At 37.3% G+C, this 144,179-nt stretch overlaps 3 protein-coding genes across 4 annotated transcripts in view; all 3 read right to left on the reverse strand.

Moving 5' to 3' along the window:
- Window positions 1–7,913: 7,913 nt before the first annotated feature.
- On the reverse strand, window positions 7,914–11,554 carry LOC110168454 (PAK4-inhibitor inka1-like). The gene is made up of 3 exons (XM_020933897.2): window positions 11,440–11,554; window positions 11,230–11,277; window positions 7,914–9,013 (listed from the first exon to the last, which is right to left on the reverse strand). The coding sequence occupies exons 2-3, from the start codon at window positions 11,254–11,256 to the stop codon at window positions 8,039–8,041; spliced, it is 1,002 nt and encodes a 333-aa protein (XP_020789556.1). The 5' UTR covers window positions 11,257–11,277; window positions 11,440–11,554; the 3' UTR covers window positions 7,914–8,038.
- Window positions 11,555–15,392: 3,838 nt separating this feature from the next.
- On the reverse strand, window positions 15,393–102,537 carry LOC110168443 (guanine nucleotide-binding protein G(i) subunit alpha-2-like). Of its 2 annotated transcripts, XM_020933885.2 has the most exons (10): window positions 102,380–102,537; window positions 101,795–101,935; window positions 38,206–38,248; window positions 32,146–32,287; window positions 27,007–27,167; window positions 22,548–22,676; window positions 19,311–19,440; window positions 17,797–17,950; window positions 17,102–17,310; window positions 15,393–16,636 (listed from the first exon to the last, which is right to left on the reverse strand). In XM_020933885.2, exons 2-9 carry the CDS (start codon window positions 101,910–101,912, stop codon window positions 17,120–17,122), a joined length of 1,068 nt encoding a protein of 355 aa, XP_020789544.1. In that variant the 5' UTR covers window positions 101,913–101,935; window positions 102,380–102,537; the 3' UTR covers window positions 15,393–16,636; window positions 17,102–17,119. The 2 variants fall into 2 exon arrangements, with proteins under 2 accessions (XP_020789544.1, XP_055016048.1); XM_055160073.1 differs by lacking the exon at window positions 101,795–101,935 and having other exon boundaries at window positions 102,380–102,523.
- An 8,541-nt stretch (window positions 102,538–111,078) lies between these two features.
- Window positions 111,079–144,179, reverse strand: part of slc38a3b (solute carrier family 38 member 3b) — a 59,603-nt gene continuing 26,502 nt past the window's right edge. The window contains exons 4-17 of the mRNA XM_055160332.1: window positions 143,077–143,167; window positions 142,879–142,994; window positions 134,979–135,052; window positions 133,049–133,141; window positions 132,352–132,433; window positions 122,007–122,089; window positions 120,413–120,471; window positions 119,787–119,933; window positions 115,852–115,931; window positions 115,347–115,447; window positions 113,921–114,045; window positions 113,318–113,462; window positions 112,551–112,654; window positions 111,079–111,183 (exon numbers count right to left, since the gene is read on the reverse strand). Coding sequence (XP_055016307.1) covers window positions 111,079–111,183; window positions 112,551–112,654; window positions 113,318–113,462; window positions 113,921–114,045; window positions 115,347–115,447; window positions 115,852–115,931; window positions 119,787–119,933; window positions 120,413–120,471; window positions 122,007–122,089; window positions 132,352–132,433; window positions 133,049–133,141; window positions 134,979–135,052; window positions 142,879–142,994; window positions 143,077–143,167 — 1,405 coding nt within the window. The remainder of the gene's footprint in view (window positions 111,184–112,550; window positions 112,655–113,317; window positions 113,463–113,920; window positions 114,046–115,346; window positions 115,448–115,851; window positions 115,932–119,786; window positions 119,934–120,412; window positions 120,472–122,006; window positions 122,090–132,351; window positions 132,434–133,048; window positions 133,142–134,978; window positions 135,053–142,878; window positions 142,995–143,076; window positions 143,168–144,179) is intronic.

The following is a 144,179-nucleotide window of genomic DNA, read 5'->3' on the forward strand; positions in this document are numbered from 1 at the left end:
GTACCACACAACACATGCAAATACAGAAGGCACAAGCAGTAAAACAAATGGGGAGCCAGACCGCGAGCTGTAACACTAATGAGTCTAGTGAAGGTGTATGGAGTTTAAAAACACAATGGTGCACTTCCTGTATTTCCACATGACATCAGAAGGTGTTTGAAAGAAGAACTCAGCTTAAATATGCCAGGTTTGTGTGTTAAACATGTATGAATGAAAACTAAACACAACTTCAAGTAGGTTATGTTTGTGATGAGGAAACATTATAACATAGATGAGAAAATAGTGTAATATGGGCCCTTTAATGACCCAGTAATAAGCACTGCAGCTGGTCACTCCCCACCCTCTTGTCTGGTTCTGCTTTAAATGAATCTAACTATCTGCTGTAGGCATTAAATTAGCTCCAGAAATATCCAATAAAGCCAAAAAGACTCCCTTCTAATTCACTTGAATCATTAATTTGATCTTAACTCCAGCCAAGGTCTCTTCTTTCCTAAACTGGTCACATGATCCCCCTCACATGAACAGATCAGTATCAGATCTTTGTTCTAGTGAATGTGGAGAATCAATTGTGGATCTGATAAAAGGGCAGTCAGACGCCTCTTGGACAAAACACATGGGAGCTTTGTCTAAACAGAGGAAATAAAGATCACAAGATTTCAGCTGAATTTGGATGTTGGGAAATTAAAGAGACAGTTCCAAATTTTGGACACAGGGCCTCATTTCCTAGTTAGCCAGAGTGTTGGAGACAAGGTTAGTTTTATTTCAAACATTATTCTATCAACACAGACATTCACATGGGCAGTCTGGTGTAATAATAGATTTGCTTCGGGTGCTTTGTGGAGTGGGTAAGACTAGTGTGACCATATTTGCGTTTGTCAAAACCAGGACACCGTACGGGGGGTGGGAGGTTGGGCCTCGTCATCAATATTGAGCTACTCTCACCTGGCAAAGCTTTTTAATGTTTTTCAGTGTCCTGGTGAGCTTTGAGGTCACTGGCACCGCCACTGGACACCAAAACATATGTGCCTGCTTTCAACACTGTGCACATGGCCTCCCACTTGTCCCAACCAAGATGGAAAGTGGGGAATTTCTTGTACAAGTCATTGTTAAATGTGCATTTGTGCTTCAGCATGTTGCAGGCTGACCGACTGTTTGTGTCTGCTCGCTCCTTCTAAGTGCACAGAGAGCTATGAGGGACACTCAGTTTAATGGCCCAATGAACAGTAATGAAAACCTGTACATTTGCATCACTTTATTAAAAAAAAACCCGGACAGCCAGGACAAGACGTGAAAAACGGACATGTCCGGGGAACCCTAGGTAAGACTGTTTTTAGTGGCAGGCTAACTATGGCCATTGACATGCACTAGCCTAGCACCAGTGAACTCTGCAAATACAAGGACTGGATGGAATATTTAAAAAGTGTCTCCACACGTCTCCAGAACTCTGGCTCACTAGGAAATGAGGTCCTATGTCCAAAATTCCAAACTGTCCTTTTAAATATAGCCCATTTCTTTTTCTTTTCAACATTCAATTGACCTACATGCAGATCGTGACAAGGCAACCCCAAAAAAATCTTTTGCGGCCCACCAGAGGGTCTCGACCCAGTCTTTGGGAAACAATGCTGTAGACTGTTTGACATCCATCTGTCGGGGAATTGAAGATGAAAATTAGCCACGTTGGCTACATGTTATGTTTTTTATTTGTATTGTAGAACTAAATTAAATAAAGTGAAATATTTTTTGTAAACTGATTTTTTTTTTCCATTCATAGTTTTGATGTTAAACTATAAAAAAAAATAAAACAATGATGTTTTTGTTATGATAAACAAAACATCAGAAAACCTTAAAAATGCACCAAATTGTAAAACGACTTTGAGCGTTTGGAAAAGCCCCATGTAAGACTAATGCATTATTATTATTATTATTATTATTATTATTATTATTATTATTAGTAGTAGTAGTAGTAGTAGTAGTAGTAGTAGTATTAAAAGGACAAAGTCAAATAGCTAAATAATAATCTTTACACTTCCTCTACTCTTTAAAGTTTTCATATTTTTGTATAGACCTCTAAAATCTGTGTATCTGGGGCTTTCTATTACAAACTCATCTTCACTAATTGTGCTTTGTTTCTATTGTAAATAATAACACCAAAGGCTTGCCAAAAGTACGCACACGCTCACTCTCTCTTTGCTGACATAAAAACCTTTCCAACATGGCTGACCGCTGACGAGTTGTGCTTAAGTGAATGTTTTAATGAAGACCTGGACCACCACACGAGTTTACCCCAGCTAATCTGCTCTTCATCACCACATGTACCAGTATACTTACACTGTTTACCATAACTACGACTTAATGTCAAATAGAATGGCCGAGCAGACCTTGGGTGGTAGTAGCATTTGTTCTGCGGAGTTTGAAAAGTGGAGACATTTAAAAGTAGCTGGTGCTCGTCCGTCTAAAGCCCAGTCTGGGATGTTTGACTTTCATTACCATAACAACAGAGTTAGGCTGTTTAAGCTATAGTCCTGTGATTGACTGGTGACGGGTGCATTAGCAATGGAGATGTTTTTGTATGGGGCTTAGGTGTGTCATCACAAGAGTTAGGACAATAGAATTAATGTACAGTCATAATGTCATCAGCAATGCAAGTGTTAAATTTGAGAGAATGATCTAGTTTATAATCTAATGATCTATTCATTTAGTCTTAGTACAGGCCCCCCTTAGAAGCTCTGTAGGGGGGGCTCCACACTAAAAGCATAAACATTATTCTAAAATCAACTTTACTGAAAGGGACAATCCAGAATTTTGGACATCATTTTGGACCTCATTTCTTAGTGAGCAAGAGTGTTGGAGATGTGTGGAGACACTTTTTGAAATATTCCATCCAGTCCTTGTATTTGCAGAGGTCACTGGTGCTAGGATAGTGCATGTCAATGGCCATAGTTATCCTGCCACTAAAAACAGTCTTACCCACTCCACAAAACCGAAGCAAATCTATTATTACGTCAGACTGTCGATGTGAATGTCTGTGTTGATAGAATAAGTTTAAAAGTAAAACCAACCTTGTATTTGAAGGATTTATGTCTGAGCAGCAGCAGTGAGTTGTACTTCCTGATAGAAAGCTTGGCAGCAGCGGGCTGATATATGAGAAAATAGTTCCTCAACATGTGACGATTCATGCGATACAAGGTTAGTTTTATTCCAAACATTATTCAATCAACACAGACATTTACACTGACAGTCTGACGTAATAACAGATTTGCTTCAGGTGTTTTGAGGAGTGGGTAAGACAGTTTTTAGTGGCAGGCTAAGTATGGCCATTGACACGCACTAGCCTAACACCAGCGACCTCTGCAAATACAAGGACTGGATGGAATATATAAAAAAGTGTCTCCACATGTCTCCAACACTCTGGCTCACTAGGAAATGAGGCCCTATGTCCAAAATTCCAGACTCTCCCTTTAAAGATTCTTAGTCCTATATTACACAAAACTATGTTATAATGTTACTTCATCAAAAACAGACCTGGAGTTGTGTTTTGTTTCATTCACACATGTCTGAGCAATTCTTTATTATTAATGTGTCTACATTTCCAAAGCTCAAAATGCTCTGTTCCTCCTCGTGATGTCATGAAGCTGTAGTTTTCAAGTTAACAGTGACTTTAATTCAGTAGAGTTTCGGGTGAAATCATCCAAATGTTTCAAATGAAAGTGTATGGAGTATGAAAACACAGTGGAGCATTTCCTTTATTTCTACATGACATCACAAGATGGAAAAGAGTGTTTTCAGTTTGAGTTTGAGAAGAACTTATCCTAAATATGCAGGATTTGTGTGTTAAACACGTGTGAATGAAACAAAACATAACTCCAGATATATTTGTGATGAGGAAACTATTATAACATAGATCAGAAAATAGCGTAATATTGGTTGATGGAAATGTTGTTAGGGAATGGAAGCAAATTTGGAATGAAAATCTACTTTTTTTGTTTTCCTTTCAGATTTTTGCCTGATGACCACAGTGGTGTTGGGTAAACGTTTGGATGGACTCTTGCAGTGTGATAGTGACTTTAGCAGCTGAAGTGAGCTCAGCAGTGACATTCCTCTCACAGCAGATAAACAGTAAAGACAAACAGAGTCTCGTAACCCTTTGCAGTCTATAAAACACAGTCTCTCTCCTTGATATGGGACATGATTGGTGAGGCAGGAGCATGGGAATGGCCTATGGAAAACACATGAATCTCCATAACGTCAGATTATCAGAATGGAAGGGAGGTGATGATTAGTCTGGAGCATCTTGTGAGTTTTACTAATGATCCCAAAATATTAGGTTTCAAATACCATCTCATAGACATAAGGTTGAAAACAGACTGAGGTCTATTACTGAGGCCAGGACTAAACCATGATAAATCTATAAAATGATGGATTATGGAATTACAATCAGTGAACACCACAACTGGTGATAGGTCTTCCAACCAAAACATTGACTTTTCCTGAGCAGTTTTACAATGGTTTGGAGCTTTATCAGAACTAGTATTAGACCACATGACGTTAAGTATTCTGTGTTGAAAATGTCCAAAAAAAAAAACCAAAACAAAAACAGCATTTTTATTGTTATTGTGGTTTCAAAATCAATACTGAGTTGAGTAATAGCCTTCTGGACATGGCACATCACCTGATTGATCCCATGGGAAGTTAAAACCACACCTCAGAACATTCTCCATGGATATAGATGCCAAAGTAACAACATTTCCATGGAAACAAGAAGAAGGAGGCCATCCTCTAGGCGAAATAAGAGTCAGGTTTGTGGAGAAGCAAGCCTGCTCACAGTAAGAGCACATGTTTTTCAGTACAATAAACACAACCAAAATGAAAAAAAGCTTTTATTTTTGTCTATTTTTTGGCTTTAATATAATTAAGATGGAATTGTTTGTACTGTTTTTAAATTGTTCCACTGCAGTGATCTAAAGTCTCCACGTGTCCAGTGTGTTAAGACCAGTCCAGTCCAGAGCAGAGAGAGTCAAATGAAATGAGGCTCATTACAGAGACAACTCCACACTCCATAAACCAAAGTCAGAGTAAAGTCAAACTAAAGTCAAAGTGAAGTGAGTCTGCAGCAGCTGCTTCACCTTCTGTTACCTCCACCATGAGCTCATCAGGGCGAGCCCCGGGGTACGCATCATTCTTCACCACAAACAGGGACTTTTCTCATATATCACAACATCCTCGTCAGTGGTGTTTAACTGAGAGGGGCAGGGATAGGGACAGTGACTGAAGGATGAAATGCAGACTTTGTGACTTTGGTGGACATGTTTACAATAATCAACCATTGCTGTGTAAAGATCACGAGGAATAGTGTGGATTAACATTAGATACATTTTTATTACAACATTAAGTTCATGGAAAGCAACTGATATTTGGGAGTAAACTGGACTTAACCCTGCAGCACTAAATGGTGAATGGTCATATTTTTAGATAGCGCTTTCCCACTTTGAAGGCACTCAAAGCACTTTACATCAAGGAACTACTCACCCATCCACACACATTCATACACCAGTGTACACAAACACTTGGGTTAACTGTCTTGCTCAAGGATATTTAACGGTTTTCATATGTGGAATCTGGAAGTGCACAGTCCACCTGCAGTGGCCAACGATCTGACCAAAGCTCTTTTTTTTTAAAACATATTTTAGTTTTCAGCATTTTAACACAACACACAAAACAAAGAGCAGTCTGAGCACATGTTTGAGTTTTCCTCATTACATAAATATTACCCCTTTAAGCAAGACACACTGACCTAGTCAAACAGGCAAACCAACAGCGCGCCACGAAATTGAGCCTGAACCTCTCTGTATAGTGACACTAAGATCACCGGGCAAGTCGTCAAGCAGAGGCTGTCACAACTTCATAAAGAAATCATCATTGCCTTTCAATTTTGCATTGACTCTTTCCATGTGGCTTCTCGTGTATCCAGTTTAAAAGCATACTTCAGTTCCAGAAACAGTAATTTAGCCACCAGTTTTAATTTACCTTTGTCTGGCACTTTGTTTAAAGGTGGCAGCCCCAACAGAAACCAACCTGGATCCTTCACTAGTTTAAATTTCACTATGCTGCTTATTTCTTTAGTTATACATAACCAGAATTTGGAGATTTTTGTGCAAGTCCACAGACACTGTAAATAAGTCCCATTTGTTGCCTTACATTTAAGACACAAGGGTGATCCAGTAGGGTCTATCTGCTCAGCAAAAATGGTGTTCTGACCAACGATCTTTATTTCGAGAGTCGGATTCGGATCAGTGAACTAAACTAGCACTAGAATAGGACCAAACTAAGTCCCTACTGAGAGACAAAACCAGGATCAAACTGATGTGAAATGTTGCTTTTTTTTAACATACCTGAATTGAATCTTGATGTAGTGGTTGGATGATAAAACTATCAATTAAACAGTAATTACATCTGCACATTCCATCATGTCTGCAGAGTGTGAGCCTCCAAATGAAAACAAATGGAGCCACATTCATTTCCTTAAGTGCAGAAGCAGTGAGGGCCCCTTTTCACAAATCACACACTTCTCTTAAACTCTGCAACCCCAGGAACATATTGTACTGACAATTGAGCCCATTTTAATGTGTTTACAATATGAGAGACCAAGAAAAGGAAAGAATGCAGTCTGTAATATAAGTAATGTGATCAAATAAATGTGCATGTGTTTTATTATTATTCCATTATCTCCTTTATCTATTTTAAACCAATTAATGCAGTGTCTGGCTGGTTAATATTGTCAGCTTATATAAAGAAGTTCCCAGGTTCAATATCTGTTCTATTCTTAACCCCCATGTAGGACAGACCATGCTATTCCTTTAATTTTTATCTAATAGGCTATGTATAATAGGCTAAGATTTTACATAAGTCACTTAAGTGATTTGTAAATATTGCAACTATTTAAAGGCCCAATTAAACAAAACTGACTGTTGTAAGCTTTAAGTTATGTTATAAGGTTGTTAATCCGTGTATAATTTGTTCATTTGTTTTTCAATTAAAACCAAAAATAAAAAAATGAAAAAGCAATTATTTGTCTCCAAAACCAAAATGAAAAAATGGGTAACAATTTGTTTTAAAATTTTTCGATTTTGTATTTAAATCAATAATGGAAAAAATGGATAACGGTCGTTTCCTGTTTTCGTGACTTAAACTGCGAAGCCGGACTTTTGCGCTGCATACGGACTGAACCAGGACTAAACCAGGACTGAACCAGGACTGAACAGCTCTAAACCAGCTCTAAACCAGAATTGAACCAGGACTAAACCAGGTCTCAGTCCCGGTCTTAGTCCCGGTCTGGTCCTGGTCTGAGTCCCGGTCTCAGTCCTGGTCTGGTCCCAGCCTGGTCCTGGTTTCCTGATCACCTGACAGTCTACGCAGGTGCACGTCCGGGCCAGTCCCGACACTCCTGGTTCAGTCCTGGTTCAGTCCTGGTTTAGTCCTGGTTTATTCCTGGTTTAGGACTGAGACCGGGACCGGACCAGGACTGAACTAGGACTGAGGAGTGAAACCGGTTTAGACCTGGTTTAGTCCTGGTTCAGTCCAGCAGCATAGTTTAAGTCACGGAAACGGGAAACGACCGTTATCCATTTTTTCTATTATTCATTTAAATACAAAATCGAAAAATGAAAAAACTAATCCTCCAAATGATTCTAGTGAAGGTGTATTGAGTTTAAAAACATTACAACGTGGAACAGAATGTTTTCCGTTTGAGAATATGCAGGGTTTGTGTCTTAAACATGTGTGAATGAAACAAAATGACTCCCGGTATGTTTTTGATCAGGGAACAATATAGATGGAACAAATGGTATAGTATGGACCCGTTAAAACATGTATTGATTGTTGGAAAAAGTAGATGAAACACACAGAAAGTACAGGTTTAAATAGTGTTTATTGACAATAACTGCATAACTGCATAATAGTAATAAAATATGATGTGTGAGGAACATGGTATAAAAAATAAAGTGACTCTATGCATTGTCCAGTATATTTGAGTGAGATTCAGTCAAACGTAGCCAATAATGTCCTTGCATACGATGGGCTGCCGATTCCCAGACTTCATCAAACCAGCAAAGTGGTAGAAACCAGTGTCCAGTTCATTAATGCCTGACAGAGACTGATGGAAAAAAGGTGTTTTACTTTGGATCGGCACAACTGGACACGACATGCGTTTGTTGGCATTGGCCGCTCTGTTGGCTTTTGCTCCTTCATCATGTGGCCTTATTTTCACCCTATCCTCCACGCTTTTTGAAAACCCCGCCAACTTCCTCTTCATGTTGACGAAAAACCCTTTGCCAGTCCTTCTCGGAGCCTGCTTGGCCTCTGCAGATTCTGGGCACTCCGGCAATTCCATCCAGTTTTCAATCAAGTCCGCGAAACTGTTATCCCCCAAGACTAGCGGCTGCCTGTTGCGCCCCCGCGTGAGTAAAGAGTTCGTCCAGTCTTCGGTGAGACCAAACCAACTTTCCAAGCAATCGGAAGCTGATTTTGGCCTTATCCGACCACTAGGTGCTCTGTTGGTGCGCAGGCAAGCGGAAGAAGACACACGTACGTTTCTGGTTCGTCTAAGCACGACGGTGTCCTCTTGCCAAGACGATTCCGAATAACCGGAATCCAAGTCCAAACTGCGATCGCTACTGGGCGTGCTCAGATCCAAGCTTAACCTGAGCCTGCTTGCGTCTTCAACCTCGTCTTCTTCTTCCAGCGCACTAGCCAAGCAGCACGCGGAGTCGTACGTGCTGGAGCTGGCGTCGGACATACGGAACTGGGCGCGCTGTTCTCGCTGTATGGCTCTTTGTTGACACGCTCGGGCCAGTGCGGAGTGGCGAGCCAGAGCTGGTAACTGGAGGTTGGTGATTTGGGAGAGAGGGCGCCGCGGGGTGTCAATGCAGGTTCTCCGCAGGTTTTTGAGGTCCTGGAGGGAGCGCATCATGTACTGCATCTGCTCTCTCAGGCACTCGCTGGAGTCGCGGAGGCAATGCTGAGGAGAAAAGAGAGAAAAGATGGGTCAGTATAAAGGATCAATATTAACCACATGATAGACAAACATGGATAACAGATGGTAACACAAAATAGGTTGTGAATAGCTTATGCCAAAATCCTGTCTCCTGCCACCTACACTAACTGACTCTGGATCTTCCTGCCTAAACATACTAGTATTAGGAACCATGTTTTAAAAAGCCCTGACTCATCTCATCAAAACCAGCTTTCATTTTGTTTTTTCTGTTTGTCATGTAAAGACGTGTTACATAAAAGTATTATGTAATACTATTATTATTACTCCTTAAAAGATAATAATATATGAATAAATGTATTAAAAATCTATGTAAAATGTCCAATAAGCAATTAAATGAATAAAAAAACAAATAAAAATCAATGTTCTATTTGTAACCGTAACTGTAAAAATACTATCCAGCACTTTGTAATTTCTGATCATTAACTCTGACTACAGCCTTGAGTGTACTTTGTCATAGTCGTTATTATTTATTTATATTGTTGTAAGCAATAACAATAATAAATGGATTAACTTATTATTATAAGATTATGTGTATTGTACTGGCCAAGCTGCTTTCCATTACCACTGTACTTTCTATCAAAACAATCATCATCATTAATCAAGTAATTTAGAGAGTAATATATTTTAGTTGCAATGACTTTATTTGTGAATTCTGTACTTTTTCAAGACTCTAAATGACGTCCAGGTGATTTTATCTTATTTTGTTTTGATTGTGGATACCAGGATATTTGATATTCTTAACAGATAATTATTTTGGACTAATTTGGGCAAGCTACTTTGAGATTATAAAGCAAAGTGGTCAAAATGTTATACGTAAACACATCAAGACACTATGTAGTAAAGTGGAAAGTACCAAATATTGCAAAACAAGCCAACTAATTACTACAAACATGAATGAGTACATGAGTGAATAAGTATCACAAGTTTTTTGGCGGGCAGGTCGGGGCTTGCAGTATCGTGACCCAATCAAAACTCTGCGGCTACCAGATGATTTTACAATAGAAACAAAACAAACTGTACGTGAACGCCCTGTATTTAGAACAACAGTGTGGATCAACTACGGACATTACCGCCTAAAATTCTAACGGTGTTCAAAAGAATAGGTACACAAGTGGCTTAAATGGTACACTGGCCCTTTAACAAGAAGTATGAAATTCAGCAGTGACAGAGTAAAGGGCTGTAATACTTCTGTTTCCTTTCAAAACGTGCGGCACTGATTGGCTGGGATTAACCGGTGAGCTTTTGGTTCAAACATACACAAGACCACAGAGAGATCATGTGACTGTCTGAGCGAGAGGGGAGCTGTCATGGGGGAAGAAAAACGCCTTTACTACTACTAAAATTATGAGTTAAAACAGAATATCTTGCTTTTTACATATTTGCTGGACATAAAGTCATAATCAGTGGGTGGAAGAAGTACTAAATTTTGTTAAATAAAAGTACACATAACAAAGCCATAAAGTATTTTTCACTAAATTGTTTAAGTATCACATGAAAAAATCGACTACAATCGGTACAGATACCTGCTCTCAAATGTAATGAAGTAAAGTAAAAAGTAGCCCACAGATACCTATAATGTATACTTAAGTACAGTACTTGAATACTTCTAGTCTGTTAATCTATTCCATCACTGGCCATAATCAAAACAAACAGCCATATATCTTTTTATGTCAATATACTGCCAATAAATGCTATAAAAATGCTTAAGAAGTCAGTGAAAAACATTGTAACAGAGGCTGGTACAGTAACAATTTCTTCTACTTTACTGGGTGGGTTTATTTTACACTGAGAACGATGCTGGATCCAGATTTAACCTAGCCACTTACATTATAGTTAGCCTATGTAAAGCCAGTAATTTAAATTCTCCAAAATTTGCCACTAATACCAGGTTGGTGCACAATTTCCACTAAAGCACTTCATAGAGCTGCAATTTCTCACAGTAACATGTGAGCCAAGTGAAGCTACGAAGCAATAAAGTGCAAAACCGCTAGCACAAAAAGGTTACGCAGTGTTTCTTTATTGTACGCTACTCATGCATTGCCATTGCTTCCTATTGTTTTCCCATTTTTTTCCAGCTGTCACTCAAACGACCAGATACTATGCGTTTTCTCCATAAAGGTGTGTGTAATTTAATGCAACTATTTAGGGCTACATAGTGAATAAAGCTGTTGTGCACTTACCATATTGTCAAAATCTTTCCCCTTCATTTGTGCAGCAAGGTTCCAACCCTGTAATACAAAAATACGGGATTTTAGTTTTACTGTAAGCAAGAATTTCCAACAACACATTTTTAAAACATTTCAGTAGAAGTTCAATAATGCCTACGCTGTTAAAAAGAAAGTCTACCTGTTAGAAATAATCTCATAGCAAAGAAAATGCAAGATACTCACGTGTTACTTCACTGCTTTGGAAGAGAAATTTCGCTTTTTCCCATGAACGTTTAGCGCTCCGGAGAGACGTCAGTGCGCACGTTAGTCCTGACTGTCGTGTACGATGCAGATGTGGTGAATGCTCTGCGCTCTGCTCCCTCTCGCCTCCTTTTACACCTCCGCGCTTGTTGCGACATGTGGCGACAGCAGCCAATCAGAGCGCACGGACTACAGGCCCGTGCGTAAAAGCTCCCCAAGGATTTTATGACAAAACAGCAAAACAAAAAAGACAAGACAAGAAAAGAAAAGTGTGTGAGCCGGAAAGGAGGGTAAGTGATTAGTTAAATGAAGATGAATGCACCGGGAGATTAGATAGACCAAGATGAAGACACTTTCTACTTGATAACCCACAATGATTAAAGGTGATCCCAGACTTGATAAATGAGGCTGCTCTTTGAGGTCACTGCACTCGTTCATTAATTTAAGATCAGTAATACTATCGTGGTCAAGTTACCTGCTGTCTGGACTATTTGTTTGCAGTGATGTTTCTCAGAGTTATTACGTTTTATGACACTTTTCGTGATACCTAACAATAGTTGAAAATAAAGGTAGTCAAAACTTATAGCCTTCAAACGCAAAACTGTGTCCAGATGAACAGATGTGGGATATTTTGAGTTGTTATTAAACAACGTGTTTGGTATACACCAGACATGTCAAACTCAGGCCCGGGGGCTAAATTTGGCCCGCAATATAATTATAATTGGCCCGTGAGATCATATCAGATATGTATTAGAGCTGCCTGTCGCCTTCAGATGGACCATAGAGACATTATTTATTTAAAATGTTGTTATTATTTTATATTATGCTTGTTCTGGATTCATTGTTTAAGCAAAACTATTATTAAAGATTTATTTTAATAAGAAAAGGTTTAACATTACATATCTCAAAAGAAGAGAAAACATGCAGATGTTGTCGACATTTTTCAATAAATATGTAGTTTGGCCCACAACTTAGTCCCATTTTTTTTTTTTTTTTTTTTTTTTTTTTTTGGCCCTATGTGAATTTGAGTTTGACATCCCTTGTATACACCCTAACAGTTATCCAAGTGCATTACTGTAGCAATAACATTGTTCTGATATGCTAAAAACACTTAACAGTCAAAGTCAAATAGCAAAAGAAAAATTCAGTTCTGTGACATGGTCAAAAGTTTCATTTGATAGAATAGATTTTTTCTCTTCCTGTGGATGATATCTGGACCACTGAGCAATTACACAGGCCACCAAAGTTCATATGTCTTATGAACATATCACAACCTGCTGTCCAGTTACCATTAATCCCATGTCAAATGCAAAAAAAGTCACTAAAATTGCATATGCTATAGACAAATGACATGCTGCCTGGGTACATATTTGTTTAAGTGTGCACTGTGTCCTACTGCACAGATTTCAAGCAGTAATGATAATATACTTTTTGAGATAGTCTACAATGGAATAGATCAGAACCAAAACACAAACTCATCACAACCTATTACATAGGCAGCACGGTGGCTGAGTGGCTAACACCAGCCAGAAGGTTCTGGCTTCAATCCGGATGGGTCTCTTCTGGGCAGTCTAGTTTCCCTCATCAACCCAAAACATGCTGCTTAGGTCTCCAGGAAAAAGAGCTGATTGCTAAAGTCAGTTAAAAATACAATCAGTCAGCCTGCCCAGGGACTACAGGTGGAAATAAATAAAATAAAATAAACTAACTAACAAAGAATGCCCAGCCCGATCTGAGCAGTTACAGTGCAACATTTTGAATTGTTATTAAGAGTCCAGTTGACAGATGCTGAGATTGAAATCTGTTCCAAGTATAGCCTACATCACAGAAAAAAACAAGCAGAAAGAAAAGAAAAAAGAAATGATTGCTATAATGCCAAACAGTTACCCATCAATTCTTATGTAACTGTCCTAACATGTCAGAAGTTCCAATTACTCCACAGTTCAAATCATATACAAAAAGGCCATGTGTTATTGGGAAAAAGGCGAGTGTGTGGTCCCTAAACAATACAATATTCTTGTCTTAATCTATACAAGGAGTTTTATACAATTATCAATCACCTATATGAAGCTGTGTTTATCTAAATTTTTCTTTTCCGTCTGTCCAGCAGTTGAAACTATTTAGTTAAAATAAATATAATTGTGACCTATAGTGTGCTGGGGTGACTTTTCATTAGAATACAAGTACATTTGAGCATGATATAGCATCAATCATTAAATAAATCAATGAATTCCCATTAAATGTAATTTGATCTTTTATAATATATATTTCACTAAAAACTGAAGAAAGAAGTATAAAACAAAATCCACAGAATATTCAGCAGCGCCAGGCCTGCCCTAACCTCGCATCACTTAGTTTAGCTCTTATAAATGTAAATGACCAAACCATCACGTTAATCCTATCAGTCGTTTGCAGGTGATTTGATCCGGGCTCATACTCCTGGTGCCGCCGTCGGAGCCTGAACGTTAGTGTAAACAAACAGTGTCAGAGCGGTGTGGTGCAGGTTAATGGGTGTCGTTACTGTATTCAGCCCTGTATTCAGGCCTGTAAGAGTGACTGAATGAGGAGTATGTAAATGCATGAGCTGTTAGTGGCTCTATACCTGATGGTCAGTGGTTCATGTGCAGAGTGCTACATTAACATAGAGAAGTGGTTGTCAACATGTTTAAACCTGTAACAAGACTAAAATAATCTATTAGCTATCCTTTTTATACTTGGTGCTCCATGGAACTTATCTGGTAGTTGGTTTGGTACCTACTTGTCTCCATACAGATGTTCTTGCTTTACTTGGAATGTTCCACAATATGGCATTTAAACACATCCAAAGGTGGTTTTATCCCTCTAAAATCTAATCTGTAACCTCAGAAATGTTAGTGTCATTCTTCACTTGATATTGCCCATTGTACATATCTTTTTTTTTCAATCACAGATAGAAAATACTCCAAATGTAAAATGATCAAAATAGTAGCTAGACCTATATGTTAGTATATAGTGCTTTGGGGGAAAACACTTTACATTGCTTTGCTCATTCACTCTTTATACATGATGGTATGAGGTACTCAGCTGCCCTGGGACTGACGGTTGCTGAAAACTGGCTGCCAGTCTGCACCACTGGCCCATCCAGCCACCAGGGTTACTCATTTACCACATTCAAGACAAACAAGTGTCTAGTTAGTTTTCTACGGAAGGATTTTACTGTATATATCATATGGGTGTATATTGTTTATTGTTTAGTTGTAAAAGAGTTACATGCTGAAAATACTGTGATCAAATGCTTTTTAAATATAGCCCACTTATTTTGCCCAGTAGGTTATTAAATATCATACTAGTATTTAATTTAACTATTCTATTCTCAAGCAGTTGGAGAACTACCATTACTTGTTATCATTATAACTTTGTTTATGGAGACTATGTTTGAAGAAAAAGAAAAGAAAGTTATACACCAGGGTGACCTATTAGGATTTTGTGAGTTTGGGGCGCCACCTGGTGGTTCTTTTACCTGAAAGCAAAAGAAAAGAGTTCTGTTCACCTAAAAGTATGTGGGCATTTTTAGAACATAATGTGTTACTCCACTAGAGCTATAAAAGTTGTTTCTTAAAATCAATAAACCGCACAATCCACGATTAGCCCATTGTCATCCATACAAAGCGCGGAGGTTGAAGTAGAAGAACAATAGTCCTAACAGCCACTAGAGGGCGCCAAAGACTCGTGGAAAAAAGTTTTTCCAAGCCTACGGAAAGGGCATGTTCAACCTCTGGTAACAATTTATTACTACGGTTTTTTAATAGTAATGTAATACTAGAAGTATAAAAAGGTGTAATATTTTCATAAGCAATACTGCTGTCTGCTTTATGATTATTATGCAAAGTTTGTTATTTTTAACACAATCAGAAATTAAATGCAAAACATATGTAAATTAAGAAAACAACAACAGGCAAAGTTGAGCATTTTAATACATGATCAGAATTCAATGTACAAAGTATGTATGCAACACAATGAGAGTAAAGTCATACAACTGCAGGTGATCTCTAGTTTTATTTAAATTAAACCATAAATGGACTTTAAGCATTTAATATTTACCAAAAACACTAACCTTTTTTTCTGAATTAGATATCGTCTCATTAATAATCACTATACTGAATTGACAGGTGCTAAGCAGAAAAATGGAGGAATAAAATGTGTAGAGGAGAACAGTAGGTCAGACAGTACTACAGGGAATATAAGCCTACATTAGGAGTCATTGTAAACTGAAGTCAAGGCACAACATACTGCAACAGAAATGAAAAAATTATGAACTAAATTATACACACTTGAAATAGAATTGATAATTTGCAGTGACATCACGCTGGGGATGCACTGCATCTATGTTTATGGCTGAATGTTCTGCAGTTACAAATGCAATGCACACATTAGCAAACACTGCCAAATACTTTTTAGATTGTCTGAGAACAAGAAACACTACAAAACTGATTTAGACAAACATTTGTGTGAGCCTGTGGTCAATACAAGCATTCATGGTCCATTTACAAGTGTGAGTGACTAACTGAAAAACTGTTGGCTAATGTTAGCTAACTGGTGACTAATGTCATTTGAGAAAGACTTAACAGCACAAATCAGCTCTCCTGTTCTATTTTCAGATAAGTCAATTCAGTCAATCAGTTAACTTGCTTAAGACAGAGCAGTGCCTCTAGTTAGCTTCAAACCCCCAGGGAATGTTGATGACATCAGCTGCAAAATATCAATTGACATTTTTCATCAATTCTGACAGGTTTTCTGAAATATTTTATTGGAATGTTGGATAATTTTGTGCAGAAAATGGCTGTTCCAATTTCCATTATGCACAATACAATATGGTCAACTATGATTTTTTGTAAACATTATATAAAAACACATGAATATTTCATTGAAATGTTACAATGTCCCATATCTGCACATCGTCGTTCTCTTTTTAAAAATAACATGATTAAAAGTAGAATAATTTGCACATCAAGGTAAAGGTAAAATGAATGTACGGTATATATAAAATCCTTCCTCTCACTCAAGAAATAAAGAATAAAATAATAAAATATGGTCTTAAATGTGTGTGGTGCAGGATTGGTCTCAGTCTGTTTAGAAAAAGTGGAGATCGGAGCTGGAGCCAGTGCACGGTTTCCCCATCAATATCAACTGTTCAAGTAATCTGAAAACAACAGGGAGAAATGCAAATTAACATTTTGAAGAGTTATTAAACTAATATTTATAGAGTTACATTTGGTTTGATAACAATAATAATAACTATACTTCTGCATAAAACCTAGATCAACCAAAAATAAGTATATATGTATATTTTTTTCTTTGATGAAAATAAAAAGTAGAACAAAGAGTTTTATTGTGTACTAAAATAGATTGTAAGTTAAGAGTAAATAGTTTATTTAGGCCAGTTAATGATGTGGCACATTCATACAAAAAAAACTAAACAACTCCAGGTATGTTTATGATGAGGTAACAACATTATAACATAGCTTAAAGCTCACAAGAGTCATTTTGTGTAATATAGGACCTTTAAAAAGTATGAGGCCAGGCAAACATGTCTAGTTGAGAAATGGATTTGATGAAAACACTTTATGACTGCAGTAGCATCTACATGTGCCACCCTCCCCCTCACCTGTGCTTGTGTGGAGCGTTAGAAGAGTCCGCAGTCCTTCAGGTTGTTCTTGATGATGACGTCGGTGACAGCGTCGAACACAAACTGCACGTTCTTGGTGTCTGTGGCGCAGGTGAAGTGAGGGTAGATCTCCTTTGTGTCCTTCCTCCGGTTCAGATCCATGAACTTGGCCTGGATGTAGGCCTGGGCATCCTCATAGGTGTTGGGGCCTGGGCAGGAGGGCACAGAGGGATAGGGTTAAAGCCACAACGTGTAACCTTTGAGCCAGAAAATAACCTCAAATAAAAACATGTTGTATTTATTTAGGATGTTTTTATAGCACAAAAAAACAAAACAAAACTGAAAACCGTATCTTACATCTCCACAAACCTTACTCTATCTCGACTGAACCCAGTTACAGGTCAGATCCGAGCAGAGGTGACCCTTCTCTCAGTAACAGAGCGTATCTTTCAAGGTTTTTGAGCAATAAACATCCATATTTCAGCATTAAACTATTACAAATTACTTTAATGTCATACCGTGGAACATTACTGGAAAAGCTATAACGTCTCCAAGGCACACCCTCCACCAGAAATGTTACAGTGCACCTTAACATAGAATTAACTTTACGTTTTATCTTCATTACTCACTTAAGACCCTGTATATGATTTCCCATTAAGAGTTTATTCATCTTAAAAACACATTAGACACATTACCAGTGTACTCAGGGAAGCAGATGGTCAGAGGGCTGTGCTGGATTTTCTTCTCAAACAGGTCCTTCTTGTTGAGGAACAGGATGATGGACGTCTCGGTGAACCACTTGTTGTTACAGATGGAGTCAAACAGCTTCATGCTCTCGTGCATACGGTTCTGAAGGAAACACAACAAATCAGTATCATAAGTACCGTATTTTCCGCACTATAGGGTTATTTGGAATGGTCTATTTTCGAACTTTTTTCACGAATAAATCGCACTGGACTTTATATGAAACGCAACAGTTTGGTCAGATTGGTCAGTCGGATTTTGTTTGGCGGTGACTCTGGGCTTTGTTCAGTTGTGGCGTGTAGAAAGGGAGCTGTCTGGGACCGCTGGATTGTCGGCGTACTCGCAGTGACTCAGTTTTCAGTTGTGGCTAGAAGTGGCACATTGCAGTCGCTTTTTCAGTTCGTTCCTCCGTTCCATTCCTCGTCGGCGTGGAGTGATGACTGTGGCTGCTGGTGCGGTCACTGTCTGCTCCGGTCGCTCTGGATTGTGGGGCGTGCAGTCGTTTTTTTATGGGGTTATGAGTGCGCCCTATAGTGTGGAAAATACGGTACGCAAAAACATAATGTATTCACGTGAAGGCAGACCAGTGATGTGCAGTTTAGATACAGTGGCACAAATGATAAGGGTTATAGCTTTGGGTTATGCACATAAATGAACAACTCATGTTTTTACAGAGAAAGTCATGTGTCTCTTAAGATGGTTTGGACAGATACGGAGGAGAGTGAATAATAGTGTGGAAAAGATTTTAGATGCAACAAAGACAGACATGAAATCGGAATTCATTTACTTGATGGGAGATATAGCTGCTGTTCAGTTCTATATCTGAACAGAAGACAATGGTATCCTTTATTCGTATAGTAACACCAAATGGATTTTCTGTGTGTATTTCCTATATTTTCCGGTTATAGGTTTGATAAAACTTGATAAATCTAAATTTTTGTTGCACCAAAAGAATATAAAACATCATTATTATTTAGTGTGAATCACCAGACAGGCTTTGAAATTTGGGGACAAAGCAATGTTTTGATATTGGGTTTATAAAAAGGTAGATTTTATAAACTTACAGTAAAAAAAAACATTTGGGACTACTCAATAGGAAGCCTGATAGTTAAATGAAGTTTATGTCTTATTTGACACCAGTTTCTTGCCAGTTTTGCTACTGATTTTGAATTTATTCTTACAATGTATATTTTTGCTCTTTGTTATTATATTATATTGTGATGTGAGGACTACAGTGTCCATATAATGCCCCTTGTGGATCAATAAAGTTTGTGTAACTCTAAGCCTAAGTAAGTCTAAAGTGAAGTTGGTTTGATGGCCAGTTTGGACATCCTGTATAAGCCACTAATTCGTGGTACATATTAAAAGTAGCCAAATGGCGCATGACACAATGTACTACGTAACTGCAGAACTCTCTACAAGTGAAAAAGCATTGATGAGGCACATGTAGCCCATAGATCCTCACCATCTCCTCATCCTCTGCCAGCACCAGGTCATACGCGCTCATGGCCACACAGAATATTATGGCGGTGACTCCTTCAAAACAGTGGATCCACTTCTTCCTCTCTGAACGCTGACCGCCAACATCAAACATCCTGAAAAACAGGTCATAAGAAGTCTCAGAAATTCATACAAATGTCAGCAATAAGAGTGGAACACATCTCAGAGAAGAAAATCTATATACGGGTTTATAGTAAATAGATGTATTATTATTCATACTTCACTTAGAGAACACTTAAAACATATAATAATATAAACATACTTTTCACGTTACAGTTAAATGAAAGTGATAACAAAAACGTAGCATAATAAAAAAGGAAGTGTTTTAAAAAGCAGAAGTTAGCCAATAAATTTTACTCAATGTCGAAATCAACCATCATTTTCAACTTGTTTATTTTCTGGCATCTGGTTGTTTCCATGGAAATGTTATTGCTGTGCCAGAAATGTCCCACAGTAATTAAACGGATATATCTCCACGGAGACAAGCAGGTGATGCCATCAGGCTAGTTTACAGGTCAGATGTGCGGTGAGGTGACTTCACTCACAGTCAGAATGCATGTCAAAATCACATGTATTTAACATTGGGATAAGCAGAGGACAGTCTAGACTAGAAAGGTTCCACAGTGCACTTTTAATCGTTAATAAATTATATATATAAAAAAAACATTTTCTTTTCTTAAAAGGCTCTATATTTCACACAATTTACTGTGAGGTTTAAGCCATGTAATAATGTTGTTACCTCATCAAAAATAGACCAAATATTCAAATGTATTTGAATAATTGATATCAATTTGTCTACATTTTTAATGCTCCAAATGCTCTGTTCCACCTTGTGATTTCATGAAGCAGTAGCTTTCAATTAACCTTTTACCTTTAGTTCAGTAGAGTATTAAAATTCCAGGGTTGAAACTATCAAAATGATTCTAGTGAAGGTGTATGGAGTTTAAAAACACTGGAGCACTTCCTGTATTACTACATGACATCACAAAGAGGAACAGAATGTCTTTTGTTTGAGAAAAGAACTCAGCCTAAATATGCAGGGTTTGTGTGTTAAACATGTGTGAATGAAACAAAACACAACTCTATGGAATGTTTGTGATGAAGAAAAAACATTATACATAGATGAGAAAATAACATAACGTAATATTGGTCCTTTAAGCTCCAGTTCAAAAAGAAATTGCAAACTTTCTCCTATGACGTGGTTGGCCTTTTCAGATGGAGAAGGCTGAGTAAGCAGAAGTTATTACAACAGTGCCATACTTGTGTTTAGCCGTCCCCTTGGTGCTGCGCTCACAAGATAAAATATATTTGAATGTTCAAGAGGCCGCTACAGCCAAATGTAAGCTCAGGGATTTCAATGATATCCGGTAGAAGTACTGAAGACGTGACTATTACACGCAAGACAAACTGCAGACGCATAGTTTTAATTCTTATGTCCAAATAAAAAGACGTGAGGGAGGGTTAAGGCTTTGAAAATGTGTAAATATTTTGAAGTCCTAGTCAGATTAAATACCTCTGTGTAATGTAGTGTAGATAAGGATTGACCACAGATATGAATCCTTTATAAATCAAACGTTGTGAGACCAAATATTTGTAATGCCGCAAAACCCCCTAATTAAGCAGATCGTCATGGTTACTCAAGCTTAAAATTACAGAGAAGGGCTGTCCAAGCAGTCACGTCATGCCACAGTTTATATGAAATCAGCTTATCTTGATGTACAGTTACCCATCATTAAAGATTTAAAACCTGCATAGAAAAGCCCACAAATTGTCATTAGGTTCACAGATTAAAGTGATAGTATATAATTTTGTGGAAATAGAAAGTTAAACCCATACTTCGAAACATTGTCCATGGAGATAGATCGGTTTCAAGCCATACTATGGAATATTATATTAAGGACACATGTTTTATGTTTTTCATTGCAATAAACGTGAACAAAAATGAAAAATTTGTATTAATTTTGGTCTATTTTTCGCAAAAAAGTTACATACTGATACATGATATAATGAGTTGTATTTTATGATGATTGTGTAAACATACTGAAACCTCATGCAGACAGGCAGCTGATTCTACAACTAAATATTGGTGCAAAGTATTAAAAAGAATGTCTCAAAGAGTGTTTTAGAGTGATATACTATCCATCCCTAATCATACACTGACTTCATTACATACTGCTGTGCCACATTTACAGACAAAGACTACACTTAACCCACTTTACCTCCAATCACAACAAATGAGGCTGACATACGCAAGGTAATTTCATAACGGTTACCTAGTAACCATAATGTCCTCAAGGGTCAAAACTTGTATAAACTGACAGTACTGCTGAGTAGCCTAATGAAAATAAATTACAGCACTTACACTACTTTACTACATCAATGTTTAGACTGTCAGAAAAATATGTTCCTTGCACGTAAATGGAACATGCACAAATTTAATTGTCACTTTACTGATAACAACTATAATGCTGATTTAGTTGTAATTACAGAAACATTGGATATGTTAGCTAATGATGTTTGTGTTATAATTTAGTGTTTTGGTTTCAAGATGATTATCCAATCAGAATGAGTCTCATTTGGGTTTCCAGTTTCAATGCTGAAAGCCAGTTGGTTTAAACCTAAAACGCCTCTCTGATCTGAATGGCCACTACTTAAACCCCAGCATCTGTAGACAATCATGACTCAGTGCTAGTGCAGCCTCTGCAGCTCAGTGAGGGAATTCTGGAGGTTCTGAGCTTTCACATGAGGCCTGGTCTGTCAATATACTAAATGAAATTATATGTGACTTCTATATACAGATTAAGGAACTGGAATCCTGAGTTTAGTTGTGATTTTAGAACTTTAGAACTTAGTAAAAACTGTACTGTTCGTTCAGACAGCGATGCCAGGGGTGTCAGGCTTACATGCAAAGTCTATAGGGACGTGTGTCTAGGTTAAACTTTTTGGCTGTGCGTTTCGAGCTCTTGAGCATCAAAGTAAAGGCAGAGTTTAAAAATGTGAAGTTCTGGCAAAAATCGCTGCGCGTCGGGTTTCAAGCGTCTGCCTGAAATGCAAATGAGTCCAACTAGAGGCATTTGGTGCAATTTTGACACTGCAGGTCTAAACTCAGTGTTAAAATTGTGCTTGAAGTGCAGGCTGCATACAGTCCCTAAAGTAAAGTAAAGTACACTGCAGTAAAGCAGCAGTAGCAGTAGAGTCTTACTTGAAGTGCAGGTCTTTGAAGGTGAAGTGAGTCTCTACGATGCCTGTGGTCTTCACTCTGGTCCTGAGCACGTCCTGCTGTGTGGGGATGTAGTCCGGTCTGGATATCCTCTCCAGGTCATTCAGGTAACTGCACAACACAAACCGAAAATTAGGAAATATTCATCACATCATAACTGTTTTTATTTGTGCTTTTTTATTTATTCATTACATTTTAGCTTCTGGCTTTAGTTAGTTTAGTTATTATTTTTATTTAGTTATTGTAACACATTAAACCAAAAAATCTCTGAAGAAAGATCTAACATCTCATTTATTGATACAGAGCAATCGATCTGGAACGGTAAGCAAAGTTTATCAAAGTTTATCACGGCAACCAATTAGACCAATAAGCAGGAGCCTTACACCATAGATTATGTGGTGATTATAATTTACAATCCAGGTAGGTAAAACACCACCATCCTGCAACATTCAATCTGCCATATGTTTGTGTATTGCTGTAGGATGTGGCCATTTGTTATGGAGAACAAAGAATAATCCAATAACATTAGATTATAGTAATAAAGACCGCACGCCGGTAATGGGTAATTGTTTGGTTATCAGTTAATCAAATATCTGTAAGTGAAAACAGCAGACACACTCTTCCTGAAAGCTTTGTTATAAAAGACACACAGGTTTTAGTTTGGGTTATTTTTACACCGCACATTAACCTGAACTGTTAAATATTTCACCATTTGGAAAGAAGTTACAAGTCGCATCTTGAAGAAAAAAAATAATTCCAAGATTGATTTTCTCAGTTACTCAATCTTTTTATTTTGGTAAATTAGCCAAGTATTGCAAGTAAACGTGCACTACATAACTTTTTGGAGGGGGTCACCTAGCCTGATTCATCAGACAGTTTCACTTCGTAGAAACCGTCTGACCTCGCAGCGTTAGGATTCGTTCGCTTGACGGTAGGCAGGTTTTTTTTTTTTTTCATTTAACCAACCGCTGCTATTTGGTCATGACGTATGTAATGCACTGCTAACAGGGCTGGTATATTAAGCTTTTCCCAGATCCCATAGGAAGAAGGACAATAACGTCTTTCCCCTTGACAAAATTCACCAAACATTCTCTATGTTACAGCTGTAAATCCTCGATCTCGGGAATCATTGCCAACACAGAATATATGGTTCTTCGATTGGCTGGTGCCCAGACTCGCGCTTCTGTGTTTTTTGCGAACCTTCTAGTATATTCCCATTCCTGACCTAGTTACTGGAGAGAAATTAAACTGAGCGGAGGCACTAAGTGGCCCCAGCCTGGCAATCTGTCACCTCTTGGATCTATGACTGTCATTGCTCTGCCTGCAATGTTCCCCAGTATGACTTTAAACAGCTCTACCCAACATTTATTCCATTACAGGTGCTTTTATAGCTCTAAAATACCTAGAAAAAAAGGGTGGAGTTGCTGCTCCACAGATGTGACCTGTAACTTGGTCTTTTTTGGTCTCCATGAAGATAGAAAGGTTTAATGCCATACTATAAAACATTCCAGACAAAGAAATAACATCTCCATGGAGAAAAGCAACTGATGGACCCTCCACCAGAGAAATTACACAATGCACCTTTAAAGATACTTTACGGTCTGCTACCTGCATATATTGTTTGCCTGGGAAGTTTCAGAGTACGGCATTAAACTTATTTATCTCCTTGGAGACGAGCAGCTGATGCCACCAGGACACTTGAGGCAATATAAGCAGTGAGTAATTGTAAGATAGATCACTTTAATAACATGCAGTGGAACATCCATGGAGACAAGTGGGAACGGTTGCCAGATTTCCACAGAGCAACAAGCAACCAAGCCTTAGAGTCTATGATCGGGAAAAGAAACATAAAAAAAGGCCTAAAATCACCTCTTTTATGATGTGAACCTGCCACTGAGGAGCAAGTACAGTCATTTGCAAAAAAAAAAGAAGTCACTATAAAGTAGCAGACTTGGCAACTCTGCAATTCGGGTAGCTGCACTTCCACTAGAAAAAAAACGTAGTGGTGCAGGAAGCTATGATTGAACACACATAAGCATTCTCAGAAATCCAACCAAAATGTTAAGAGAGCACTTTCCTGAGAAGAAAGTGTTGTTCTAAAAGCTTGTGGTAGACAGGATATCCTCCATGTTCCTCCGCACAGGTCGGTGTCAGGTTAAAGTCTTGTATTAAACAAAAATGACTGCAGCACTTTCACAATGAGGGCTGTTTTTCTCTGGGTCCTGTTACACTTTATCCCTCTGGCTCTCAACACACAAGCTCACCCACACAGATTTTAACACCAGGTTAGACAGGTGAACAATTATGGAGATAATCTTTGCTTTCTTTGCGATTAACTTGTGATTTATGTTTAAAAAAAAATAAAAATCAAGATACAGGTCAAAGTGCACTTTTTAAACAAGTGTGGGAGCATCATTTCAGAGAAAAGACTGAAATGTGAACTAACTAAACAAAAGTAATACAGGAGGTGCAAAGTACAGGATTAGAATTTAAGACATTGGAAAATATATTTCTTTTAAACCTCTCTTCAAATTTCAGCTTGACTTGACATGACTTCAACAAAATGATAGCCAGAAAGTGTGTGTTACATATTGAGATGAGCTATGTAACTGTATATTCTCATAAACGTCACTCTCTGATCGTGTTAAAATACATAGGCCTGTAAAATAAATATTAAGCGAACGTCAGTTGGACACAGTGTCTAAAAGCTTTGGGGTATTTAGCCAATGTTCAGAATGACAGTTGGAACATACACAGGTTTGGCTGGGGCTGGAACCAAAAACTGGTAATGATTTTTTTTCTTTTGATAACAAGTTTTGATGCCTGATGAGTGTTCGGAGAGAAAAGTTACTAGGAGGCAGCGGCACCACAAATGAATAAACAGTATTCAGTATAATTTGTGCACATTTATTTGTTAGTCCAGATCAGGGGTGTCAAACATACGGCCCGGGGGCCGGATCTGGCCCTCCAAGACCTTTAATCTGGCCCTCGGTTGATTTTCTGCTAAAATATTTTAATTATATTTTCTATTAAAATATTGGTAATTTTCTGCGGTGCTTAGCATAGCAGCGTCTCCAGTGCCTCTGTGCGTGGCCCCTCCCACCAGAGCAGCACAAATGAAGACTTGCCTCTTTCCAAATGCTCTTAAAGGACGATTGTTTTGACTGTTGACCGTGACACCCTCATCAGCAAAATGTCAAACATGAGAAAAGTGGTCGCCGAGTGCAGGATTTTCCAAGAAAAAGTGACTTATTCCTGTTTGCATACAAGTTAATGTTAAAACATTGTGTTGAAATTGCATTTTTCATACTATGGGTTGTTCCATAATATTATAATATTTTGTAAAAGAAAGAGTTCATCAATTAAAAAAGATTTGTAGATCTGTAATAGATTTGCATTTCTCTGCACAAATATTTGAACTTATTGCTATTTTTGGGCTTTATATGCCATGAGTTTTCTGATCTGGCCCCTTTGGGATCAAAGTAGGTTGGATACGGCCCCCGGACCAAAATGAGTTTGACACCCCTGGTCTAGATAATCATTAAAAAGGTTATCGATTACACAAAATTGACTCTTGTGAGCTTTAAGTCATGTTAGAATGTTGTTACCTCCTCAAACATATACCTGGTGGTGTGTTTTGTTTCATTCACATGTTTGTCCTTTAATATCAGTCTGTGTACATCTCCAAAGCTCAAAATGTTCTGTTCCACCTTGTGACACCATGTAGATGATAGTTTTCAAGTTAACAGTTACCTTTTACCTTGAGTTCAGTTGAGGTTTAAAATTAACCAAACAATTCTAGTGAAGGTGTATGGAGTTTAAAAACATCACAAGGTGGAAATTTTTTTCTGTTTGAGAGAAGAACTTAGAGTTTGTGTAATAAATATGTGTGAATGTAACTAAACAAATCTCCAGGTATGTTTGTGATGAGGAAACATTACAACACAGATCAGAAAATAGTGTATTATGACCCCTTAAATGCAAAATGGGGTATAGAAAAAAGCATTGTTCAGGAAGTAAATGGTCACATTTTTCTATAGCGCTTTTCTACCTTCAAGGCACTCAAAGCGCTTTACAACAAGGAACCACTCACCCATTCACACGCACATTCACACACCAGTGTACGCAGACACTGTGGGCAAGGTGGGTTAAGTGTCTTGCCCAAGGACACAACGACAGCATTCATCTGTGGGAGCTGGAATCACAGCAGACAACCTGTGGGTCAATGGATCTGACTGCTCAACCTGTGATGTTTATGTTGAGAGCTGGATTCGAACCGCAAATGCAAATGCTCTACCAACTGAGCTACTGCCGCCCAAGTGCTACCAAAAAACAGGTATTGGTCAAGAACTGGTACCAGGAAAAAAGTAAAAAGAAGTAAAGTTAAACTGCCCTATCTATGGCATGACTGAGCAGAATACCAGACTGAACCATGACTCACTATGGAGCGGAGTCGTTGACCTGGTACTCTCTGGCCCGTGTGAAGCAGCTCTGCACGCCACCATCAGCCCAAAGACGCTTGATGACGTTGGCCAGTTCCTCAGGCATGGACCCCTGCTCCTCTGCTGTGGAGGAGAGAGCAAACAACTGCCGCGCATCGTCCTGGAAACACACAATATACACAGAACATTAGAGACAAAAGGTACAGTGCTATAATCATGACACTTTAAAAAGGCAGTATTACACTGGTATGGGGTATTAACTGCTAACATATTATTTAAATCTACATGTTACTTTTAACTGTTTTCAAAATGCTACATTGGCAGAAAACTCTGTATTACAATGATGTAATAATGTTTCACAATTTTTGTTTTTGATGATCAAGTCTCCACCACCTTCGCTCTCTCTCAAAATCGTTGCACTTTTCACTAATAAAATTACTGCACATCACAGCAGGTTTATGAACTGGTAGTGTATTGTTTTGTATCATCTTCTTGTGTATTTATAGAGAACTGTGGTGTGGGAGCAGAGATGGAAAAGGCTTGTGGGTGGAGCATTGGACAGAGCTGTTCTGCTAACCATAAGGTTTGAATAGGGCCCAGGAGAGATAGTAAAATTACTCAAGCATGTACGGATGACATGCATGTCATCTTTCATTTTTCATAATATCCCCTTAATAAAGCATGAACAAAGACTTAGACTTAATGCATTGCAATTTAGCCTTCTGAAAATACTTTTTACCACTTTATTGTGTTAAGCACGTTAAGTTCTTGGACAGGCAAATTTCTTTTAATTGTTTAATAGAAATAAAATTGACACCAACATATTTGTAGATAATATTATGGTGAGGTTAATATTGTGACTGAAATAGTTTTGATCTGTTACTGCCCTGCCTTGTCTCCTTTTAAGTTGTTTATGAGTAATGTTTCCACTTCCTGTGTGCATTTGACTGTACTTTAACATTCACAAGGACACAGCGGTTTGATGTTAGCGCTCTTCTCAGTATTAGTTAATCATTGTGTGCTCTTCCACTTGAGTGCACCACAGGTCACAACTCCAGCGCATGCATAGGGGCCATTAAACCTGCACTAAGAATGCTCATGTCCACATTCAAAACAATGCTCTACATTTGCATCACTTATGAGTGGCGTTACATTCTTATATTGGTCTGAAAACTTAACTGCAAATAAAATTACAAAGAAAGCAATTTAAACAATGTAATGTCCTCTGCTGAAAACTATATGGCCATAAGGCCTTAAGAGTTTTGGGTCTTTCCCTGTACCTTTGCTGGATTAGAAAATGTACTTTAAATGTCTGTAGTCATGTACAAAACATTACAAAATAAAATGAATTTCTCTTATGAATGAATGAATATCTAATTTCAATATAATTTCATGGTACTATACTGATGCCAATATTGAGAAAATACGGTAATAAAACAACTTTGTTTTATTCGTACTTTTTTAATCATCTCTTTTTACTGCCTTTTTTATAGGTTATATTTCAATATATCTCCCAATTCCAATCTCTCCATCGGGGTTAATGTGCTTGTCTGATGTTCTGAAGTCTGATTCTTGTATTGGTTTAGCATTTCATATTCAGTCTTCTCTCAAATGTTAATGCTACACTTGTCACAATAACTAATGTGTAAATGTGATATATTGTTGAACTAAACGATAATATTGCAACTCATTTGTCAATGATACAGTAACCAAAGAGCAGATTTACACCACAAAAAAATTCTAAATCTACAATATCTACAAATTTACATAAAAAACAAACAAACTAAACAGCAAAAAGAAACACTTTAGAACTCAGTTTGCATCTGTAATGAGTCACAGAAATCAGAAAATAAAATAATTATTGTACTGTATAGAAAAAAAATATACAAAAATTTTCCCATTAGTGCAAAGAAATTGTACACACGATAAATATTGATCAACCAGAAATACTTCTCTAGCTTTTATATTGAACTGTAAGTCGAGTGATTATCGTGACAGGCCTAGGTAGGAATGATCATATTTTTTGTTTTCAATGTTAAAGCCATAGTATGTAACATTTTTGCCACTAACATAAAAGCATATGATTTTTCATTAAGGATGTTTTTATTGCACTGAAAAACTTACAAAAAACCATGTCCTTACTTTTCACGGGCTTGCATCATATAATCTTCCACAGTATGGCATAAAACATATCTCTCTGTGGAGAATGTTCCCAAGTACAGCTTTAATTATTATTTATTTTAACTTTATTTCCATGGAATTGCACTGTTGAATTTCTACTTCTAGAAAGTTACACGATAGCTTTAAATAAATGAATCCCTCTCTTAACTGTGGGAATATACTGTTTTGTTTATGCAATAGTAGTACTTTATTTGCATAGAATTCACTTAGTTGATGCAAATGTCAAAAGTCATGCAACCATCTTGTGACTCAACATCCTCTTTTCTTTAAATCTATTACAGTGTTGTTTTTTCTATGCAGTCTGTGTTTTAGTACATGCTATATTTATTCTATGCCTTGTTGGAGCTACACAAATGGCAGCAGCAGTAGCAGTATAAAATGATTTAAAGTGACAGCGCACTGCATAACATTTGTACTCTGCATAATTTCTCTGGCTCACATGCTCAAGGCGAGATACACTGCTGAGCTGAGAGGAGAGGAACAAGAGGCTTCTGTATTTATTTATGTTACACCATATTTTTATGTATTCTGCTTCACATTTGTGTCCAATACTAGCACTAAACTTCAGATGACAGACTTATTCGCTGGAAGTTGCTTTGGGCACCGCCATTATCATTTGGGTTGTATTATTTTGCATGGAGCTGCGGATCAACAAATAAGTTTTATATGGACTCCAAAGCCGTTTTAAATCCTCCAAAAGAATTGGTGCAGTGTTGACTTGTTGGTGTACATGAATATTTTACACAAATCAACCTAATTTATTTCATATTTTAGCGGCGAAACTTTTCCCAAATTCTCCATTGAAATGAAGTAGCACCACATAGAAAGTGCAGTGTAGTGGCATTTGCATCAAAAGTGGGCTCAAGTCTTATGATGAATATAAATATGATAAGAACCACGCACTTAAAATTGCATTAGACTTCTTCCTGTGACGCAATAATTTGTGGAAAATTGACACAAACACAAATACACTGGATTACACAAACAAGTGAAAATGAAGCTAAATAGAATCCCAGGTATATTCTTTGTTATAATATTCTCATTCTTTAGACCAGGCATGTCCAATCTACGGTAAGTGGACAAATTTTTCTTGGCCCTCAGGCTTCCAGGTGACTTGGCCCAAATTACCTTACAACAATTAAAAACTAACTTTTTACTGTAAGTTTTTTGAAAATCTACTTTGATAAAGTTAATATTGAATATGTAGTGTGTGGTTTTGATGATCTTAGCATGAATAAAGACTGATGGCTCATTCTAATGTGTTAAACATGCATATTTCAATTATTCACTGTACTGAGCACCAGTCTACGGCCCTCAATCAGCCCTCTGCTTGGTTTGTGTTTAGATATGTGGCCCCTGATGAAAAAAGTTTGGACATCCCTGCTTTAGACAATAGAATGAGATTTTCCAGGTAGGTTCCATAGTGTAAACTAGTCTATATGCTCTTATACTTGTTCTGATACAGTTCAAGATCATTCTAAAGCTATTCAGGAAAGGTTCAATTCTGTCCCATGAATGTGACTTTCCCCTGCTCAAATGAGTATCTAGTATCGATTAGTATCTGATAGGGGTGTAACGATATCTAAGTCTCACAATAAGATATCGTCACGGTATGAACCTCAAGTTACTAACCCATGTAGTTTAGAAAATAAAAAATAAAAATCACTTTTCTATCAAATCTAATGTCTAATGCTAATGCCTCAGGCCAGTATATGTTTAAAATGTGTACTACGGAATCTTGATTTTAAAATATTAAGTGTAATACTAATCAAAACTGCAAGACGTGAAGAAAAAAAAACAATCTGTAGTTTTTGGTTCAGCCATAATTTTAATGTGTAAAGCTTTTTTGGACCTGCCTTTTCTGACTTGGTTGGAAGCCATTATAATTAGTAAGAAGACAAGATTTGTTTCTGACTATGATCTTGTGATGGTAAATACAAGTTTGCGGGGAATAGTCATGCATATTCTGTATAAAATAAAATGGCTATATAGCTCTAAACTGTACCAAAAATATAAAAACAGCCTTTTTCCTGGTTTCCGATCATGCTTAAATTCAAAACATAATAAAATATTGTACACACATTTCTAGTACACTGTTATATAATGTTTGTTTTCAGTGTCTTATCTCTGTGAGGAAACCTGTAGATGGAGATGCTCAAATGAGTATCTAGTTTCAATATTAGTGTTAGTATCGATTAGTATCTGATAGAGGTGTAACGATATCCAAGTCTCAAGATACGATATCGTCACGGTATGAACCTCACAGTACGATATTTACTGCGATATCATGTGGAGGCTCACGATTAGGGATGTAACAATATCCAAATCTCTTACGATATTTACGCAATATTTTCAAGATATACATCTCACAGTACGATATTTATTTCGATATTTTGTGGAGGCTAACAAAACTATCAATATGCTACTTTTTCCTCTTAAAATGCCTTGACAAGACTTAATCCAAAGAACGAAGATTTAAAAGTGCTTAGAACTTATTTCTTCATGTAGTCTACACTGAAATGGAGCAAAGGATCATGGTCTATGTAGTTCTGTCTTTTTTTTTAGCTGTTGCTGTACCATACCTCTTAATTTAAGCAAAGAGACTTGCAATTTGATATATTGTGAAGGTCCACGATATTATTGTGAGAACTCTGACGATACTATATCACGATATTTCGATTATTGTTACATCCCTAGTATATGATTTTACTTCTGACAACCTGATAACATTGTCAAAACTTATAAATTTGTCCTTTAAATCTTCTGTCTCTTACATGACGACAGTGGTATTGATACTTTGCAACTGATGCCATCAACAATCATCATTTAGACTTGAATCTGTGCTTTATTTATCAGCAACAATCTGACTATAAAGAACTGACTCAGCTGAAACTGCAACAACAGGTGAGATACCCCCAGCACAATGTCACCGCAAGAATGAATTACAGGAGACGTACCGCTCTGGCCGGATCCTCGTAGCTGATCTTGAGGTGGTCCATGGCTTTGAGGATGGTGACGATGGACTGGATGGTGTTACTGTAGACCACAGCTTTGTACTGTTTGCACTCCTCCTCTGAGTAGCCATCCTCGTGGATAATCCTGCACACAACCACACACACAGAAGACTAATTAGTGCATTTCTTCTAAATATTTCCAAAATTAAAAGGTCCAAAATGTATTCTTGTGAGCTTTAAACCATGTTAGAATGTTGGGTAACACTTTATTTTAGGGTACACTTATTAACATCCAACTACCTGCTAATTAGCATAGTTGTAGATTGTTAATTTGTCTTTAAATTGTATTTATTCAGCCCTTATTAATGTCTACTTCCACATAAGCTTATTCTGCTATTAGTTAGACATTGACAAACACTTTCCTATTAATACACTCCTTATTACTGCTTATTACCATGATACTAGGCCATTTTTGTCCATGAATTATGCTTCTAATAAACTTTTGGTAATAAGTTAATGTTGTTAAGAACTAGTAGCACTAGAAATGCAATTTTGACTTATTTGCACATAAATATAGCTTACTCTTATGTAATAAACCCTCTCTATTGGGTGTTAATAGAGTCTAACTAGCCACGAATTAAGTCATTAAGATCTGAATATGTTCCCCATTCTAAAAGAGATGTTTTGATCGTAGCTAAGAAATGACACACTTAATCCATGTATTATGCTTTTAGGGTTAGTATAATTTATTTCAGTTAAAGCGTTTATATTATACAGCAAATAAATATATTCAAATAAGCATATTCTAATACATTTGACAGAGATAAAGGTGACCTAGACTAGAATATACTTGAAAACTACGTAATTGTTCATATTTTATTTACAACTACCTATTCATATATGAACTATTCATATGCATGTCACGATACATGAATTAAGTGTGAAGAAGAGACCACTTTAGAATAAGGACCAAATTCATTTTAATTTGTGTTAAACTCGTCATTTCTTAGCTATGATCAAATCATCACTTTAGAATGGGGAACACATAAAGAGCTTAAGGGCTTAATTTATGGCTACTTAGACTCTATTAACACCTAATAGAGAGTGGTTTATTACACAAGAGTAAGCGAAATTTATTAAGTGCAAATAAGTCAAAACTACATTTCTTGTGCTACTAGTCCTTAACAACACACTTATTACCAAAAGCTTATTAGAGTCATAATTCATGGACAAAAATTGCCTAGTATCATAGTAATAAGCAGTAATAAGTAGGGTATTAACAGAAAAGTGTTTGTAAATGTCTAACTAATAGCAGAATAAACTTATGGGGAATTAAACATTAATAAGGGCTGAATAAATACTAATTAATGACAAAATAGCCTTCTACAACTATGCTAATTAGCAGGTAGTTAGATGTTAATAAGTGTACCCTAAAATAAAGTGTTACCAAATGTTGTTACCGAACCAAAACATACCTGGAGCTGAGTTTTGTTTCGTACACACATTTTTGGAGTAATCTTTTATTTTAAGTCTGTCTATATCTCCAAAGCTCAAATTTTCTGTTCAACCATGTGATGTCAAGCAGAAGTTTCAATTTAACAGCTCCCTTTACCTTTAGTGGAGTAAAGTTTGGCAATTCCAGCTGAAATCATCCAAATGATTCTAATGAAGGTGTACCACATGACATCACAAGGTGGAACAGAGTGTTTTCTGTTCTCAGTCTAAACAAGCAGGATTTTTGTGTTAAAGATTTGTGATGGAAACAAAACAACTCCTGGTATGTTTGTGATGAGGAAACATTAGAACATAGATTATAAAATGGTGTAATATGGGACCTTTAATGTTAAAATTTATCAAGTCCCTGCTACAAATTCAGATATATCACTGTCACAAACTTCTCATTCTCTCCTCACAACAAAAACGGCAACAACAAGTTTCAGAGAGATGAAAACTGAATACTGCAGCAATTAAGAACTGAGAAGAAAATGTCTTTTGAAAGGGCAAAAACAACAAAATATAATGACTAAGAGATTGATTGTTTAATTTTTTGGGGTGATTTATTTATCTGATGATTGCTTGTCGTGTGTATGAAAGCAGCTGGCCGCCATCACATTTCCTCTGGGATTAATACAGTATATATACACCTTTATCTAAGTCTATATCTGGGTGGGTTTTCTCTGTACATCACAGTATTCCAGTGATATTTAGATATTATAGAAAATCAATCAGAAATGTGCAGCGTGCCTGTAAATGGTGTGGCTTAGGTTTAAAACTGAAAAATACATCAACTGTAAAGTAAACTACAAAAATGAAGAAATATCACTTTATGCAATATCTAAAAAAAACAAAACAAAAAACAGGAATTTTTTTAGTGTTGTCAAAATGTGAAAAACAGAAGCAATCATTTTTAACTGTTCAGTCGTCAAAATGTTTCCTCACCTTCCTAGCTCATTCCGAGCACTTGGGCGTAACAACACAACTAAAAACAACTACCTTGGTAACTGTAAAATAGTTACTTCCTCGTTTGCAGCTGATAAGTTGTTTTGGGTTTTTTTTTAGGTGCAAACAGAGAGCACATTTGAATTCACGATGGGAACTGCTTTTACATTATTTCTGTAATGGGGATTTTTCTTTTTCTAAACTGCATGGACAAAAATCTGTTGCAGACACTTGAAATATCTGTCCGTCTCTGACATGTAAAAATCAAATAACTACAATAATCAGATAACTCACCAAGATGTGATTTTGGTGGGTGTTTACATGCACAAAGAAAATCTAATTAGAAAAAATACCTGGTGATTAACTTTCATTCTTGCTTTTAATTGCTTTGCTCTTTTTTTGCACAATTTTCCCACATAGGCATTAACAGTCACAAAGAAATGAGATTACCCACATCAGATGTAAGTGACAATGTTTACATGCATAGCAAAATCTGATTATTATTTGATTTCTAGAGCTTAAAAGATTGCTTAAAAGATACCAAAAAAGCAAAATGAAATATGATGATTTTGCAGTTTACAGTCTTATGACAAAAAAAAAAAAAAAAAAAAAAAAGAAAATCAGATAATAAATTGATTTGGAGTGTGCATATAACCGCAGCCACAGTTTAAAGCATATTTTAATAATCTGATAACTTCAGAAATCAGATGATAAAAAATTTGGTGTGAATATCAGTATGGCCCTTTTAACTTTTAAAGGTCTTACATTACACAAAATTGATTATTATGAACTTCACATATCTTTGAGTAATCCTGTTTTATTGATCTGTCTACATTTCCAAAGCTCAAAATGCTCTGTTCCACTTTGTGATGTCATGAAGCTGTGGTTTTCAAGTTAACAGCTCTTTTTACCTTTTGTTCAGCAAAGATTGGCAGTGCCAGGGATGAAATTATCTAAATGATTCTAGTGAGTGTGAATGGAATTTAAAAACACAGTGAAGTACCTCCTGTATCAGCACATGACATCTCAAGGTGAAAGAGAGAGTTGTCAGTGTGAGAGAAGAACTCAGCCTAAATATGCAGGATTTGTGTGTTACAAATGTGTGAATGAAACAAAACACAACTCTAGGTATTAGAGATGTAACGATATCCAAATTACGATATTATTACGACATGCATTTCACGGTACGATATTTACTGCGATATTTTGGAGTGGCAAATACAATTCTAGATAAGGTATTTTGACAGCAAAAAAGTGCCCTAACAAGATTTTGGTGCAACTTATTACTGTCAGGATCTCAAGAATTCAATTAAAAAACATGTCTTCATATTGTCTGTGCTGAAATGAATCATGGGACACGTAGTTCCCTATGCTTATTAGTTGTTCCTACTAAAGAACAATGCATTTAAGCAAAGGAACTTAAAAGTCAGTAAATTGTGACAGCTCTCAATATTGTCATGAGACTTCTGATGATACGATATCACAATATTTCAGTTATTGTTACATCCCTACCAGGTATGTTTGTAATGAAAAAACATAACACAGATCAGAAAACAGAGTAATTTGGGCCCTTTAATTTACACCAACTTATTGCACCAGCGTTGACTCAAAAGTTTGAACAGTCTAAATTAAACAAAGTCTGTTCTGATATTCCATTTCATCATCCCCATTACATCACACGTCCTTTTACAGTAAGTTTGTGAATAACTGGGTCAAGGAGTTTTGTAACACGGCGCACAATGACGCTGGCACAAAGACAGCAGATGAATGGGACTTGGATTGAGATGGATGCTGCTGGTTTGCTTTGGGGGGTGTCTCTTTGCCCCCCTCATGGCTCAGTCTGGGGCCACACACACAGGACGTCCCATTGGCTGAGGCCTGGGTGAGGTTTTCAAAAGGACCTCATCAACATTCAGCACAGCGCACCGGCACACTGCACACCCAAAGACACAAGGTTTGAATGGGCTTTTCACCACTCAGGACGAGATGTGGACATATACTGTTACGAGTTAGAATTACGGATAAAACAACTATTAGTTTAGTGTAAAAATGTTCATTATGTTCAATAACAAACCCGAAATAAATTGACTATTCATGGGTTCCAGGGAAATCCTTGGGTATTTGAAGGTTTTTGAGAGGACCAACTCATTCAAAAAGATAATATTAAGATTTGAATGGCTTCATTACTAAGGTGATTGAGGACACACTGAGGATATGCAAGTGCTTTACCTGAATGTTCCACAGTATGGCTTTAAACATATCTCCAAGCAAGGGAATTTAGGCTTTATTTGGGTATACAACAAGTAGCAGTAATAATCCCAGTAGTATAGTAGTATAGTAGAAGCAATAGTTCTATCTTTAGATTGTATTAGCAGTATTAGATAAACTGCGCAATTAAAGCAACACTGCGTAACCTTCTGGAGGTGGCCTGTTGCCTGCTTAATTCCATAAAAATGTAAAGTTAAAACTATACTTTGGAACATTCTCTGTGGAAAAAGACCCCATTTATACTGAAACAAATCCGCGCATCACCATATCGGAAACGATTTGCATCCACAAATGTCGTTTCTGTGTCCGTAATCCTTCCTTATCCACACAGCTTTGAGCTTTATGTTTTACAGAAACAAAACTGAAAACTGTATGGCTAATTTGCATAAACTAAGCTCAAAACAGTTCGCTATTGTGCGCTGATGTAGTTCAGCTTCGGTCGGACTAAAGGACATGACTCGGTGGATTATATGTGTTCTTTCTGTGACAGAGGGATGTTCTGCTGATGGGGAGTTTGTTCTGTGCTTCTGTCGCATTGGAGACGGTTCATGTTAAACTTTTCAGAGATTATCCGTCTGCAGATCATAGCATAGACTGTATATATGAATATATGCTAGCCTTTTAGTGTTTTGGCGGTGAATTAGCTACTTCGGTGCATAGACCTACATCAGTGTATCAGCGTTTTCAGGCATCCACACGGCGCCAAATCAGATCCGTACTGAGATGAATTTGTGGGAGTTGGCGGCACCAGATCATTCCATCTCTGGAGCCTTTTCCATCGGATTAGTGTGGATGAACACTGCATCCACAACGAAAACAACTCGAATACGTATTAGTGTGGACGGGGCCAAAGATACATGTTATGCCAGAATGTGGAGCCAAAGGAATAACAAGCAGGAGGCAGCACTTCTCCAAGCCACGTCAGGTTTGTGGAGAAGCAAGCTCCCTCACAGTTTGGACACAAGTTTTATTAGTGCAATAAATAAATCTAAAATTAAAACGCCAAACATGTTTTTAGTCTTTTTTTGTTAATAGGCCCTTTTCCTGAACATTCAAATACATTCCTATAATTTCAGTAAGTAAGTAGCTACTAATATCTTCTAAACCAAAAATATTATAGGAGTTGGTCGTTAGGTCCCCTATAGGAACAAATGCACTCAACTGCATAAAAAATAAATAATGACAAAACATGAAAAGTGAAGGAGTGATATAAACATTGTTAAATTATGAGAACACTTAAATGATTTAGGGACATCCCCATCGTCTCAGCCTTTGGTCTGTATATATGAAACACATCCTGTTCCTGCTCCTGCCCCATAGACATGTATTATTGAACAAAACAATGGATGCACTTACTTCATCTGCTTCACAATGGTGCTCTTGCCCGACTCTCCAGCACCTGCAGGACAGAGGAAAAACAGGCAGAGGTTAAAAATATGCTCTTGTAGTTATAATGTCAACACACTGCCAGACTGAGCACATCTGGACTTCTGTTACTCTTTAACCTGACACACGGCTGTGAAACATCAACTTTCACCAAAACTTTGACACATAGTTTCATTTGAGGTGTTGGACTGGTAAAATGGGCCAGAAGAAAAGGAGGATTTTAAACGAGAGGAAAAGGAAACCGAAAAGAATTAGATTAGAATTGGTAGATAGTCAGAAAGTGATTCATGTGTGACTAGCATCAGTGCAATCCTAAAGCAGGCCAAGCAAAGTCATCAAGTTGTGAAATATTGTTTTTTTGACTTCTTATGAAACATAATAAATCAGCAAAACCATGTTGACAAGCTGTAATGTTGCATAATAAGATTGAAATAATGCATCATGTACCATACACTCTGGGCTCTTTTCAAGTAACTTTACATTGAATTTTAATATTCACATCACTCCACACAATCAGAGGTGATAAGGCAGATTCATAGCCTTAACTGCCCTGTGGCTATCTGGGAGATAAATGGCTGCAAACCTGCTGAAATGGCCACTCTGACCAGCAGCAGCCTCTTTCACACCAGTTATATTTCCAAAAAGTAAATTATTAGTCATACTCATGTCTTTCTTCTCTGCACTTTATAGTTAAAAGAAGAATTAGAGTAGAATTTTTATGGATTCTTTTAACATAGTGCATAAAAAATAACTGCTATCATTATTACATTAATGACTTCCTTTTGTAGAATTGAAACTATCAATTATTTTTAGGGATGCACCGATCTAACTTTTTCACCAGTTCTGATACTATAGACTTAAAGTTGAACTCTGTAACTTTTTGGTTTGGGGTCTGTGATCTGCTTGTTTCTATGGATGTCATTGCTCTGCCTGGAATATTCCACAATATGACATTAAACAGCTCGACCTTACATTTATTCAATTACAAGTGGTTTTATAGCTCAAAAATACATACAAAAACAGACATTCTGACTGTGAGTGAGGTCTCCTCTCCACAGATCTGACCTGTAACTTGGTCTGGTTTGGTCTCCATGATGATAGAAAGGTTTAACACCATACCGTGAAAATTTTTTTTTTTTTATGTATTTATTTTGGGATGGAACATATAACATAAGTAAAATCATAATAGAAATGAAAATAACCACACACAAAAAATGCCAAAAAAGGAGTGGAAAGACTTATTTAATCCCACCCCCACTCATCTAATCTAACACAATGAGCTGTCTTTTACATTTTTCAACATTCCAGACAAAGCAATAACATCTCCATGAAGAAAAACATTTGGCGGACCCTCCACCAGAAAAGTTACACAGTGCACCTTTAAGTATCTGCTAATGCCTGATAACAGATACCAATGCAGGGAGTAATAATAACATTTTTTCCCCTTAAAACTAAAATAAGACTAAGCCAATCCAAATATGTTATGTCAATATACTGTTCTTGTATTTTGTTGGTATAGTGGTTGGTGTGGTGAGGCTTATTTGTAGTTTTTGTATTATATAATTCCAAAATATTTTAATAGGCTTGCAGGTCCAGAGTGCATAAAGTAAATGTCAGTGACTCCCATGGTGCAATGTTTGTGTCCGTTAGCCCCATTTTGTACTGTACTCCTGGGAACATTTTAATGCTACAGTCCAGTGCTGCCTTTTTATGTGTGTATATCCGAAGATCCATAGGAAAACACACACTAGGCCTCATCTGCAACAAGGAATCCAACCCTCCACTCCTCTGCCTCTTCACCCCTGCTCTCCTCCGCCCCCCCATTCCGACCCCGGCCCAGTGAAGCCTGTCAGAGAGCTCAGGCCTGGGGTTATGTCTCCCCCAAAATACACTGCACACAGCGTGGAGCAGCCCTGGGTAACAACCAGAGGAGCGAGCTTCTATGGACAGCTGTCAACTCCAACTATATATATGTATGTCTATGAGAGCCGAAGGGGGTCTGCGGACTACAATAGTGAATGGAAAAACAGAACTGAAAATAGCTGGAGAGGTATTAAAATCAGACTGCAAGAGTTAATGGATGAGAATTGCAATATGAATGGAGGTAATAAGCAAAATATAAAGGCTGTAATTCTTTAGGAAATATAATGCCTTCAAATCAAACTAAATATTCGGTGTTATAAAGATGCAACAAAATCTCTCTGTACAATATTTTCAGGATATGCATCTCATGGTAAAATATTTATTGCGATATTTTGTGTCATAATACAAATTAAACAGTTATATTGTTTTGTAGTCTGCACTGAAAAAGAGCAAAGGATCATGGTCTGTGTAGTTCTGTTCTGCTCCATGTATTTTTTCGATGTATTTCCATGTTTTTTGTTTGTTTTGCTTTTTTTTTTTTAAGATAATGCTGCATCATAACAATGAATTTATGCAAAGAGACTTGTAATATGATAAATTGTGACAGCCCACGATACTACTGATAGACTTTTGAATCCAAATCCACTTTATTAATATAGCACATTCTACAAAAAAGCAGTTTCCAAAATGCTGCACAGAGCTCATAAAATTAAGACATCAAAAGGTAAATTTTGGCGTATGATATTACAATATTTCAGTTTTTGTTTACATCCCTACAGTTTACAGTTTAATAACTTGGAAACTGCTAACCCATGTAGTTTAGAAATAAAATTTAGTTTTCTATCAAATCTAATGTCTAATGTTAACTATCCAGGCCAGTATATGTTTAAATTATGTTTACGAAATCTTGATTAGTATTACAATTAATATTTTACAATCAAAAGTGCAAGACGTGAAGAAAAAAAGAAATCTGTAGTTTTTGGTTCAGCCATAATTTTGATGTGTAAAGCTTTTTTGGACCTGCCTTTTCTGACTTGGTTGGAAGCCATTATAATTAGTAAGAAGACAAGATTTGTTTCTTTACTGACTATGATCTTGCGATGGTAAAAAATACAGGTTTGGGGGGAATAGTCATGCATTTTCTGTATAAAGTAAAATGGCTATATATCTCTAAACTGTACCAAAAATACAAAAACAGCCTTTTTCCTAGTTTCCGATCATGTTTAAATTCAAAACATAATAAAATGTTGTACACGTGCTTCAAATACACTGTTATATAATGTTTGTTTTCAGTGGCTTATCTCTGTGAGGAAACCTGTAGATGAAGGTTTAGGCGCAGTATCACAGGAAAACAGTGGGGGGCAGTGGACTCAGTATCAAAGACCAGATAACAACAGGAAGTTTATAATACGGCTTTATGGATGTCCTTAGGGAACTTATATTGTCCGCAGTTATTACCTCCATATGCTACTTAGAACAGCCCTGGGAGCATAAATGTTTGTTTGTAATAGTCAATCTGTTCCCATATCAACATGGTTTATTGATAATACATGAATAAAATTGTCCAAATGAGGCGTTTGTATTGGTTATTCATATAACTGTGACCCAAATAAGCCCTCCAAGCCTGACAACATAAACAACAAATAAGGGCATATGTAACACAAAATTGAATCTTGTGGGTTTTAAGCCGTGTTATAATGTTGTTAACTCTTCAAAAACACGCCTGGAGTTGTGTTTCGTTTCATTCACACATGTTTGAGTACTGGTGTGGTATAGGATTTTGACCCCGGGGTCAGAATCCTATTATTGTATGTTGACCCCCCTATAGAATATTGACATGAAAATCTGTATTTTTTAATAAAGAACTTGAATTCTAAAAAATTCAAGTTAAAACTTCTTTTAAAAAAAACTTTTAATATTAATACTATATATGCAAATTAAAACATACAAACATAGTGTTTTTTGATGCATTTTTTATGTTGATTATAACTTTTAAATGATAAAAATTTCTTAGTTGTTTAAACACATATTTGACTGAAAATGAGATAAGTAGTTATTAATTAGTTAGGTCATCAAAGTGATGTATGATGATTTGGAATCTTGTTAAAATAGACAGGGCTGATCAATTGAGTAGTTAAATAGGGGATATGACAAGATTTGCTAAAGATCAATAGAGTAGTTAAATAGATGATAGGAGAAGATTTGTTAAACGGTTTCTGTAATCAATAACTTCAGTTAAAATTACATGTGGATTATCTGAACATAGTAAACTAAAAACCATAACAATGTAAATAAAACACAATATAAAAAGTGACAAGATTGCTATATATATGCAATTTTAACAATATGTTACATTTACACAAAATACCAAGTCGTTCTCCATCAAAACATTCCTTAAAATACCTTAAAAGAAAGTGAATATGTAGCAATATATAATAAACGTAAATTACATAACAAATAATGATCATATAAGTAACTACTAAAGAAAAAAGTAAGGGGAGTCAAAATCCTATAGGGGGGTCACTTTACTATAGTTTTATGTTGACCCCGGCCTCAATATACTATGGGGGGTCAAAATAATCCTTTATTATTAGCCAGTCTACATCTCCAAAGCTCAAAATACTCTGTTCCACCTTGTGATGTCATGTAGTTGTAGTTTTCAAGTTTACATGTACCTTCTTCATTTAGAAGTGTAGAAGAGATGAACAATTCTAAAGCTGAAATTATCCAAATGGTTCTAGTGAAGGTGGAGTTTTAAAAGACAGTGGGGCACTTCTGGTATTACCACATGACATCACAAGGTGTAGCTGAGGGTTTTCAGTTTGAGAGAAGTACAAGTAGAAGTCTAAATACGCAGGGTTTGTTTGTGAATGAAACAAAACTCCAGTTAAGTTTGTGATGAGCAAACAACATTCTAACATAGATCAGAAAACAGTATAATATGGGCCTGTAAAAAAATTTGCTGTGACAAAAATAAGAGAATTTTGATAGAGTATTAAACTTTTTGATTAAATAAAATGAAAAAAGGAAAAATTTAATGTTTACCTTATAGTTAAACCTCAGTGTGTAACATTTCAGCCATTTCGTTAATATAGTTGGGTAGACGTTTTTCAGGGTAATAATAATCATGAACTATACACTTTTATTTCAGACTATTTGGCTAAAATGTTAAGCAATGAAGATTTAGATAAAAGTAAAAGGTGAAAAGTCGAGTCGGAGCTTTCAAATAGCTCAGTAAATGTACTGTATAGGCAAGGCTGCCAACAAAATACATGTACCGAGAAATCTTGGTGAGTGCACGATTTCAGAAGAAGTCTTTATTTTCATTTGAAGGGTCTAAAGTTCAAACTAACCCGTTGCCTCATCTTTGTAACTCAACACAGGAAAAACCCCGTGTTACATAATAGATTTGGGTTGTATTTCTCTATAATGTGCCCTTAAGACAAACCATGAAATCCTTTTATTATTAAAACTCAAGACATGTACAGTGACAGCCCTTCTACCCTGGCTTAAAAATTCATATGTGACGGAGGTGACAGAAAATACAGGCAGCTTCTGTTAAAAATGTCTCCCATAAAGAAAAATGGACACAGTGGACTACAGCAAAAATGTATTGTACTGTTCCTTAATGAAGATGATTGTGATACAGATTTAGAAAACAAATATTGTTTTTTATTTGTTTATTTTGCTGGGGAAATTTAAAAGTTCTTAGTTCATGTGATACTTTACAGTTTAAATATACTTTTAAATCTATGAAACATGCAGACTAAGACAGGACAATTTGTTGTTAAAAGGGAGAAATTATGGTATAGAATATGGTACAATAATGTGATTAATCTTGCAGCTCTCATTTAAAGGAATAGATTATATAGTAAAAGCAGCACTTGGTTACAAAACCTGTGATGCACACTGTCTAAATCTTATTGCTAAAAAATATATTGCAATGCCAAGGCCTCCCTGCTTCACCTCACAATCTGAAAATGTGCCAAAGGCTTTGTGAGAGTTCAAAACTGGTTAGATTTCAATATGTGCTTTATCCTTTTGGTCTGAAAATCTGGCAGCACAGCTCCAGTTATTGTTAACAGAAAAAATTGTATTTTGACAATTTTGCACTTATAAAATGTAAAATAGAGATAGACCAATATATCGGTTGGCCATTTTTTTGATATTGGAAGCATATCGGTTATCAGCCTCAAATCTCCAGCACAGACCAATAGATTGTTCTGGGTGAAGAGAGCTGTGAGTGAGTGAGTCATTTTAATTACATTATTTGAGGAAAATAACCAAAATCAGTCGTACATATTGGCCTGAAAATATCAGGAGACTTTATTCACCAAAGGTTGGTATGGATTCTGGATCGTTTTGGCCCTGAGAAAACCCATATCCATCAATCTTTAATCTAAAATACTATAAAATATTTCACCAAATATTTCACCAATTATTTCACCATGGTCCATTTTCTTCAGTTGTGTTATTCTGCATAAAAGTGCTAACCCTGTGGTTTAGATCTGTACAAACATGTTCTGAAATCTGATTCTTGTATTAGTTTGTCAGTTCATGTCAGGTTTTTTCGTCAATCTTCTGGATTAACAAAAAGACCTGAAATATGAACTGACAAAATAATTAGTTCATATTATTAAAAATATAAATCATAAATCACAATGGTTGTCAGAAAAAATGCAACTCGATATTTTTCCCAAACCGTTCAGGCATATTATCATCAGGTGAACTTTGGTTAACATCTCCCATACAGGCTCTATACGTAGACAGTCACACGTCATATTCTGTAGCAAGTACATGACACCACCTCATGTTAATAATTGAGCAGACATTTATGTGAAGGCCCAGTCAATCATTTGTATTTGTAAAAGGTCACAAGGGTGCATTTAACACATCCCCATTATATTCATGATTAACAAGATTGCAGTTAATATGTGTACTCTGCACTATAATGTCAATATTGGACTGAGTTGTCTGACTGGATCACCGTCTTTCTTTGGACAACAATTATACAGTAGAATAAATAAAAATATGACTTGACATTATACTACACGCAATAAATTTTATAGTTTAAGTTATATTTATCTTGGCTTTTGAGTGCCTGTTTCTATCTCTAATATGTTCCACATTGTGATGTCATGTGGCAATACAGGAAGTGCTCCGTCAAGTTTTTAAGCTCCATATACTTTTACTAGAATAGTTTGGATAATTTCAGCCCTCGAATTGCCAATCTCTACTGAATTAAAGGTAAAAAGTAGCTGTTAACCTCAAAACTACCACTTCATCACATCACAAGGTGCATTTTGAGCTTTGGAGAAATAATGAAGGATTACTCAAACAAATGAGAATGAAACAAAACACAACTCCAGGTATGTTTTTGATGAGATAACAGTATTAAAACATGACTTAAAGCTCACAAGAGTCAATTTTGCGTAATATAAGACCTATAAGACAGCAAGAGCAGTCAGAAATGGAAAAGTAGCCTATGGTAATATTTGCTAGATTAATCCAGTCCAAGCCAAGATAAAAAGTTAAAAGGTAAACCATAAGTAGATTACGTAACAGAATTGAGTCCAGACGTTTGATGTTTTGGTCTCTGAAATGCCCAAAAGAGAGCTGACTGTTGTGAGCAGGTCTAAAAGCAGACAGAGCTGGGGTCTAACCTAATCACATGTTATCAGGAGGTCTGCTGCACTGGACCAGGTGCTCTCAATACAGCGCTGGGTTTAAGAGCAAATACAGAATTATGTTATGTCAAGGTAGCTTTAAGTCACAGCGTATCCTGGGTGACACAGATGCACAAAATAAAAATGGGTTTGTTTGTGATTATGTTGGGGAAAGAAATGAATTAAAAAGTGTAAATGTGAATTGTATAGCTTAGGTTTGTCACAAGTACCGAAAACCAGATACTTATTAATCCTAAAACTAGTACTGAAAGTAGATATTTATTTAAGTAGGAACATACTGAGACTGACTTTTCCAGAAGAGTCTCATCTTGAAAAGTTTACAAGGTATAGTAAACAAATATTTTGTGTTGAAAATTGTTTTAAAAGAGCTCACGCCTACTTGTTTCCATGGAGATGTTACTACTTTGGCTTAAATGTTCCACAGTATTGCATTAAACACCCATCCAACAAAGTATGTGGCACCTCCAGGCCAAGTTACAGGTCAGATCTGTTGAGAGGAGACTCCACTCACAGTAAGAGCGCATGTAATTCACTGTATTTTTGAGCAATAAAATACCAGAAAATTAATGAAAGATACACGGGTTTAACGCCAGTAATTAAACTGATGCTGCACTGACTGTTTGGTCCTTTGAGCCAAACACTAAATGAGCCAACATGACCAGAGCCAGGATCCACTGAACCAGACGAGCCCAGCTACAGAGGGACTAAACCAGGACTAAAGCCAGAAGGAAACCAGTGTTTAAACCAGGACTAAGTCAGAACTCAGGCAGAACTATAAGAAAGGGCGAAAACTTTACACAGTAACGACTAAAGCGGGACTTCCTGTGCGTATCGTAGCGTAAGGAGACAAGGCTGCGTCTGATAGTGCAAACACTGGAGTTGTGGCTTCATAGTCGCGTGTTTGGGCTCTGGCAAACATCCTTGGAGATCACTAATCCACTCAATTAGTGTGTTTAGAAAACTCAAAAAACCCAAGTATAACTGGGTTTTTTGAGTATCCCGGTTTCGTCATGGTGCATGTTTACGCATTAACCCGGTTACTGCAACATAAAGAGCTGCGCTAAACCTCCACACATATAAGCTCTGAAAACATGATATATACACAGAACAGACTCACCATTATCATCATCAACATCCTTCTGTCACAGAGAGAACAAACATATTCCATTGAGTCTTGTCTTTAGTCCGACAGAAGCGCAAGGAGGGAGCGTTTTTTTTTCACTTATAGTTTATGCAAATTAGCCATGTGATTTTAAGTTTTGTTTCTGTAAGACAGAAACAAAATATGCGCAAAGCTGCATTTAACACATTATAATGTCAAACGGGCTGATGTGACTATAGTGGTTATGGTTTATATATGGTTTATATATTGTAAAATTTAGTTTATCTATGCAGATTAGTAATAGTAATAATAATAATAATTTTAAATGAATTTTAAATTGATAATTCTCCCAATGATTGATTAAGAACATTTCATCGAATGCCCATCCCTAGCATCTAATATTTAATCTATATTTCTATATTGAAAAACCTTGAGGGAAGGGCACCTGGGGTAGTGTATCGTTACAATTTAATCGGCTCTGGGTTACCGTTTTGACGCCGGCTATTAGAGCTATTATGACACAGGTGCAACGGGTCCAAGCTCAAATCTAAATATTTAAATTGAGAGCGGAAAAATCGAGGGGGACTAAAGTATTATCTCCACACGCTTATGGGACGATGACCTCAACTGACGCATGCTGTCTGCAGGTGAACCCTAGAGAGAGAGAGATGGAGGAGAGAGGTGGGGGGGAGAGAGATAAAGAGAGATAAGAGCAAGAGAGACCGAGAGAGATGGAGAGAGATGGAGAGAGTTGGGGAGAGACAAAGAGAGGAAGAATGACAGAGACGGAGAGAGCTAGAGAGAGATGGTAGTGAAATATAGAGATGGATAGAGATAAGGGAGAGAGAGATGGAGGAACAAAAAGAGAGAAGAGTATGGGAAGCAGAGAGCAAAGAGAGTAGAGAAAGTAAAGGGGGTGAAATAGAGCAAAGAGAGAAAGAACAACATAAGGGAAAGCGTTAGGGGCAAATGGGAGAGAGAAACAGAAAGAGAGTGAGAAGAACGTTAGGGAGCAAAGAGAGAACGAGGAGGAGTGATATAGCAAAGAAAAAGGAGAGGAAGGGAGGGAGAGAAACCAAAAAAAGAGAGAAAGAAAAAAGAAAATTCCCTAAAACAGAAAAGGCTGACCATAGTTATTAGAGAGGGGAGTAAAAGAAAAAGTAAGAAAGAGAGATACAACTGAAAACCTCCCTAAAGTAGAAATGGTTGACCGCGTATGATTGCTTTTACAGGATATTTTTGCCTCTCCAAACCACAAACTTAAAAAGAAAGCAGTTAATCACCAGGCTAGTGTCTTGTGATTTTACAGCCTTTGAGTTTGAAGAAAGGTTCCACAATTTGTAAAAGCATCAAATAGCAATTTTATGACCAGTTTTATGACTGTGATTAGATTTCTGATTTCATTTTGTAGCAGACAGGATATTGATATTTGCAGAGGACATGAAATATAAACTGTGATTGGCAAACTGTGCCCATTCAAACTGGTGACAATACAGTATATGTGGAAGAGAACGGTTATTTCAACTTTAATATCAACTATGTGTTCTTATTAAGACTAAAATCTCGCACCACAAGATCTCATGAGACAAAGTTGCCACAAGACCGTGCACATGTGTGGAAAATGATCTTGTGAGATTGTGTGTTTACATTTGGATTGGACAAAAATCACCACCTTGAGAGCGGTAGTTCCAAATCACAGTGAGCACAGTTCTATAATGACAACAAAAGTATTAAATAGAATAAATACAAAATTGTTAATCCAAAACTATGTATTGGATTGGACAATTTATTAATTACAAATCTTTCAAAATCTCACCTTGTTTCAATCTTGTCTCATCTCTTGCCGAATTTGTGTCTCATCCCACTCCTAGTTCTTATAGTTTTGATCATTCTGTATTGTATGTAATAGGCAGTGAAAAGTAGCAAAGTACAAAAGTAAACAGTCTACTTGAGTAAATTTTTTAGGTATCTGTTCTTTATTAAAATACATTTGACAGTGGATACTTTTTACTTTTATTACACTACATTTGAGAGCCGTTACAACCCCAGGCCTTTAGTTCTAATTTGTTTTGTGTGCTGGCTGTCCTGATTCTTGCTGTGGAAGCCCTGGTCCGTGATTGGTGGGGATTTGTCTACGCCCACCTCACCTGCAGCCACCACTCACTATTTAAGGAGACTGCCAGTATGCCATTTACCTCTATGTCTCTTGTCATCTGTCACTCTGTTTTTGTTTCTGTGATTGTGAGTTTGATATTTTGAGACACTCACCCCCTTCGTTAATGTGTCTCTAGTTTTGTGTCACTTAGATTTTATGTGATTTTGTACAACACTTGGCGTCATGCATTACCTTTGTATGTTGGCTCGTCTTCTGTTGCAGTCCTTTTGGTTAGTTTTTGTACAGTTAGTTTATTTTTGCTTTAATTCGACCCCTTTATGTACACATTTTAGTCTGTTTTGTTAAGTTTACCTTTTACATTCCTGTTAATTAAACATTATTTAATTTATTCCATTCTCCATCTTGGTTCTTTTGTTAGTTCCCCTGTCCCTAGCAGAGCTGGGTCGTAACAAACGCAGGTATCTGAACATTCTACTCTCCTACATTTTTCAACTGGACTGAAAAGTAAAAAGTACTTTTTATATGATTTTATTGGTTGTGGTTGCGGTGGCCCTGTATCTGGACTTTTACTTAACAAAACTGAGTACTTCATCCACCACTAGAAAATCAAAGACTAATCTATGCTAAAACTAGTATCAAAACTAGTGCTAGTATCAATACTAAAAAAAGTCACATTCACAGGACAGAAATGAACCTTTCCTGAATTTAGAATGATCTTGAGCTGTATCACAACAAGTATAAGAGCACATAGACTAGTATACGTCCATGGATCACTATGGAACCTGCCTGGACCATGGAGGGATTACACAGATACAAGACCACATAGGAATATTAAAGAAAGTATGATTAAATGTTGAAAATTACATTCTATTGTCTAAATAAAGAGTGTTTTTTATTATATCAGAATCTGTACTGAGTATCGAGTCTATTCCTTAGTAGGGATGTAACAATATCCAAATCTCTCGGTACAAAATTATCACGATATGCATCTCATGGTATGATATTTATTGCGATATTCTGAAGAGGCTAATATAATTGATATTGATAATTGATAGGATGTTTTTTTGCTTAAAAAATACCATGACAAGATTTTGGTGTGAATTATTTCCATCATAATCCCAAGAATTCAAGTAAAAAACATGTTTCTTCATGTTGTTTGCACTGAAATGAATCATGGGATATGTAGTTCCCTATGTTTGTGAGCTGTTGCTACTGTAGAACCATGCAAGTCAGCAAAGAAACTTGTAATTCGATATATAGTGACAGCCCACGGTATTATTGAGACTTTTGACAATACGATGTCACAATGTTTCGGTTATGTTACATCCCTATTCCTTAGTATCGAAATGTTAGTATTGGAACAACACTAGTGCTGTAAAATTTTCTCATTTTTGAGTTTGAACATTGATAATCCTCCCTGAAAGCCTCAGATGTGTTGGACTGAAATATGAGTTGTAATTCTAAACTTGTGTGATTCTGTCCTCTCTCTCTCCACACTTTGCTTTGGCCGCAGTTGTGAGTGTGCAGTCCAGACATGTCTTTAGCCCCGGGCCTGGTCGCCATCTGCCCATCTCCGTCCTGTCACTCAAATACACCAACATATCAGCTTTTATATATAGCCTATACTGTATGTGTGAGAGGCTGAATCAGAACTAGTGTTGCCACGATACTAATATTTAGAACTTGATTTTGATACCAAGGAATAGACTTGATCCTCAGTGCCTGATTCAGATACCACTATGAGAATAAAAAAACACTATTTAGACAACATTTAATCATAGTACTTTCTACTGTATTACCCTGTGGTCTTATATTTGTGTAATCCCTTGAATACCAGCTCAAACATCCCATTCTCTCAGCTTGAACGTCCTCCTCCTCCCTCCGGGCACCCCCTTCTCTTGTTACCTTACACAGGTAACTGCTGTGCCCAAGAGAGGGGGGACGTTTTTGCCGCTGCATCACTGTGATGTATTGAGTTAGAAAATCAACATTCTATATCATAATAAAATTAAATGTGAATGTAGCGAGACCAAATGTTGGGCCTTGTTTATGTCATTTTACTGATCTTTCCGAAGCGGCGCACATTTTTTCAGTCTGTAATATCAATACAATCCTCATTTGTTTGCAGAAGTTTATTATGAAATCGTATTTTAAATCATGTTTTCTTGTTCCCCATGTCCTATAGCATCTGTATCTGTTGATTTGGGAAGAAATATTAATTATTTCCTTACCTGCTGCCATGAACATAACTTGTAAAGGGCGCAACACAGGAAACTTAGAAAGCTATAGAATTTGTTCAAAAATCATTCAGAATCACTTTTAGGAAGGTCTTGACTATGTATTTCATTGACATATGTAAGATAATGTCCTGAAATAGTTGCATGTTTTTGTTGTTTTTTTTCGTATGTATGAACAAATGTGTTGAGCTATATTGTAATATATATTTTTATATGTATATAGATGAACTAACTTAGGGGGTTAGGGGTGTAACATTATCCAAGTCTCATGATACGATATCATCACAGTATGAACCTCACGGTATGATATTTATTGCGATATCGTGGGGAAGCTTACGATATGGTGGGAAGGCTCATAATTAGGAATGTAACAATATCCAAATCTCTCGGTATGATATTTTCACAATATACATCTCACGGTATGATATTTATTGCGATATTTTGTAGAGGCTAAACAGAACTGTTAATATGCTATTTTTTCGTCTTAAAATGCCTTGGCAAGACTTAATCCAAAGAACTAAGACTGTGCTTAGAACTGTTATTTCTTCCTGTAGTCTACACTGAAATGCAGCAAAGGATCATTGTCTATATAGTTCCCTCTGTCTTTTTTTTAGCTATTACTTCACCATAACTCTTAATTTAAGCAAAGAGACTTGTAAATCCATATATTGTGATGGTCCTCGATATTATTGTGAGAACTTTGACGATGCGATATCACGATACTTCAGTTATTGTTACATCCCTATAAAGGGTACAATTCAAGGGGACTTTCCAGCCAGCGGGACTTTCCAGCTGGTTCCCAATCCCTTAGTGGCTCAGGTAGGTTATGTAGTGCTCTTATAGTTCTGATACAGCTCAAGATCACTGTAATGCTCTTCAGGAAAGGTTCATTTCTATTCTGTGAATGTGGCTTGTTTTGTATTAATACCTGCTCAAATTAGTATCCACAGTTTCGATAGTAATTTTAGTATTGATTTGTATCAGATTTTTGATACTTTTGACAACACTAATTTGAAATCTACTCGTGCCCGTAAGCTGCTTCATATAAGTCATGGTCAAAAAGCTGAAGTTGTACATGAGGGCTTTTGGTTTAAAGTCTAGAGTAATGTAGTCACAATGAAACGCAATCAAAATCTCAATTAGCAAACCACAAAAGCTGCTATGTTTGAAGTACCATAATTTGTTCCACAAACAACAAAATCTCCTGTTTTGTTCTGCATAGAAACCCTGTAGTTTAGATCTGTACAAACATCTTCTGAAATGTGATTCTTGTGTTTATTTGTCAGTTCATATTTCAGTGTTTTTCTTCTTCTGGATGCGTTTAAAATGGGAACTTTGAATAGAAACCTATAATTAAAACATAAATCAAATCGCAATGCCTGTCAGCCAAATTGCAATCAGATACTTTTCTTAAATCGTTCGGTCTTAGTCATGATACTTATAAGCTTGTTTCACATCTTTCAGGGGGCCAGAGCAGTGTTTTGCAACAACAACTAGCATGCTAAAAGTGCACCAGCATTACTTCCTGGTTCATGGAAGGTAAAAACGCTTTATAATTACAAGCAGAACACAGCAGTCTCATTGGCCCTAGGAACTGCTTTTACAATACTTCTGTACTGGGGCAAGACATATTGTACTTTATTACTTTATTAATATTATTTTGCGGTGTGGTGGATTATTTCATTTAATTTAATTTCATGTACATAAAGTTAATTACATTATACATAATTCAATTCCTTTTTTTAGACTTATATTCTATTCTAAAAGTCTGATTTACTTACTTACACTTTGTTTTGTTCAAGTGGCCAGATGGACGACCCACAGCAGAGACCTCAACGCCAAACAAAGGGAGGAGCACCATTTAGTTTATTTTTAAGTTCGTTTGTCTAGTTTGCTTTAAGGTCACTTTATCTTATCTTACTGATTATGTTCTGTGTTATGCTTATTTGCCTTTGCCTTTTACCTTGATTAAGTTTGTAGTTTTAGTTAATTATTTAGTGTAATTCACCCCTCTTGTGTTCAGTTTTAGTTGGTCCTCAGGTATTTAAACACCCCTGTTTCTTTGTCTGGTTGGGTTAGTTTTGTTCTGTTCAGTTTGATTTAAGTTACCTCAGTTGGGCCCTGCTTTTTTTTGTTCATGATTTACTTATTTGTAGCCTAATTCGTCAGCCGGTTTCACTTCGTGGAAACCGTCTGACCTCGCAGCATTAGGATTTGTTCGCTCGACGGTAGGCGGGTACCTTTTTTTATTCAACCAATCGCTGCTATTTGGTCGCTAACGGGGCTAACTGGTATATTAGGCTTTTCTGAAATCCTGCAGAAAGAAGGGCAATAGCATCTTTTCCCTTGATAAAATTCACCAAACATTCTCTTTGTTCTGGCTTTTGATCTTGGAAATTGTTGACAACACAGAATGTACGGCTCTTCGCTGATTGGCTTCTGGGGTTTTTGCGAACTGTCTAGTGTATTATTTTCTTGACTTTATTAATTATTATGATTATTGTTTTTATTTTATTATTTTTATATCTTTGCCTTTCTGTTTGGTCCACTACATGCAGCTGTACAATAGTTCTCATATAGACCATTCTAAAACTACTCAAAGAAAGGTCAAATTTTGTCCTTTTTATAATTTTTGATAGTTTTTGTTTAATTGAATGTCTAGTTTTAATACTAGCTTTAGTATCGATTATCATCCTATAAAAGTATTGAATTTTTTGCTGTGCTCTAGATGGGCACAGTTGTCAGAACTCTGGAGCCTGTCACTCACAGTCCACGTGTAGGAGTCTGAGGAGATTTTAAACTGTTATTGGATTTGAGTCACTAAAGGAAAGAACAAAAGGTTAACGTCTACTGCTTTTGAAATTTGAAAGCGTTGCCATGGATTTCAGCCTAAATACTGCTTTAACACTCACTAGGCATTGTTGGCACCTTTAGAACTCGTACAAAAGAGAAACAATATTCATTAAAAAGGTTATAAAAAGTGGCAACTGAAGGAATATAGGCTTATGATTGAATTTAAACGTGCATTGCGTAACTTTCTGGTGGAGGGTCCGTCACCTGCTCGTTTCCATGGAGACATCATTGCTCTGCCTGAATGTTCCACAGTATGACATCAAACAGTTTTACCTTATATTTATTCAATTACAGGTGGTTTTATTAATAAAAATACATAGAAAAAGAGGCATTCTGACTGTGAGCGCTGTCGCCTCTCCACAGATCTGACCTGTAACTTGGTCTGGTTTGGTCTCCATGAAGATAGAAAGGTTTAAAAACATGTAAAATATTCCAGACAAAGCAATAACATCTCCATGGAGAAAAGGATTTGACAGATCCTCCACCAGGAAAGTTACACAATGCACAATTTTAATCACAAACACTGCTGTTAGGATCTTTACAAACTTGTTCTGAAATGCCTGTGGTTCTTGAGTAAGTTTAGCAGTGAATATTTCAGTTTTCCCTCAAATATTAAAGCTTCTGGATGTTCAAATAACGTGAACTGAATCTCTTATAAACCATTGCGTTCAATATTTATGTTTCCTCTTGTGGTTAAAACTGCTAGTGGTGATGTTCCAGTGCATCCTAAAATTGTGAAAGTTCTGAGGGTGATTACATTTTTTTATGTAAGACACTGATGATAAAATACTGCCTGAAAAAATGAGTACTATGTAACTTTTCTGGTGGAAACTAGATAGTAATTTGAGCAGTTCTCGATAATAAAAACAAGTGCCATTCCCAGGACAGAAATGAATTCTTATAGCTTTAGAATGATCTTGAAACTTTAATATCGTGACATCACTCTGGAGAGGTTATTGATTTGCCTGTAATGTTCCACACTATTGCAATAAATGTATGTATCTATATACTTTATTCAATTACATTCGTTTTTTTATTAATAAACATGCATTCTTACTGTGAGAAGACTCGCCTCTTGACCAATCTAAGCCATAACTTGATGGGATAACCACCTTATCTCCATTAAAAAAAAAAATGCCTGGTTAATGTCATACTGTGGAACATTCTAGGCAGAGCAGTGCCAAAATTCATAGAAACAAGCTGGTGACGGATCCCTAACCAAAAAGTTACATAGTGCAACTTTAAGTATTCTAGTTATATCAAAAAGTTGTGAATATATTTTAATAGTTTTTCTCATTATTTTGATCAATTGTATTACACGTTGCAACACTGAAATTTCCCCATATCTCATCTTAAAGCATCAGGTGACAGGTTGACTTTTCACATTTATTTACACACTTTGGTGTCTACCCTTCCCAAAACTAATCAAATTTCACTAAACCTTTTCTTTATACAGGTATCGGTTAACAGAGCGTCAAAAACTAAACTGAAACTTATTGAACATTTGAATTCACCGTTTTTGGCAAATACAGCATTTTCAATACAATAAAGCCTAACATGGTGATCTAAATATGTTCTGTGTTAAGAATTAATACCCCAAATAAGTGGAATACCTCTTTGAATATTGAAAAAAGCAATAAATGTCCCCAAAAAACTTGTGACCCCACATCAGAGAAGTTACATAGTGCACCTTTAATGACAATATTAAATATTTTTCTCCTTCAATCATGGTTTTTGATTTGGATCATAAATATAATCTAATCTATTCCTGAGTTTTGTTTCCTGTTATGATCTTGAGAACATGTTCCCACTCTAAAAGATATACATTTTGTTTTTAAACTATCCATCGCTATGGCAAGGCTCCTAATTTTTTATCATTCTGAAACTCATTGATCTCAGAGTCCCGTCACCTCTCCCGTTGCCTTATTAAGCCTGTGAAAGCTTTAGCGGATGTGAGTGGAGCGGGTGTGTCTGGGCACTACCTTATATGGGTCAGTAATGGTCATATAGTGTGAAGGTTCAAACCCAAACATAAACAGCCCCCCTGTGTTCTCAGATCAGGCTCCACACTGCTGCCTTTGTGCCCCGGGGCCTGTCCTGTTCTGCCCCTCCACACTCCTCCTCACACCAGCACTGCAGCGCGAACACAGGGACAGGGTCACATGAGAGGGGCTCCTGTGTACGCCGGTGTTTCCCAAGCCGAGGTGCAGGGACCACTTGGATTGTTTTATATTAGAGCAACATGTACCCAATCAAGTCAAAGTTTCATATATACGTTTTGTTGATGCTTGTTCAATAGGGGCATATGATACTGGTCAGTTTAATGTAAGAGTTGTGACGTTTCATAATTAATACTAGGCCAGTGCCATCATTTAGTAGCATTTAGTCTCACTGTTTTTCACAAATAGCTGTTTTTAAAATGAGACAGTATGAAGTATTTTATTTTATAGTTTATTGTTACAAATATATTTTTGTGCATAATCAACTGAAGTTTAACATAATAAAATCAAAGTTGAAATGGAAATAAATGGTATTTAAATGGTAATTGTGAGAATTTTATTTATTGTGATGAAAACTCAAATTTGGAAATCTAGAGTGAAGGGCCATTTAAGATGTGTTTATTTGAATAAAGGAAGGCATGCACATTTTTTCTTTAATTAGGCAGAAATTATTGTGCCAAAAAGTTTAAATAATCACATTAATACAATTATCACAATCCAATCCAACTTTATTTGTATAGCACATTTTACCAATATAAAGACTCCAAAGTGCAGTTATCAAATATCATCTTTTTCTCATATTGTGCAGCTTTAGTGAGTGTCATAAACAGGACTCAACAATATTAGGAGATATTTATTTAATCTCGTAATGTAAATAAACAGCTCTTTATGATGATGTCATTGAAACAGGGCTCTGTACTTGAGTGTGGGCCACAAAGAACTCAGCAGCTGCACCTGAGTCCAGCAGAGTTGAAAAAGCCTAGCGTGAGGACACCCTTAGTCTGTGTGTCTAGACAACCAAATGATTAAATAACAAGAATGACATCATATATAGCTCAGAAGTTCCACAGAACACTTCCTTCCTCCAGCGTAAGACTCATTTAAATATCACAAACACAGAGGTGTGATGGTGTTGAATGAATCTGATGAAGCTCAGTGATGTTCAAACGTCACAGGAACAAAATGTCTCATATTTTATTCTAAAATATGGAAACTAATGAGAAAGAATGGCTCTGAATTATCAGCTGAAATGCCATGTTATTCCAGTCACTAAGTATATTCATGCAGGGAAGGTGGGTGAAGCGACTTGCCCAAAAACATAATAACAGTATGTACTGACTGGAACAGAGATCAAACCCACAATCTTTGGGTTTGTGGGAGCACTCTATACAACTGAGCTACTTTTGCCTGGATTTGAAACTATATTTTAAAAGTGCACTATGTAACTTACCTGGTGAGTGAGTCCGCCACACTCTTGTCTCCATGGAGATGTTATTAATTTGACATGCATGTTACACAGCATGGCATTGAATACATCTAGAACTTAGTTTCTTGCAGAATTTTATTGCTCAAAAATACCTTGAATAACATGCACTTTTAAAAAGGTACAAAGTGCAAGACATGGTGATGTGAGACGGGACCAAAAGTGAAGAAAGGCATGCCTGAACTGCACCCTGGGACAGTAGCTATAATTATTATTAAAATGTCCTTGAAATCAGTGGAGGTCTATGAAACTCAGCATGGTACACATCTGATTGTCTGAAGACCTGCTATTATCTACAATGTAATCAGGCTGGAAAGACCATTCATTTAGCTCTAATTACTGACATCTTCAGAGAAAGTTCTTTCCCACTCCACTGGTAGTTCTGGCTTGAATTTATTAATGCAGTGTATACAGTAGAATAGATATATATCACCTACATTATTTTTATAACATTAATACATCGCCATAGAGGTGGATTTGACCGACATTCAAACACAATATCAATACAGTAATCAAATGATATTTAATTGTAACTGCATTTAATTTATTTATTTTTTTATTAAATCTAGGAATTTTGTGTTTTTCATGTAGACGTGTCACGATAACAAATTTTGAAGTGTGGTATACTAATGAAGTAAATATAGACGTTACATGATAATTTTGAAACCAAAATATAAAGCAGAATTATCCCCCAAATGTATTCTAAATGCACAATATTGTTCAAAATATGAGCGGCAATAAATGACAGAATGCAATCTATGAGTCATAGAAGTTCAAGATCTAATCTTCTACTTATTCATTACATTAACATACAATAACATACAATATAGAGCTGAAGAAATTGTAGAAATTGTAATTAGTTTCAATTGTACTGAAACTAATTTATGCCACTGACACAAAAATTCAAGAGCAGATTTAAACCACAAAATCTATTCTCAATCTTCAATACGGTTAAAAACGAAACAAAACATGAGCTGCAATAAATCAACTGCAGAATCAAAGACTTTAGTACTTAATCTGCATCTGAATCATAGAAGATAATACCGTAAATAACGTAACAACAATATCTTTTACGCCTTAAATCTTATAGCGCCAAAAAAAATCCTCACATTTTCCTAGTGCAAAAAAAAAGTACACACGATAAATACTGACCCCCAAAAATGAATTTGAGCTTTTATATACTGAAGTCGATATAAGTCAATATAGTAATTAGTAGGGATGTAACAATAACCTAATATCGTGATATCGTATCGTCAAAGTTCTCACAATAATATCGTGGACCTTCACAATATATAAAATTACAAGTCTCTTTGCTTAAAGTAATAGTTATGGTGCAGCAGTAGCTAAAAAGACAGGGAACTACATAGACCATGATCCTTTGCTCCATTTCAGTGTAAACTACAAGAATAAAAAACAGTTCTAAGCCCTTTTAAGTCTTAGTTCTTTAGATTAAGTCTTGTCAAGGCATTTTAAGAGGAAAAAGGAGCATATTAACAGTTTTGTTAGCTCCACAAAATACCGCAATAAATATCGTACTGTGAGATTTATATTGTGAAAATATCGTACCGAGAGATTTGGATATTGTTACATCCCTTATCATGAGCCTCCCCACCATATCCTGAGCTTTCCCACAATATCGCAGTAAATATCGTACGATGAGGTTCAAACCGTGACGATATCATATCGTGAGACTTGGATATCGTTACACTCCTAGTAATTACGGTGACAGAACTACTTCTACAGCTCAAATCTCATCATCGTACAGAAAAATAATCACACATTACCCAATAGTAAAAAGAAAGTACCCACGGTAAATACTGACCCCCAAAATTATCGTTCCATCTTTTATATATTGAACGATAAGTCAATATAGTAATTATCGTAACACGTCTTGCCTTTCACATCAACATAGTGTTTGTCTACTAGTGTATTTTTCATTTCCTTTTTACATCATATACTTTCAAATGGACACAAGCTTGTAGGACATGTGACTAGATTATGTTTTTCTTTCAAATACATTATATACAGGACATTAAACTACCAACTTTCTTCTCACTGCAATGGTCAGTCTTATTACACTACGAGAACATTCAGTATACTTATTACATGAAAGAAGAAAATATTACCATGTACAAAGAGCATTAAAGATCAACACTGAACAGATCTTATCCATTATAGCAGCTACCAAGATTCATAGAACACATCTGGTAAGCCTCAGTCATACTCGAGGTCTCTCTAGTAGTCACTTCTTGTAAAACATGCCATCATTTCCACTTGTTTACCCTATGTGGCCCGCAGCTGTAGTTTTTGACCTCACAGAGTATTTTTAGAGCCACTTCTAAACACGTCTGGTTCAACCTCCTTAAAAACCATGATTTAGGTTTAATAACATGCTTTCGTTCTGTGTAGTAAAACAGCTATTCTCTGTCACTATTTAGAATGGAGGATTTTAACTAGTATGTGTCATTCGAAAGTAAGGGGAAGAAGAGGCCGTGGTAGAAGAAGTAGTCCGTTTTGTTACAGATACTGGGAAAAAAAAAAAAACAACTCAAGTAATATGAAAATCTGCTCAAGTATTTAAGTACATTTTTAAAACAGTTAAAATGATTTCACACAGTTTTTGTGAACTGATAAAGCTTCAAATGTAGTGTTTTAATAAAGACTTGTGCTGAATTTTCTTTAACAGAAACAAGAGTTATGTTTTTTTGTGTGTATTTTTATTTACTCAAACTAGAAATGTGTTAAAAATAAACCCCTCAGGCTTTTCAGCAGATCTCATACAATCATAAAAAATACTCTTACTTTTCAGTTCTGTACAAGGCTGTAGTGAAGCAGAAAGTACAAATACCTTCTCTCAAATGTAGTGAAGTAAACGTGAAAAGTATCCTCTTTACGTATCTGTATGTAAGTACTAGGGGTGTAACAATAAACGAAATATTGTGATATCGTATTGTTAACAATATCGTGGGCCCTCACAATATATCGAATTACAAGTCTATTTGCTTAAATTAAGAGTTATGGTGCAGCAATAGCTAAAGAACTACATAGACCATGATCCTTTGCTCCATTTTAGTGCAGATTATATGAAGAAATAACAGTTTTAAGCACTTTTAAGTCTTAGTTGTTTGAATCAAGTCTTGTCGAGACATTTTAAGGGGAAAAAGTAGCACATTAACAGTTTTAGCTGTTTAGCCTCCACAAAATATCACAGTAAATATCGTACCATGAGATGTATATCGTGAAATGCCGTACCAAAAGATTTGGATATTGTTACACCCCTAATCGTGAACCTCCTCACCATATTGTGAGCTTTCCCCACAATATATCAATAAATATTGTACCGTGAGGTTCATATCGTGGCGATATCGTATCGTGAGCCTTGGATATTGTTACACCCCTAGTAAGTACTTGTTAAACATTTTATTTAAGTTCAGTACCTTACTTTTAATTTATTACATTCCACTAGTGAGGAGAGGCCTCAGAGTGAGAAGGTCCATGGTTTTGTCCCTGTGGTTAGGTTTCCTCTCTAGGCACTCTGCGTTCCCCTCACTTACCACATAACATCCACAATATTACAATCCAAGAGTCAGAGCAAGACTAGCTCAAGATCTGGAAATGAGTCCCCGAGTGCACTGAGGGATGGGTCAAATGCAGAGGACAGAGGATCAATAAAGTCAACCTTGTACCCTTATACAAATTCTAGGACAGAGGCAGTACAGTTTGAAAGACGAGTCAAATACAGTGAGCCAATTCATTAAATTAAGTATATATGTAAAAAAAACAACAACAACACACACAAAACAGACTGCAGTGAAATCTATAATCCAATATCACAAAGACACATTTCATATTGTTGCGTCTACAGTTAATCACCTGGAGAACAGCCAACAGGAAAAAAAAGAAATCCCACTAAAAAGAAGGGATTTTCCAAGTTTTCGAAAGTTTCATTAGTCACTCGACATGTTCTAACTTAGGCCAGACCAATTCTCATGACATTTCACGCACATTATTAATTACAAATCCCTTGGTGCTGATGTAGGCTGCAGTTCAAACAGTGTTGTGTCTGGGTCAATGCGATTACTAAAAGTGACCGAGAATGATCAAAGCAGCAGTCAGACTTCATGGCACAGGTGCACAGAGAACCTTTAAGAGCCACCGAAGCAAAGCCAAAAGAAACACGTGTGCAGGTTAAACCAGAGACACGGACTTTGAACCTGACTTTTTAATCACAAACTCAGGCTTAAAAAGGAGAGTGACATCTGGATTAAAGAGCATGGAAGGCTTCAAGTGGCTGCACTCAATTTTTATGTGTGTTTTATCCCAGTACAGTTATACATACACTAGAAATCAAAAGTTTGGACTCACCCTCTCATTCGGTGTTTTTGTCCATATGTTTACTACTTTCTACATTTGATATACATACAGAAGACAGTACCATATTTTTCGGACTATAAGTCATACTTTTTTCATGGTTTTGGTGGTCCTGCAACTTATACTCCGGTGCGACTTGTATATCGCGAGAGGGCGCTCTAGGCCCATGTGTCAGTATCTGCTGCTCCTATTACTCCTGTACCACTGTCACTTCGCTCTCTACTGCAGAAAGAGCCGCTCTTTCGCTGCAATTAGTGAAATATTCAGCCGAAAACAGTAATCAAGCAGCAGAAAAAAAGTATGGAGTCAGCGAGAAACTTGTGAGGGACTGACGGAAAGCGGGGATGGAGAACACAGCTTCACGGTAACCGAGCAGGTGCACCATGCAACTTTCCTGAAAGTCACTGGATGAATCGACAAAGCCTGAACTTCAATAACAATCGAAACCATCCTGTCGGGATTCAGAAAGTCCGGAATAATTCTAACTGGAACTATACTGAGTCTGACGACAGCTACACAGAAGAGGAAGCTGTGCTCTGTTTACATCATGGATCTATGGTTTATCTCTGGAGGTCACGCAGACGTGACACAGAGGATGAAGAATTCAATGGATTTAGTGATTTGGAGTGAGATCGTGAGTTTGGTAAACTTATGTTATGTTGTTTATGCTATAATTATCTGAATAACTTAATATGTTACGTTAACATATTCTGTTGTTTTTACTATAACTTGCCTTTGAAGATAAAATGTTGGTTACTGGTTTCTGATTTTTGGCTGGTGCAACTTATGTTTTTTTCTTCTTCACTGCACATTTTTTGGCTGGTGCGACTTATATCCAGAAAATACGGTAAATACATGAAGAGGTACCAAATTATTTAGTAAAGAAAAAAAAAAGAGACTACATATTTTCAAAACATACGCTGGGCTCTATCCTCTGACAGTTCTGAAATGTGCTCATAAACTCATTGTGGTGAATAACCAGGATGCTAGAACTGCAAAGGGAAAGTGAGGAAGATCTCTGGACCTCTGCAAACGTATTCTGTTTTTCAAGTTTTACACCGATTAAAGTAAAAATCACGTACAAGGTCTTTAATGGACACAGAATGGTCCAAAGTATTTGAGACACTTTCAGTGGCAGCAAAACTACAAAATTGAAAAACTTTTGTAAAGTGAAATGTCCTCAAAATGTCACCTTCATGCAGGAAGTTGAGCTCCATGAATAGTAGTAACCTTTAACCATCTATCAGCGATATAATATATAAAGGAAACACTAATTTGTTAATTAGGACAGTAAAAAAATTTAATTCTGAGACACATTGTGAGAAAAAGCAGTCAAAGAAAGTGTTAATTAACCTCAGACAGAGCGGAGCAGATTTTTTTTCTTGCTGCGTTGCCACGGAAACCTTAGGTCAGAAAAAGGCAGAGGAAGTGAGGGAGGAGCCAGCGGAGGTGAGAAGGAGGAGCGGAGGACTGCACCCTCTCTCCTCTCAGTGTCGGTGTGTTTAACAGGACAACTTTTCACGACTGCAGAGTAAAAACTGATGCATACCAAGAGAACTGTGTTAACAAAATATATATTTTCCCAGTTTAATCAAAATAAATTAACAATAATTGTAAAAGGATGATGGGAATGATGACCAATTCAGTATATCCTTAATATGTTTGCAGAGTAATACATTGAAACCCAAGGGACTCCTCAAACTATTACATTTCCACAGCAATGCAAACCAAGTAATACTAAAATAATTTGCTTTATATCTACAATGACTGAAACATATGTATATGAAGCTGTAAATTGCCTCAGACTCTTCTCATTTTGCATAAAAGCTTTTGAAATTTGGTAAGGCCTGAAGTTTGCATACAAATGTGACTAAGGTTCATAAGCTCATAAACTTCCTGACGTCAAGTTTATGCAGGAAACATTTCAGAATTAGTCACCAAGTACAACGCCACAACTTAAAATAACTCAAAAAAAATGCATCAGATTCCACGACCACTGCTAATCTTATAAAAAAAACAACAATGTGGTTTTATTGACGTCAAGGCAAAGGTTATACATATTGACTTTTTTATATTGTTCTTTATTGGTGGTAATTTAGTGAGTTTATTTAACATGAGTTCTGAGAATGCACAGTTTGGGCTCATGTTTGACGGTCATAAAAGATAACATTGGACCATCCCCAGAGAAATGAACAGGAAGTCACACTCCCGGCCAAAAACTAAAATTAAACAATGAAGTCAAGCCAGGGAAATGAATAGCTGATATTTTTATGTGAAACTAGGGATTTCTGTCCAAAGAAATAATTTTAGCCGCATTTAAAAACATATCTGAGGAACTGTGATCTATAGAGGCAATGTGGGTAAAGGAAAATTAACGATTTAACTGTAGTTCCTATACATTTTCTTGATGTGTAAAAGTAAGAACTACCAAGAGATAATACTACTATACATACTTTAAATGTATTTTATAACCATTGTGATATTGTATTATCAAAAGTCTGACAATAATATGGTTCATTGTCATAATATATCAAAGGTCTATTTGCTTAACTTCATTTTTATGTTGCAGTAGCAGCTAAAAACAAAAAAACTACTGTACATAAACCATGATCCTTTGCTCTGTTCAGTCCAATCTATGTGATGACATAACTTCATTACTTGGATTATGACAGAAAAGCAGCATATTCACAATTTCATTAGCCTCCACAAAATATCAAAATAAATATCGTATTGTGAGAGACATATCATGAAAAAATTGTATCAAGAGATTTGGATATCTTTTCACGCGGTGCTTTTGCGTTTAACTCTGATGCAACTCTACTTTGGCAGTTGATCTACTTCCTCTGCTCCTCTCTGCAGAAAACCAAAGCAAATGTTGATATCCTGTCCTAAATAGAGACTGCGGGCTTTCAGTGAGGCTGAGGTCTTAGTTCAGGTCAAATATTCAGCAGAGAATTGAACTTGCTGCTCTCCTTTAACCCTATTTCCTCACTTTCTTTAATCTATGCATGATACAAAGACCAAAGATGAGAACGATCATCATCAACATATGGAGGTTAGTGCACGGAGATGTAAACAACAGCTGCTGACATCCGTGAGACAGGGCGGTACAAGACTCAAGACATCTCAGTGCAATAAAAATAATAACAGTCAAAGCATAATCATTAGGAATAAATGTAATCGAAAATGTGTTTATTTTTATGCATCTTATTATCTGTTTTGTTCATTGTTTGTACTGTATACAAACTACAGTTTATGATTTTGCTAATTGTCTGAGTTATATTCACATATGCATTTATTATGGAACCGTTATGCCTTAATGATCCTACAGAGCACTTAAGGGCAGCGATGGCCGTTTATAAGTGTGTTTTATACATAAACTTGCCCTTGACCTGTTTTTGTCCACTTCATGGCAGCAGCAACAAAATAGAAAGTGAATGCCAACTGGAAAAATATCACAATTATAAAACGACAAACATATAAAACCTTTCAGATTATATGTTTTCATTTTATTATTGGTAAGTTAAAGCTACAGTATGTAACTTTCTGGAGGTGGCATGATACCTGAACGATAACACAGAAAGTTAAAACCATACTTCAGAACATTCTCTATGGAGATGTAATATGACTTTGTGTATGAATTTCTGAACTGAAAATATCCAAACTGCTTGAAAAACACTGAACTCAACTCAATAATATTAAAAAATCATAACTAATAACTATTACAGAGAGTTCATTTTAGATACATAAGCATTACAAATGTATTATCACATAAAAAAAAACAATTACCTATAACAATTACCACCAAACATGTAGAGTTCAAACAAACTCCCTCTCACCTTCAGTGCCCTGTCTGCGGTGAACCTGGTCATGTATAGAGCAAAAACACAGCTGTTTGCTTTCACAACACTCTGCTCCGCTTTACTGCGATAATCTCCATGGAAACCAGAGTCAATGTTCGAGGGACCCATGTGCTCACCAGTGACTACACCGAAGGGGACAGGTACAACAATAACAGCACAAATACACACTTATTTATTAACACTGCAGAGCTAGACAACACGACTATGGGCTAAAACTGGAGCGTATGGTTGTTTCTAAATTTAGACTTCTTAGTGACATCATCTTTATCAAATGCTGTTAAAAGCGCCGACATTATGCTCTTTTCTAATCTATGTTCTTTCGAGATAGAGTAGAGATAGCCGATCTACTAGATCTCTACTGAACTAAAGATAAAAGGGGCTGTTAACTTGAAAAATGACCGCTTCATGACATCACAAGGTGGAACAAAGCATTTTCAGTTTTGGAGATGTAGGCCGACTAATACAAGGATTATTCAAACGTGTGTGAATAAAACAAAAAACAGTTCCAGGCATATTTTTGAGGAGGTAATAACATTCTAACATGGCTTAAAGTTCATAAAAGTCAGTTTGTTTAATATAGAACCTTTAAATGATACAATATTATCATTATTATTTCTTGGTGCTTTGTGTAACCTTTTTGGAGGAAGGTCCGTCACCTGCTTTTCTCCATGATGTTCCCTGCAATGTTCCACAGTATGGCATTACACTTATGTATCTCTACAGAGACAGCAGGTGATGCTCTAGGATTAAGTTACATGCCAGATCTGTGGAGAGACAAACCCACCCACAGTAAGAATGCAAGTTTTTACTGTATTTTTTGGACAATAAGTCGCTCTGGAGTAGAAGACGCACCAGCCAAAAAATGTGTAATGAAGAAGAAAAAAAAACATAAGTTGCACTGTACTATAAGTCACACTTTTTGGGGGAAATTTATTTTTTAAAATCAGGGACCAGGAACCAACATTTGATCTTGAAAGGCAAGTTATAGTAACAACAGAATAGAGAACAACAGGCTGAACAGGCGTTAGTATGTTAACATAACAAACAGGTATTCAGATAACTAGAGCATAACCAACATAACATAAGTTTATCAAACTCTCCATCTCACTCCAAATCACTAAATCCACTGAATCCATTGAATTCTTCATCATCAGTGCAACTTCGGTTGTCACTGAAGTCCAAGCTTTGTCGAACCATCTTCTAGGAAAGTTGCATGGTGCACCCGCCCAGTTACCGTGAAGCCGTGTTCTCCATTCCCACTTTCCACCTGTCCCTCACAAGTTTCTCGCTCACTCCAAACTTTCTTTCTGCTGCTCTATTACCGTTTTCTGCTGCATATTTGACTACTTGCAGCAGGACAGTGGCTTTTTCTACAGGAGACAGGCGCAGAAAACTGATACACAAGCCTAGAGCTCCCTCTCGGACCTGTCAGTCTGAAAATTTTAATATACATGTCGCACCGGCGTATAAGTTGCAGGAAACACATAAACCATGGGGGAAAAAAAGTGTGACTTACAGTCCGAAAAGTACAGTAAGTCTAATAAAAACCCATGTTATTAAGTAAATGGAAGAATGATACGTTTAATGTCATACTGGGACATTCTAGACAGAGCAACAACATCTCCATAGAGACAAGCAGATGGCGGACCCTTCACTTGAAAAGTTACACAGTGCACCTTTAAAGATGCATTGCAATCAAGTCAAAATTACGATTTGAATGGTCGCGATTAGCAAATAACAAAAAATGCAATTATTTAAGTAACAATTTGATCTACAAGCAACAAAATGTAGAACTAATCGTGTATAAAAGGTCCAACCCTGTAGCTTGAATCCCATTTCAGAACAAAGGGTTTAGTCTTCGCTGTGTTAATCTTTGAAATGTGAACTAAAATATAAATTTCAAATCTATTCGCAAACTCAATGGCCGTGAGAAAAATCGCAATTAGATATTCTCCAAAATCATTCAGCCCTGAAGTACATAGCAGAGAGTTAGAACACTGGACAATTTTTTAAAGAGTGAATTAGATCAAGAAACAATTATGAATAAACAGTGAATAATAGTCTTTGTGCTGACGGGGAAACAGACTGGTGCACCATGGCCTTGCAACATACTTTGATAATTGTTAATTTCAGCTATTTTCAGTCATTCCAAAAGCAGCCTCGTGTCTAGTTTCTATTCTGTAATCCACTGCCCACACTGAATAAGTTACCATAATCATAAAGAGGAACAATACAGGCTTGTTGTGTCATGTATGCAGTTAAACATTACCCAGTGCATTTCAGGTATTACAATTAACATTATTACCACTGGGTTAAAACATTACAGCTGCTAAGGGGCCTCTATGACACCATTTTGTGATCTGTGTTATAGTATTGTTTTCTCATCACAAACATACCTGGAGTTACTTTGTTTCATTCATGCACAAATCCTCCTTCTCTCAGACAGAAAACTCTTTGTTCCACCTTGTGATGTCATGTGGTAATACAGGAAGTGCTCCATTGTTTTTAAAAACGCCATACACCTTCACTAGAATCATCTGGATAATTTCAGTCTACTACTGAATCAGATGGTAAAAGGTAGATGCTAACTTGACAACTACCGCTTCATGACATTGCAAGGTGGAACAGAGCATTTTGAGGTTTGGAGATGTAAACTGACTAATAAACTGTAACTCAAACTGAATGAAACAAAACACAACTCCAGGCATGTTTTTGAGGAGGTAGCAACGTTCTACCGTGGCTTAATTCTCACAAGAGTCAATTTAGCATAATACAGGACCTTTAAGATACCTGGTCTACCTTCTTGTCTCCATAGAGTGGTTATTGTTTTGCCTGGAATGTTCCACAGGATGGCATTAATCTTATCTCCACTGTGAAACACGGATTCTTTAGGTTTGCAAAAATATCCAAATATCGTATCGTTTAATGTGATGATACATAATCAATATCGTGGGCTGCTGTATCAATATATCGCCAAGTGTATTTTTTGGCAAATTTTACTAAATTATTTTGTTACAGAACTAGTTTTGTTGCTTGTTTAGAGGAAGGAAACTCATTTATGCAACATATTCGATATATATTCACTGTTTTGATGATTACAATTTTGTGTTTTATATGAACTTTACACATGAAGTGGTTTAACAAAGACCTTTTAGTATCACAGCCATGATTTAGCCTTTATTTTTTATTGAACTATATCGAATCAATTTGAAATATATCGTATCGAAAAGAAAGTGTGCTGTATGGAGATATGTATCATACCGTGGCCTATGTATCGAGGTATGTATCGTATCAGCAGCTTCTGAATGACACCCAGCCCTAGTCAAGATACAGATCAGATCTGGGAGACAACCTTGCCAAGAAGCTCACACGTCAAGAATGATGATTTTCCAAGATCATTTTGAGAATAAAAACACCTATAACTTCATAAATGCTAGGTAGGCAAGTATAACGCCATACTGTGGAACATCAATGACACCTCCATGGAGCCATGTGGCCAAAGTTATGTAACAATTTTTTCTACTTACTTCATTATAGTTTACATTTCTTTGATGACTTCAGATGTAATGTAAAAGTAAATACCAAGAAAGAAATTATAATAAACAACTTTAATGTCAGCTTCAGAAGCGCAGAAGAGCTGAGTCAGAAACGCTCCCTTCCTTAATGTGAAGGTCACGGTTTGATCCTCAGGCGTCCAGAATATAGCACACAAAACTGTTAACTTCTGCTGATGTGGGGAAGTACAGCACTGAGCAATCATCAAGTTATATATATATGGAAATTGCAGAAGAACTTTGAAAACACTATAGTAAAGGTGCACTATGGAACTTTTCTGGTGGAGGGTCCACAACCTGTTAGGAACATTCTAAGCAAAGCAATAACGTCTCAATGGGAACACATTCCCATTATAAAGCATTATACTGGCCTTTCTTGCATGTATTCATTCAGTTTTTTTTACTGCTTACAAATCTAACCAGAAACTTGAAAAACATGCATTCTTACTGTGAGTGGGCTCATCTCTCCACAGATCTCACCCGTCTATTATTAATTATATGGACGTGATTCACTGTAGTTACTGAAAGCAAGTTCTGAAACTAACGGAACATAGAAAAGTTAGATTAAAATTAAGTTACACAAATCTTAACACACACCACAAATAAACATGTATTTTTACATATTTATACTACTCCTTATATTATGTTGAAGAAAAGACAGGAGACAGACAGGCTGAAGCTGGTTTCCAAAATATAGTTATACTTGGCTACAACTGTGGAATGCAAGGCTTGTCTATGAGAACTATAAAAAAAAAGATAAAAAAAACGATAAAATATGTGACCAAACATCCTCAGCTGTAGTCATAATACAAGTAGGGAATACCCTCCCATCATTGTATCACATTTTCCTCCTCAATTAAATTCTCAAAGCAGTAAAATGTGAGGAAGAGTGCGGCTCCACGGAATTGTTTATGTTGGATTTTAGGAAGGTTTGTTACGAGTCTGACCCGTGTCACTTCCTGTCGGACAGGAAGTACAACCTGCCCTCTCCTTGCTCCATCCAGTAGACACACACATTATAGTGGGTTAGGGTTAACTAAAACATATGCAAATCATTACTTTACATTTAGTTCATTGTAACCCACAAAATTGATCTAAAACGTCTTAACAGGTCAATTGACTAAGTTTTCATATTATGTTTTTATTGTTGAAAAATGACTGCATGGCATTTTTTGACCCTACATGACCCGGAGTTTGAATGTTATGAATAACCACAAGTACAGAGCAGTGGGCAGAGATTAGACTGATTCATCAGTCAGGTTTACTTTGTGGAAACAGTCTGACTTCGCAGCTGTAAGATTTGTTTGCTCGACGGTAGGTGGGTACTTTTTTTATTTAACTAATCGCTGCCATTTGGTCGTGATGTAATGCACCAAATCCCGTAGGAAGAAGGGCAATAACGTCTTTCCCCTTGATAAAATTCACCAAACATTCTCTTTGTTCTGGCTTTAAATCCTTCATCTCAGGAATTGTTGCCAACACAGAATGTATGGCTTCGTCTACATGCATCTCGACCACTTTGTTTACTGTTGTGCTGTACCACAAAAGGGACACAGACAGGTGCTTGAGTTTGATGTCATGGCTTCACAGCTATTTGTGATTGGTTGTGCGCGGTTTCCAACTTCTGGGGTTATTGCAAACCATCTAGTGTATTCCAATTCCTGAGCTAGTCGCTGAAGAGAAATGAAATTGAGTGCAGGCACTAGGTGGAATCAGCCTGGCTAGGCAGAAATAGGGGGTAGGTGAAAACTGAAATTTTCTGAGCCTCAAATACAGGACTACCTAAATATTCATGAATGAATCAAAATACAAGTCTGAGTATTTTATTGATTACATTTTTATTGTATTTTATAGTTTATTTGATGCATATAGAGTGTGTAGATAGTGCCAATTCTCAACTTCTGTCCCTGGTTGGGGTTTTCCTTATGCAAAACATTTCAAAACAGTCTACAAAAGTTCAAATTATGCCATTACAATGCATTTTCCACATCAAAAATATAGTTTTATAGTTTTCATTCAATCATTTTTAACACATAAAGCATATTTAGGCTGTGTTCTGTATCAAACAGAGAACACTACTTCATGACTTCACAAGGTGGAAAAGAGCATTTTGAGCTATGTAGATGTAGACAGACTAATAATAATGCATGATTACTGAAACATGTGCATGAAACAAAACAACTCCAAGTATGTTTTTGATGAGGTAACAACAATATAACATGAACTAAAGCTTGCTAGAGTCAATTTTGTGTAATATATCACCTTTAAAGCACAATCTTTCCTCACGCATTTGTAACAGTGCAATTTCACATTTCAGACATTCCCGCATTCAAACACACTCACGTACACACAACAGTATTTACAGATGGGTACAACTTTGGTTTGGGTTGAACCAGGACTTGAGCTTCGATAAGGGCACATCATAACAACATGGTTAATTGCCCATACAAGTAAATTTTCCATAATGCCCTCTTTAATCTGTTATCATATACGTTTCCAGCCATATGCTTAGCCATGCATTCTTTAGGTTTATGCAGACTTAGCTTCTCATTATGGGGCATTTATGAGTTTGTGGTTCACAGGCAGGTCTTGGGGCACAGAAAATGCTGATGGTCGAGGAAAATAGGAGTTATGACGCAGAAAAAGACTGTAATAGAGATGGGAAATAGAAACAGACAGACAAAACTAGTTCGTAGTTTTTCGCTTTTGAACGGAAATTGTTTTGCAAAGACTTAGAACATAGAATATCGCACTGGCATGTCAGCTTTGCCTATTTGCCTTTTATTGTTAGGCAGTGTCTCGGATCTCGTCCTGTTTTTTTCTAGTCTACTTACCTCCTGGATCTTTGAAGAGCACCTGCGTAATATTTCGTTTGACCCAGTGATGCACCCACCTTTCATGTTTTTGATATAATATGGGTTATTTCAAAAGTAACCTCCCCTGACATGCAGAATGATATTATCTCTCTGTATTTTTTTATCCATCACGGCCCCAGAATCAAACATCACTGTGCAACGAAGTAGCTCATTGGTCACCCATCATTTTGAATTAATTTCTCTCACTACACATTAAAAAAAAGAGTTTGGTATTTTGTTTGTCGATTCTGCAGAAATCACATTATTTGTCAGTCCCTTGTGATATTTTTTCCTTTATTTTTTCCTCATAAGTATTTGTTTTGATACGGATGGATCATGCATGTCTCCGATTGGCTAATCCACCTGTCAATCACACCCATCTGAACACAGGGAGATTCACAGGAGACCCGACTCACATCTTTGTTTAATACTGAAGTGTGTATTCTGGACTAAAGGCAACCCAAAATCCTACTTAAAAATTGTGAAAAGGGATTTATTTACTAAGATTTATCTGGATTACTGAGATTTGAGTATACAGGGGTGTGTTGCTGAAGTTATAAATTAAAATCCTTTCCTATTGTGTATTAAAGGTTGTATGGAGGATTTTTTTTTTGTTTTTTTTGTTTCAAGTTGTCAATGATAGCATTATAGAGGTGCAGTAGCCTTGTAATTATGATGACCAAAAAAAAGAGAATAAAAATTCATCAACTCTGGACGTGGTGGGGCCAGCTAAACATTTGCCAATAGATAACGACATTGCCTCGTTATCTGTTAGCTGACAGGCTATCAATCAAACTCCCTACGTTTCTAGCGTAACTGACCTGCCTGCGCGCCGCCGGTACGTGGTTTACGTACGCCTGTCACGCAGTCCACAGACGCAAGACGCACAGACGCTGTTTACTCCACCAACGCAACAGTTCTTAGCGGCTTTTTTTGACCTATATCTTCCTCGCAGTTAGCACAAAGTTTGTTGCAATGGCAGACAAGAATCCAGGAGCAGTTCGCCGCAAAAGAAAGTCCGTTTTTGAGGTCGCTGAAAGAAGAAGACAAGGGGAAAAGCAGCGAAGCCAAACTAAGGTGATTCTTGTAGATTCATTCCAGCGATGGCGCGACTGAAGCAGACGCAGGGTCTAAAGACTGACGCATTGGTCGCCAAATTACTCCTGGACAGGTAACTTCTGCTTATTATGAAAACGTACTTTATTTCCAAGAGCTAGTCAAACGTTTTTCAGGACACGAAAGCGATATCCTATGTCTGAAAACGTAATTTTCAAGGCAAAGAAAGAGTCCGCTTGCTGCGTGTTGTAGCTAGTTCATTCGCACTGAATCTCCGTGCAACCTTCTCTGCTCCCCTTTCCTACTCCTGTCCCCGCTGCCCGTTCCGCTCTTCCCCCTTCTCCTCACTTCTACGGGCACGGAATCTCCGCGCACCGCTCCCCTCTCCCTCTCCTCTCTCCTCTCTCCCTGCTCCGCTCTTCTCCCTGCTCCTCACTTCTCGTCCGCGAACGAAATGTCCGCACACCCGCTCCCCCCGCTCCTCACTTCTCCGCCTTGCCTAACCAACACTGTAGTTAGTTGTTTACAAGTCATGTGCAGCTCACCGGCTGTAAACAAACCTGTTTCTGGCGTAGTGAGGAGGCGGGAGAAGGCGTTTCTACGTAGGGAGCTGTAGGGGAGGGGGGGTGGTTTCACGCATGCGCAACATTTGAAAAAGGACAAACAGTCGCTGGATTTCTCGTTCCTTGGAAAATCCTCTATACAACCTTTAAAATGTATTATATTACTGAGTTCTATTGTCAGGAGTTCTATGGTCCGGCGGTCATGAACTGGGACTTTGTATAACTTGCTGTAGTGTTCCCAATTGTTTCTAGTTCCACATTTTTAAACACAAACCGCAAACAGAAGCAAAACTTTAAATGATAAAACATGCATGTACTCTTTACACTTGATTGTTACGTGCACGGCAATCCCCCAGTGTTTAAAGACTGTAGCTAAACCTGAAGTAGAATGTAATGTACAGAGACTATAATGAGATGGTTAGAAAAACAGGAAGCCAATATACTTCCGTTTTTATGTACTTTGTTGGCAATTTGGGCATTAAACTGAAACAAACAGTTCCAAGTGTGCAGATTCAAAAGCAAGCATTAATATCACAAACTTCTGAACAAATGACCACTGACAAAGCCTTTCAACCTACCGTCACAGACAAAAAGCCAAACGTAAACAATACAGCAACTTAACCCTTAAAAATGAGCCCACCTTTGCCCTCCTTAATACCACCTGTCTGTCATCCTATTATTTAAAAGAACAAATGATAGTGCAAGCCTATTTATTTTCACTAAACTAGTGTTGGTCTTCCTGCAGGTCTAGTGTCAGGTTTTCCTCACGTTTTAGTAAAGTGATCCTCGGTAATTCCTTGGAGGCACTGGACAATAAAGAACCAGGACTCGGTCAGAACATGGTTGGGGTCAAATGAAACAATACACAAAAGCTACAGGCAACTCTCTGCACCATATGTCTATAAAAAGTATGGAATTGCAAAATACTACAGTTAAAATAAATTATTGATTTATTGTCCTCATTATTTAAACATTTTTTTTTTTTTATTAACTTTTTAGGCTTATAGAAATGTGTTAGTAAGCAAGCATGGCATATTAATTTAGCATTGCACATCACTCTCCTTGACAATATATCATTATTATTGTCCATTATTCAGCAAGTGCACGTTAACATGCTAGTTGCTTACAAACTCAAATAATTCACGGTAAATAATTGGGTTGCTCTGAATGCATAAATTAATTGAGGAATAACTTTGGATCACTGCAAATTATTTATAAGTATTTCGAGTTTAAGAGTAAAAATCAGGTACTGTATTATTCGGACTATAAGTCGCACTTTTTTTCATGGTTTAGGTCCTATGACTTGTACTCCAGTGCAACTTATATATTAAAATTTTCACACTGACAGCCTTGAGAGGGCGCTCTAGGCTTGTGCTCTACTGCGCATGTCTCCTGCATGTGTCCTATATAATAAAATATTCAGCCAGTAATGGTAATCGAGCAGGAGAAAGAAAGTTTGGAGTGAGCAAGAAAAATGCAACTTTCCTGGAAGTCATTGAATGGATCGACAAAGCCTGGACTTTAGTGACAACGGAAACCATCCTGTCGGGATTCAGAAAGGCCCGAATAATTCTAACTAAAACAGATGCAGAGTCTGACGACAGCTATGTGGAAAAGGAAGCGGTGCTCAGTTTACCTCTGGAGGTCGCCGTGTTGCTCAGAAGTGACACAGAGGGTGAAGAGTTCAATGGATTTAGTGATTTGGAGAGAGATGGAGAGTTTGGTCAACTTGTTCTGTTGTTTATGCTATAGTTATCTGAAGAACTGTTCATATGTGACGTTAACATCCTGTTGTTCTATTGTTGTTACTATAACTTGCTTTTCAAGATGAAATGTCAGTTCCTGGTCTCTGATTTGGTAAAATAAATTTCCCCTAAAAAGTGTGACTTATACTCCAGAGCGTTTTTTTTTTTTTGCGATTTTGATTCATAGTTTGAAAAATATGGTACATTCTAAGGTAACAGCAATAGGAAGTATTGTGACAGGAAGGGCATCTGGCATAAAGCTAAGCAAATTGGTTTTGGTCATCTAAGAGGTGGGTGAATCCAAAAGTACAGGAAAAGTTATACAAAGAAGTTACAAATGGCATGTGAACATAAAGTAAATGGCCGATGATGACAATCTTGTGGTTAAAATATTTGTGGAGCTTTTCATGACAACTAAATCATCATCATCAGTATTCAAACATTATGGTTACTTAAAACAATTTGACTAATTAGGAGCATTGCAACATTCATTTATGTGAAACAATAAAGCCAATGTCAAAGTGGTGCCGACAGTGAAGGTAAGGAAAGAAGAAGCAGATGTACAACCAGGAAGGTACAACTGTGAAATGCACTTAGTGAATATTTACTAAGTATACAACAAAAATCATCATTTTAGTGGACATTTTTCTTCTTTTACTTGGCCTAAAATTTTCCTTATAGCCATGTTTACATCCAATAAAATCTATGCTGTCCCTCTCCTCCATGTGTGGTCAGCAGTCTCACTATAGCGGTAACATTTCTAGAAAGTCTTTGTGAGGCTAATTTAGTAGACACATTTACGGCCACCCCTCCCCTCGCCCTGCCCCTCCGTCTCACACCTCCCTCTCTGGCCCCTCCCCCCGTCTGCCCCGCTCCCTTCTCTGTGGCGGTGTAAATAGATCTTTAGTGTGGGAGTGCTCTGTACCAGGGCCCCAAACACCACCACATAATTACACATCACAATAAAGACTCAAGTGACCGCCCTGCCTACTACTGCACCAGAAATGCTCCTTTACTCCTCTGTCAGAGCAGTGTGGCACTCCAGTGTAGGATTGTCAATAAAAAAAATAAACATCAAAACTAAAACCAAAATCTAGAACACGTATCGATACTGTAATGAAAACAAATACAACTAATTTGACTTTTCTAGAATAGCTTTGTGAACTTCCTCCTACTACACTATTAATATTTATGATCGTATCTTTGTATTGTCATTGTTTTTATTGCATTATTATTTTTCGCATCATTACGATTTGCTTTACTGTCACGGCAAAACTCCACCCTGCTCTCAAGAGTTGTGAAAAGTGTTTACAAAGTCATCACTGAATAATTAGGATGCTCGACATACATATGGTAAGTGAGGAAGAACTTTGGACTACTGCAAATTATTTTAAAACTAGTTGTATTTTGGCTATTTTAAAGACAGTAAAGTAGGTACAGATATTATTAATTTGATTACTTGTAAAAAAAAAAAAAAAAAAAACAATAATTAAATACAAATTGGACCTTTCCAGAATAGTTTTATAAGTTTGACCTCTATCAGAACTTGTATAAGACACATGATAATACCCTATTCTAATCTACTAATAGTCAGGTTGAAATCGTATTATTGCATTGTTAATATTTTGATTACATTAGCATCATTATGCATAAGCAATCTCACGTATTGAGCCTTGTCCTTGGTATATGAAAAGCAGAAATGTTAGTATTATGACAACATGATTATATGGTAGGATGGATTAGAGCAAGAGTGTCCAAACTTTTTTCTTCAAGGGCCAGATATCTAAACACAGACAAAGCAGAGGACTGATCAAGGGCTGTAGACTGGTGCTCAGTACAATGAATAATTGAAATATGTGCATGTTTAACACGTCAGAATGAGCCATCAGTTTTTATTCATGCCAAGATCCTTAAAGTCAAACACTAAATATTAAATATTGGCTTTATCAAGGTAGATTTTCAAAAAACTTGCAGTAAAAAGCAAATTTTTAATTGATACAAGGTAATCTGGGCCAATTCACCTGAAAGCCTGAGGGCCAAGAAACATTAGTCTGAGGGCTGCATTTGGCCCACGGGCCATAGTTTGGACATACCTGGATTAGGGTGATTATAAATACTTTAAATATTGCCTGATAGTGGAAAAGTTATTCAGCACACATTTTGTAAGGTTCAATTGGAAAATGGTCACCTGGTCACATTTTTATAATCGCGCTTTCCCACCGTCCAGGCACAAAAAGCGCTTTACATCAACGAACCCCTCACCCATTCACACACACTCATACACCAGTGCATGCAGACACTGGGGGCGAGGTGGGTTGAGTGTCTTGCCCAAGGATCTGTGGATCTGACCACTCAACCAATATTTTATGTCGAAAGTGGGATTCAAACCGCCAACCTTCGGCTCAGTCACAATCTCTCTTATCACCCCCAGTTCTTTGGGTTTCTCACTTACCTCATGATACACTAGATCTGCATAATATGAGCAAAGTTGGTTAGACATGTTGAGGCAGGTGTTATCACAAGTGGGTACTTTGAGACAGTCCATGGTTTGTTTGTTACTATAGCCGAGAGTAAACTGAAACATGCCATATGAGGGATTGTATCTAGATGTGTGATTTTTTTTTTTTTTTTTCATCTTTGCCACTTCAATATGGTTAAAAGTACTGTATGTGTTTTCTAATAGTGCATTCTATTTAATGCAATAGAAGGTAATTTACAACATTAAATTATGATAGTTTAAGGTGCAGCATATCGTAATTTTCAGATGGATGTCTGCTATCTGGTCATCTTCATGGAGGTGTTATTGCTTTGACTGGAATGTTTCACAGTGTGGTATTAAGCAAATCTATCTCAATGGAGACAAACAGGTCTCATCAACAGGCCACAGGTCAGATCTGTCAACAGTGCGTGTTTTTCAAGGTAACTGGACAATAAAAACACCTGTAATTAAATTAAGTTTAATGCCATACTGTGGGACATTTGAGAGAATGCAATACCATCTCCATAGAGACCAGCAAGTGACGGTGTATATACAACATAGCGCATCTTTATGTTGTTGTTGTTCCATTTGGTCTTATGATACCTCTGACCAAAACTACTTTAAAAAATGAAAAGTTTTTGTGTGTGTGTGTGTGTGTTTTTTTCTTCAGTATTTCAGAATGAGATCACCCATTCACAAATGGAAGCCAGTGCAGCAAAAGTACAGAACAGAATTTTGATGAAAAAACTGAACAAAATGTGCTAGGAATAATTTGGGATTTGAGTAAGAACAGTAAAATCCTATGACAGCAGAGTTTTAGCTCCGGGTCTAAACAAACAATAAACGAAGCCAATCATTAAACTGTAATGCCAAAGCGAGGGCCACTCAAATCCACTGACTCACAGGGGTAATAGTGGTTCAACTACTGCTCAAGGGCAAGCATCAAAGTCACCTTAAATGGAAAACTATGATGTAGAATTGCATTTAGAAAGCCCAGTGGTTAGAAATCCTAAATGGCAAAACACCACAGATTTCTCAAGACAAATTTTAGACATGACAAAATGTTGAATTGTACAAAGTTATGCAAAGTCCATTATTGCATGACAGTGCTAGAAAAATATACTTCTAGATACTAATTCATTATAAACTTCTATTTCAAATGATCAAATAATGTAATTTGTTAATATCACTTTGTCTCCATTTCCCATATGCTTTTATTGAATTACAAATTTATTAGAAATGGACACTGCAGTTACAGAAGACCGATGCACTCACAGCAACATGTATCTACACAACACTTATACTTAAATAATCTGGACTTGATTTGATTCATTTACATGGGATTTATCAATGGTTTAGTTTACACTTAGCAAATATCAATTACAGTGCATCTTTAATTATCAAATGCACTTGAAAGAGGAAAGGACGGTCTCTCTTTGTCATTTGTGTTACTGGTGTTTACAGTCTCACTCTGACTCCACCTTCAGTTTAAAGGTCAGTTTATGGTCATAAACAAGCATATGTTTTTATGAATCATCAGAAGATACAACTGCCTTTATTTTCCTCATAGTGGTCTGATCCATGTTAAAATGACTGAATGGGTTTGGTTTCATTCTCTCACACAGAAAACCCTCTGTTCCACCTTGTGATGTCATGTGGTAATACAGGAAGTGCTCCAGTGTATTTTGAAACTCTATACATCGTCACTACAATCATTTGGATAACTCTAGCCCCAAAATTGGTAAAAAAAATGGTAGCTGTTAAGTTGAAAACTACCGCTTCATGACATCACAATGTGGAACAGAGCATTCTGAGCTCTGGAGATGTAGCTAGACTAATAACGCAGGGTTATTCAAACATGTGTGAATGAAACAAACCACTGGGCATGTTTTTGATGAGGTAACAGCATTACTAAACATGACTAAAAGCTCACAAGAATACATTTTGAGTAATATAGGACCTTTAAACTGGATAATTTGGGGCAAACATTTTAGAATGAGATGTGTAAAAAGCTGCACAATAACCCGTCTCACCCCTAGTGTCTGCGTACACCGGTGTATGAATGTGTGGTTCCTTGAGTTAAGGTGGAAAAGTGCCGTATGAGAATGTGACCATGACCATTTAGCATATTGTTTTTTGTGTGGAAAAAAAAAAAAAAAAAAAAACTCCGCCCGACATGTCAGCCCAAAAACATATCAAGCCATGTATCATTCGTTCATTTGTTTTTCAATATAAAACCAAAAATAAGAAAATGAAAAAACAACTATTTTCTTCATTATTTGTCTCCAAAACCAAAATGAAAAAACGGATAACGATTCGGGAACAGGACCGGGACCAAGACCGAGAAGAGACTAGAACTGAAAACGGTTTAGTCCTGGTTTAGCCCTGGTTCAGTCTGTATGATGCGCAAAAGTCCGGCATCGCAGTTTAAGTCACGGAAACAGGAAACGGACATTATCCGTTTTTTCCAGTATTCATTTAAACACAAAATCAAAAACTTTATCATTTGTTTTTTCAGTTTGGTTTTGGAGACAAATAAGGAAGAAAAAAGTTGCTATTTTGTTTTCTCATTTGGAATTTTTTATTGAAAAACGAATGAGACATGGATTCATATCGGCTGGTTTCGATTCTAATCTGTATCCGCATTGGCCATGAAAATCAAAAAAATAGGTCAATCTCCAGTGTTGCTACTATAAAGCCTTGGTCAGGGGCTATCTCTATGATTGTGAGATAGGGCCAGTGCCTTTGCAGAGACCAATCCCCTCATAGTCCTTCTTTAGCTCCATTTCTATCCATTTACTCTTCTGTCATGCTCCGCTTAACCACATCACACGTCTGCCTTCACTGTTGATTTTTCCCTTGTTCTATAATTACAATGATTATGCACACACCAGCGTCACCAAACTCCACAAAGCGCGGTCCTGTCTCTCAAACTAATTCCTAATAATGGGAATTACAGCCCCGTACGCACTACTCATATTAGTTTTCCTAACCTGCGGCTCAGTGCCAGCAGACAGCCATGCCAGGGACCAAAGACCACTCAAATCCACTGGTATTTTTCTCAATCCGAGAGACTCATTTTCAAATAAAAACTGTGTCATGTGGAACAACAAGAGGCAATGGCAATTACACAGCGACGTCTCCAAAAATGATTATGTAAGGGTATTATCTTTTGGTTATTACATTATTAGTTTTCCATTGAAGTCTCTCAAGAAGCAATTACGATGTTCAGGACCAATCTACAATTTGGAAGAAAAGTAATCCCCATCATTTTGAAAAGAACTCCATGCTCATGTCACCAACTAAACCGATTTGTGTTGAATTAATGGTGCACCGTGTAACTTTTCTAATGGAGGGTCGGCCATCTGCTCGTACCCATTTCACTGTGAATGTTCCACTAGTCTCCATGTAATTGAATACATCTGTAATTGAATAAATACAGGATAGATTTAATGTCATACTGTGGAACATTCCAGGCTGGGCAATAGCACAAGCAGAGCAAGCAATTAGTAGAAAAGTTACATGGTGAAACTTTAAAAATGTTTGATTACAATACGAGGAATAAGGTAGATTTTTATCCAATTCATAGTAATAGCAGTAGTAATAGTAATAGTGGTGGTAATAGTGGTAGTAATAGTAATAGTGGTAGTAATAGTAATAGTGGTAGTAATAGTAATAGTGGTAGTAGTGTTTTTTTGTACTGATAATTAGGAATTTTAGGATTTATTTATTTAGTTATTTATACATCAGCTATTTAATTAAAGTAGGACTAAAGAATGAAACTCCTCCCACAACCACATTTCAAAAAGATCTGTTAAACTGCAGTACCTGGACGACTAAAGAAGAGTGAGGGGGGAGGAGAGGCGGGGTCTGGAGGACCAGTATGAACAGGAACAGTATGATTGGTTGAACAGGTAACCAGACCTTAAACTCCACCCCTTCAGCCAGGTGTTTGTAATGAGAAAAACCTCCCTGTAACCCTGCGTTCGATTATCCTTCCAAATCGGTTTTCCGAGGAAGTTGCCTAGTGACACGCATGACACACTCCTTTTCCTGGGGACGGTGTGACTCGGGCCTCAGTGGCGTAAAAAGTAAACATAGCAAGGATTCCGAGTCAGAAGGCAAGATGGCTCCGCCCACTGTGACGTGTAAATATGAACTGTTTTTATTGTGTTTGGACACTCTGGTGGTTTAAATGACAATTTAAGTCACTCATATTACTGCAATATCTTACCGTATTCCACATCACTGGGTATGGTAGTCGGTGTTGTGGTGAGGCTACATGCTACTCTCCAAGTCCGACACGTGAAACATAATACACTTCAAGTTCGGACGTGACATCAAATCTAAGGTCCAAGTGGAAGTCCAAAGATAACTGAACGCAATGTAGACCTGAGCAGTGATGTGTGATGTCAAGTAGTACTTGAAATCACAGTGGGCACTGGAGGCAGCACTAACTCATTATGACATACTCACTATTTTTTTAAAACACAGATGCAATTTTGCCTAGTTTGCACCAAAATTGCACCAAAAGAAAAAAAAAAAGTGAGTAGGATCCGAAAACAATGCAATTACAACACCATATAACTAACAAAAAAGTTGATTTAGTGTCTAGTTCCACTTTAAGGCAATCAAAATATGTCTTTCATCCTTCATAGTAGTTTATTGCGTAAGGACACTTGTATGTCAACAAGTGCTGCAGAAAAACCTAGAATACATTTACTAGTGTTTTCAAATGCAGTTTATGAGAGGATTAATCTTCAACTTAGCACAGTACGTGATTTACACTTAGCTTTGGGAACACCTATAAAAAATGGATTTGATGGGACTTTCCTTCCATCATAAAACCTTTGAATAAAACAATATTTAACTGCAACTCTTAAACATTTCTAGATACCATAATTACCCAAGGGCGTTTCACACTGGTGATAAAACCCGTAGAAGCGCCTCTCTGTTTGAGCTCATTGATAGTTAGCCTGGGTGCACACATAGGCACCAGAGCAGGGGAGGGTGGACTATAGTGTCTTTATTCAAACCAGCCAGAGCACAGATCACAGCATTATCAAGTTAAAATCTTATCACTTTTTTCCATCAAATAAAAAGTTACAGAGAAGAACACTTTAAGCAAATAACACAGGGAGTATAGTTGTCACATAAAGATATCAGATGTAAAGTATAAAAAAGATTCATAGTACTGGAAAATGTTGTTAACGTGTTTTATGTGGTCACCTTGATACTCAATACTGATTCCCACACCAAGATTATATTTCAGCATTAACTAATAGTACTTTAAATAATAAATAACCTTTATTTTTTTATTGAATCATATTGAAAGTGCACTGTATTGAGACGTGTATCGCATCGTGGCCTGTGGTATCGAGACGTGTATTGCATCTTGGCCTGTGGTATCGAGACGTGTATCGCATCGTGGCCTGTGGTATCGAGACGTGTATCGCATCGTGGCCTGTGGTATCGAGACGTGTATCGCATCGTGGCCTGTGGTATTGAGACGTGTATCGCATCGTGGCCTGTGGTATCGAGACGTGTATTCGCATCTTGGCCTGTGTATCGAGACATGTATCGTATCATGGCCTGTGTATCAATATATGTATCGTATCATGGCCTGTGTATCGAGGTATGCATCGTATCGGCAACCTCTTTATGATACCGAGCCCTAGTATCTGTTCTTTTACTTAAGTAACAAAACTGAGTGCTTCATCCACCACTGGTTACCAATAATGAATGATCAACGGTTTTCTTTTCCCGCAGAAATATTATTTACTTAACATACAGGCTTTTCTGTTTTGTAACTGAAGAGCACTTTTTGCAGTTTAAGGATGCATGTATTCAAATTTTACATCGATGACCCTTGATCTAAGGTCACTACTGCATCCGTACGAGTTCTCACAGTCAACAGGTGTAAAGAGGTCTGTTTATCGAAATCCTATACAGACAGCATTGTCCTTCTCCCAAGCCTCATGTGGGGTCTGGTATATCTGATGCTGCTCAACTTTTATGAGGTGGAAACAAAACAGCACATTCCTATCTAAATCTGGCCAGCTCAGGGCTTTTGTTGTGTTTGTGTCGCGAGATGTGCCAGAAAACTATATTAAAGTCTGTGGTCCGGCTGCAACAGAAGGGAGAAGTGCACATTGTGAGTCAAATGCTCTGTCTGCTCCCGTTTCGTAAATAAAAATGGACACAGGCAGGGCAGTCCGATTATGGGAAAAATAAGTCATCCTTCTAATATACAGTATATATAATAGAAATCCCAACTATTATTTAGAGAGAAGTGTAGAGAGAGGTGTAAAGAAGTAGATAGGTCGAGAGGTAGAGAGAGAGAGAGATCCCTCAGTGCGCCTAAAATAAAAACAATGAACAGATAAAACTGCTGCTGGCGTATCCCACAGAAATGGACTGATGCAAATATACTGCACAATTTGAAGAGTACCAGCTGTGAACAACTTTTCCACACATACAGACGCACTTCACTTATAATCTCAATTACACACTTATTGTAATTGTTTAGAGCAGGAGTTTCCAAACCTTTCAGGTCAGGTCCCCAAAGACAAAAAATCTCACGACTCCCACTGCACAATAAGACTGAAAGCAATAATAAGGGTCAAAACTTGTTGAACCAGGCTTTAATGTTGTTAATTTGAACATTTTATTGTGTCATTAGATCTGATTGGAATAAAATATATTGTTTTATGATGAATAATTGATTAAATACAGTGTGTTTAAAAATATATCTTGAAATCATCTAGCAACACCTACTTTGGAAACCACTGAATTAGAGCAATATTCCTAATTAAAATGTTATTTATTGAGTTGCCCTATAGTTATTTAGCCAGGCTGGTGCCACCTAGTGCCTCCGCTCAATTTCATTTCTCTCCAGCGACTAGGTCAGGAATCGGAATTAGAGATGGGCATTCGATGAAATTTTCTTAATCGATCGTCGGAAGAATTAACAATTGATTATCGATTAATCATTAACGTTTTTATATTAAAATGATCATCATTATTATTACTATCTGCACTACAAATCTGCATAAATAAATTCAACTTTACGACATATAAACCGTAACGACTCAAGAGCCACATCAATCCGTTTGACATTATAATGTGTTTAATTCAGTTTTGCGCAACTCTCACAGAAACGAAACTTAAAACCGCATCGCTAATTTGCATAAACTCAGCGAAGATAAAACTACAGCTCTTGTGTCGCTGATGCGGTCAGTTTCTGTCAGATTAAAAGACATGACTCAGTGGAATACAGGTTAGTGTGACCAGATTTGCGTTTGTCAAAACCAGGACACCGTACGGGGGGTGGGAGGTGGGGACTCTCACCTGGCAAAGCTTTTTCCCACTGGACACCGAAACATATGTTCCAGCTTTGTACACTGTGCACATGGACTCACACTTGTCCCGAACGCAACGGAAAGCGTGGAATTTCTTGTACAAATCATCGTTAAATACGCATTTGTGCTTCGGTACGCTGCAGACTGACCCACTGTTTGTGTTTGCTCGCTCCTTCTGATGCAGAGAGACACATGTACGGACCCCTGTTTGGTCACGCTACGCACAGCAACCTACATTCGGTTTGTCGATTAAAATTAACATAATCGATGAAATTCTTAATGAGCAATTATCAATTAATCGATTAATCATGCCCATCCCTAATCGGAATACACTATAGACGGTTCACAAAAACCCCAGAAGTGCGAGTTCGGTCACCAGCCAATCAGAGAAGTGCCATACATTCTGTTTTGGCAATGATTCCCGAGATCGAGGATTTAAAGCTGGAACAAAGAGAATGTTTGGTGAATTTTATCAAGGGGAAAGACATTATTGCCCTTCTTCCTACGGGATTTAGGAAAAGCTTAATATACCACTTAAATGAAAAAAGTACCCGCCTACCGTCGAGTGAACAAATTCTAATGCTGCGCGGTCAGACCGTTTCTATGAAGTGAAACCGCTAGTTATTGGCATCTTGCAGTTAAATGTGTTTAAAAAAAAACTACAGTTCAAATATTACATTATAATAATCAAATAAGCCAAACCCCATGACAAAGAATGCTGCTTTACAACCATTTGGGGTAAAAGAGGAAGCAGGATCTTTTGCAGGTCAGGTGAGAAGTAACCGCAACTAGAGCAGCCTAAAATATACACAAAAAACTGAATACGGTCTATGTTACCAGCATAAACATGTCAATAAAATTATTTCTAAATGTTGAATTATTGGTACCGTTTTGTTTCATTACTTATTGGCATTGATTCAGTTCAGATCAGTGCAAACCCCTTAAGTCAAAAATGCTTGCAAAAATGTGATAAAAGGTGATATAAAATGTCTCAAGGCTTCATATTAATCTTCAGTTGGTTTGTACAGGGCATGAAGCATTGTGTGGAGAGCGCAGCCTTGCTCCAGAGCTGAACAGCAGTATCTAAAGCAAACAGAGTGGTGCAAGGCTGAGGCCGGAGCTGTTTGACGAAACAGTCCCAGACTCACACAGGATGGGTGTGCGGCTTCCTGCGCCAACCCCAAAAACAAAAGACACTACTTCTGCTTTAGACTGACAGAGGGGGAGACAGAAGAGAAGAGAGAGAAAGGGGAGACAGAAGAGAAGAGAGAGAAAGGAGAGAAGAGAGAGAAAGGGGAGACAGAAGAGAAGAGAGAGGGACAAACAGAAGAGAAGGGGGAGACAGATGAGAGAGAAGGGGGAGACAGAGGAGAAGAGAGGGAAGGGGGAGACAGATGAGAAGAGAGGGAGACAGACGAGAGAAGGGGGAGCCAGAAGAGAAGAGAGAGAAAGGAGAGACAGAAGAGAGAGAAAGGAGAGAGAGAAGAGTGACGGGGGAGAGACAGAAGAGAGAGATGGGGGAGAGAGAAGAGAGATGGGGAGAAAGAAGAGAAGAGCGGGAGACAGAAGAGAGAAGGGGGAGACAGGGTAGAAGAGAGACAGTGTGGAAGAGAGAGAGATAAAGAGACATTCAAAAAGAGAGAGAATAAAGGGAGAGAGACCGAACAAGAGAGAGAGAGACAAAGAGAGACAATTACAAAGAGAGAATAGAAAGGGAGAGAGACCATCAGAGACAGAGGAAGAGAGACAGACAAAAAGAAAGATGGAGAGCGAGAGAGAGAGAGAGCGAGAGAGAGACAGAGAGAGAGAGAGAGAGAGAGCGAGAGAGAGAGAGAGAGAAGGAGAGAGTGAAAGAGACAATCAAAAAGTAAAAAAGAATAGAAAGTGAGAGAGATAGAGGGAGATAGTCAGACAGAATGAGAGAGAGAAACAAAAAGAGCAAGAGAAGATAGACAGAAACGGAGAGAGATAATGAAAGAAAGACAGAAAAAGAGAGAGAGAATGAGACAAGGAAAGAGGGTGATAAAGCATTTGCATGTTCACAATAAAGTTATCAATTAATCAGTCAATAAAGTTAACAATCAAACTTCAACTTATCAACAAAAACTACAAATCTGCCTCCCTTTCTCAGTGCATACACGGACGGGGGCAGTGAGAGAGAGGGCGTGAGGAAAGAAGAGGAAGGAAGAGAAAGAGGAAGTGGAGTAAGACAAGGGGGCTAGAAAATGAACCAGGAAACGACATCACGTCTAACGGCAGCCGCAGATTGCAGAGAAATCAGAAGCAACCAGCATAAGAAGAGATTGATTGTTCAGAGCAGAGGAGGAAGTCTGTCACCTGAGGATAGCATCATCTTTCTTGGTTTGAATTAAAGACTAAATATACTGAATAAGAAATGCAATGAAACAAGGACACCCACCTAAACTGAATCCAAACTTAACTCCTCAGAATTAGAGATGCACCGATCCAATACTATTATCGAATATAGGTGCAGATACTGAAAAATTTGCTGGATAAATTGATCTTTGTCAGTCGATATCAGTCCGATTCAGAAAATTCTATTTGGACATTTATATTGATCCAATAAACCTGCAAAGTATCATTATGTTTGAACTTTCATTTATACAAAGTAGAGATGTAACAATATTCAAATCTCTCAGTACAATATTATCACGATATGCATCTCACGGTACAATATTTATTGCGATATTTCAGAGAGGCTGATATAATTTTAGATAGGACGCTTATTTGCTTTTAAAATACCTTGACAAGATTTTGGTGTGAATTATTTCCGTCATAATCCCAAGACTTCAAGTAAAAAACATATTACTTCATGTTGTCTGCGCTGAAATGAATCATGGGATATGTAGTTCCCTATGTTTATTAGCTATTGCTACTATTTAAAAAATGCATTTACGCAAAGAAACGTGTAATTCGATACACTGTGACGCGCCACGATATTGTGATATTTTTGAAGATATGATATCACGATATTTCAGTTATTGTTACATCCCTAATACAAAGGTGTTCTGTAGTTACTAGAGAAGTTATAGAACACATTTGGAGTAGTTATGTCTAGTTTTATCTTTGTTATAGTCTCTGCTTTGGTGTCACTTGGTGATATCGGGTATCAGTACATCCTTAAAGCTATAATATCGAAAGTGTTATCGAACTGTAAAGGCTGGATCGATACATCACTACTCAAAATATGAATATTACAAGTTCAGTCGTATAAACCACAAAATATCTGGAGCCCATTTTGCTGTAGAGATAAAAACAAAACTGGGGTTTGCTATGGAGCATGTTTAATTATCATTAAGGGTGTGCAAAAATATCAGAATATCGAAATATTGTATAGTTTAATGTGATGATACAGTATTGTGAAGTACTGTACCGATATATCGCCAAGAGTATTTTACGAAATTATTTTGTTACAGAGCTACAGTTTTGTTGCTTGTTTAGAGGAAGAAAACTCATTTATGCGACACATTTGACATTTTCACAGTTTTCATGATTAAAATGTTTGTGTTTCATATGAACTTTGCACAAGAAGTGGTTTAACAAAGACTTTTAGTATCACAGCCATGATTTAGACATTTTTTTATAGAACTGTATTGAATCTATTTGAAATAAAGCATATGGAATCGTATCGAATCGAAAGCTCACTGAATCGAGATATGCATCGTATCGTGGCCTATGTATCAAGATATGCATCGTATCGTGGTCTATGTATCGAGGTATGTATCGTATCAGCAACTTCTGAATGACACCCAGCCCTAATTATGATATAAGCGTAACCAAATAAATCATTATAAAAACGGTAAATAGTCACTTTTATATAGCGGTTTTCTACCTTTTGAGGCACTCATATTGGTTTTACGCTGGGTTCAAAGTGGGTCAAGTGTCTTGCCCAAGGACACAACAACAGTATTTATCTGTGATTTCTGTGGTTAGCGGGGCCGACCTTCGAATACGAGAATACGAGCGCTCTACCAGCTCAAGGTCTGCTCTGAGTGGACCGAGTTTGCATGTTCTCCATGTGTCTGTGCATGTCCACGGGTCCCAGTATGAGACTTTCCAGCTTTAAGAAAAGGTTAAAAATAAGTCGGATGAAGATATGAGTAATATATGATTAAATTAAGCTCACTCAATATGGTGTCTGGAAACGTATGGACTAATTCACCAGGACATGAGTTTTTCAGGGGTCTCAATGACATCAGCAAGTCATTTCAAAAGCAGTCAAACAGCTCAAGGCCTATTTGGAATTAGCTTTGATTGGATTTGAGAGCAGTGTTTGTGAGGGTTTTCAATATCCAGTTTCTAATTTCTTGGTGTAAATCAATTACAGCTCACCCCACCCCCACCCCAAATGCAGAAAAACATGCTATAGGTGTGATTGCTAATTAAAAATAAACATTACTGGTTTCGAGACAGGTGAAAAAGGTTTGAAACTCAGCCATCCAGTCAAAATTGGATTAATTACGTATTACAAGAGGGACTGATTGAAAAGCGGAAAATATTCTGTGGAAATTTAAGCAAAAAAGTAAAAACTGACATGAAAATCTGTTTACAAGATCTCAACCAATACTCAGTTAATAGTTTATATTGGTAGTATTTTGCATTCATTTTCTATCTGGCAACTTTGTATGGATGACTACAGTAAAGACCAGCCAAAATAGTCCCAGAAAATTGCAGATTTTTACTCCAGATGCCCTTTCTGTTGCATTGTCAAAGCCCAAAAATCCCATTATATTAAAACTGCCAGATGTTCCAAGTGAGATTTTGTTCGCCAATTAAAATTTTATTTTAAAAGTTGTGCACCTGCTTCTTCTAAGACTCAAACTATTCATTAAAACAACTGAAGTGGTGCAGCTGCCTCCACACTGGGCCTGAGGTAAAGACTCATTTACCAAAGTGAAAACCATGTGATTCTCTCATCCATCACCAGCCTCTGAACATCAAAACTCTATTCTTCCCAATTAGAGTGGCTTCTGTGTGGAAAAAACTCAAACTGAGACTTTAATGATGGGGTGATAAAAACAGGCCTTTGGGTAGACTTGAATCTGATGTAAGAATGTACAAAAGTGAGGATTTTTTTTTGTCGAGTTTAGGGAGCTTTTGAGTTCATCTCAACAGATCATGCGTTCAGTTGTGATTGCCTTGACTGCCTATAGTAAGCACGTGCAAAAATACTGAAATATTGATACCATGATACTGAAGTTGGTGATACAGTATCGTTATCGTGGGCTGCTGTATTGATATAAATGCCAAGAATATTTTGGGTTATTTTTTTGTGATTTTTTATGACCGCACTACAATTCTGTTGTAGGAAACTGACACACTTGACATATGCACTGTTTTGATGATTAAAACAGATGCATTTCATATTAATTTTGTACAAGAAATAGGTGGTAAAATGTATTTTGATTCTTAAAAAACAGCAATATCTCATGTCCAGTATAACTGATTATCACATGTATTGCCATATAATGATAATATCGTATCGTGAGCCATGTATTGTGTATCTTACAGCAGTGTTTGCCAAACTTTTTTTCTGGGTCTATATTTTAAAAGTCACAAACCTTCACAACCCAAGTCAATAGACATTATTTGTAAATCACAAAATAAAGGTGGATTTGACCATTATTGAAAATTAATGAGGATATTTTTTTGTTGATTGAGTGATGGTGTCTCTGAACAATTAGTTTAACGCAAATTTTAACAATAAAAAACAGACATTGAACAGCAATAAAAGGATCTATAAGTTGCCTATTTGGACATTAAATGTAGCTCATTTCTTTTCTTTTCAACATTCAATTGAACCAGCAATACTGGAACTAAATAGTCAATAAAATAATTACAAAAAGATTAGAAATGAATAAAAAACATGTCTTAATATTTCAACCTACATACAGATAGTGACAATGCGACCCAAAAAAATCTCTTGCAACCCACCTGAGGGTCACGATCCAGTCTTTAGGAAACAATGTCGTAAAGAATTGTGAGGGACCCTGTGATTCCTAGTCCTGGCAAATTAGACAAAGTTCACAAACTTCTCATTCTCCGTATATGTACAGGTCTCATGTGAAAGCTCAGAACCTCCAGAATTGACTCACTGAGCTGTAGACGCTGCACCAGCACTGATTCATTGTTGAAAAATCTGCTTCAGAACCAAAACACCAAATGAAATCAACAATGCCCATGATGCTCAGTGTTTTTGTGATGAAGAATAAATCAGGATTAAAAGTGTCACCAGTTAAAGCAACATTTGATTTGAACATTTCTACCTCATAGCTCATATACCTTGTTAGTTTTTTTTTAAAGTTTTGATATGTTTACAAATGTTTTTTGAAATTCTAGATAAATTTTCTACATAGCCACGACTTGAAAACACAACACATGGTTTGTTAAAGTTGATGTCTCTAAATATTTGAGCATGTTTGACAGCTGGGTCAAACACTAGGATCTAAAAACTGCATTATGGGTAGTGCTCAGTCTGTAGCGGTCATCTTATTCTTCAGTAATCGTGACCTCTCCTAAACTTTTTAGAAAGAAAATATGTTTGTGTCTAACCTCTGAGAAACTAAAAGGGCGTTCCCAGCCATGCTCCAAAAATAAAAAGAAAAAATAATTCTAATTTGGATCCTATGATCTGATGAAGTCATGGTCACAATTTTTTTTTTTTTTTTTTTGAATTTGCGTACGTGTCAATCTTAAAAGGTGCACTGTGTAATTTTTTGGTTTGGATTGTTTCATTGCCCTGTCTGAAATATTCCAAAGTATGACATTAAACAGTTCTACTTTACATTTTATTCAATTACATGTGGTTTTATAGCTCAAAAATAAATGGAGAAACAGGCATTCTGATAGTGAGCAGGGTTGTTTTTCCACAGATCTGACCTGTAACTTGGCCTGGTTTGGTCTCCATGAAGATAGAAAATTTTAATACCATACTGTGAAACATTCCAGACAAAGCAATAAGCATTTTACGGACCCTCCACCTTTAACCACTGTAAAACTGCAATGCTTTACTCACGTAGTATTTGGACCGTGAGCGCCGTTACTGTGAAATACTTTGGTTTTATTGTTGTTCCAAAGTCAACTTAACCCAAAAAGCAGGTCTCTTCACAAAAACCCAATAGGAGTTCAACCTGGAGCGGATGTGAGGAGACGGACTGAGCTCATTTCCTGCAGAGTAAAAAGGAGGAAATGCATTCTGGGAGTGGGGCAGTGCTTCATATAAAACAGTGAGTACAGAACACACAGAGTACTTGTGGAGTTTATAAAAAGAACAAAGGGACAAAGAACATGGGGAACTTTGACATCTGCAGTAATGGTGGTGCAGTCTAGGTCATGATCTTGTGAATATTCTCGCTCTAGACACATTGTAAATATTGTGTTGTAATGCAATGAGACTGGATTGAAAGTTCAGAGCATTATTGTACACGTTTTCTCATTTGTGGTTTTCAAAATTTCCACACCATGTACCATCTAAGATCACATTTCGCTTTACAATTATTGCCAGATCTAAACCCGGACTATATTAGGTCTAATTTGGGGCTAAGCATGGTCTAAAGGTTGACTAAACCAGGCGTAAACAATGGATAAGGTAGGTCTAAAATAAAAATCAACACAAAAGGAGGAAAGACTGTAGGGAGCATCCAGAGGAAAACTACGCAAGTACAGGGAGAACATGCAAACTCCACACAGAAAGGCTCTTGCTGTGAGGTGAGAGCACTAACCTCTCTGCCACCGTGCTGCCATCTTTTTTTTGCATCACAACTAGGGATGTATCCACTAGGGATATCCATATCTCACGGTATGATATTTATTGCGATATTTTGAAGGTGGTAATGTAATTGTAGATGGGACACTTTTTTGCTTTTAAAATACCGTGACACGGTTTTGGTGTGAATTATTAACATCATAATCCCAAGAATTCAAGTAAAAACATACCGTATTTTCCGCACTATTAGACGCTCTGGATTATAAGGCGCACTGTCATAGAATGGTCTATTTTCAAACTTTTTGCTCAAATAAACTGCACTGGACTTTAAACGAAACACAACAGTTTGATGGGTCAGTCGGACTTTGTTTGGCGCGTTCACGGTGACTCTGGGCTTTGTTCAGTGGTGGTGTGTAGGGAGGGTGCTGTCTGGGACCGCTGGATTGTTGGCGTGTTCGCAGTGACTCAATTGTTCAGTTGTGGCTAGAAGTGGCACATTGCGCTCGCTTTTTCGGTTCATTCCCCCGTTCCATTCCTCATCCTCGTGGAGTGATGAGTGTGGCTGTGGGTGTCGCTGTGTGCTCGGTGCGTCTTTGCATGCGCTGCGGGTGGTGCGGTAGTTTACAGAAATCATGATGGGACACCCGAGTGGATTTGTGTATAGAGCGCTCTGGATTGCAGGGCGCGCAGTCGATTTTTAATGGGGTTGGAGGCTTAAGAGCGCGCCCTATAGCCCGGAATATAAGGTATTTTATGTTGTCTGCACTGAAATGAATCATGGGATATGTAGTTCCCCATGTTTATAAGCTGTTGCTACTATAAAACTATTCATTTAAGCAAAGGAACTTGTGATTTGATATATTGTTGACAGACCATGATATTATTGTGAGACTTTTGACAATACAATATCACGATATTTTGGTTATTGTAACTAGTTTCAACCATAGATTGTTTATATAAATGGACACAGTTGACCTGCTAACCACCATGTTCCAAATAGGAAGTGCTCATGGGGGCGCTTCTGGCTCCATCGACTATTTCCGATTGACTTTACATTGAAAAATTGTCACCCCTCTTTCTGTAACTCGAAAACAAGATGGCGAGACATCTCAAGGGGCTTATCCTACAAACAAATAAATTCAAACTGCTGTTGTGAGCCTCGTCGTTTTGGTCTGAAAATGTTTGTATTAACCCGCTCTACATGTTCCTGGTGTTTTTAATTTGGTATTTTGTATGTAATTAAATTCCAGTTCTTAATATGGACCTGGCTCCAAATTCACTCCTAGAAACGCCGCCATCAATAAGCTTCATTTGACTGGAGCCGAGCGCTGTGGGTGACGTCACACTCCCTTAATCTGCCTCTTTATATGGTCTGCGTCCTCAACACATGTGAAAATCCAGTGTATCTTGACTCAGTTTGTCCAGTGCAGCTCTGCGTGATCAGTGAGTGGTAATTACACCTCATAGTCACTAATGTGGAACGAGGGCTTTGAGCAGAGGGAGGAGGTCTGACCACAGCAGCGGACCAGAGGACATCGAGTAAACACGCTACTGCTCACATTATATGGGTCATCGAGTTGTGGGTAAATTAAGAAAAACTGGACTGAGTCATAGTTTTACCATTTCACATGGGGAAGTTACTATGTCAAATTACATTACGATAATGAAGGTAGAATCTTTTTATATTGAGATGTCCACATTCTACCCTCTGTTAATAGAAGCATGTGGTTTGGGAAGACTTTGAAGAGGCACATTTGACTATTTTTGGGTTCAATAGCAATGAACAGTCTTGTTTATGGCCAGAAAATTTGGCCATTTTGATTTGTTTTAATATGAAAATAAATGAAAAATGTGATGAATGAGAAAAATTTTAACAGTAAATTTTTGAAAAAGTTGCTGTTACTTTGATTAAGCAGAATGTTATATTAATTTCTATTGTACAGTTACATTTTTTTCAGGTTGTAATAAGGAGATATATTTACATGTATTTATTTATTTAATTTATTTAGAAATTGTTTACTCCATTTTAGCATTTTGACTGAATAATGCTGCTATCTTTCTAATACAGTTTTTTAGTGTATATGTTCCAACAATTATGAAAATAGAATTGAGATTATTTTGATTTTTAGACTCCTCACAAGTATTTCAATTACTTACAGCAGCCTTACACCCAGCCGGTACTTCAAATATTCAGTAAATGCCAAATATAACCCCAATTATTCCAAGGCTTTATGTCTAAGTGTGAGCCTCTGTTTTATATCATCTCTGTGCTTGGTCCACAGCTCAGGTTTCCAAACACAACATGATGGATGGCCTTTACACCTCACCACTACAGCTGGCCTTCTCTTAACAGACACCCCGCCTCTGATCGATATTCTGTCTGCAACTACTATCACTCAAAATCTTACCTCATGTGAAAGTAGGGCTGGGCAAAAAATAATATCTCTATTATCTCTATCTCTGTTTTCTAAAGTTGATGCAAAGTTGACTCTTCTGAGCTTTAAAACATGTTATAGTGTTGTTATCTTCTCAAAAACATATCTGGAGTTGTGTTTTGTTTCATTCACACATGGTTGAGTAACCCTTTATTATTTGTCTGTCTATATCTCCAAAGCTCAAAATGCTCTGTTCCACCTTGTGATGTCATGCAGAGGTAGTTTAAGTTAACAACTCCTTTTATCTTTTGTTCAGGTAATTCCAGGTCTGAAATCAGCCAAATGATTCTAGTGAAGGTGTATGCAAATTAACACATTGGAGCACTTCCTGTATTACCACATGACATCAGTGTTTTCTGTTTGAAAGAAGAACTCAGCCATCAGTACTTTTGTGATGAGGAAACATTGTAACATAAATCAGAAAATAGCATAATATATGTAATATATGTTTTTTCTTTGTATATTTTTGATTGCTCAAACTACAAATGTGTTGAAATAATCCCTCATCCTTTTCAGCAAGTCTTACACAATAACAAATCGTTTTACTTTTCAAGTGTAGTAGAGTACAAAGTACAGAACCCTGCTCTCAGATGTAGTAAAGTAAAAGTATCCACATTAAACTGTACTTACAGATATCTAAATTTTATACTTATTTAGTTCTTGACTACTTTTATTTCGTTATGTTTATGCTGGTCTGGGCTCATTTCATCTTGTGAAATAATACGCGTCTTGTCCCACTCCTAATTAGTGGGAGTGGTAGTGATTATGAGCTGTATGCACCATAGCACTTGTCCATATGCACAGAAAACTGCTATTTTTAGTCATACGTGGGGAAGCAGCAGTAGTACATGTCCTTTACAGATGCTGGAGGCGGTGTTTGTTCATTATGTCAGCATTGTGTAACCAGCCTCCAGGACAGGGGGTCTCAAACTGTGTTCCACCAACCACTAATGCAAAACAGTTCTTCAATCAGATCGTCTTTGTACAGTTGTATTTCTGGTCCACACCAAACTGAGTGAATAATCTGGATTAGGCAAGTGTTGTGGATGTGGTTTAGTCCAGGTTTAGTCCAGTCCAAATCCAGTCTAAATCCAGTTTAAATCCCAATTTAATCCTGGTTTAAACCTTTAATTCTTGTTTCGTCTAAAAATTGGTCCTAGTTTTGTCACTCTTGCTTTAATCCTTTTCTGTTATCTGCCAGTGTTCCACTTAACAATGTATAATTCTTCTGCATGAATCACAAACACGGGCTGCTGTACCATTTCAGATGAGAAATTCTTGTGTTGTGAAGGTGAGTTGACTTGACACCGACAGGAGCTATTGAAAGTGCTTCCTGTGATGAGAGCTTAAGCCTGGGCCTCTGTGCATTAACTAATGGATTCTCAGGGCACAGGTAACCAGACTAAACAATCTAAAACTGGACTGTGTTTTGGTGAGACCTGTTTTGGACTGAAATATGGCTGCCCAATTTCGGAAAAAGTGAGTCTTTGAACTTTTATTGCAAACCTTATCGCAATATTTGTCCAGAGAACACATTGTAAATAACTCCAGGAGGATTGTTGAGCCCATATTACGGCATTTTCTGACCTACGTTATAATGTTTCCTCATTACAAACATACCTGAAATTGTGTTTTGTTAAACACAGAATTCCTGCATATTTAGGCTGAGTTCTTCTTCTCTCAAACTGAAAAATTGTAAAACAGGAAGTGTTTTTAAACTCAACACACCTTCACTAGAATAATTTGGATGATTTTTTGGCTCTCTACTGACCAAAAAAGCAAAAGGTAACATGAAAACTACAGCTACATGACATCACAAGGTGGAACAGAGCATTTCGAGCTGCACTTTAGGGATGTAGACAGACTAATAATAAAGGATTACTCAAACATGTGTGAATTAGGGATGGGCATTCGATGAAATTTTCTTAATCGATCGTCGGAAGAATTAACGATCGATTATCGATTAATCATTAACGTTTTTATATTAAAATGATCATCATTATTATTACTATCTGCACTACTAATCTGCATAAATAAATTTAACTTTACGACATATAAACTGTAACGACTCAAGAGCCACATCAGCCCGTTTTAGATTATAATGTGTTTAATTCAGTTTAGCGCAACTCTCACAGAAACTAAACTTAAAACGGCATCGCTAATTTGCATAAACTCAGCGAAAATAAAACTACAGCTCTTGCGTCGCTGATGCGGTCAGTTTCGGTTAGATTAAAAGACTCAGTGAAATACAGGTTAGTGTGACCACATTTGCGTTTGTCAAAACCAGGACACCGTACGGGGGTGGGAGGTTGCGACTCTCACCTGGTAAAGCTTTTTCCCACTGGACACCGAAACATATGTTCTTGCTTTGTAGACTGTGCACATGGACTCACACTTGTCCCGAACGCAACGGAAAGCGTGGAATTTCTTGTACAAATCATCGTTAAATACGCATTTGTGCTTCGGTACGTTGCAGACTGACCAACTGTTTGTGTTTGCTCGCTCCTTCTGATGCAGAGAGACACATGTACAGACCCCTGTTTGGTCACGCTACGCACAGCAACCTACATTCGGTTTGTCGATTAAAATTAACGTAATCGATGAAATTCTTAATGATCAATTATCGATTAATCGATTAATCATGCCCATCCCTAGTGTGAATGAAACAAAACAACTCCATAATCTCCATTTTCATTTTCCTCACACCATGCGGTCTCCTTACTGCTGTCAATAATCCATACATGCGCACTTCCAATAAAATCATGAATTTAAAAAGGGCCTACCTGTAAAAAACATGTCTTGTAACTGAAGACAATCAGATCATCAACATGTTTAAATAGAGTAGAAGCTTTATATATAGCGCAGAGAAGTTTTTTTTCTTGATGGTTTTTAAATAGATTGATAGTGACAGATGTGAAAATCCCCCAGGCACAATATCACACCTTTCCCTCCATCAAAACCACAGCCAGTCAAAGATAGCAGTGTCTCCACAAAACTGGGAATGTGGAATTTTACTTAAGAACGAAAGAAACGGGAACAAAATGTGTCTATTCTCAAGGAAAATAAAGCAGATTTGACCATTTATGAATTATAACAAGTCTAGAACATAAAACAAATGAAATAATGTGTTGTATGCATGTACTGTATGTTGTCTTGGTCTCCTTCCCTGGTCTCGTTCCCTGGTCTAGGGGACTGCCTGGTTTAGTACCGGTTCAGTCCCGGTTCGGTCCCGGTTCGGACCCGGTTCGGACCCGATTTAGTGCTGGTCCAGACCTGGTTCAGACCTGGTCCAGACCTGGTCCAGACCTGGTTCAGACCTGGTTCAAATTCCAGTTTAGCCCTGGTTTACTGTATGGCTCACTCCTGTCGCTTAGACCTGGTTTATACCCAGTTTGGCAGATCATTTGCTTTCGTGACTCATGCCTAGCACCTAGAGATATCAGATCAGAGATATTTCCAATTTGACGTCAGTACTTGTATAAACTGCTTATCAAAACTAAAATCTATATCGAGTCATTTAATGGCAGCGCGTCATGTTTTCAAACAGACATTAAAGCCTATAAATGGCGTGAGCCCCCACACACTGCAGTGATTGTAATTACAGAAGTGAAACCTGCTGAACAGTGCACAGTGTGTAATCATGAGGATAAAACCAGGAACACAACAACAGAGGCAGCCTTCAAAAACATCCAGGAAAGAATAAAACAGCATGAGGTCACATTTTATATGCACTTATAAAGACACAAATACTACATTGTTTAGGAGTAGTCGGCATTGCCACATTTAAGGATTAAAGGATAGAGATTCTAGGGTTGGTTTGAAGTAATCCAGCAACTTCCTCAAGTGAGAGTACTACTATTACTAAAGAAATGCTATGCCAAACAATAGGTCTGTCACGATAACGATTTTTGAAGCATGACATATTGCTTCAGAGAAAATCCCAGTAAATCATTTTTAAACAGAAACAGTATCATTAAAAGACATAAGATGCAACGAATAAATAGTAGAATGAAGCAATAACTGGCCATAGAAGTTATTTATTCGACCCTCCACAGCTCAAATCTTATCATTTTGCAACTAACATAACAAAAATCTCCTTATTATTGCAAAGAAATTGTACACGATAAACACTGAGCTCCAAAATACACTGTTCCATCTTTAATATATTTAAGTTGATATAGTAATTATCACAACAGGCCTATCAAAAATGAGTCAATTAAAAGTGTGTGTTGCACAGTATTTCAAAACTCTGAACTAACCATCATCTGACCCATGCACTCCCAACTCAAGATAACAACTATTGCATACAGAGAAGAAAATGTAAACGGTGTGGTGGCTTTAAAAAAACAGATTAATCTCACTCCCTAAACTCTCTCCACACGTTCTCCTTTGTACTGTTACTCTAAATCTGTTTTAAAATGCAGCAAAATAATGCATTTCAGATATTCTATTTGATATACGTACATAGTATTGCTGGTTTTCAGATGGTATCACAACATTCTACAGGCCAGTGATATTTAATATACAATATTGTAAGATTCTTGTAATATAGAATGTTATTGGCTCTAGTCAATAATAGAAATGATGAGGTTCAGTATTTGTGAATTGACCTTTTAGATATTTCATGGCAAAGTACAATGAAATCAAGAGGGAAAACTGTCCAGAATCTGAAAACCACTAATTACTTTGCTTAGAATGTTCCACGGTATGGCATTAAACATGTGTATCTCCACAGAAAAATAAGTTAAAGATCTGTGGAGACCAGACTTTTCACAGGAAGAATGCATGATTTGGTATTTATGATGACTAAAAACCTGTAAGGAAATGAATGCTAGATAGATAAGAAAGTGGTGCATCCTATTACAGATAAGTTACACAGTTCACCTTTAAATCTTGCAATTCAGCTTTGTAATCTTGGAAAATTTGACAAATAACACACTATTGGCTGATTAGGTGTCAGCTGCTTTCCTGATACGATGGGGCGCATTCTCTTTCTCTGATGTCAAAGCCAAATAAGAAATGTTTGAACTCTTGGGAAATTCAGTCTCTGTGCGGTGTTTTCAATCACTGTGTATTTTTGTTTTGTTTTGTTAATGCTGGGAACAGTCACAGCTGATCATCCAGTGCCCTAACACAACAGCACTACCCTTATCAAACCCTGTCAAAATGACCCCAGCACTCATTTATAATGGGAGGAAACCACTGCCAACTTTACCATGCTTTCTGACTATTTTAGACAGGCAATGGAAGGGTCAGCACTGGGTAATTTAGCCAAAGGACAAGTTCCTTAGCCCTTATTTTCAGTGCAAACTTTCCCAGAATAGGCAATCGAGCTGCTGTGTTTGTGTAAAAGCAGTGCTGGGAATAACACAGCATTCTAGTTTTTCACATGTGCATGGGACACAGGGGGCAAAGGTCAAGTTCACAAGAACATTGACACTACACTGACAACATGTGTGCAACCACGTTTTCTCATTAAAGGTTATTGTTTCGAAATTATTCTTAAACTAATACGAAATCCTCTTTAAGACAATTAAAAGTCAGTTGACAAATTGAATTGTAAGAAAACAGCTCGAATGTTTTAAAAATATGATCAAAACTAGAAAACTAGTTCACATATTCCTGAATCCATCTTTCTGCTCTCAACCAGTAACTTGGGAAATCCTAAATTAGTAATCAGTTTATCATCTCAAGGTATAAACTTTTAAAAAAAAAGGTGCGCTGTTGGATGGTCCAGCACTTGCTCGTCTCCATGGAGATGTTAGTGCTTCATCTGGAATGTTCCACAGGATGGCATAAACTTATCCATATCCATGGAGACAAGCAGGTGGCACTACCAGGCCAAGTTAGAGGTCAGATGGCTGGATTCCAAGGGATTTTAAGCAACACAAACACCTGCAACTGAATAACTGCGACATAGATCAGTTAAATGCCATACTGTGAAACATTCCAGGCATGCCAAAAACATCTTTATGGAGACAAATGTTGCTGACCCTCCACCAGAAAGTTCCACCGTTCACCTTTAACCTCTAGGCACTGAGACACCACTGCAAAATGACAAAACGCATGAAAAACTCGTGCGTAAAAGCTGGCCAAATAAACTCAACACAGAGACATGAATGTGATGATGATGTAGTTTGAATGGGTTGCACAATGTGTCTGGAAAGTAGCATTTGAGCAACCTGGGTCAAATGTTGAGACAGCACTTACCGAGCAGCAGCAGCTTCACTTCCCTCGCCGCTTTTTCACCATCCTCTCGTAAGTTTTTGTCAATCATTTTCGACCGCTCCGCCGCTGCCTTGTCTTCCTGACTGACCGTACAACCCATGGTTCCCAGTGCGCGCTTCAGGTCTGCGGTTAAGTGGAAAATACCCAAGAGAAAAAAAAAATGTATAAAATGGACCAACCGACTCGGGCAGCCCTGTTTCTCTGGTCAAACGCAGCTAGGGTTGAAGTTGTCGAGCTACAGGCGACAACTTCCCTTTTTCAAGAGCGTCAAACTAACGTGACAAAATCCGCTCATCCGAGGCAGCGCACAAAAAGCATGAAAAAGCGGTTCAGTCCAGCGATGCAAGACTAATTTTAAACGCAGAAATAGTACGTGGGAGAGGAGTAGAGAAGTCAATAAGCCAGCATTGGTCCTCTTCAAGTGATTCAAAGTTGTCCAGTGGGTTAAACTTTCATAAAAAGACAGAAAGCGAGTAAGTTAAAATAAAATCTGCAGGTTATGAGGACAGGAAAAGCGCAAAAAGTTATAAGCCAAAGTATCCCAAAATATATAAGAAGGAAAATTACATTCACGATCAATAAAACTTGTCCCGCGGTGGTCTGTTCGCCTCGTTAAAGTCCGCACGTCTGCTAGCGCATTCTTGGAGATTTCTCACGTTTGAAGCCACACCCGGAGCAGCCCGAAGTTCCCCTCCACAGGACACAGCTCTCTTTGCTGTGAGCCGACCGTGTCACCTCCTTTCAACCCCACCGCCCACTTTCGCTCCGTGGCATTATGGGAAATGTAGTTCAAATTTATAAAGTAAAAAGCAAAGCAACCCGTTTTTTCCCCCTTTGATTAAACTTTGGATCATTAATTACGCAGATGCCTATCTTTATTACCCATTATGTATTTTCCACAATTAGTTATAGATAGATTCAGAATGTTTATTTTTTAGCCTTTAGTCATACTTTGATCACCTTGGGGTCATTTAAAAACCACTACAGTGTTGCCATCTTGTGGAAGATGAAGTAATTACGTTTTGATTTTTGGAAAATCAAGGCTAATCAATTTGAGAAAAGTCACAGCTCCCTGTCGCAATTTAAAATGCTATTAATTGTTTTCAAATGTTTGCACTCTATGGGTCCAGTCTATTTGAGGGAGTTACTGCAGCTCTATATTCCTCCCAGAGCCCGAGATCAAACCAGCTCCTGTGGTTGTTCTCAAAACTAGGCTCAAGACGAGAGGTGACAGAGGCTTTTCTGTGACAGTGCCCAGACTGTGGAACAACCTTCCTCTTCCTGTCAGATCCTCTCAGTGTGTAACGCAGTTTTAGATGAGACTGAAAACTCACCTCTTCTCCCTGGCATTTAGTACTAGCTAATCAGGTTATCTTGGTGTTTTTATTGCAGTTTTCACATGTTATCTGTATATATGTGTATGTAATTGTTTCTTCTGTTTTGTTGACTCGTATGTGAAGCACTTTGGTCAGCTGAGGTTGTTTTAAATGTGCTATAGAAATACATTTGAATTGAATTGAATTGAGTGGCTTTCAAAGTTGAGTAGCCTAATAATACTAAATACTTTGTCATTGATAAATTTACAGGTAAGAAAACCTGTAGGCCTACTAGGTAAGAGTTGGGCAATTGTCTAAAATAGCACATTCAAGAGAAGATATATGGTGTAAAAAAGCTCTACAAGCCTACAATTTCACATATTTTAAAATGTTATTCAAGAAGCCTATGTTAAAAGTTCTGTATATTATGTGGAATTGACTCTTGTCAGCTTTAGACCATGTTATGTTGTTACCTCTTCAAAAACATATCTTGAGTTGTGTTTTGTTTCATTCACACATGTTTGAGTGATAAAAAGTTATTATAAGTTGTCAAATTAACAGCTAACTTTTATCTTTTGTTTAGAGGTTGGCAATTCCAGACGATTCTAGTGAAAGTGTATGGAGTTTAAAAACACAGTGGAGCACTTCTTGTATTACCACATGCTTGAGAGGAGAGCTCAGCCTACAGGATCTGTTTGTCAAGCATGTGTGAATGAAACAAAACAAACTCCAGGTATGTATGTGATGAGGACACAACATTATAACGTTTATCACAAAATAGACATGCCCTTTAATTGAACTCATTACACATTGTTGATTTGCATGTTGGATTTTCTTTTTTTATCCTTTTTGTCAGTTTCACAAGTGTACATTTAGCATTATTATTATAACTATTTCACCTCAAGTCACTAAAAACTTAACAAGAACCTGTAATTGTGGCTAAGATGCTACAAAATTTTTTATATATAACAATTGCCTATAACATAGGCAAGTGGCAATTTAAAGATACACTGCGTAACTTTTCTGATGGAGGGTCTGTAGATTTTATTGCTTTACCTGGAATGTTCCAAAATATAGCATCAAAAATATATAGTTTTTGCATTTATTTTGTTTTGGGTTAGGATTTATAATGCTCAAAAATACCTTGAAAAAGCATGCATTGCTACTGTGCTTGGACTTGTCTTTTCATAGATCTGACCTGTAACTTGGTCTGGTTGTGCCATTTTCTCAACCAGTTTGCTCAAGATTGATATAGGCAAAGCAATGCTATTTCCATGGGGACAAGCAGGCGACTTACCCTCCACTGGGAAAGTTACACAATGAATCTTTAAGGTATATCCTGATAATCTGCAGTAGCAAATGATGATGATGACTTTTTTTTTATTTTATTTTTTTTTATCTTGGCCGTATATAAACATATAAATAAAAGAAAGCAGTATCACGTTACCAGTAGCAACTAATCAATTAAATAAAAGCAGAAAAAAAAGAAAGCCATTATCAGTGATTTAATGTTATCTCATTATCTTTATTGCAACATTGTTTACATTACAATGACTGCCAGCAACATATTAAAATATACAGTATAGATACCAGAAAATAGACATGAATCGAAGAGGGACAAAAAGGTTTAAAAGCACTTTGAAAATGATTACATTGAGACTTGACCCTGGACTACACTCTGGATACTATTTACAATATATAAACTAGATATGCATATCCATATAAAGGGTATCTGTACAATATTTATAAGTGCTGGCTGATCTTAATACTGTCACACAGGTAGGGTCAGTACAATGCAGAGGACTAGTCGTTTTAGCCACTTAAGTTGTGCCTTATCATTTAGTTTATGGTGTAAGAGGTTTTATGCAGCTGTACTTCTTATATAACACACAAACATACAATCCACATAGGGAGACATTGCATTGTTCAGATACACTGGATGGTTATGGTACATTTTCGACATTTTTCTGCATAACATTGAAATATATGGACACACAATGAAATGCAAGAGGTTAAAATTGAAACAAAAAAACAACACTCTACTGGGACAGAAATAGCAGTATTACAGTTTGTCACAAGAGCTATTTCAGGACTAAGAAGTTGTGGTGAAATCTTGCGTCAGACATTCATTCATAAAACTTTCAAGAACTTTCAAGAATTATTTTTAAAGTTTACATAGTACTACTACTGCAAATGTTTAATTGACAATTGAAGTGGGTTGGGGGTCCAGGGCAGTAGACTAGGGGGGTACAAAAAGGTTGTTCCGGGTCCCAGTCCTATTGGTGGGTTTCAGATGATATCAACAACATTCTATAGATCAATATTAATTAATACAGATAGGGGGCAACCAATTATTATTATTCAAATGGAAAATAATGTTGTAATACAGTGAGTTCTAGGGTTTAGTCAGTAATTGAAAATACCAGGTTCAACATTTGTGAGTTGACCTTTTGGATATTTCATGACAAAGTACAACGTTTTCAATAAGGAAATATGGCCCTTGCCCCTCATTTGGACATAAGACATCATCACATTCTACAATCAGAAAAAACATCAATTAATTTATATTAAAAGGGGGCCCATGTGAGGCTTTGTGCCCCGGGTCCTAAAATTTCTGTCAACGGGCCTGTTAACATTCAAGCATGTGTCAAACCAACCAGTTATAATGTGGTCTGGGTTGTATGTTTTCAAAAGCGCAATTGAAATTTTCACTTTCAGTTTCACTTTTAAAATAATTTGATAGTAATACACAGATTTGCAGAGTTAATCCATGTTGGAAGTTAGGATGATTGACCACGCTAAAAGCAATATTGGTAAACATGAACAAAATTGTGATCAGATAGAAATACTGAAATAACATCCGACTTATTTTTAATGTTAAAACTTATATAGTAATTATAAATACAGTGGGTTAGCAGCATGGTACATTCTGCTTACACTGTTTACCACTACAATCTGTGCTTTCGGATTTGTTTTATTTTTTATTCTTGCTTTATCCAGTAATTAGCATCAGAATTGTTAATGTAACTGTTAATGACAAGTGGAGAAAAATATTACCTTTTATGTAGCAATGATAGGCCCATATAATTCAGATTCTCATTACAATTATTTACCATCTTAAAACCACAACTTATTAAATAATAAATCTAATGGTATTATTGCTATATCACTTCTTAGCAGCCATTTTTCTGAATGTTGATACGCCACGACGATAGAAGTCCTGTAGGGTATCTGGCATAAAATAGACAACCAAATGAAATGTCTTGACTCTCCAAATGATTCTCTTTGTTATGTTGGCAGTTGTGATAAACTGTAAAATCTTAAAATATGGGGAAAGACATCAGCTCACTAAATATCTAATACTACAACTATAAGACAAGTGAAGACAGAAACGGCAACAAAACAACATAAAAATCATTTACAAATATCTTCCATATCTTGCGTTACATAGATTTTTAAAAGAATATAGAATCTATTGACAGTGTGTTATATATTTCTGATAAGTACAGGTCCATATAGTACAATACAAATGCATATAATTTGTACACTCGTTCACATACACCGAAGAAAGAGTTTCTCATTTAAAAACACTACACCTAACTACAGTACTCATGAAGGGCACTAGGGGGCACTGGCACACACATACACACAAGCTAAAAAGTCATGTTATTTCAAGTTTCCAGAAGAAGACATCCATCATAATACATTGTTGCTTTAGTTTAATTATGTATTTTATGTGCTATTTTACGATCAAATATTGTAAATTTTAAAGTACAATATTGTTGCTTGTCGTCAGGGTAACAGCTACAGGAGACTTGTAAATTGTGCTTGTAAATAATAGTGCTATTGCTAATATTACTTAAGCAGCCATGTTACCTTTGTTATACTTTTATAGGCCTACTTCACTTCAGGTTTGTGCTCAGTTTTATTTTATATACATCCATCAATACTGTTACTCAACCCTGTGTACATAAAGACGCACTACGGAACTTTTCTGCAACCTGTTTGTCTCCTTGGAGGCTTTACCTGGAATGTTCCATTGTATGACATCAACTGTATCTATCTCCATGGAGACAAGCAGTCCAAGTTACGAACCAGGTCTGTGGAGAGGCAACCCCGCTCACGAACTAAGAATGCATGCTGTAACTGAATAAAAGTGAGACAGGTCCATTTAATGCCATACTCAGGAACATTCCAGGCAAGGCAGTAGCAACTCAATAGTAATGAAACTCCTCCCAGAAAAGTTACATAATGCATCTTTATATGATGGTCCAAATACAAAGAATAAGAGACAGAAAAATGCGTCTCTAAAGCTAATGGCAGTGTAGTTGTAGCTGAGCCTGTGCTTTTGATTTCAGATTTTGTTAAAGCTAGAATTCTCAACTGGTGCGTGAAGGACCAAACTAGGGAATGTTTTTAGCAGGTTGTAGACATAAATCACAACCATTTTTGTTGTAAAGCTAAAGTATATTACAGGAGATACTAACTCCAGCCACAAGGGGTCAGGATATTGCTTTTTCAATGTTGCCATAGTAATTAACAATCCAAAATGCAATATTCTTAGCTGTGATTGGTCAAAAGTCCTCGAAATGTCTCCTAAACAGCGAGTTGAAACCTTGAATTCAGAGCTTAAATGCAGTTTCTAGGCCAGATCTTGATAATATTGTTTTATGATAAACCACAAAACAATGGCTGCACTGATCTAGCCTTTTCCATTTTATTACCGATATCGATACTATGACTTGAAGTATCTGCCAATATCCATTATTAACCAGTACCAGTGTAGCGATTAAGAATGTCATTTTTTTCTCTCAAAACATAGTTAACATACAGTATTTGATCCAGTTGTGTAATTACATAACTTTTTTGAAATGTACTGGGCCTACATCAGTCAGTAAATAGTCTTATTACATCCAGTGACAAGCCCAAACTGGATATCGGGTGAATATATTGATATTATGGAACCAATACAAGATATAGGAAATATTATTGGTTCGGCGCAGATATTGGATACCAATATGGCATCCGTTAGCCTAATTCATCATCCGGTTTCACTTCGTAGAAACTGTCTGACCTCGCAGTGTTAGAATTTGTTTGCTCAACGGTAGGCGGGTACTTTTTATTATTTAACCAATCACTGCTATTTGGTCTTGACGTATGTAATGCGCTGCTAACGGGGCTAACTGGTATATTAAGCTTTTCCCAAATCCCGTAGGAAGAAGGACAATAACGTCTTTCCCCTTGATGAAATTCTCTTTGTTCCGGCTTTAAATCCTCGATCTCGGGAATCGTTGACAACACTGAATATATGGCTTTTCGCTGATTGGATGGTGCCCGGACATGCACTTCCGGGGTTTTTGCAAACCGTCTACTGTTTTTTGATTCCTGACCTAGTCGCTGGAGTGAAATTAAATTGAGCGGTATCTGTGCATCCCTATAACAAAACCTCATGATCTAATTTCTCCCATTGTCAGAACATAAAAGAGGGAAATGTTTGAGTCAGCTACGGTCCCAATTCGGTTCTAGCTCATAAATCCCTCTTGCCCCTATCTCGCAATGCTGAAGAAGTAGTGCTTAGATCTGGGCTAAAATAGAAATCTTTCAGTATAGAGATAAAATTCTCTTTAGAGCTCCTATCTATTTAACAATTGAAAAATACAATTAAAACAAAGGAAAATTTGTCAAAAACTTGTTCAAATCCAAATTATCATAGAAAACATTCGATCCGTACATGACACCAGTTGAAAATCTCTGCTTTAACCTTTTAAAATGAGATGAGGTTTTTGCGTACCATTTACCACAAAACATACACACTTGCACATACATCAACACAACCAGTGACAACACTTCTGTCTCAATACTATTATAAATCCTTAAACTCCGGTCCATACTGCATTTTCTGAGGTTAACTTCATGTAGAGATGAGTAAAAATAGACATCTGGATTATAATTTCATTTGAAGGTAGGAATGTTATGGTAAAAATAATGCTTTGCCACCTGCAGTGCATCACGTGTTGCTTGGAGGGGAGATCGCTAACACCTCCCATACTCAAAATAGACCTGTTAGTAAAATAGCAGTTTCCTCTTATCTGTGCATTAGAGTTGATATGGTTTATATGAATAACTTAAAATTATAATGATAACTATAAAGACCTCCACCAAGGCATTGCAGTCCACTTTGAATCTACAGACACAATCCCAACCAAAAAGAACATTACAACTATAACTCCATACTGGTGGCGTAATATAGGGAGCCCCATTTGCAATCTACAGTATTGTAATGTCCTACGTATTGCTTTATATTACAACCAGCTGCTTTCTGTGGGTCCACCTTCACTCCTCACGTACTTATTTACCTGTGCAGTCACTGTTCTCACCTTTTGACCATTTTTGATAAATACTGACCACTGTAGACCAGGTATACCCAACAAGAACTGAAATAAACCAGGTCTAGCCAAGGATTAACCAAGTCTAACCAAGGACTAAACCAAGTCTTACGCAGGACTAAAGCAGGTCTAACCAAAGACTAAACCAGGTCTAGCCAAGGACTAAACCAAGAAACCAGGACTAAACCAAAGGACTAAACCAGGACAAAGACTAAAGGCCAAGGACTAAACCAGGTCTGGCCAAGGACTAAACCAGGTCTAACCAAAGACTAAACCAAGGACTAAAAGGACTAAACCAGGTCTAACCAAGGACTAAACCAGGTCTGGCCAAGGACTAAACCAGGCCAAGGACTAAACCAGGTCTGGCCAAGGACTAAACCAGGTCTAACCAAAGACTAAACCAGGTCTGGCCAAGGACTAAACCAGGTCTAACGAAGGACTAAAGCAGGTCTAACCAAAGACTAAACCAGGTCTGGCCAAGGACTAAACTAGGTCTAACCAAAGACTAAACCAGGTCTAACCAAGGACTAAACCAGGTCTAACCAAAGACTAAACCAGGTCTAACGAAGGACTAAAGGAGGTCTAAAGAAAGACTAAACCAGATCTAGCCAAGGACTAAACCAGGTCTCATCAAATTATTTGGTCCACATAAAACTTATAACTTTCAGCTACACATTTTTCTGCCTGTAACAACTATACAAAATGGATCCCTGCAGTGCAACAAACTACCAACATCACAATTCAGTTCAAAATGTTAACCCATGCTGTTGACACCTGGAGTAATATCATGCCTGATCTAAGTTATCTTATACTGCAATGATAACTGACACAGATTCAAACCAAAATCCCTCCCATTTACTCCTTGTGCTATTAAAGGTGCACTAGAATGTTCCACAATATGGCATTTAACTTATCTCCATAGAGACAAGCAGGTGACATCAGACAAAGTGACAGAACTTTGAAGATAAACCTTGTCAGAGTAAAAGTGTATGCTTTTTGCAAGTTTATTTTTTCTTAGTGATAAAAACATCTTTTACTGAATACATGCAATATATAAGTTTAATGCCATGCTGTGGAACATTCCAAGCTAAGTAATAATCTCCTCGGAAACCATCACAAAAGTTACACTGAGCACCTTTTTGTGCTTCATTTGTCATCTCACCAAAACGCAACCACATTATAGTGTCTCTTGCAGGTAAACTAACAAACAAACAAACCTTGACACAACTTTCTTGGCGGAGGTGAAGAGAAAATATATATGAAAATAATAAATCTATAACCTATTTGAAGTCGTTGGTACAACTCAAACCGATCCCGATCCGAGCAGTTGGCGATAAAAGCTTCTTGTAAAACACACACACAAACATATACCAGTCATTATGGGACTCTGTCTGAAAGGCACAGCCTCCTCTCCTCTGAATAACTTTGAACCTGGCCTGTGCAGTTTTGGCAGGATGGGGCTTTTTCCAACAGCAGACACAACCAAAGACACAAACATGAAATCCACACGTTTTTGTTTCTACATAAATTCAATAGTAAAAAAAACCCTGAAGGTGAGACTGGTCTAGTGGGCGCTGCTGGCTTTGCTCGACCCTGAAGTCCAGTCGATGATGATAAAGCTCAGACTCATGATCATGAACAAGAAGCCCAGACCAGCAAAACACGCAGCCTGAAGAGGAGAGAGGGAGGGATGGAGAGAGGGAGGTAGAGAGGTAAGATAAGTACACTTTATAGTCCGTTTGGGGAAAAGGTCTCCTACATTTGACCCATAATTCAATACTACAGATTCAGATTCGGTACAACCTGTGAGGAGTCGTGAGTGATCAGATATGTGAATATTATGTCATTATGTCTCTTAATTAGGGCTGGGTACAGTAACGCGTTAATTTTGCGTTAACTAATTAATTCATTATCGCCGACAATTATTTTTCTCCCCTTAACGCAGTTTTTATTATTTATTTTTTTACTGTAAACGTCTGTTGCTCACTGGCTTTTATTTTGAAAAAGTCCATTGCGAGCGAGCCTAGAATGTTGCTTATTGCTGCAGCACTCACAGCATGGAGAAGGTTAAGGAACTTTTACATGACCATTTTGATTTTGAAGTTCTTCCAGACGGCGCAGTCTACACAGCAAAAGTCATTTGTAATACTGCAACACTGAATTGTCTTATCACCGAAGTTTCAAAAAGTATAAACATGGACTTTACAGATTAGTGCCCTACTACTGTATAAAGAAATGCTGTTTGCACAATAAATGTAGGGCACTTTTGTTTACATTTCGAATAAAAGTGGGCTATACACTACTTTTTAATTCATTAATTGGTTTTGTGTATAACATGCATATAATCGTGATTAATAACAGAAACTCATGTGATTTATGCGATTAATATTTTAAATTTTTGCCCAGCCCTACTATTAATACATATATTTTACACTGACCTTATCTGGTAGGGATACATGTTAAAGTATTATTTAACCACCACAACTCAGACACCCCAGAATAAGTATAATTTTGGTTCTAATATGGCACAAAATTCTTCCATGATTAATTTAGCTTGCCTGGTCATATTTATACTTCATTTTTAAATGTGCACGTAGTTTGCCAATGTAACAGAAGGCTGGCAGATCAAACTGTGCTCTCACCGTGCTGTAACTGAGTCTTTTCGTAGTGTCTTAATGTGTTATTCTGAGTTATTTTGTAAGACTTTTTGCCATTAATTAGTATATTTCACATTTGGGGTTTAGGCATCTATCCCAGAACCAGACATTGGCCTGTTCAAACCAGAGCACATATTGTTGTTGTGTCCTTGAGCGCTCAACCCAATGAACCCAATCTGTCAGATCACCAAGACATCAGTTCACTGCAGCAACCCCAGCGAAAGGGACAGATGATGGTAACTGTTCTAATTAACTGTAAGTACAATAGTATACGTAACTCTGTTCATGAGCTATAACGTATATTTTTGTTATTGTATATTACTGCTGCCATCAATACTAAAAATGTATCTGCATTGTTTAACATCTGTACTGTTCTTACCAGTATTTTGGGAGGTGAACGCAGAGGCTCCTCTTCTTTGGGTACAATGCGAATATAGAAAACGGCAGGGAAAATAAATATGAGGCACGGGGCGGAGGTGGCACCTGCAGAAACACAAATACATGAACATTTTTAATCAATATTGTATTAATTAGGTGAGATTGGCTCTAACCATGACTGGTGACCTATATTAAACATGTATACCGTTTACATTAAATCTTGTCACTGCTTTCACTTCTTCTTTCCCTCCTTCTTCTGCTTTTGTCAAATACAATCAGTTTGGTTTGATTGAAGTAGTAAAAGTAAAAGTAGTAATAATAAAACTGAATACATATAATGACACTAGTGATAATTCATTCATTAATTTCTATGGGAGGTTTACTGTTTTTAAAATAAATATCCAAATTGAAAATTGACGAACGATGCAGTAATAAAACCTTTGACATGAAGTTCTTTTCTTTTATCAAACCAAAATCCTGAGTTTGTGGTGAGGAATGCTGCCACTTTTTGAAACTATTAAATATTATAGTTTGTTTGTGCAGAGAAACATTGAACTTTGTGCCAGTTTAGTTTTATGTGGATAGGCCAAGTAATTGCAGGAGAGATTAACAATAACAAGGAAAAAACATGTATTTTTTGACAGTAAAAAAGGCTAATTCTAGCATCGAATTCTGACCTGTCCCCCACCTTGACTTTAATCTATAAACATTCTATAGTATTGCGAAGTAACGTGAATGAACAAAACATTGTCCTTAAAAAAGCCTTACCTATGATTCCAAAGATGCCCAGGATGTTGGGTGCAAAGATGACCAGCAGGTTTATAAAGGTGAGCAGGACTAAGGCTATGGCGATATGTCGAGGCCAGTTAAACGTCTTGTTAGGAAACATCATCTGCTGGATCGCTCTCCGAACCTGGGAAAAAAAGAAAATATATTATGCTTTCTTCTGGTATTTAATGATAAACTATAAGACAGAGGTCACATCATTTTTATTATAAAACACTGTTCATCGAATGTTGCTTTATAATAGAAGCAGGCCAAAATTGAACAATTGGTGCTGGCTGGTGGTAGTGGATTATTATTAACATTTTTAAAAATTACTACTACTACTACTACTGCTACTACTACCCAAAGTCTATAGTAAGTACAGGGGCATGGGCAGGGATAAGGGAATCTGACAATTTCTATGTATGCCGTCTTAAATGCAGAACAATGCAAGATAATTCAAATAGGCAAGTATGTTTGAGCATGACTATGGTAATAATGAGGGAAAACCATTATAACATGGTTTAAAGATCAAAAATGTTACATTAAGTGAATGAAATTCCACTGTATTTATTGCATAACTTGTTCACAGTAAACGTATATTACCGGGAATAATACGATGGGCACAGTGAGGGTGACAGCTGTGAGCACGGCCACACGCACACACAGGATCAGAGTGTCGTACGGGTCAATGCGACTGTACGTGTGCAGCAGCTCCGCCTCCACCTCACCTGAGAACAACACAACATATCAATACTAGTAACTATAATGTACAGCATGCAAAAACAATAAATAAAAAAGTGATTACTGTTCACATAAGGGGAAAACAAGAATTATTTTATGGTGCAGAAATGAAATGCCTCAAGCAAAAGCACAGCACTACAGTAAAAACTCTAACAGCGCTCATAAACAACATCTCCACCTCATGACATTTTGTTTTGTTCATGATCCCTTTTATGAAGTGGCATGAATGTGTGTGGGGCACTTTACTTAGGCAACAAAAACATTTAATTGCATATGTTTTTTTCACATAGTCATGGCATTTTATCTATTAACATTTCCAAAGCATCATCTGGTTATTATTGTTTTAGGTCAAAATTAACAGGGTATCCCCAGGTTTGACTACCCCAAATTTAAGACTTTTCTAAGACCTTTTTAAGACCACTTAAATGAAAATTAAGACCAACATCGCACCCATTATGCGGGCCAAAAACCCTAGATCCAATTCTAATAATGACCATTATTTGCTGCTTTAAATAACAAAAACTACTTTTATTATAAAATCTCATTCAGAACTCATTTATAGTCGTATTCATTGCTTGTAAAATGGCCAACATTTTTTTTTATAACATTCTAACAAGACAAACTAACCTTTCACATTGTCTTGTCTCACATTGTCTTATTAAATGCTTCAACCATTTAACATTTTCAACAACAACAAACTGTTGTTCACTGTACTGATTGTTTACTCATTGCCGCCGGTGCTAGAAACCAAAATACTGTTTGTGCATACTCCAAATTAGACGTTCATTCACATTACATGATTTCACATTGTTATTGTTTTTTTCCCTCCCTCCATTTAACATTGCACTGCAGCCCGATTGAGTTTACAAAAATAATAGGCTAATGAAATTTAAGACCTTTGTGAGAAAAAAATAAGACTTGAACAACATAACTTAAGACTTTTTAAGGCCTTAATTCAGGAACATGAAATTTAAGACCTTTTTAAGACCTTTAAGACTCCACAGCTATCCCGATTAAGGTCAACAGTAAACAGCTTTAATGTTGTGTATCTAAAATTCTAACATGGATTATAATTATTCCTCATTGCTTATTCTTCTTCCTGGGATGCATACACAGTCCATAGAATAATTTACATAATAGTAATAAAGCTCATGGCTATCACACTTCAAAATGACCTTTAGAACTTACATGTTCTGTGGTAGTGTGACCATATGACCACTAGAGGGTGCACATGCTTCAGAAACACACATATAAATATCACGTTCAAAGGTCCAGGAGTTGAACTTACCATAGAAAGTGAGGTATCCAAAAAGAGCAGCCAGGAAATACATAATGTACATGACGGCTATGGAGATGTTAGCTACATGCTGCATCTTCTTCTTTGTGGCACTGAAATCACAACATGTCACCGTTACATGTTAAGTTGATCAGTTCGTTGTATTTTTAAGTGAATAATAAAACAGCCAAATCACCATAATTATCCATAAGGACAACCATGTTTAAAATAATGCACTTAAATTATGTATTTTAACCAACGAATTAACTTTAATATCCAAAATGCCAAAATTAGTCTTAGGAAAAACAAGCAAATGTGGTCCAGTGCACAATGCAGGGTTGAACCATGCTGAACCAGACAAGCAGAAAAGTGCAATGTGTTTGAACATAAAGTGAAAGCAGTGCATGTGCCTTGGTTACAATCAGCCAAGCACTAAGTACCAGCACGGCTTTACCTTGATACCACTACAGACTCTTCCTCAAAGGAGAAAGGAGGAGTTCCACCATTTTAAACATACTTGCGCAGCTCTGTGTAGATGGGCAGCACCTCGGGGTGGCACACAAAGGCAAAGGCCAGGATAGGGATGGTGTAGGCCGTCTGGAAATCAATCAACATCAACAGTAGGCTTGTCATGATAAAAAGTTTGGTATTTTGTAACAGAAAATAGACGATAATATTGAAAACCTACGTAACCATGTGACATAAGTGAGAACCTTTGCTATTGATACTTTGCAGTGACGTCACGCTGGAGGAGTTCTACATGTATTTCTAGGGTAGAATGTATCTATAGTTATCATAGTGACTCATTTCTCGCAGTAGCAATCACTAGGGCTGGGTATCATTAAGAAGTTTCCGATACGATACATATCTCGATACATAGGCCATGATATGATACATACCTCGATACAGTGCACTTTCGATTCAGTACGATATATTTCAAATTGATTTGATATGGTTCAGTAAAAAATGCAAAATGATTGCTGTGATACTAAAAGTCTTTTTTAAACCACTTTTTGTGCAAGGTTAATATGAAACACACCCATCTTACTCATCAAACCAATGAAAATGTCAAATAAATTAGTTTCCTTCCACTGAATAAGGAACAAAACTGTAGCACAGTAACAAAATCATTTAGTAAAAAATACCAAAAAATACTCTTGGCAATATATCCATACAGGAGCCCACAATATTCATACTGTATGAGCACATTAAAAGATACGATATATTAATATTTCGATCTTTTTGCACACCCATAGCAATCACAGCCAAAAAGTTTTAAGTTTTAAGTCTGAAAACTCAAGAAAAATGCAAGATGGATTGCACCTGTCGTAGAACTAGCTAAGTCACTTCTTTCCAGTCATATTGTGTTAAACTCAGATTCACAGAGGGCCAAAATTAAAAACGGGGACTAAGTTGTGAGCCAAAGTTAATATTTAATGAAGAATTTCAACAACATCTGCATGTTTTCTACTCTTTCGAGAGATGTAATGTTAAACCTCTTCTTATTAAAATAAATGTTTAATAATAATTTTGCTTAAACATTGAATTCAGAACAAGCATAATATAAAATAATTTCAACTTTCAATAATTAATGTCTCTATAGTCTATCTGTAGCTGGAGGGCAGTTCTAATACATATTTGATATGATCTCATGGGCCAGATATTTTGCCCCTGAGTTTGACATGTCTGTGTTAAAACAAAACTCATACTAAAGTCTGACAAAGCCTCAGACAGAGCAGTGCCTACAGTTAGCATCACACCTCCATGGAATGTTAATATCAGCTGCAAAGTATCAATAAAAAGCTATATATTAAAATGACCCAAGTATGAAGCACAATAAAGGCAAAAAAAAAAAAAGAAAAAATACAGAAAAGAAAAAAATAACATATAGCAAAGGCTGAACTAAAACAGAGTCATAGAGATATTAATAACTGCTGTCTTTTAAACTGCATGATTCAAACGGCATGTTTTAAACTTGTACATTAACACAATTCATTCATTAATTGTCAGCATTTTATCTCTGTATGAAAAACTTGAATGTCCAAAAAGTGGCAAATTAAAAACCGTGTATGTCACAAAAGTTCCACTTTAGTCCAAATAAAGGTACATGTGATAAATACTGTGATAAAACTAAATGTTCTTCCTCTAATGTATTTAACTATAAGAAATCATTGTGTCAGTCTGGCTTAACAAACAAGTCGCCATGGATACAGCCATGGGACGTCCCAAACTGAGACCCCACATTGATGCACACTCACACCAATCACACAGGGCTAATTGTTCCTCTGTGATTAACTAAGTCTGGAGAAAGACCAGCTGGATAAGTGCTTGGCTCCAGACAGCAGGGAATGCCACTGGACACAGGGACCTCCACGAAAGTCATATATATCAATGCTTTTTGCCATATTAATCTTAAAGGTGCACTGCGCAACTTTTCTGGAGGGTCCGCTACCTGTTTGTCTCCATGGAGATGTTATAGCTTTCCCTGGAATGTTCCATGGTATGACATTAAACATATCTTTCCAGCATGTATTCATTACAGGTGTTTCTATTGCTGAAAAATACAATAATTCCTTCTGTGAATCAGGGCGTCTCTCCACAGATCTGAATTGTAATGTAGCATAGTTAGTGGTGTAATCTGCTTGTCTCCCCTGTGATAAATAGGTTTAATCTTTATCATGGAATATTCTAGACAAAGCAGCATTTCTATGGAGGTAAGCAGGTGGTGGACCATTCGCTAGAAATCTAGAAATGTTACACAGTGCACCTTTAATGTTGGAAATGGCATTCTATTTTCTTAATAAAGTGTGTTAGTCATTTTAGCTGACAACTATCATCTACTATCACAGTGTAAACTCACTTCCCAGCTTATTTCAGTTTGTTTATTTATACTGACAGAGAGATAATGAACTTTGAGACAGTTTTTGTATCATATGTTGTTACAGCCACAGGCCTCCAGCTCCTTCTGTAGCCATATATGTTTAGGATGTTAACTCTCAGCCTCCATCTTCCAGACCCCTGCAGTGATTGGTGGATTCAGTTCAAGCTGGCACCTGGTTCCTTTTCAACTGATGGAGGATGGTGGATTGCCCTAGAACCTGGCCAATCCTGTGCTACACCTGCACCACCACACCTACAAAAGGACCCACCCCCTGTCACTCGGAGCTGCTGTTCTGCCTGTGGACTGCATGCCACTTTTGCTGTGTCTCTTTGGCTACGTTCAGACTGCAGGGCTTAATGCTCAATTCCGATTTTTTTGTGAAATCCGATGTTTTTGCGAGGTCGTTCACATTTCCAATTAAATGCGACTTGTCTGTGACTTCAGTGTGAACGGTAAACGGCCCGAAAGTGTCCCGCATGCGCACTGGAGGACACGATGACGTCAACCCGCGAGCGTGCTCTGTGTTTACGGAAGTTGTCCAAATATGGTCGCGAGCATTGAGCACCTGGCGATTTTACAGTTCCGGTTTCCGCCTGCTTCAGCGCAGAATAGTGACGTTTGTCGCTTGTTAATGACGTGTAGGTCGGATGGACGCGCTTTGGCCGTTCAGACTGAAGTCGCATGTCAAAAGATCGGATATGTATCGGATTCAGGACCACATATCCAAGTGGCCTGGGTCGCATTTGAAAAATTCTGATCTGTGCCGTTCAGACTGTCATTAAAAGATCGGATACAGGTCACATAGAAGCCAAAAAATCGGATTTGGGTCACTTCAGGCTGCAGTCTGAACGCAGCCTAAGTCTTTGCTGTGTTGCTCTGGTTAATTTTGTGAACCTTGAGAAACTAATAGTCCTTTGTGACTTTTGTGAGTTTGAAACTGGTTTTGTGTTTCTGTTTTTGTCATTTTGTATACTCCGTTTTTGTTAGCTTACTTTTAGTTACATGCATTTTTGCCACTCTGTTTAGAGCCTCTTTTTGTTAATTATTGTAAATATCATTTGTTAGTTTTAAATAAATTACAACTTTAGTTTTACCATTTTACCATCTTGAGATATAAACATGAACAAGGTTAGTCTGCAGTGTGACAGTTAAAAGTCCAGAATTCTGATTCCATCTCAATTTTAAACTATAAATAATGAGTTTACATACAAAAATATTAATGAAAATGACCTTGATAAATACAGTAGATTTGTTTTTTGTTTTGTTTTTTTAAAGCTTTGACTTGCAGATATCTGATTGAAGTCAAGATCTGGGCATCATTCCACCATTTGTGTGATAAATGCCTTGGTGAAAGTCTCATTTTAAATCAACACATTCAGTAAGTGTGCATTACTGAGCATTTTAACTGCACCACATCTTAAATAGTAAAAAATAGTATCTTTAACTCCACTTGAGATTGTTTCCGCTAGAATACTCCTTCAGTGACATGTTTCGACTCATCTGGCATCCAGATGACACAGGTACACAGACATTATTAGCAGTGTAAATGAACCACACATGTAATAACTCACTTGAGAGTTGAGGTTGGCCATTTTGGGGACACAGGTGTCGTCCTCCTCCCCTCCCGGATCTGTAGTGTTCAGAATGGGGCTGTGAGTTGTGCCGTTAAAAGCAAACTCTGTGAAGGGGCAAGGGAGGTTGAACTTCTTGTATATGACCTGAAAATACAGAAGATGTAATATTAAAAATCGACCCATACAAATTCTCAGGTGTTTACATTAGGCACAGACAAAAAAAATGGATCAGCGCTGATGAGTATCATCAATGGAGAAGCAGTAAATCCAAAAAGCAAGCAAAAATATAAAAGAAATCATAATTACGAACAAAAATGCACTATTTATCTATTGTGGACCAAATCTTGTGCCTTGAGAATTGTGTCTTACCTACTCCTTATTTCAATTGAAATAATATGTTTTTTTAATTAAAGAGCTGCAGTATATATGTAAGTCACGTATCACTATGCAGGCTAAAAAACACAATAGCATTAGGTATCCAACGCTGCTTGCGGCTGAAACTAGGTCAGAGACTGCAGTGGTCCACCAGCAAAGGTCAGACAGCGAGGGAGTAGAGAAAGGTTAAACCCAGTGTCATTTGTATTACTCCAGTCTGTTGCTAAAGCTAGAGTGATGGAGCTTACCGCAATGAGAAAGAACACCATACAGCTCAAGGAGAAGCCACTGGTGTATCCAAGGTAACCTGGAACAGAAAGGGAAAGAATGTTCTAAAGATGCACTATGTCACTTTTCTGGCAGGTGTTATTGTTTCGCCTGGAATGTTTCACAGTATTGCATTAAACATACAGTAAGCATGGCCTGGTAGTGACCCCTGCTTGCTTTCATGAAGAGAGATATACATTAGCCTGATTTATCAGCCAGTTTCACTTTGTAGAAACTGTCTGACCTTGCAGCATTAGAATTCGTTAGATCGATGGTATGCGTGTACTTTTTTCATTTAACCAATCGCTATTATTTAGACATGACGTTTGTAATGCAACGCTAATGGGGCTAACTGGTATATTAAGCTTTTCCCAAATCCCGTAGGAAGAAGGGCGATAACGTCTTTCCCCTTGATAAAATTCACCAAATATTCTCTTTGTTCCGGCTTTAAATCCTCAATCTTGGGAATCGTTGACAACACAGAATATATGGCTCTTCGCTGATTGGCTGGTGCCCGAACTCGCATTTTCTGAGTTTTTGCAAACCGTCTAGTGTATTCTGATTCCTGACCTAGTCGCTGAAGAGAAATGCAATTGAGGCGGAGGCACTAGGTGGCGCCAGCCTGGCTAGATATATATAACATTCCAGGCAAAGCAGTAACATCTCCATGGGGACAAGCAGGTGGCATCAGAAAAGTTACATACTATACCTTTACACTACATAGTACATTCTCAGTAGAGTTTTTGAAAAGAAGAAAAACTACTGACTAAGGTCTTTTATTACACAAAACAGACTCTTGTTTTAAGTTTTAATGCTGTTACCTCCTCAAACCATACCTGGAGTTGTGTTTTGTTTTGTGTTTTGTTTCATTCACACATGTCTGAGTAACCCTTTATTATTAGTCTGTCCACAGCTTCAAAGCTCAAAATGCTCTGTTCGTACCTTGTGGTGTCATGCAGTGGTCGTTTTCACGTTAACAACAACCTTTTAATTTTAGTTCAGTAGAAACTGGCAATTCCAGGTCTGAAATGATTCCAATTATTCTGGTGAAGGTGTATGGAATTTAAAAACACACTGGAGCACTTCCTGTATTACCACATGACATCACAAGGTGGAATAGAGTGCTTTCTGTTTGAGAGAAGAACTCAGCCTAAATATACAGGGTTTGTGTGTTAAACATGTGTAAATGAAACAAAACACAACTCCAGGTATGTTTGTGATGAGGAAACAACTTTATAACAGATTAGAAAATAGTGTAAAATGGTTAAGTATCAAGTTCTGAATTTAATGCCACCTTTCTATAATCATCACTTTTTTCTTTTTGCGATTGTGTAACAGTTCTAAGTGAAGTACCAGCTATTGCTTATATGATTTCCAAAACAAAAGGATAAACCAACATTCATCTTCTGTCAGTTTTAAGCCTGGTTTCCTTTCAGCTACTGTGTATGTGCTTACAGACGGATTAGACCATGTTTTCCATTTCTTAAGACATCTATTTTTCCACAAGCTCCAATGATCCTGACTCAAACCCATTGTGTTTTCCATATGAACAGTGGAGAAGAGGAGCTCACTCACCGAGCTGCTTCATCAGAGCCAGAGGTAAGATCACCGCTATGGACACGATCACCACCAGGTAGTTTCCGTTCAGGTACCACTCTCTGTCAAGACAAAACCAAATCTGATGTTTAACTTTTGGTAATACAATGAACACAGTGTGAATTGTGTGTTTTTTTTATTCAGTGGTGATGGGGAGGATGTCATCAGTGTCAGGGCAGAGCAGTGCAAATGATGAGGCTGTATGATTTTACATTTAAGGTTTTGTACTGTTTGAACTCACTAAAAAGCGTATTAATCCTTTGCAGCCGAAGTCATCAGTATTTCCAGGGGATGTGATGCTAACTGTAGGCACTACTCTGTCTGGGGCTTCGTTAGACTTTAATCTGAGCTTTATATTAACAAAATCTAATCAGAAAACGCTGGTGTGTCTCAAATAACATTATTGCCTTGAGTTTTTAGACCATCTTAAAACTTTGGAAGTGTTTGCCAATGTGTGGAACAACTGATTTATCAAGAAAGTAGACTTAGATATAGGCTTAAACTTTATTGATCTACAAGGGAAATTAGTTGGACACAAATCACATCATATTACAATAACAAAGAGTATAAAAATATTTTAAAAATGGTAATAATACTTCTAAATAAGTAGCAATAAAAGTAGTCATAGGAGTCAGCTTCCTGTCTATAGGTGATATTTTCAAGGCATTTTCTTATTCAAAACATATAATATTTTTTTTCAGATTGTTATTTTCTAGAACAATAGAGCTAGATTTTCATCACTGTGAAGCTCATGCATAAGATGATATAATTTTGATGTCATTTTGATTTATGATGTAATTTTTGCATATCCACATCTGATTTTGTGTAATGTCGTGTGATGTGATATCGAGGAATATGAAATGAAAGATGTAATATCCTGGAATTTCTTTTTCAACAGTTTCAGTCAAGTCACTGTTGATTTTTCAAGCTTATCGTACCTTTTAAATCTGACCTTACGGATGGTCTCACTATCGACAGTCTCGCGCTCTTGTTGTATTTAATTGGTTTTAACAAAGTGGGAAATCAATAGGACCAGGAGGGACAGAAAGACAGCAGGGTTTTGCAGATATCTGTCCACACCAGCTCATCGAAATGTCCACAGTAACACTGACAACTACTACTACAAAAGATGAATAAGGATTGTGAGATTAGTCACCACTGCAAATTTGATTTTAAAATTTCACCTATTTGATGCCGTAGTGACTAAGAAAATCACAAGCCAAAATTTTATAGCTTTTGAATAAGGAAAACGTCCCCAAATGTTGCATCTAACAGGAAGCTGAAGCCCGTTAATATGTATATATATTAAAAAAACAAACAAACATGCAAATTTAAAAAAAGCAGAAGTAAAGGTGCACTATGTAACATTTACGGTGAAGTGTATGCCATCTGCTTGTCTCTATAGAGAAGTTAATGCTTTGTCTGGAATGTTCCACAGTCTCTCACATGGAGAGAAGTAGGTTAAGGTTAAGTTACAGGTCAGATCTGTGAAAAGATGACCCTGCTTACAGTACGATTAATAATCTAAGTGAAGCAATAATATCTCCATGAACACAAACAGGTGGCAGACCCTCCCTCAAAAAGTTACATACCGTATTTTCCGGGTTATTAGGCGCTCTGAATTATCAGTTGCACTGTCATTAAATAGTCTATTTTCAAACCTTTTTCACAAATAAACCGCACCGGACTTTAAACGAAACACAACAGTTAGATGGCTCAGTCTGACATTGTTTGTCACGTTCACAGCTTTGTTCAATTGTGGCGTGTAGGGAGGGTGCTGTCTGGGACCGCTGGATTGTTGCCGTGTTCGCAGTGACTCAGTTGTTCAGTTGTGTCTAGAAGTGGCACATTGCACTCGTTTTTTCGGTTCGTTCCTCCGTTCCGTTCCTCGTCTGCCTGGAGTGATGAGTCTGACTGTGGGTGTTTTTCCCTCCGTGCATGTTTGCGTGCGCTGCGGGTGGTGCGGCTTTGTAGTTTACTGAAGTTGTGCCAGGACACATGAGTGGATTCGTGTATAGGGCACTCTGGACTGTGGGGTGCACAGTCGTTTTTTGATGGGGTTAGAGGCATAAGAGCGTGCCCTACAGTCCGGAAAATACGGTAGTTAATTTTTACTATAGATGTAAGACAAATGCATATTATATTGCCTGCACTCAATATCTGTGTAGTTTATGTAACTGATGATACAACTATTCATGGGTTTCAGGCAGGACTCTTTCCAGATCTGAATGATTTGTTCCTCCGTCATTATAGCAATGAGGCAATTCAAAATATTATATTGAACTGGGAAAGCTCCTCACAAAATCCTAACTATTTAAAACAAGAATTTCTGTCACAATAGTAACATTAACACAATGTGATATCAGTATTTAAAGCTCTTATATAATGGAGTGTTGTTTATTGCCAGTGGAACACATGCTTGTGTCTGGTACAGTGGCATCCTCCCAGGCCTATTTTTAGAGTGTCAGAGCCCGGGCCATTAATCCTTCTGCCTCCATCAGTTAGAGAACCATACAACATCTGCTAACCACCCACACACATGTACACAACACACACACACACACACAATACAGACGTTTAATACAAATGTCCCCAAAGAAGAAGCTTAGGACAGAGGAGGCAACATGTCCCTCAATAGGATCCTCACCGCATAGGTCTGGGACATCAAGTCACACAATTAAAAAACTGTCTTGACCCAGTACAGATATATTGTGTAAGCACCTCTCAATGTCTGCATATAATTATATAAGCGTTTCATTGTCTGATAATCAGGAAGTGCGTGTTAGCATGTGAGTTTCTGTTCGCTTTACCCTCACAGCAGAACTCTGCACTTATAAACTAATCGTGATGAATATTTAAGATGTTTGGAATGATTAAATTAAAGGTCCACCATGTAATTTTTACAGTAGGGTTCACTACTTATGGCATTAAACATCTATCTAGCAGTCATTTGTTTTTATTGCTCAAATCTACCTTGAAAACACACATTCTTACTGTGAGTAGGGTTGCCTCTCCACAGATCTAACCTGTAACCCTGGTTTGGTTGGTCCACCTGCTATTTTCAAGGAGATAAAGCGAATGTTATACTGTGGCAAAGCAATGACATCTACAAGACAATCAGGTGGCGGACCCTCTACCTATTAAGTTACAAAGTGCAGTTTTAATAAGTGAGGAGTAATGTAGAACCACTGCAGACTGTTTAAAAAGAACTAGAACTGTTTTTCATGTACAAGACAGTAAAAATGATGTGCAGCGCCTACCGAAAAAGACATTAATAGTTATTTAGAATCCCTGTAGAGTCAAACTGAGCTTTAGGACAGGTCAGAATTCTATGGTAGAATTTGCTGTTTAGATTGCAGATTTGTTGACCTGGTTTATGGTTCATATCTCTGTAATTACTGGGCCTATCCACATGAATCAAAACTGTAAAACTATTAATGTCAAATGTCTATTCTTGTCAGCACAAATAAACAAAAATACTTTCTTCACAATAGCGTCAGAAAAAGGTTTCATTAGGCTATTCAGTCACAAATATGCGGTTGTTGTCAGCTGAAAGGACTTCAATTTATTTTTGAAGAGTCCAAAATCACAACAGCAGTCATCTCACAGGGCTTAGCAACGCACCACAGACAGAATGAAAGATTAATATAGCAACTTTGTGGAGCCAATCTTTTACAAATAATAAGATTCTGCTTAGTTATTTCTTTCAAAAATAGTGACTCTTCAGTCGGGTTATATCATTTTCTGTCCTGCATCTGAAATTATGATTAAATTCTTGAACGTCAAAGCAAAATATTATCTTTTTAAGTTGTTTTTTTCTGCTGCAAGAATATACCTAAAACATGTACTACATCCTCCAGCTAGTCTTTCCTAAGATCGTGGCTCAGATATGGGTAAGAGTCCCCATGTGCTGCTGCTTCCAGTGGCATGAAAACTGACTCTTATGAGCTTTAAGTCATGTTATAATGTTGTTACCTTCTCAAAAACATGCCTGGAGTTGTGTTTTGTTTCATTCATACAAATGCTTAATATTGGCCTTTTAAAAGATTCCCTAAAATAGATAAGACAAAATATCCCCATGCAGCAAAACATAGTCTTACTACTTCACCAACATAAGCTTAGTGTATTTTACTCACTACCATAAACACTAAAATAAATTAGTATTTCTTAAATATATCTACAATGATATATCTACAGTGCAATTAAAAGATAGTGAATTACTGGTTCTGTTTCCATTAAATTCTGCAATCTGAAACCCAGAGGGACACTATCAGCACCAATGTATTTGCGATAAGCTGAGTGGTTGAAAAACGCACCTCCTGTAGTGAAAAATCAATGCGTGTGTGAGGGGAGTGAGGTTGGAGAAGTTAAGGGGAGATTGTACAAAGAGACAGATATGGTGGCAAAATGAAGGCTCTTCCTAACCACACAGGCCTTTAATTTAATTTTATTTTTTTTGCATGTTTCTATCAGCTGTTCTTGTTCTTATAAAACTTGACACGGCAAGTGTCAGACTGGAGAGTGGAGAAAGTAGCTTGTATTTTCTGTCATAACACTTCAAGGATGCTGCAAAAGTCATATTCGAGTTCAGAGCTGTTTTCATTTGAATGTTTGAATGTGGATGGCTGTCAGTTTTGTGTTAATAGAAATATACTGTAGGTCCAGACGAGGGCTTTTAATAATGAGCACTTGAAAATGAACCAACCGTGGAAGTGGAAATTGCATTAACCAAGACTGAATCAAGACCAATACCAATAGACCACCTTTTCCTATTCTGTACTGTGGTTCTCAAACTTTTTACACCAAATAGCACAAAATCTAAATCAGACTATTACAGGTCGAAATCAGAGTCCTGCACCAGGTCAGGTACTCGCGGATACCTGATGGGTACGGGCAAACAGTTGCTGAAACAGGCGGGTTTTAACGTTCTGGAATTTTACAGGCGGGTATGTGGGCGGGTAGTAATTACACACAGGCAGGTCAGGACTAAATCAGGACTAAACCAGGACTACACTAGGACTAATCTTTGACTTAAGAGAGAGAGAACCCCGAGCCCATGGAACAGGGTGTCCGCAAAGCATGATCAGGTGACCGCTACACTTAACTCCTTTTGCAGTCACCCGACGGTCCAAGCGGGTGCACTTCCGGGCTTCTCCTGATAGTGAGTCCTGGTTCAGTTCTGGTTTAGTCCTGTTTTAGTCCTGTTTTAGTCCTAGTTCAGTCCTGGTTTGGTCTTGCTGGTTCAGTCTTGGAATCAATCCTAGGTTAGTCCTAGTTCAGTCTTGGGTTAGTCCTGGTTCAGTCCGTGGCGTGTGCGGCGCAAAAGTCTGGTATCTCAATCAGTGTTTCTTCTGCTCAGTAAATAATTCTTATGAAGTGATGTTGTATTTTTGACAGTCAAGTCGCGTCTGTGAATTCGTACTCGTAATGAAGAAAGTGTAACCATTTCATTTCATTTCGTGATTGTAATTCTTAAAGTCGTAAGTTTTCAATTCGTCTTCTGATGGAGGCTTCAGTTAAAATGCTTTCATTTTGTGTGCGATTTATCAAGGGCACAGGCGGGTAACGGGTGGAATGTTATCGGGTCTGGGCGGTTGCGGATTTAACTTTGATAGAATCACGGGTTAACTGGCGGGTGCGGTGCTGTATTGCGCGGGTACAGAAAGGTGCGGGTCTCCAAAAATGGATCCGTGCAGGACTCTGGTCTAAATTAGGGCTAAAACAGTTCTAAATTGCACTTACAATTGCAACACCAGAGTAGAGTAGAGTAGAACAAATGGGTAAATGGACAAATGGGTAAATATTGATCTTAAATTAAGCAAATATTAGATCTGAAGAGGACCTAGCGTAGGTCAGTACACTGTTTGAGAACCACTAAAACCTATACACTACCCCTGAATTGCATTTTCCTTTCTCATAGGTTTTAAACAAGATGCCCTTATACAGTAGGTATAGTGGCAAAAGAAGTACTTCAAATATGATATGTGACTTACTACAAAAAGCCATAAATATTCAGCAGTCTATTGTTGTGATCAGTTCTCATACTGTTCTCTCGTGACTTGCATTATCTCAAGAAATTTGTATCACAACAATACAATATATGAATTAATTTAGGGCTGGACATTGGACAATGTGGCAACAAAATGTATCATATTTTTTTTCTCTTATATTGACCAATCTCGATCTATTTTTCAAAAAACAAAATTTAAAAAATGACTTAAACTGATCACTAAAACTGAGTAAAACTGATCACTGACAATTAGACACGACACAGGCTCAGTCTCAATCAAACTTCCATTAACGTCACATCCCTGGATCACGATCTATGATATTTGTACATTTGCGTTGGTATTCTTGTTTTGTTTATGTCCCTCCCTCTGTCACGCTCACTTCAAATCCAGTCCAAACGCCCACACACACCATACAGGGTGCTGTCACTTTAAATCAGCACAGAGTGGAGCCTACAGCGGCGTCGCCTCTGCCTCATGAATACAGAGACACCAAGAGCACACGTCACTGCAGCCTGACGTCAAACACCGGACTGAACTAAACTGTGCAGGGAATAGACCTAGGACTACAACCTAAAGGGCCCATATGACGCCATTCACTGATCTATGTTATAAAGTTGTTTCTTTATCACAAACATACTTGGAGTTGTGTTTTGTTTCATTCACACATGTTTAACACACAAGTACTGCATTTTTAGTTTGTCTCTCAAACTGAAAACAGTGTGTTCCATCTTGTGATGTCATGTGGTAATACAGGAAGTGCTCCACTGTGTTTTTAAACTCCATGCACCTTCATTAGAATCATTTGGATGATTTCAGTACTGGAACTGCCGATCTCTACTGCACCAAAGGCAAAACGTAGCTGTTAACTTTAAAACTACCGCTTCATGTTGGAAGTTGGAAGAGAGCATTTTGTTCTTTGGAAATGTAGACAGACTAATAACAAAGGATTACTCAAACATGTGCGAATGAAACAAAACACAACTCCAGATATGTTTTTGAAGAGGTAAAAAGATTATAACATGGACAAAAGCACAAGTCAAAAGAACAAATAAAAATTCCGTAATATAGGACCTTCTAAAGTCTTTTGGTTTAGTTTTTAGAGCCTGTAAAGTTCAGATAACCAATATAATTATCAAAAACATGACTGATGATTATTTTTTACAGTTGACTAGTCAAGCCAGAGTTTAACCACAGAGGCAAACTGCAGAAAACATGGCCTTACACACTCCAAAATATGTAATTGATTTTTGTTCCAGGGTAATAGTTTTCTTCAAATGCCACCTTGAGAATACCTTATCTTCTCAGGAGCTAAGCAGGACTGGGCCTGGTTAGTTCTTGTAGAGAGACCACTAGGAATACAGATGAGTCTGTCATAATTACTATATCGACTTATCGTTCAGTACATAGCTGGAACAATCATTTTGGGGGTTTAATATTCATCATGGGGACTTTTTCTTTTCGTGTCAGTGGCATAAATTAAATTTCAGTATTATTGTATAGCAGCTATATTTTCTTCAGCAGTATATCGCACTTCAAAAATTTGTCATCATGAAACACAGGTCTAAGTACAGATGTGTTAATGGTGGCTTAGTGGTTAGAGCACCCTACATATTGGTGGATGGATCAACCTCTGATCAGTGCCAGCAGCTGTTGTGTCCTTAGGCAAGACACCTCACTCTCATTACCTAGTATGAATATTGTGTGTGCCTGAGCGTTGGAGGTGGTCAGAGGGGCAAAGTCGCAGATTGGGAGCCTCACCTTCATCAATCTGCCTCGACACAACAATGCTTACAGAATTTGCTTATCACTTAGTACCTATAGTATGACTGAGAATAAATAATACAGTGGTACAAAAACTTATATCTTAGAAAAGTGACGTAATAATAACTAATTCATAGATTAAGATTAGTTAAGTTATTTTATTTTTGGTGACCTAGATCTTTGTTGTTCTTTCTACTGATATCAGAAGAAGAAAATACTTTAATATTGTTGTATTATTGCAAAAAACATCAAAATCTGATCTTTTTTTGTTGTTGTTATCAGATAAAGCATTAACAGACCAACTAACAAATGAAACCAGCATAAAACTGAACTAAGAAATTGAGAAAAGAACAAATTAATTTAGTTGATAAGTGGAGATCTAGTCCAGAGAATGAGTAACCCAGCTTAGCCTTTGGCCCTCTGTGCTGTGTGAGTGGTTCAAGTGGGCTAAAGGTGAACATGTGAAGTCCAGTATATGTGTGTGTGGATGCACCTGCCTTAGCCTGATGCTGTCCCGTCGTTTATGCTAACAGCGGTCGAGCGAGCCTGTGTTTTGATGTGTTTCTCTCTCTCCTCAGGGTCACTATGACAGCTGTGTGAGGGACAGCTGCACAGGGCCGACTGGCACAGCCCACGTCACCAAGATCTCAATGTTCAGGATGACGGGAATTATGTGTTTGGATTTGGGAATCATGTGAAAATTGGCGAAAATATAATATAATTGTAATAGAACTAAACTACAGCAGTAATAGTGGTAGCAGTAGAAGTAGTTGTTGTAGTAGTTGTAGTAGTAGTAGAATTGGTTAGTAGAAGTAATAGTAGTTGTAGTTATTAGATTGATAGATAGATAGATACATTTATTGATCCCGAAGGAAATGGAATAATATTTCAATAACAATAATAACAATAGTTAGAGTTAGAGAAGTACTAGTTTTAAAAATAGTAGGTGTAGTAGTTGTACTAGTAGTTGTACAAATAGTAGTACAAAAGTAGTGGTAGTCAGTATTGGGCAAGATCCTTCAAAAAAGTAACAGTTATAGTAGTATAGTTATAGTTATAGCACTTTAAAAAAAAATACCGTTAATTGCGTTAGTAACTGTCTTACCGGTTGAAGTAATGAATTGAAGTAACTAATGACCTGATAAAGTAACTATTCAAATACACCCCTTGTAGTTTTTAGAGTAAAAATGAGCTCTATTTGGCCTTATTTGGTCTGAAATTCACCAAATCTTCCCAGGGTCAGTAGTTTAAGTTCTTCTCATCTTCTAAGGACATAACAACAGTTTTTGACGCTGGCGCCCCCACTGTGGCCCCTGATATTCTCAGTGGACTCCCACCCAAGTACTACCCAGGCTCAGTCTCGCTTCGCTTCTGAGATCTGACGAAATCAGGCTTTGACAAACTGGTAAGGTAAATGGCCATAACACAATCACACAAATGAGCTACAGGTAATGAAGCAATGATCATAATGCAATGAAATAACCATGTTAGCATATATATTATTACTGTTATAATGTCACAGTCACAAAACATCTAATCACACAGAAACCAACACTTCAGTTTCCATAAATGATCACATGAGTGTAGTATAATAAATTACATTCTGGGAGGATGAATGAAATGAGATGGTTTTTGAGTAAAGCTGTTTCCTTATGTAGGTCAGAGTGTGTTGAACGATTTGGGAAAAACATTTAATGGCAATTTTTGTGGCAAGCATGGTGGCTAGATTTGTGATTTATGTTTTAAAAATAGGTTTCTGTTTCAAGTTCACATTTTACAGGGCACAATAAAAAAAAAAAAAATACTCTTGTGATCTTTAAGGCATGGTAGAATGCTGTTACCTCCTCAAAAACATACCTGGAGTTGTGTTTTGTTTCATTCGCAAATATCTGGGTAATCCCTCATTATGAGTCTGTCTACATTGCCAAAGCTCAAAATGCTCTGTTCCATCTTGTAATGTGGTAGTTTATAAATTAATAATATTACCTTGTACATTCTGTTGAGTGTAGAGAATGGAAAATTCTAGGACTGAAATTATCCAAATGATTCTAGTGAAGGTGTATGAAGTCTAAAACACAATGGAGCACTTCCTGTATCACCACATGACATCACAAGGTAGAACAGAGTGTTTTCTGTTTAAGAGAAGAACTCAGCCTAAATATTTTTGTGTGCTGCACATGAATGAAAGGAACAAAACACAACTCCAGGTATGTTTTTGAGGAGGTAACAGCATTTTATCATGGCGTAAAGATCACAAGAGTAAATTTTTGTGTTGAGTAAATGTTTCTGATGAGGAAACAACATTATAAATATATCAGAAAATAGAATATGGCCATTTAAACATATCAGAAGAATTGACAAAAAGAGTGAAATACGAACTGTCAGTCAACATGTCTGCGCAGACCTAAACTACCAGGTTAGCCTTTTTTATGCAGTCTTTACAATGTACTAATTATGTCCATTCAAATTGAGATTTTGATTTGAGTTTGATTCATCTTACAACCCTAACATGTGTAGATGTGACATAAGATCTGACAGTCCACTGCACTTACCCTGCGGGCTTGTCCACCTTCAGGAAAGCCTGGATCACCAGAGGAAACTCATACTTCACTATATACAGGTAACTGGACATGGCTGCAGGAAGATAGAAGAAAAACAGCAAAGGTTAAGCAACAGATGTGAACAAATATACATTAATAAACAATTACTGACCTATATGAGAGATATTGTTTTTAAGAATCAGTATTATCACCCCACTAGAGCTCCAGTTTTGGAGATGCTCTGGCCTAGTTGTCTAATCTAGTTCTTTCTCACATTAGTTAAACTTAGAAAGAAAGTTAAAGAAAATCTATCCGTACAATAAAGTAGAAAGTAGTCCCCTGTGCAAAGTCCCTTTTACATACAAGGATGACATATAAAACCTCTTCAGGCATGTTTTTGATGAAGGAAAAACTTTATAACATGGTAGAAAGCTCAAAAAATAAATTGTGCGTAATACCCCCTCATTAAGTAACGACTTAAAATCAAAACAGTTTATATAGGCCACAAATTGGTAATGTTTATCAAATGTTTTCTTTATATACAAATCCCATATCTACCACTTTTACATTCTGGTCGTTCATTCATAGAGGGCACATGTTAATCCCAGGCAGGAAATCATGTGCTTATGACAAACACCACATGGTACAAAGTGTGTGTGCGTGCGTGCGAGCGTGTGTGCATGATGCATGACAGATGGCCCGAGCTCACCTCCGATGTTCTGCAGTGTGATGGCGATACCTGCCGCCATCTTGCCTGGAGTCCCAAACGCTCTGAAGCCCAGCTGCTCGTAGGCCCGGATACCTGAGGGACAGACAGGCTGGTTGTAATTAATTCAAACATGTATAACCTGCAATAGTACTAGAAATGTTTTTCATTTGTAGTGAAATCTGTGATACTTTCAAAAGTACAGCAAACTATAAAACTAATTTCCTCATGGGCTGGTAGATGTAATGCCTTTATTTGATTTTATAACATATAGCATATTTTATAATATATAACATAGATATTAAAGGGACAGTCTGGAATTTTGGACATAGGACCTCAATTCCTAGTTTGCCAGGGTGTAGGAGATGCGTGGAAACACATTTTACGAACATGGAGAAAAATCCCGCAGAAAAAATGTTCTTGGGCTGCTCCCTTTCCTCCAATGCACCCACATCTCAAGTAACTGATGTGCAAAGTTCTCATTCTTTTATATGTGGAGACACTTTTTAAGATATTCCATCCAGTCCTTGTATTTGCAGAGATCGCTTGTGCTAAGCTAGTGCATGTCAATGGCCATAGTTAGCATGCCACTAAAAACTCCACAAAAACACCCGAAGCAAATCTATTATATACAGAGTGTCGATGTGAATGTCTGTGATGAGAGAATAACGTTTGAAATAAAACTAACCTTGCATCACATGAATTGTTGCATGCTGAGGGACTATTTTCTCGGAGCAGCAGAATTTTACTTTGCCGGTAAGATAGGTGCTAGGTGATATCAGTCCGCCGCTGCCAAGCTTTCTATCAGGAAGTACAACACGCTGCTGCTGCTCAGACATAAATCCTTCAAATGCAAGGTTGGTTTTACTTCTAAAATTATTCTATCGACACAGACATTTACATCGACAGTCTGGTGTTATAATAGATTTGCTTTGGGTGTTTTGTGGAGTGAGTAAGACTGTTTTTAGTGGCTGGCTAACTATGGCCATTGACATGCGCTAGCCTAGCACCAGCGACCTCTGCAAATACAAGGACTGGATGGAAAATTTTAAAAAGTGTCTCAACACATCTCCAAAACTCTGACTCACTAGGAAATGAGGTCCTATATCCAAAATTCTGTCGCTTTAAGCAAGGAATACAGTTAACACTTTAATATCTTGACCAGGAAGATGAATGCATTACTGAGTTCACAAACACATGAGAATTTATCTTGAACCATTTCTGTGCATATGTTTGGGCTAAAGCCACTGGATGACCAGACCAATCACAGCTAGACTGTTTATATAAAGGGACACAGCTAACCTGCTAGACAGCCCTTTCCAAATAGGAAGTGAGCATGGGGGCGCTTTCGGCTCCAGCAACTTTGGCTGAAGTATACTTTACATTGAAAAACGGTCACCCCCTCTCGGTTAGGACTCAAAATGTTCATATGAAGCTGCCCTACATGATCCTGGTTTTGATTTTGCCATTTTGTCCTTAAAAAATTCTTAATATGGAACTCCGCTCCAAATTCGCTCCTATAACTGCTAGCATCATCTGATAGGGTGATGTCGCACTCCTTTAGACCACTTTTTTATACCGACTATGATTACAGCACAGTACTGGTTTGGGTTGAAGCCAAAGTTGAAGCGTCCAAACTAACCAAATCAAACATGGTGATGCAGAATTTAGTGCTTCAGCATATTTTAGCAGAAAACTGGGTATTTTGTTATGAAACAAATTACTCCAGACAGGAACTAATGACATTTGTGGGTGGATGTCTGTCTGATGTTTCCTCTCAAGTCCATTTAAACAGACTTTGATTTCACTGCCTGCTGTGCTTTTAACATAATCAGCTTAAAGCAACTGTCTGAAGTATTTGTTCTGCCTTTTCACAATCACTCGGACACGTGTTTCCCAAACTTCTCCCAGGTTAACGGTTGTAACTACATACCTACAATCCCAGAACACTTTAGCAGCAGATGAATGGAGTACGAAGAGAGAACCGCCACCACTGTGAGGAGTATCCTGAAAAACACAAAAACAAGATGGCCATCGATTATCATACAGAGAAAGCCTGCGTTTGGTGCCACTGGGGCGTACATGCTTCACATTGGACACTGGCCCGTGGGCTGTTGACCCAGGTGCGGTCCAGACTCACATTTCCTGGATGCAGGACATACATCGCGCTGGAACAAAACAAAAGTGTTACCGCAGCTGAAGCTCTGATCTCTGACACACCAGATGGAGCATGCCCCAACAAACACAATCGTATACATGGGAACTATGGAAACAATGTGTAGGAAGGACCAACAATCAGCACATAATTCCTGTGATCTCTTTTAAGTATTTGGAATTCCAAGCAGTAACATGGTATTTGATCTTCTGTACAGGGGAAACAGTCTTCAGACCTTTAAAATATAGGTGAATAATTCTTCTGGTGAATCTTAATTGTAAGTCTACTCTATGGAAGTAAGTATATTCACTCACTGATTCAATATGCTGTTCAGTGGCCTGGAAGCAAAGTTTTCACATGGGAATCTAAAAAAAAATCATGGATTCTTCTGAGTTTTAAGCCATTTTGTGTGTTTTGTTTCATTCACACATGTTTGAGTAACCCTTTGTTATTAGTCTGTCTACATCTCCAAAGCTCAAAATGCTCTGTTCTACCTTGTGATGTCATGAAGCAGTAGTTTTCAAGTTAACAGCTATTTTTCACCTTTATTTCAGGAAAGATTGGAAATTCCAGGACTGAAATTATCCATATGATTCTAGTGAAGGTGTATGGAGTTTAAAAACACAGAGAAGCACTTCCTGTATTACCAAATGACATCATAAGGTGGAACAGAGTATTTTCTGTTTGGGAGAAGAACTAAACCTGTGTGAATGAAACAAAACACAACTCCAGGTATGTTTTTGATGAGGAAACAACATTATAATAGATTTGAAAATAGCGTAATATGGACTGTTTTAATTCCAATTAAAATATATTTAAAATTAGATCTTAGAGCTTGTTTGTGATTTATCAAAACCAGAGATGGGACCAAGACATCACTTTGCAGGTCTCAAGTAAGTCTCAAGTTTTTGACCTCAAGTCCGAGTCAAGTCCCAAGTCAAATACAGCCAGGCAAGTCCAAGTCGAGTTTTGAGTCACTTATAAATCCAAGTGAAGTCCAAGTCGTCTGCTTTGAGCTTCAAGTCATTTCAAGTGTTTCAAGAGTTGTAGAAATGCAAATTTTTCCTTTTAAAATCTCACAATACAAGATCTTAGAGTGAATCATTAGAGTCAGAATAGAACAAGTTCAGATTTTAGTGCTTCTCAAGTCTTCTCAAGTCACAGGCCTCAAGTTCTAAGTCTACAAGTTCAAGTCCCAAGTCTTAGTTCATTTTATTAAGTCAAGTCTCAAGTCCTAAAAATAGTGACTCAAGTCTGACTCGAGTCCAAGTCACAACTTGCAAGTCCCCACCTCTGGTCAGAACTATACCTATTTCTTAAAAAAATTAGATCAATATTTCAAAAAGGTCAGATTCCAGTTCTACTTTAAAGATCCTTCTTATGATTTAAATATGAAGAGCAGTTCCAACTTTTATGGAAAATCAATTCCTAAAATATCAGTTTCATTTCATTAAGCATGATTGTTTCTAAACTTGTTTTTTTTATTATTGTAAATCTTTGTAAATCAGACATGAAAGTTGTTTTTCTAAGTTGACAACGATTATAATAGATTATAGTAGAAAAGTATGCATACTATCTAATCAGTGCTTTTAATAACAACTTCAACTTATAAAATGGATTACATTATTTTACCATGACGTAACTTGAAAAACAGTCACACATTACTTGACTTTGTTACATAACAGACATCTTTAATCATTCTTGATATGCCCACTACCCCACACACCAGCCCACAGACTCCAGCAGACCTAATTTGACCCATTCTTCTTCTCCCTCTTTTATTGTTATGTGTTGTTGTTCATTCACTGCTTTGGCTCTACAGTCTGTTAATTCTGCCCCTTTAAAACCCTCTGGCAGCGTGTCTTTCACCTCAGCCTAAACTCTTGGCCCGTTCACAGCCTCCTTTTGTTCCAGCACTGGTTTAAAGATGGAGGGATTGTGGTGTGGAGAGGCAGAGGGAGGACAGATCTGCTGACAGATTGAACAGTGGGGTCACTGTAGGGACCCCACTCCTACGAAGACCTGACCTGATCACGCCTCTGTATCCACCGGGAAATACAATAGAAACATGTTACAGCTGGTAGTTAGTTAGCATTCACGTGTTTTATAGCCAGTGTTTCTCAGACTGTGGTATGCAAGCTCCTTCAGGTGGTACTTGGACAGCTCTTTGGTTTGGGAGTCTGCCTAAAATCCATTTTACCCACTTTTTTGTCCTCTAATTTCTGGTTTAGCACACTAGAATCTCCACAGCAGAGTCCTGCACGGGTCCATTTTTGAAGACCCGCACCTGCCCGCAACCACGCAGTTCTGCACAGCACCCGCCCATTAGCCCGTGATTTTATCAAAGTTAAACCCACATCCGACCGGACCCATTAGCATTCCACCCGTTACCTGCCTGTGCCCATGATAAATCACATACAAATTACAAGCTTTCTAACTGAAGCAGCCATCAGAATACAAACTGAAAAGTTCAAGAATTACAATCACGAAATGAAATTAAACTCTTACGCTTTCTCTTCACTTTTTCATCATGACGAATACGAACTACAGACTTTTGCGCCGCACACGCCACGGACTGAACCAGGACTAAACCAGGACTAACCCAGGACTGACTACCCACCCGTAAAATTCCAGAACGTTAAACCCAGGACTCTGCTCCACAGATCTCACCTGTAACATGATCTGGGTGCATGACCTTCTTGTCTCCATAGAGATAGTCAAGTCCAGAGTCAAGTTGTTGAGTCAGAGTATTCTAGGCAAAGCTTCTTTGGGTAATATAATGCCCTCTGCAATTTACAAAATACACTTTCTTATTATGCATTAAAACCTGCTCACCCTCAAGTTTAGACCATTACAAATAGATGCTATACTGGGAATAGGGAATTCTATGGGATTCTTACATTAACCAAGCAGTTCATATTACAATTTTCTCTGGAAATTGACCAATATGAATCTTTTCATTATCAGTGAAAATTATAAGTAACAAATCCAAATGCAATAACAATTATGTTGTATACAATTACATCAGTATTTGCTTTTGACTGGTCTAGTGTTTTGTTTTATTAATTAAACACTAGGTCTAACACTTCATTGCTTCCCATTGTTATTGACAAGGTACTTCAATCTATCAACCATTCTTGAAAGTCCATAAGTGTTTTTCCTGTTTGTGATCCAAATCAGTATAAATATTGTCTTCTGTGTTTTTGTCTTCTGAAAAATGACACGTTTTAAGACAAAATTGCAATCTTTTAAATTATTCCTTAATGAGGAGTTGACATGCAGCACGGTGCGGCTAAAAACTATTCAGACTTTTCATTGACACTGACAAAAACACATTTGCATGAATCATAAATTGTAATTTTTGGGGACTGCTGATAATTTTTATAGCTAAAAACATCATTCCTAATATAATGTAAAAAAACTGGGTTCACAGTTGGAATTAGGGTTACACAAAATACTTGCAATCCGGTCACAATTTGAGATGGCACAGTTATCAAATCACAAAGGCAAACATTTTTTTGATAATAGAAAGTCCTCTGCAAAGAGACTGAGTTGTACCTGCAGTTCAGACCTCTACAAACATGCTCTGAAATGCATTACCATCATGTAATAGTTTATCAGTTCATACTTCAGTCTTCTCTCCAATGTTAATGCTCCTGGATTTGTTTACAATGCGCACTCTGAACTGAATCCTACTTTTTAAACACATATCCCAAATGTAATCGCAATCACAATATTTTTGAATAGGTTAAAACATAGCTAAAGGTGCCATTGGGTTCAGTTTAAAAACATGGGTCACACAACAGAGCTCAGCATAAGGGGCTTTCTCCAAATCCACTGCTTCAAACACCGTCCTTGAGTCACTCTGTAAGACGGCTCAGGGGTTCTACAATCGCCCTGAAATCTGAGAGGGAAATCACGCAAGTTTTGACCTTAGACAAAAATGTGTTGGAAGTTCAAAAATTTAAATGATGTCCCCTTAGCCTTTTGTTATTTTGAATGCACCATTGTTAAAGGGGCACTATGTAACCTGTTTGTCTTTATGGAGAGGATATTGCTCTGCCTGGAATGTTCTACAGTATGGCTTTAGTATCTCCATGGGGACAAGCAGAAGACAACACCAAGCTACATGTACAGAGAAGCAGCCCCATTCACAGTAAAAATGTATATATTTTTTAAATGTTTTTTTAACATTTTAATGTCATATTGCTGAATATTCCATGCAGAGTAACAACAAGCAGGTGGCAAAAAGTTAGGTGGTGGCTGGAAAGAAGAAATAGTGCCATGTACACTACCTGTCAAAAGTTTGGACTCACCCTCTCATTAATTTTTTTATGTATGTTTACCACTGTCTACATTTGCTATACATACAGAAGACATCAAATATATGAAGATGTGTGGAATTATTAAAAAGAAAAACACTGAATCAGTCAGCTGTGTACATTTAAACATCACCAGTCAAAAAGTTGGACAAGCAATATCATTATTTTGTGAAAAATAAAAAATTAAATAAGTCTACTAAATACATTTTGACAAAGCAAATGGGTGCTAATTTGAGGATTTTGTGATATTTATAAAATATATCTAGAGTTATAGTTCCCGTAGTTATTTTTCCTCCATATATCTTACTTCATATATTTGATGTCCTTTGTGTGTATATAAAATGTGAAAAGTAGTAAACATATAGAGAAATCATTGAATGAGATCAAATTATTGACTGGCAATGTACATTTAAAATTAGTTTATTATATAAAACCTAATGCAAAATCAATTTTTTTCCTTTTTGCCTTTCGACTGACCCCTGTTCTGCAGATAGACCATGAACCTGCTCACCTCTTCCCTCACTAACCCCATAATCCAGTTTCATAACACAGACAGACACAGAAATATGCAGACATTTCACTTGTACCACCAGAGAAGACACCTTTAAGGCCCCAGACCTCCAGCTATATTCTTTATTGAAATGCGCACATACTTTCATTTGCCCTAAATCCTCTTTTTATTGTACACTCTGTAACATTTCCTGGAAAGATCTAAAATGTTGGAACAAAAAAAGTCATATTAGGCCAGGGGCAAGACCAAAGCTACAGAATCCTACCCCCTACAGAGGTCAGTACAAAACTAGGTCTCTCATGTCTGCAGATGAAAGGTCATACTACATAATACGTGATAACATCAATATTTTGTAAGTGTGAACGAGGACAGCTGACGTCATTGTAGGTCATTTGGTTCAGTTTAGGTTCATTTATTCAACACCTGAACAGGAACCTTGCACAGTAATAGAAGCATTAATCAAACTTGAATATGGAAATTATGTTTGTACCAGACTTCTGGGTTAGACAGGGCAAAACTGCACAAACAACACAATACAGCGTGTAGATTTCAATTAACAGAAGAGTAATTTTAGGTACAATATATAGGCCTGTTGCATAAGAGGACTTCCAATACTGTTTACCACAGAGATTGTACTACATCAGAACAAAACCAGGTCTAGACCAGGACTAAAACGAAATCTAAGGCACCTCTGATAGTGAAAATGACGACCACTGCAGTCTGGGTGGCACAGTGTCTATTAATCTTGCCTCACAGCTAGAAGGTTCTAGGTTCAACTCCAGGACCTTTCCAACCCAAAACCTGCACAATAGGTACAATTCTCCAGCTAAGGAAGTCCTGGCCTGCAATGCCTACAGCTCCTGACAGGTTACCCCAGCAGCATTGAAGGGTGGGTCAAATGCAGAAGACCAATTTCTTTACAGAGACAGTGAAATAAACTGCACTGTGTAACTTTACTGGTGGACAGTCCATCACCTGCTTGTCTTCATGGAGATGTTATTGCATTGTATAGAATGTTCCATGATAGAGATTAAATTTATTTATATTAAGGGAGACAATTATTAGACGTCTATGCGGGTCAAAATTTACAGTCCCGCTCCCACCCGCACCCGCAAAGAATTGTAATTTTCAGTCCTGCTCCTGCCCGCATCGGTGATATTTTGTCCTGCTTCTGCCTGCAAGTCCCACAAGATGAGGACATTCACTTATAAGCTCTATCAAACACGGAGAAGCGGAAAGGAATTGTCTAAAACAGTGGTCCCCAACCTTTTTTGCGCCACGGACCGGTTTATATCAAAAATATATTACAGACCGGAGGGAGTTGGGGGGGTGGTTGCGTATGGGAGGAGGCGCGGTGGACGGTCTGACAGCATGGTTAAGTCTTGGCTAAATCTTGTTTTAGTCCTGGTTTTAGTCCTGTTTTAGACCTGGTTTAGTTCTGATTTAGTGGCGCAGCCTGCACGACGTACGAGGCGGGGGACGGTTTGCGCGGCGTACACATTAATTTGCGAGACTGCGGTAAAATGTGTAGCGTGCTGTACTGTTTTGTGTCGGGTCTCACGGGTTCTGCAGGAGGCAGGGCTCTAACAGCTATAGTACATTATAGGAGTACATTATAGGTTACATCAGATCTGTGAAGAGGCAAACTTATTCACAGAGAGAATTATTGTATTTTTGAGCAGTAGAAACATCCACAATGAACAGCTGCTACATAGATGTGTTTAATGTCATACCATGGGACATTCCAGGCAAACCAATAACATCTCCATGGAAACAAGCAGGTGACAAACCCTCCACCAGAAAAATCACACAGTGCAGCTTTAACTTTCCTCCCATATTTATAACCCTTTTTCAATTTTGGAAAACACATCTACATTGGTTTTCATCTATAACTACAGCAGTCAGCTTTAGAAATGTTATGGCTCATCAATGCATAAAGACTGTAACCGCATGTTTTGCACAGAAAATGTGTGAAAATATCCGGTATTTTCTGCATTCATGAATAAAATAACTATTATTTTTCACATTCAATTCAAAACCATCACTACAGGCCATTATCAAACAAATGGGACTCCTCTTATCACTGTCAGAGTTAAAAATAGCAACTGCATTCAAGGAATACATTACAATACAATTATGTGATGGCCATCTGTGAAGGAGAGCCATTACCGAAGGACAATAAATGACAAAATAGTTAATTCCCTCACTGCAACAGATAATAATTAGGGGTGTAACGATATCCAAGTCTCACGATACGATATCGTCACGGTATGAACCTCACAGTACGGTATTTATTGTGATATCGTGGGAAAGCTCACGATATGGTGGGGAGGCTCATGATTAGAGACGTAACAATATCTAAATCTCTCAGTACAATATTTTCACGATATACATCTCACGGTACGATATTTATTGCGATTTTTGTGGAGGCTAACAAAACTGTGAATATGCTGCTTTTTCCTCTTAAAATGCCTTGACATGACTTAATCCAAAGAACTAAGACTTAAAAGTGCTTAGAACTGTTATTTCCTCTTGTAGTCTACACTGAAATAGAGCAAAGGATCATGGTCTATGTAGTTCCCTCTGTCTTTTTTTTTAGCTATTGCTGCACCATAACTTAATTTAAGCAAAGAATTGTAATTCGATATATTGTGATGGTCCACGATATTATTGTGAGAACTTTGACAATACGATATCACGATATTTCGGTTACTGTTACATCCCTAATAATAATAATAATGTGACTGTACAAAGATAATTACCCAAAAGGAGAGAAATTTAACATACAGCCTTTGATACTGATTTATGTTGTTGTATTCTTTAGAAAGATGAACGAATAACTTACAAAAACATGACGACTCCAGCGTTGGCCATGGCATAGGCAAGTCCCAGGATCCCACTCCCCATAATGGCATTTCCCAAGTTGAACACTGACATCCCAAATGAGGTCTTTCCTTCAAACTGTAGCAAAAAAGATTACAAAAATAATAATGAATATTTTATATCAGGACAAAGTTGAATTTAAATTTCGGATGGTGCTTACGTCTGTGAATCGTGGCGTTTTCTTGTCGTCAACGGCCAAAAACTCCTGACTCTCTGGAAGGTTGGATGCAGCATTTTCGGCCTTGTGTGAACTGAAAGAGAATGGAAAGTAAAGCATTGGAAATTTAATCAGGCTCAGTTATGATGACTCAAAGTTTTATGAACCAGCGCAGTTTGAAAGCCAAGCATGATGCAAGATCTTGTTCAGCGTGTATGGACATAATGTAGAAAACAGAAAATAAAAATGACCTTTGCCAATGCTGAAAACAGAAAGCCAAAAGATGAAAATGAACGACCTCTGCAATTTAAAATCTCACTGTTTTGAGGAGGCAAGTAAGAGCATAAACAAGACTGCCCTTATCATTATGAATTAATTATTAGCAATATTGTAAACAGATTATTGTCTGTTTATAATATTGTAGACCTCCTCAAAGTTCTCCTCAAATGTAAATTTACAAAGTCTAGGCAAATAGCATGTTAAAGGGCCCATACTGCACTGTTTCCTGAGCTATGATAAAATATTGTTTCCTCATCAAAAACAAATCCTGCATATTTAGGCAGAGTTCTTCACTCAAACAGAAAACACTCTATTCCACACACTGTTGTGATGTCATGTGGTAATACAGGGATGCTCCACTGTGTTTTTAAACTCCATACACCTTCACTGGAATCATCTGAGTAATTTCAGGCCTGGATTTGCCAAATACTGAACAAAAGGTAAAATATAGCTGTTAACTTGAAAGCTACCACTTCATGGCATCATAAGGTGGAACAGAGCATTTTGAGCTTTGGAGATGCAGACAGACTCATTATAAAGAATTACTCAAAAATGTGAGAATGAAACAAAACACAACTCCAGGTATGTTTATCGTTTTTTTTCCATTATTCATTTAAACACAAAATCGAAAAATGAAAAACAAATCATTATCCATTTTTTCATTTTGGTTTTGGAGACACATAATGAAAAAAAAAAAACAGTTTATAATGAAAAACGAATGAATGAATGATACAGGGATTGTTTTGATCAGGTAACAACATTATAACATGACTTAAAGCTCAAAAGACCCAGTGTTGTGTAATATCGGACCTTTAAACATGACATTC

Source organism: Boleophthalmus pectinirostris, unplaced genomic scaffold (assembly GCF_026225935.1).
Source record: "Boleophthalmus pectinirostris isolate CB_2022bp ecotype Guang Dong unplaced genomic scaffold, ASM2622593v1 HiC_scaffold_3, whole genome shotgun sequence".
Classification (NCBI taxonomy): domain Eukaryota; kingdom Metazoa; phylum Chordata; class Actinopteri; order Gobiiformes; family Gobiidae; genus Boleophthalmus; species Boleophthalmus pectinirostris.

Bases quoted from the DNA above. Each gene is read 5' to 3' on its own strand.
- LOC110168454 (XM_020933897.2), bottom strand. From the start codon at position 11,256: ATGAAGGGGAAAGATTTTGACAATATG. The intron at 9,014-11,229 runs GTAAGTGCACAA...TTTTCTCCTCAG, and splicing joins GGAAAGATTTTGACAATATG to CATTGCCTCCGCGACTCCAG.
- LOC110168443 (XM_020933885.2), bottom strand. From the start codon at position 101,912: ATGGGTTGTACGGTCAGTCAGGAAGACAAGGCAGCGGCGGAGCGGTCG. The intron at 32,288-38,205 runs GTAAGTGCATCC...GGTTGTGTGCAG, and splicing joins ACCATTGTGAAGCAGATGAA to GATTATCCACGAGGATGGCT. The intron at 19,441-22,547 runs GTAAGACTCTAC...CCTGTTTTTCAG, and splicing joins TTCAAAGACCTGCACTTCAA to GATGTTTGATGTTGGCGGTC.